Below are 106123 nucleotides of genomic sequence, written 5' to 3'. Positions count from 1 at the left end.
GTACCCAACGTCTTCATTCCGATCACTTTGTTGAGACTGCCCCGGTGGTAGCGCTTTCCTTCCTTTGAGGTGCCTTCATTCATCTACCAATCATCTTATAAGCCCCTTTCGTGGATTATGGTCTGGTTGCATGATGAACCTCCGTGCCGTGAATAAAACCTAAGGGCTCTTAAATCATGCGAAGATTTGCTATTTTTCCAATATTATAATTTTTCTTTTTTGACAAAGTGATATTATAATTATCTACTTATGAGAAAGAAAGGTGATTGTGTTAGACGTGTAGAGATGTCTAACCCATTAAAGTGTGGTCTTATAATCATCAAAGGATTCTAAGACTTGATATCAATTAGGAGTTCAAATACAACTAAACCTGCAGCTCTATTAAAGTTAGTGTTCTAAGGCTAATATAAGAGCTAGAAGGATTCCTATCTTAATTGTGGATTAGAAGTTATAAACCTAATGCAATAAGGACTTCTTAAGAGTTTCTTGATGGGCAAGACTCTTAGGAAGATGCATATAAATACAAGTGCCCCTGCTCAACCGATCAAGCCAACCCACACAAAAGAATTCACCCCATCTAGAATGAGTGTATGAAGGGATCGGATTGAGGAGAAGAGCTCTTGTGTATATTCTTGATAATTCAACAGTCTCTACGACATACCAAAGATATGTGTTCTACTTATGTGCAGTCAATAAAGTCTACATGTGGTATCAGAGCCTAGGCTGCATGTCTTAGAACCAAAAGTTTTCTCCCATCTTTTCTACCAAAGCCGTTGGATATTTTTGATTAATTCAAAAAGCTAATGGTGTACAACCTTCCCTCTAGTCTTAGATTATAAGGACCCGTCTCCACCACCTCCCTCTGAAACCCCAGCTTCTGATTCTCAAACCTCTCCCAAAATCACTAGACATCTATCGATAATGGTAATTCAAACGACGGCATCAAGATGCTTGCTCTCAGACCCGATATCCAAAAGCCGCAGGCCTAGGAAGAGGAAGTCGCGTTCGGCGGACGTTGAGCAGAAACCATTGATTCAGTTATCAGTTTTCATGGGAGGTGTTGAGTTTGATCCAGAAATTCAAGTTCTGAATAATAGGCAACAGAGCATGAAGCTTAACACTGCTTTCAGACCCTTGAAAAGGTAAAGTCGCCTATATTGTTTATTTTCGTTCAGCTCTAAAGATTATTAGATCCTAAACTTTTGGCCAAATATCCCTAGAAATTAGGAAACGAAACATAATGGGACAAATTAGCATAAAGGCTGCTTGCACCTTGCTTTGGGAGAGTCAATCAATCATGGATATAGTTGGCATGCATATTTTCATATATGGCATATCAAATCTTATTAAAAGAATTGGCACTTTGGATGCATGCTTATTTTCTTATGAATTAATATAAGTAATTTTATTCCAGCACTAAGCTAAATGCATTAGATCTCATTCAAGTTGACATGTTTTCACTAAGGCTGATGTCGGAAAACATGGAATCATAATCAAGAGCACTTGTGCTTGGCTTGCAATCTGGCTAGAGAGAGATAGAATAATTGCATGTTTTAGAACCTAAAAGCAATTTAACCAAGCATGTTCACAAAGTCTTAATTTTTGAAACGACACATAATTTTATTTTTTTTCAATAATCTGAGTTCAAAGTTTACTAGTATGTGTCTATTTTCACTCTTCTATTAATATAGATCTGTTAAGCATATGTTTCAGATATAAGGCTTTTATCATCCATGCTTGAAAGCTTCACGATCAAGAATCCAAGAAATCTTGGATCAACCAAGCAAGCTACAGCGGTTTGGTTGATTAAAGAATCTCGGATTCAAGAAAGATGATCGAGAAATCTTGCACAATGGACCATCGTAATCTTGATTGCCTTCTGTCCACAGATGTTGGTTAATCATGGTTATGGTGATTCATTGTGGTGTGGTGCAAAATATGGGATATATGAATTAAACAGTGATTGCTTTCAATCCACAGATGTGAGAAATCATCCTGTGAAAGAAATTCATATATCAAATATTTTGGTGATCACTATAACATGTTCAATTTTCAGCCCACAGGCGTAAATTGATAATGTACAGATTATTTGGGGACAGTTTATCCATGCATATTCATGGTGGAGTGATGCAAAAGACAACATATGTGAATTAATAGGAATTTCTCTCTATCCACAGATGTGAGGATTTAACCTATGAAAGGAATTCATATATGAACTCTTTTGGTGATCACTAAAAACATGTTTGATTCTCAACCCACAGGTGTGAATCAATAATGTACAGATATTTAAGCACTATGGGACAGCTTATTCAGATATGTTTGTGTTTTAAAAACTTTTCGGAATGTCACAATGAACCTTAACTCCATTAGGCGCATATACGGTTTTGTTTTGTTATATGGATTGTAACATGATACGTGTCCTATTTATCGGTTTTTGATAAATCTCACGTTGCTTGAGTTGCTGATAATAATTTATTAATAGTGATCTTAAATAGTCATAAAAGTTGTTTTCATGACTCAAGGAAAGATAATTTTGGTTGATCACATAAAGGGAAACGTGAGCTATTTTGGAATTTTCTTGCTTGGCTATATTGTTTGTTTATGTATGAACATATTTGTGACTTGGTTGCCTTTTGTATGCATTTAAGTGAATGTTTTGTAGCATCAATGCAACTTCACATGTAAAAGGATTGATCCGTAGGTGATTTGGATTAAACCATGTATAGTTGGACTAATCCACATGTCTAAAAGTATTAATTCGTATTTGATGGATTGAATCATGTAAAGTTGGATTAATCCATAAGGTTGTGTTCATCATAAAATAAATTGGCTGTTTTGTAAGGTCATGCAATATGAAGTTTAGATCATGTTTAAGGATATTGTATTACTGTTATTTCTTAATTGAATGAGTTGCGTGGATCAAATTGCACTTCTAATTAAGGCTCACTAATTTTGTGTTGAATAAAAAGTGGCACATTGCAATATATAAGATACTCAAGGTACATACGAACGATCTTTTGATTGCTCAAAGTGTTTAAACTTGATAAAGTGATATTTTATATTTTACCTTTGTGATATGTATTAATTGTTTTGCACCTACATGGAACTTAATGTTGAATGTTTAGAATGCATAAGGATAACTAAATTCTGAGGTGTATACAGTATATTGTTAGCATTCATAATTCTATAGTTAACTAATTTTTCAGTTTTGAACTATGCTGCTATGATGTCTATTTACATAATGTTGTAGTACGAATTAATTTGTGATAAAATTAGGCGATAAGGATCATTTTCTAAGCTTTCTTTAGACGCTGAATTCATGAAAATATATTGAGAATTGATTTTTTGGTGAATTTATAAAGTTGAAACAGATCCACATGAATTTTCCTGACAGTTTCTGCATTATGTATAAAGATTGTTGAATATGACTCACCTAAAGATCTTGAAATAACCTGAATTTTTGATATGTTAAGCATATACGTGTCCTCATGAATTCTGCAAAGTTTCGTGATTATTGGATGTATATTTTATTTGTGATAATTTTATTAGTGATCTGTGTTCAGGAAAAGTATGTGCTGACAGATTTTCTGAGTAACCTTGTAGATCAATTCTAGTCCTTCTAATTAGCTATAAATGACTCTATATTTTTTAAGTACGAAGATTAATGTCTCTAGTTTGTTTCCATGAAATTTGATGCTAATCCGACTTATAAATTAATTGTGGTAAATTCTCAAGTAATCACATGTCATTGCTGGAAATTTCTTGACAGTTTGTGCATTTAGGCTTATACTGTGAAGTACATTAGGAGCACGCCTTGAAAGTTCTTTTACACCATTTTGTCACCGTTTTTCTAATCATAAGGTTATTGTTGCACTATATATTGAAGTAGCAAAGTTGTGAGTGTTTGCCCAAGTGGGAGAAGTGATGTAAAGTTTTGGGCTTCACACTCAAGACCTTATATCTTGTATTTTGATAAAGCTCATAAAGTTTTTGGAACATACTTGGAACTGTTTTCTGGTTGTTACACATTGAAGTTTTACATCTTAAGTGTTGGTTTTATGCATCTAAATATTTTCATTACCAATTTTTTGGATACCTGGCTGTTTCGTTTTTGGCTACTAAAAGTTCTTACCTTGCTTACACTTTTTATTATGCATTGGTTAAAGAAAATTTAATTGATATTTAAAGTACAAAGTGAATAAAGTTTAATGCATTCATTACAGTTTGGTTATTTCTCAAACTAAGTCCAATATGCATGACATGTTATATGTTTTTCAAGAAATGTGTTAGTAAAGTGCTATTTTGAGAAATAAAAATTGAAGGAATTAAAGTTGAGGCCTAATCCTGAGGAAACAATTTTAGTGAAAATAATATGATTTGTTCTATGCTCATTTCTTGATACATTTTTGGTGCAAAATGTTTGATGAGTGGGAGCATTCAATGATCTTCTTTGTTGCATACATTTAGTTTTGACTGTTTATGATTAATCACTTAATGTTCCAGTTCTTCATTAAGGGTTTTAAGGCTAATACGAACAAAGATTGTTTGGATGTGTTAATTGTTATTGTTAATTCATATTTTCAGTTAACAGTGGTTAATCAATGACTTTTACCTTTCATTGAATTCATGATTACTACTAATAAGCATTAAGGTTTTTGTTTCAAGCTTGTAAGGTAGAAGGTAAATGAAAGGAAATTGCATTGGTTGATTGATTTACTGTATGAGGTTATTCCCAAAAGTATTAATGGGAAATTTGATTTGATTTTGGTTATGCCATTCATTTTATATATGCAAAATCAGTGGGAGCCGAGTTTTATTCCACTTAATTTCATTATTTTCTTGGAGACAGTTCAGTTATTTTGTTTACTACTGTTTGGTTTAATTCTTTTAATAAATTATGTGACTTCAGATTTATGTTTATTATTCTTGACAAATGAATCCAGTTATATGTCATAATGCAGTATAGCTAGCTACAGTCACTGCATAAGACATGAATTCATACCAGAGTCATTAAGGAGAGATCTTGGTAATCTCTTAAGGGAGGGCGTATGAATGAAAGTGACCTTTGTAAACACAAATTAAGTTTGGTCATAATCATTCTGCATTCTAGTCTTGACGGAAGTCTCATGTGATCTTGAGAGCTTGTATGTGTAATTGTAAAGACCTTGAAATATAGAAATGTTCAATAAGTCTTGATAGTTCCATGCATGTTCTTTTGATTGACAGTGACTTGATTAGGAATTATAGTTGAATTGAATTCCATAGGCCTTACAGTAATTGATATTGAGTTCTTGATGATCATTAGACCAAGTGGGAGAATGTTAGACGTGTAGAGATGTCTAACCCATTAAAGTGTGGTCTTATAATCATCAAAGGATTCTAAGACTTGATATCAATTAGGAGTTCAAATACAACTAAACCTGCAGCTCTATTAAAGTTAGTGTTCTAAGGCTAATATAAGAGCTAGAAGGATTCCTATCTTAATTGTGGATTAGAAGTTATAAACCTAATGCAATAAGGACTTCTTAAGAGTTTCTTGATGGGCAAGACTCTTAGGAAGATGCATATAAATACAAGTGCCCCTGCTCAACCGATCAAGCCAACCCACACAAAAGAATTCACCCCATCTAGAATGAGTGTATGAAGGGATCGGATTGAGGAGAAGAGCTCTTATGTATATTCTTGATAATTCAACAGTCTCTACGACATACCAAAGATATGTGTTCTACTTATGTGCAGTCAATAAAGTCTACAGATTGAACTCAAACATTGATTTGGCCAAATGGCATAACCCAAATTTGCCAAATATTCGGACATTGAGTCCTACCATTCTTTCTCCGCATTTGAACTTGGATAGGTCTGTTGTTTATGCGCTTTCTCAACATTTGAATTAGAGGCTCGTTGATCCAGGAGGATCTTGCAAACAAATAATTATATAATTATATACTACTATATCATTAGTTAATTATTTTAAAACCATAAATAATTTGTAATTTAAAACAATGAAATAGACAAGCAGATAAACCCTATTTGATGAATGAAATAGACAAGCAGAACTCAAAGCAATTTCTTAGCTTCTTCCTTTTGTTTATCTAATTGCTTTAAAATTCCTCGATTCTAAGGACAAACATCTTCTCCATAAAATCACTTAAAACCACCCATCTAACATGGATTTCTTGATATGTTACACAACTAATTTTCTGAGGCAAGTCTTATTTAAAAGATCTGTGGTTATAGCAGAATCTCCAAGTTTTGATCGCAACACCACGACATAACCATTAAATTGGTCTTTCCTTCGTTCTTTTGAATTTTGCACGAGTGGCAAGGCAATTATATATGACGGCACAAATAACTCAAGCAACAGTGGTACGAAGATAATGTAAGACAACAAAACTTTCTAGCATTAAGTCTCCAAAAAGTGAATAAAATTTTCAACATCACAAGTCTCGAACCTTAACGGAAAACTGTGTTCAACTTAATAGAGGAATAATATCAGATCCCCTCTACCGACAACACAAAAAACCTTGAACCACTGGAATGAGTAAATACTCTGCAAATCTAATTCATTCTTCTAATAAGCTCATTGATGTAATTCTCACGGTTTCCGGCATCTCCACCTTCAACATAGTGGTTCCTCTTCTTCTTAAGACCACCCAGTGGTGCCTTCAGCTTGAATGGCCATAGAAAGTTGTTTGCTTCCTTAAAGTGAGGTCCCACTGTCAAGATCTCATGAATAAGATCTTCCGTGCAGATAATGCCGTGCTTGCCCAAAGCCTGTGAGAAAATTAGAACATGTTAAAAAGATGCAGCAAATGTTTTTTAAACCTTGTACACTGCACTAGCAATCAGCCACAAACCTGCTCGACAATAGAGTTGTCAGTCAAGGCAGTTCTCTGCTTGTTAAGCTTCCCATAACCTCTCTTGTATATCAGCTCTTTTACACTCTTCAAGTTGGGATACCTGAAATTTGGCACCTCCAATTAATCATAACATTCTAGGCATATCTACAGGTAATAGAAAAATATAAAGACGTTCCTACCCATAAGTGACATAAGGTTCAACCCTGTGAAGCATGTTGAGGGTGGCCTTGTTAACTTTCAGGAAGACACCATTAAAGATCTGTTTCAGAACAGAACAGAATAAAACAAAAAATAAAAAAATGTAACAAAAACGTTAAATTTAGAAGATGATTCATATACAGGCTCACATACAAAATGAACTGAACCACACCGTGCTACAATTTCAACAGTCCAAGGGATACACCGTCGAACATGAAAATTAGTTACTGTGACTAAAACCCCTAAAATGTTTAAGACATCATCTACTGCTAATGAACAAACCAACGACAAAAAGAAATGCTACAGTTGATACAAAGGAGAAATACCAGACAACCACAAATAAGGCAAAGCAATGACAACAAGACCTTCATAAGAAGGCAAGCATTAGTACAACTAGGTGAAAGGGTTTAGTGCGCTACCTGTCTCAAACGCAAGAGTTGCAAAATCTTCTTGGTCTTTGGGTCAATTGCATTGATACTGAAAATTCACAGATTAAACGTATAAGAGAAAGAACACTATCTTTGGAGTTATGTTTCAAATTAAATACAAATAAGGACATACCCACGAATTCGAATGATGAACAACAGCTTAGCCTCTGGATCAACGTAAAATCCACCTTTCAACTTAGCCTCACGCTTCAACCGGATCAACTCCTTTTCCTGTATAGATTAAACAAATTATTGTTAACAATAAATAAAAACATCAGCCCAAGATGACAAACATTAAAGGTTACTAAAATATATCAAATTCCAACACGTACCTGCTCCTTGTACTCCTCAGAATATTGCTTTGCTCGGTTGTAAATTAGCTTCCGATTCTCAGCATTCTTTTTCTTGGCAGCTTCAAGCCCCTGTTTCTTTGCCAAAGCCCACTCCTCTTCTCTCTTCCTCTTTTTCAACACTGACTCTGGAACCACTACCTTGACTTCTTCACCCATCTCTATAAAATTGAAAAGTGAAGAACAGTTGGAGAACAAGCACATACAATAAAAACAAAATTTAACAGCAGATATAAAAATATTGCCTGAGAAACACATTTGTATCCCACAAAATAAAAGTGCACTACTACTTCAATTTAATAAAACAATGGAAACTGAGATAAATTCAACCAAACTCAGACCAAGTCATAAATATCGAAAAATTTGATATGAGGCATATATTTAAAAATCATAATTACAATTAAAAAAAACCAGCCATATGAAAAGTACAAATGAGAAGAAATTAAAATAGCCGATTCCAGGGCTCTACCAATGACATTGCAACCCTAATTTTCTCAAAAACTAACATTAACAACGAGTACACTCTAAAAAAAATACCCAAACTTACAAGGCTCAAAAAACTATTGTGCACATTTTCCTAACTGTACCAGTAACAAAGTGAGAAAGAAGAATTCCAGCTGAAACACAAAGCAATGAAAATATGCACATAAACTTCACTGTTTTCCTGAAGATATCAGCAAACACCTTTATGTTTTAGATTAAAAAAACAAATAACCATCAAAACCAAATGCTCTTGATTCAAAGTGATCCCTTCTCCGGCTGTCAAACACAGCTACGCAAACCAACCTAGCAAAATGCTATTCTATGCTCCGTTTTCTCAGAAACCAAATCAAAATTAAGTAACAGTATACAGAAGCAACAAAAATAGTATTCAAAATTACGAAAATAAATCACCAAATCACTCGTTTGATGCCCTAAATTTGCAGATCGAATGGCATGGAATCGAAATGTAAACGAAAATGAAGACTGGGATCCGGAAGCTACTCACCGAGTTGATGCCTCTGTGCTTTGGAGGACGCTGGCTAGGGTTCGGGTTCTCGGCGGGCTACTAAGAAGAAGGTCGGGAGTGAAAGTTTAGGGTTTTATAGGATTTATATGTGCTTCGTGATGACACGGTGGACGGCTTTGATTTGCTGAAGGATTTAGATAGATCTCATCCGTTGATTTTAAAGGTTATCATGGGCTGGAAACTGGGTTGGGATATTTCAGTCCACTCGAAACTAAAATGAATTGGGCTGACCCATTTCGGGAAGATTTGGGATAATTATTTTACCCGAAATTTAATTACGATTTGGGCTTCTATTTAGCGACCCAAATGATCTTTGTTTTTGGGTCGAAGACCGAAATGATCTTCCTATTTTTGTCGAAGACCGAAATGATAGCCAAGGACTTGGTTTCAAACTTGCAAAATTTTTTGAAGGCAACATAGTAAATGCCCAATTGTCAGAAGGAGGCTCCAAAAGAAAGCCCAGAAAATAGTATGAAAGATTGGTTTGATGGAAATTTGGCCCAAAGATTGATGCTCACACGATTGAACAATCTAGAATGAGGAGGTTGAGTGAGGAGGTTATTTGAGGAGGTGAAATCTCACCATCAACAACAAAAAACAAAGCACATGAGGGGGGTGCATTGGGGGGTCCACACCCCTTTTGATGGTGAGATGGGCCTCCTCAAATAACATCCTCATTATAGAAGCTCCCTTCTACGGAAAGTGAGGACCTTATAAGGCCCTTAAATGAGGCCCTATCTTTTAATTGTTGATTCAAATTGGTTAACCATTAGATCAAATTAATTAGTTTGATCTACCGGTTAAGAGATATGAGTATGACCTTATATAAGGGCCTTATAGAATGACTCCATGTTTGAATGGAATAATCAACAAAGACGTAGAGTTTCAAGTTCGAAGAAATCAAGTTCAAATGGGCTCAAACTTGTATTGAATTGAATGGCTCAAATCTCATATTTAGAGTTTCAAAATGGACCTATAAGAGGTTCATGGTCCTAGGAGATGATACAATGGAGGGGTGGAATGAAGGGTTCAATCTAATCATCCAATTATTAAACAAATTTAAGTCCAATATTTTCTCTTTCTTATTGAATAGTGGGATTGAACCCCTGTCACAACCCCCTCGTTATAGCATTTCCATATAGTCCCCTAATCTAATTGCATAGTATCAAGTTCTGAGTCAACTTGCAACCCCTCACTATAGCCCCTCAATACGGTATTTCAAGCTAGAGATTCCTAATACTTGGCCAGCATGATTTCAGTGTACCCCACACCATAGTATCTCTATGGTGGATTTCATTTTCAATTTACCAAATGGTTTATACATTATCTGTGTATTCATCAACATTTTTAAGATTCCAAACACTTTTGAGAAAATGCATCTACGGTCAGGGGCGGAGCTATTCACATACCTGAAGTGGCCTTGGCCACCCTTCCATCTTCTCATCTTCTTTACTATATAGAGAGTATATGTAGAGAAAAAATCCCATAATTTTAAGCTTGTGGCCCCCTCAAACAACAAACTCTACCTCCGCCACTATTTACGGTCTACCTCGTGTTGTATATATTCTAGTGATTGTAGAATGGTCTAACAGAAAAGAGAACATGTATTGCATTTGTGTTGGAAAGTTGGACGGATGGAGAAAGTTTTGTATTGCATTTGTCAAAAGAGAAGTTCAAATTGTCTTGATATTTCTTTTTAGTCATGCATGCACTTCATATGTAAATTCGACAATGAAAAAGCAAAACTAATTTATTTGAGGGACTTTCTGGGATCCACTATGAATTGAGTGAATACCTGTTAAAAAAGGGTTCAGGTCATTGAATTCAGAGGGTGGGAGATGAAAGGATTGATGCAAAATCGAAAAGATTGAAACAAAAGGCATCATTGTTCCAAATTGATCTTCAAATAAATAATAATAAACGACAATGAATAAGATCGAGATAAATAGAGGGAAATTCAAATTTGGAACCTAACTAACTACTAACATTAATTATTATTATTATTATTATTAAAACAACACAACTACATAAAATCAACACAAACAAAACGGGAACAAGACACCCCAATAAATTCATCAATAACTAATGAACCTATACAACTTGGAGCAAAATCAAAATAACACACGTCAAGACCCACGCTATAGCTCCAGTTAGCTAATCCGTATGCGACACAATTCTTTTCTATGTAGATATGCATAATTGCACAACTATCAAACTGATTCATGAGTTTACCACAACTAGCCACAATACTAGCAAGCGGATATTGTCAATATGTAGAGCACATATTATATTTAAAACATAATTTTTATTATCCTTAAGCAAGAGTATGGATTTATATGATTTTTAAAAAAAATAGAAGTGATAATGTAAACAGGAACGAAGCTAGAATTGTAGGATTTGGGGGGTCGAGATAGAAAACACAAGCATATCAAATACATATAAGTGTTCAAAACACATGTTAGAACTAAAATTTTCAAAATTAATCATGTTTAATTATTTTTAGAGGGGCCATTAATTTAAATTACAAGTTATCAATTAATAAGTTGTATATATTACATTATATAATATAGGAGATAGGTCAAAAAAAATTGGGGGGGTCAGGGCCACTCCTAGTCTAGGAGTGGCTCAGCCATTGAGTGTAAATCACTATAAATTAATCTGATTACTAGAAAGAGAATTCAAACTTAACTGCAAAGATAGTGGGTTCACTATCCTTACCAACTATCCTAATCCATGTGAGCAATTTAGGTTGTTAATTACCAAATATTTGTAAGTGGTGGGTGGCATGAATGGAATTTAGATATATAATATTCTTTAGTTCCTATCTAATGGTTTGCACAATCCAATCGTGCGGTGACTCGAAGTCATGAGCAAGCACTCACATATTTCCAATTTGTTTAAAATAAAAAGTACAAAGTTGGGTGATTTATTAGTTGACTTAGGGTTGTGGCCCGTAACTATGCCTTGACAGTGACTTATTGTATATATGCAAACAATGCAATGCAGAAGACCAAGACTTTGTTTGGTCGACTCGGAAAGGGGACGAAGACTAACATTGCCCCACTTTCGGTCCTTTTCTTTTCTCCATGCAGAAAATATGCCTTTGGAATCTTAACTCTGAATCACATTCAGTGTGCTAAGATTTTGCTGGGGGCTACAGAATCAATTTTTTTTAATAAAGCTAAAAAAGCACATTGTTCTTTTTTGATTGTCTTTTTATGCCTAAAAGTTTTTCCAAATATGTTACAATCTTCTTTGCTGTAATTGTAAACACACTTTTCCACACTGGTTTAGCGGAAAGTTAAACCTTAGTTCACTACAAACGGGCCATGCAGCAGGGCGTGCATGGCAATGCTTGGAACATCAATGGAACCCTAGTTTTTCCATAGAAATTGCGTTAATTCATCAGCATTTTCAGTAAAGAAGGAAGCAAAACCAAACATGTTTCTTTGCATGCCAAGAAGCTTACGGCCTTTTGGTACCCTACTTGAATCCAATTTTATAGACTTAAAAACATATTTTAAGTTCAAAGTCAAAAACCTTGTTTGGTAGACCTATTTTTAAAAACTCACCCAAAAGAAAATAAAAAACTCTCCAAGTATCATAAATAAATAAATAAAAAGTTTTACATCTCTCTCTCTCTCTCTCCAAAACCACCGAAGCAAGTTCAAGCGGCGTCAATGAGTTGGAGTTGTTGTGCACCACCATAATTGATAGGGTTTATGTCTCACATCTTTTTTCTTTTCTTCTATTAATTTCAATTTGGGGATTAGGGTTTCTGATTTTATGATTTTAATTTAAATTTTTTTTAGATCTTAAAAGTAGTTTGGAGTTCAATACCAAACAAGTTTTTATATCTTACAATCACTATCCCTCCATTTGGATAAAGGAATTGAAAATTACATAGAATTCTACAATGACGGAATTTAAATTTCTATCATTTAAATTTATGGCAATTGAAGATTTCAATGTTTGAATTTATGTATTTCGAATGTTGTAAATGACATAATTTTGTAAATGGCACTATGAAAATTGTGAAATAACACCTAGAAATTAAACTCAGGAATTTGTTGCTCCAATTTCCACACTTTTTCTGCATGTCATTCAATAAATTCCGTGCGTAGTTGCCAAACAAAGAAATTGTCAATTTCTCATCTTAAATTCCCGACTTTTAGTTAAATTCTGAATTATTTCCCCCATCCAAACGGAGAGAAATAAAAACTCATGTTTTTAAAAAGAATTATAATTTTTTAATTTACTTTTTTTAGTAGAAAACCAAATCGGGCCTTAATTTGCTATGGACCAAAAAACTCAGCTTTTCAAATATTGTTTTTCTGAAACTGACACATGTCCAACTTGTCTAACTTCTCTAACCATAGTGTCCTAGCTAGCTAAGCTCAGCTCATGGTCAGACTCAGGCCCATGTACAATAGGGCAGCTAGCCGTCTCTCCTTAAAGCAAACACTCCTTTGGACGGTGGCTTTCTGCAGTTCTGTAGCTAACTTTACTACATATTTCAGTTGCTGTAAATACTAAAAAATTTATTGCATGCATGCCTTGCATGTGTAAGAGGCACACGGCTAGCTATGGCTCCATCATGATCCACAACATGCAAAGCACCGCCGAAAGAGTACTGCGTGCATATGTCCCATAACGTCATTTTCTTAGGCATGCAGTACCTTTACACCGAAAGCCAATCGACTGTCTCAGTCCGGCGCCCCCCTCCATTGAAGCAATAATGCTGTGTGAAGTGTGTGACCCATGCTAATGGCTCTATAGGCGTTTACTTTGCTCTCTCTCTCTCTCTCTCTCTATCTCTCTCAAATCACAAGCATGATGCATGCAGCTGCCGCAAATTTAATTAGAGCGGTTCATGCAAATGCATCGGCCGAATTAATTATTGTTGAGATATGATATATGGGGAAAAAGTCATGAGAATTGCTTTTTTTCTTCTTTAATCCACTGTGCAAAGCTTCTTTATTTGACCTAATAATACTACGTGTGCATCATGCATTAAACATTAAAGTGCTTTTTATATGGAGGAATTCCCTTTTTGCCCATATGGAGGAATTCCTCCTTTACTACTAATGTGACTCAACGTGTCTCTCTTCATAAGAATAATTAAAGTAAAAAATAAATGCTCATTTGAGAATATAAAAAAAAGACAAGTGTTCATTTAGTAGATAAGGAGGAATTCATTCTTATGTGTCATGAGGGAAGCATAATCCTTTTATATATAAAAGTATCTTAATAATTTGGTTATTGCAGATCCATATCGTCATAGCTGAGCTTATATGTACGTGTATCTCACTAACTATAGTCTATATATAAAAGCCAATATGGACTTGGTGGGATGTCGCTCTCGCAGTGGAAAATTAGTGTGTGTGTATGTATCTGCTACATGACTTTGACATGTCAATATTCGGTGTATTAAATTATTTTTTATTTTTTTTTTAATGTAAGTGATAGTCTAAATTATAATGGGAAGGTCAGTTTGTCTCACACACACGTTATCAAAGTGCTATGAGAATTCGAACATAAGACTACTGATACGCAAATAAAGGCCATTTTCCTATAGGCTAGATCTCGTTGATAAATAATCTGTGGTAATATGGATGATGAAATCAATAAAAGCATACTTAAATGCCTCTATATTGAGTGAAGCGATATGCTAAAAAATGAACCCATTAAGTGGCACACCGGAATATAGCTATTAAGTTGATAGTTTGACGGATATGTACTGGACCGATAAAGAAAATAAAACCAGTCAAGAACACACTTGGCCCACGAAAAAGCAAATGCTTACCACTCAGTAAAAAGAAACTTTTTGTTAGCAAAAAGTTTCTTTTCGAGTGTGTTTTTTGTCTCAGTCTCACTCACACCTAAAAAAAAAAAGATATTGTATTGGACTTTCCATGAATAGGCCTATTTTAACATGATGTAGTATATAAGTTTTCATATATAGTCTATTTAGAGAGAAAAACTCTAAATTAGTCGCTTGTCATTTTCTAAGAGATTTTCTATTTAAACCTCATACTCCTCTTAGTTCACCCCATGTTTTAATTTAAATTTTCACAATTTCTAAGAAAACCCCACTATCTTCCCAAACTACCCTTAAATACACCCCAAACTAAAAAAATAAGAAATAAAAGAGATTTTCTATTTAAACCCCACAATTTTCTTTGTTTTCAGCAGAAAAAAAACACAAATAAATGGAACTACAAACCCGAAATTTAATACTTTCTAGAGAAAGAGAACAACTTTACCTCTCTCCAAGTAGAGGAGTTTGTAGAGGAGTTTTTCCTGATCTGATCCAATTTATAATTTACCTCTGTCCTGATCCAATTTAAATAGGATGTAGAGGAGTTTGTATTTTTCTAAAACTTAATATGAAGAGTGGTGGGGTGTGTGTATAGATGTACTAGGGAACAAAGAGAAGTGCAGGGTTTAAATAGAAAATCTTTTTTCTAATTGATTCTTAGAATATTTTAACACACTAAGAACCAATTAAAAGAGAATAGGTGGGTAGTTTTGAGTTTTTCTCTTCAAATAGGCTTTATATGGGTATTTGTATAATATATCACCAGCCCCTTGGCACACGCTCACGCGTATGCCCTTTTTTTTTTTTTTTTTTTGGAATTAAAAGATAATGGGTAGTTGTGCTCCATAAAAATAGGACTCATTATTTGATTTTTGTTTTTAAATTAAAAAATATGAATTTACCATATTATCCTCATTTAATTAATAATTTCAATTCTTAATGTTTACCTTAACCAATTGCATTTCTGGTATTTTGAATGTTTTATTATTCTCTCACTTTTACTTTATATATATAAAAATGAACTTTTTACTAAAAACGTATAATATTGTATTGGGGCCAAATCCAACCCATTATTGAACTCAGTAACTCAAACACATGGCTACCACAATGGTTTAAAAAAAAATGTCTATATATACTTTTCTTATTGTAATTATAAATCGATTTAAATGTATTATAGTGATTTCTATTTGCATATACAGTACAAAATCACCCAATTAATTAATATATAAAAGCATTCTTCATAAAATTTCCCACTAAAGTTAGGCTTAAAAGTTCAGGGAATCATTCTCAATTAAAAACTATATCTTATACCGCTTGTAATATTTGTCTCCCGAGCTTTCATTGGAAAACTGTGATAAATATAAAATTAATCAAGAAGGTGCAATATTGAAGAAGATTATAATTATAATTATAATTTACGTGATCATTTTTACTTTTAATTTTTGTTTGGTCACATGTATAAATCGTATGCATCATGTTTTAAATAAGAAAAGGACAATATATGCCCCATAAAAAATAAAAATAAAAAAAAACACAAGAGACTAGTGACAATGGCATGTGCACCACATGCATGCATGCCATGAACTTTCAACTTACCTCTCGATTGTTCATGTGCAGCAATGATCGGTATTGTTATCCCATTTCCCCCGAGTAAAAAAATACAATCAGAACAATTGTAAGGGCATATATTTGGAAGTGCTTTTGTATGAAGCTTTTTTTTAAAATCCAATATCGCTTTTGTTACTCAAAACACTTTATAAAAATGCCATGGGATGAATGTATTGGCGAGTCCAGTGTTGACCTTTACCTATGAAGGTGCCAAGCTTTCATGAAATTTTGTATTGAATGGGAGCAGTTTGTTTGATAAAATGCCTCAAAGAAGATTAATTGATGGTGTGTTTGGTTCTTGGGAAATAGGGTTTGATATTTTGATATCCAGGTATGGGAAATGGTTGTTTGGCACGTGGAAAAATAGGGGGAAATGAAACCCTCCATCTTTCTTGGGTTTCAATTTTCATTTCCATCGGAAATTAAGGCTAGCTATAAATGCAAATTTTTCATGATCATTTTGTCCTTATTAACAATTTAGAATTATAATATAGGTAATGCATTCTTTTTATTTTTATTTTTAAGTTCATATTTCTAATATGAATATAATTGAAAAAACAAACTTAGTTTTCCATTTATACACAACACAAACATGATAAAGGAAATAAAGTGGTATTTCATGGTTAATTTTCAAGCATTACCAAACATGGGAAATGGAATTTGCCATCCCTTGTGAAATGACATAATAGAAAATTATTTCTCATAAAATCTTTTCCGCAAACCAAATGGGGCATAAGGCAGGACAAGGGGGCACCTATTCTTCTCCTATATATGCTTATGTTATTCTTCTTATTGTGCCGTGCAATAGAGAAATTACATAAAATGTGTAGAGTTTTTGTTACTAATTTGTGCGTATATGAATATTTATATCATTATGTTTTCTAAAAAAAATATTGAAGATTCAAATGATCTTAACTTTTAGTGACTTTATAGTAATGTTTTTTGCCCCGCGAAATAAAATTCCTGAAATCAGCACTAGAAGAATGAAATCTTGGCAATTGGCAATCAATGTGTTGCATATTTATGTTTTGATGGAAAGGAAAGGATATTGTAGTCTTATGATTATATCACATTTTTATTTTTTTGGGTTGTTATATTATTTTGTTTTAGTTACATCAATGCCCCCTAAACTTCAGTCAAATCTCACTTTGTCCCCTCAAACTTAAAATGATCCACTTTCATCCCTTGACCGAAATTTGGTGACCCACTTTGCCCTATGCCGTCAGCTCTATTTAAAAATATGTTAAATCTAATGACATGACAATGATATTTTTGTAATTTCATACACATGTATCATTACAGCAATTGAGTTGGTGACATGACAAGTGAAACCAACCTCTACATAGATAAAAATAATTAAATATTCTAATAGCTAAAAATTAAGGAAAATAATTTCCCCACTCCCCTTTTATCCACGTACACTCCTTTTTGTTTAGAAAAATAGAGTGTAAGTGGATAAAAAAAGAGTGGGAAAATCAGTACCCAAAATTAAAAAAAGGTTAACAAGAAAACCCATGCACACCATTAATCTCTCCCCTTACACCCAAAACTTATCAACACACCTCATCCCCATCTCAACCTCCGTCATCCTCAATCCCAGCCACCCCACCCCGACCCCGAGTCACCTCTACCCTCCCTAAAGTTTCATTTTAATAAAACTCCAGCAAATCCGCATATAAAAAAATAAAATAAACAACCCCAACAATAAAACTTCAACGAACCCAGCATATCAAAATGAGAGACACAACCCATCACCATGACATAGATTCGATACAAATTCGGCGAGCCACAAACTCCAGATCCGTCGAGCATAAAGCCTAGCTGTAATACCATATCCAACCCCCAAAGCCTAAGGCTACGCCACCGTATTCGTGGCCAACAATACCAGATCCAACCCCACCAAGTCCAAATGCGAGAGAGAGAGAGGTGGAGTAAGAGGAATGGAGGCACTGGTGTTGGTGGCTGGGTGTCAAAGAGAGAGACAGAGGGGTGGTGTTTGTGGATGAGGTCGAGAGGAGGGGCGATTTATGGCAGTGCTCTAGAGATGATGATGGATGTGTTTTTTTTTTTTGGTTGAGATTTTCTATTTAAACCCCATACTTCTCTTTGTTCACCCCATGTTCTAAATTCACCCCAACTTCTAATTTAAATTTTCACAATTTCTAAGAAAACCCCACTATCTTCCCAAACTACTCTTAAATACACCACAAGTTGAAAAATAAATAAATAAAAGAGTTTTTCTATTTAGGGGGTTTCACTAAAACACCAAAAATGGGGGCTGAAATTATAAAAAAACCCAACACCCAAAACACTTTATAAACACACCCAAAACCCATCATTACACACACTCAAAACCCATTTATAAACACACCCAAAAAATATACAATTGTTGATTTTGGGTGTGTTTCTATGTTTAAATAGTGTGTGGGTTTTTAAAAATACATGTCTATGATTGGGTTTATTTATAATAATCTATTCTATTTAAACCCCACTATCTTCCTGCTACAAACTATAGAAAAAAGCATATATCTAAACTTAATAATGGGGGGAAAAGATGAAGAATGCCCTTATTTTTTTGAGAAGAAGATGAAGAGTGGTGGTGGGGTGTGTAGGGTGTGTGTATAGATGTATTAGGGTTAAATATTAAGTTGGATGACCTTTTTTTTTATCTTTTTACATAATAATAAAACTTACAGCTTAATGATTTAAGTATTGGGGTGAACAAAGAGAAGTGCGGGGTTTAAATAGAAAATCTGTTTTTTTTCTTTTCTAAATTTTTCTGTAATTGTTTTTGGGATGGGATCTGTAATTTTTTTTTGTTATTCCTATTGTCAATTTAGTTATAAATTTTTTTGTTTTATTTTATTTTATTTTTATTAGAATATTTAATTATTTTTTATCTATGTGGAGATGGGCTTCATTTGCCGTATCACCAACTCAATTGATGTAATGATCCATGTATATGAAATTACAAAAACACCTCTACTAGTCATCAAATTTAACAGATATTTTGATGGAGTTAACGGTAGGGACAAAGTGGGTCAGCAAACCTCGATCAAAGGATGAAAGTTGGTCATTTTAAGTTTGAAAGAGCAAATAAGATTTGACTGAACTTTCAAGAGGCTTTAGTGTAATTAAGCATTTTATTTTTCGCACCAAAACAGCCTCCGTGGATTTGACCCGCCCGAAAACAAGGGAGTCTCTCTCATGTGGTCATGCCATGCACATGCATGAAGAAATTTCCTCGAAGCTTCCCTCCCTCCATTTTCGCTTTCCAAACGGAACCAAAACAAATAACATAAAAATAAATAAATAAATAAAAATGCCAAATCTCTGTTCATCCTTCGGCTCTCCTTATCCACGAAGCTGTAATGGGACGTGCAAGTCGTTTACAGGTAAGCTCTCTCGCCTCCGAATTATCCTCCTAAAAAACCGGTAAAATTTGTACAGCTGTTCGCCGGAAAATACCAAATTTTTACTAAAAAAAACCATGAAAATAGCCATAAACAAATTAATGAAAAAAATGGACATTAATTCTTCTGTTGTACGGCTTAGTTTTGCAAAGGTTGTTGATTGGGGATTTTTTTTCTTCTTCTTTTTGGCTGGTGTTTTTGGGAGGTGGGTGGGCCCCGACATAAGTGTTTGCAGGCAGTAGCAGCGCATCGGAGGTCGAGCTAAGGGAAGAAAGCGTAGGAGGAGCGCCAATTGATCTTTTGTTGCGAAACGACGACTGAGATTGAGAGCCATGGCCGCGTCCCGTGGTTCGTCGTCTTCTACGAACGGCTTGCTGCCGGCGTCGTTGTCAGGGAGGACCCACCCAGACATGGAGGCCGGGGCACGCGTCGGCCTCGAGACTGAGTTCGACGACGACGCCGCCGCAGCAGCAGCAAACGACGTGCCGTCCACCACCGATCCCTTCGACATTGCCAACACCAAGAACGCGCCTCCCGAGACGCTCAGGAGATGGAGGGTACGTTTGTTATCAAATACGACATTCCAATTCAAACGCATTACAATGCCCACAATGCCTGCAATGCCTATGCCAATGCCAATGCGCAATGTCCTTTGTTTTTGTTTTTGAATGATTTTTTTCGGATTCAAATTCTTTCACATTAATTAATTCTTGGCAATGCCGTAGAAATTGTAGCTATAACAATAGCTAGCATTGTGTTTGGCTGATTTCAAAGAGGAAATGAATCGGCATTGTTGGTTTGGTATTGGAATTTGGATTGGGATTCAAATCAAATCAAATTTGTTTTGTTTTTCTTTTTCAATCCTGGAAATTACTGTCAAATGCTATGGATTTAATGAGGAATGACAAGGTTTGGAAATGGAATATTACTATTATTTATTACATTTCCTTATCATTTTCTTGGCAGCAAGCGGCACTCGTGCTAAATGCTTCCCGACGATTCCGGTACACCATGGACTTAAAGAAAGAGGAAGAAAAAGAAAATAGGAGGAGGATGATTAGATCCCATGCACAAGTCATAAGAGTAATGTTTTTTTTTTATAACAATGATGAAATTTTCACTATGGTGATTGGTACTGTTTTTGATCAGTTCAACTGATGATTACTTGTCATATTAGGCAGCACTGCTATTCAGATTGGCTGGAGAAAGGGAACACGGTATGTTCACCCTACCTGTCAATTATTTATAATTACTATACTATTTTATGAAGCTTACACATCTAATTCACTTCGTTTTTTATTTGTTTAGCATTTATTTTAGTTTTCATGTCTTTAGGCTGTAAGTAAGTTTTTGCCTTGTCCATAATTTCTACCAATATTACACTTTTCAGAAGGTAGACTCGCACCGTTGATATTTTCACCCGACACCAATATTTTCATCTTTTGTTGCGGCATCAGTGCTACTTTGTTGTCTAGGTTGAAATGGTTTTACAGTGTCAATGTTAGTTTGTGTTAGATTTGATATGTAATATATATTGTTGGGCTTGTTTCATTGAAGCCTAAGCCTTTTCATTTTATGGTCACTTGACATGGTATTCAAAGTCGGGCTGTTACTGGTCCATAGTTTGAATCATGTTGATTTCTTATCTTACCTTGTTTCTGTAATTTCCGTGGTTTTGCGCATGCTAGGCCCATGCTACACTCAAGAGGAAGCATTATTGCATGTTGTGTTTTCGCAGGCTCAGTATACGTTGGGTCCATATCATGTGTCTAATATTGTTAGGCAGTTCAAAATTTCTTTTACACATAATTGTATCTGTATTTTCGTCCCCGATGGAAGATTCCATTCCAGTTGCTTATGAACTTGATTTATTTATTTTTTCTGGATGATACAGGGTTAGGCACAACAGTTGCACCCCCAACTTCAAGTGGTGATTATGGAATTGCACTAGAACAACTTGTTTCATTGACCAGGGAGAACAATATTAACGCTCTACAGCAATATGGAGGGGTCAGCCAACTGCAAATGTATTTTCTCCTTGTTTTTGTATTGTTCTTTGTGCTCTGCTTACATAAGGTAATCATCATTTCATCAGGCTAAAGGCATATCAGCGTTGCTAAAAACAAACTTGGAGAAGGGAGTTGATGAGGACGAGATGGATGTAGAAAGAAGAAAGAATGTTTTTGGATCCAATACATATCCTCGGAAAAAAGGGCGGAGTTTCTTGGTATATAATCTTAGTACAAGGTGTTACTTTTTTGTTATTTACTGTTTTAAGTTAGGAAGTTGTTGCAATAACTGCAATTCATTTTTGTGCTGTCCTGCAGGGGTTCCTTTGGGAAGCTTGGCAAGACTTAACTCTTATAATCTTGATCATAGCTGCAGTGGTGTCATTGGTTCTTGGAATAAAAACTGAGGTATTCTTGGCCTTTCAAATTAACTCGTCATTTTGCCCCATCAGTTGGTTATGCATTGTTAACCTAGATTGGCTTTGTTTTCTTCAAGGAAAACTCTTTTTTCTCTGTGCGAAATTAGGTCTCAGTATAACATGATTCTAAACTTATTTCTCATGGACTATAATTGTCTCTCTAGATATGATTAAGCTCTTTATGATAAGACAACAATGATAAAACATTGCACATAAATTCTGAAAAATTAAACTAGCTTAGGAGCGAAGCAGTAATCAATATTAGGAACTATGGGTGCAAGTTGGATTCTAAATTGACAGAAACTGATCCAAAAGTTTCCGATTTTGACATAATACAATTAAATCCAAATCCAAACATCAGAATTATAGAAGTCAGAAAACATTGGATTGGAAAATGGAAAATGAAAGGTATTTGGAATTCTCAACATTTTGATTTTCCGATTCAAAAATTCTTAAAACACTCAGAACACCTGCCCATCCAAAATAGTGCAAATTTTTATCTTGTTTATGGTAAATATTTTATACATGTCCTTATTTTGTACAATTATAACTTATAAATTTAATACACTCTCCAACACCTAACCATACGAAACACCCAAATATCCACTCAAAGAATATATCTTAACCTCTCTTTGATATTTTTGCAAAGAAAAACCATCTGATCCTACTCCCTTCATTTTATATCATTAATTTTTATTTGGAATAGTTGAAATCTACTCAATTTTGCATCCTCTAGTCTCTCATTTAACCTATAACTGGTTCGTCTAATTATCTCGTCATGGTTTGTATTTCCATTCTTTCTTTCTTTTTTCTAAGGTTTCTCTAGTAGTGTTTACTGTTCCCTACCTTTTTTCTTCTGATAATCCTCATAGGGTCTTGCTGAAGGATGGTATGATGGATCAAGCATTTTCTTTGCTGTTTTCCTTGTTATAGTTGTTACAGGTATTGGAATTGATTTTGTACCTGTGATTTTATTTTGTTTCAGTTAGGTACTTTTCTCCTGTTCATTAATTTTTTTTTTTGCCAGCTATTAGTGATTATCGGCAATCTCTTCAGTTTCAAAATTTAAATGCGGAAAAGGAAAATATACAACTGGAGGTGTGCACTCTTACATCATTGGAGTATTAAAACTCACTCTTTGGATGCTAAATTAACTATATATTGAAATTTTCTGCAGGTCATGAGAGGTGGTAGAATAGTAAAGATTTCGATATTTGATATTGTGGTTGGTGATGTTATACCTCTCAGAATAGGCGATCAGGTAAGTGTATTGACTGTTTTAGTTTGCTCCAGTGGAAATGAATTGTATATCATGTAACCAATTTTATTTTGTTTGTAATTAGGTCCCTGCTGATGGAATCTTAGTAACTGGTCATTCTCTTGCCATTGATGAATCTAGCATGACTGGTGAAAGCAAGATTGTGAGTGGTTAAATGGTTCCCTGTAGTAATTAATTATGACTGTTATCCATATAATTCTTAAGCGCCATCTCTTTTAGGTTCACAAGGATCAGAAGACACCTTTCTTAATGTCAGGTTGCAAAGTGGCTGATGGAGTGGGTACTATGCTGGTAAAGTACTTTCAATTAATTTATTGTACTGCACTTTTCATAACATGACCGAAAGAATCACACACTTAATGTTTATCATTTAACTTCCTTTTCTTTTTTCCTTTTTTTTTTGGTTGGGGGGATAGTGATCAGTTGTGAACTTTTGTTTTATTCCTTACCCTCATTCATTATGTATTTCTTTTTTTCTTTGGTGAATATCAGTTCCTACTGTTGATCTCAGAAAAATTAAGAATATGGGTTTTTGATTTTAGACAATATTTAATATCATGTCTTACTCCAACAATAGGAAAATCTGGTTACACTACCAATTTCTTATTCATTGGATATTAACAAGTATGATGTTGATGCATGGTTGCTATATGTATTTATATTCCAATTTCACAGAATCTGTCCCTTTTCTTGCTATGTACTATCAACTTTTTTGAATTGTGTGTCGCAAACACATTACTAAGAATCTGCTAACTTCTTCGTGTTGATTTTATTTATTTTGATGCTGGAGTAACTCATGTTTATGGAATTTGTCCTACAATGTTATAATTGGTGCAATCATGTACCAAATTTCTTTTAAACTAAGAAGTGTTCTGTCAGTGTCACCATGTTGCTTCACCTTTATATTTATCTGTAGGTAACTGGTGTTGGAATCAATACTGAATGGGGATTGTTGATGGCAAGTATCTCAGAGGATAACGGTGAAGAAACTCCTTTACAGGTTTTTGCTTTTTTTCTCAAATATTGTTGCTTCAACGATGAAAATCCATTATTTACAGCTCAAGGTTTTCTTTTGGTGATGTGTGATAGGTGCGCTTGAATGGAGTTGCAACTTTTATTGGCATAGTTGGGCTTTCAGTAGCTGTTTTGGTGCTTGCTGTCCTGTGGGGCAGGTAACATTGTGATCATTGAATAACGTATATCCTATTACGTGAATTATTTATCATCTTATCGGTTGCACTCTTATTTGAAATTTTAGATACTTCACTGGAAATTCAAGAGATGCAGATGGAACCGTCCAATTTAAAGCTGGCCAGACTAGCACTGGCAAAGCTATAGATGGAGCAGTAAAAGTGTTTACCATTGCCGTAAGTGAAGTTTCTTGATGCTCGTTAGGTTTATTGTTATATGTTGGGCTTTTTTTATAACAAATTTTAGAACCATTCAGGTCACCATTGTGGTTGTTGCAGTTCCTGAAGGGCTACCTTTGGCCGTTACACTGACGTATGTAGTATCCACCACTTTTGTTTCAGGTTATGGAGTTAAGTTTAATGTACCGATATAGTTCTCATTTATGTTATCAACTTTGCCTCTGTACTTCAATTCTGTGACAGGCTAGCATACTCGATGAAGAAAATGATGGCAGATAAGGCGTTGGTAAGTATCTTTGTTTTTTTTTTCTTCCAGTTTTTCTGTTTCTTAATAAAAGAAAGTATATTTCCTCTCTTGTTTTCCCCTCGTCTTTGACTGGTTTACTATCATTATGTTTTCATTTTTCTGATATTTTTGCTTCTACAAGGAATGCATTTATAAAAGATTAACATCAGACATGTTCAGGTGCGTAGACTGTCAGCCTGTGAAACTATGGGCTCAGCAACAACAATTTGTAGTGATAAAACTGGGACATTGACTTTGAACCAGGTGTGTTCTATTTTCAAAACTGAATTATGGTTTTCATCAATTTTTAAACACATGGTACTGGGCAGCATGTGAAACGTGGGGATCTTTTAGTGGTTATGATATGAAAAATATCTCGGTCAAATAGAAATAATGACAAAAATATATGATACTACAGATGACTGTGGTTGAAGCATATGTTGGGAAAAAGAAGATAAATCTGCCAGACGATTCCTCACAGTTGCATCCACAAGTTTCCACTCTGCTAAGTGAGGGCATTGCACAAAATACCACTGGGAACGTATTTGAGCCAAAGGTAATATTTCTTTTCAGGTGTCGCAGAATCATCAAGGGAGGGAGGACATTGTTTTCGTCAACTGTTGAACTTTGGTGGTTATTCTCAATTGAACATATTGATAATTAAACATAAAATTAATTTTATTAGCAGGGTGGTGAAGTAGAGATTTCTGGGTCTCCTACAGAAAAGGCTATACTTTCGTGGGCAGTCAAGGTTCCATTTAAATGTGCTTTAGTGTATTCTGGTACTCTTTTGTCTCCAATAATTGAAGATTTTCTTAATTATCAAAATTTGTATCACAGTTGGGGATGAAGTTTGATGTTATCAGATCAGAGTCTACGGTTCTTCATGTTTTCCCTTTCAACTCAGAGAAAAAGCGAGGTGGTGTTGCACTAAAACAGGTAATTGATTCATTTAAGGTGTAAAGTTTCAATTTGTCAATCACAAGTTTGAGACCTAATGGGAGTTGCATGTGCATCACATTATAGATAAGCTTGAACCAAACCTACTATGTCATGTTCTCCCAACATGATTGAGTTGTTCCGAGGAAAAATGCACTATAGTGGCTTCTCAATCAAAACTGGTCGGCCAACCCGGATCTACTTGTTTTCAACTGGGTTGGCATCAACCTCTTTATCACATGGTAGGGTTCACCAATGTCAACCAGTGTGGTCATTGGACCCTTACATTACACATGCATATAAGTACAGACATAGAGACAGGCAGATACATGATATATTCTGTATTTATATGTTCATACTTATGAACTAAAGTATCTTATTTCCCAGAGGACATAGTGCTTCATATCTTATATCTCACACCACCTTCACCTTCTGTATTTTTCATCTAGAAAATATCACTATATGCATGTTTTGCATGTAATTATATTATACTTATATAGTGAGGCATACATGATAATACATCCATAGATGCAAACACATAAGGAAGCAATAAACTACTTAAACTTTTATGTGCACAGCTTCTCTCTTGTTTGCCTAATCCTATGATAATGTGATTTCTTTACTTTTATTTTTTATTGACAGACTGACTCTAAAGTTCATATACATTGGAAAGGGGCAGCAGAGATAGTTTTAGCCTCGTGTACAGAGTATCTTGACTCAAATGGTTGCTCGCAGAATATTAACGAAGATAAGGTTGGGAAAATGAGCCATACATATTCAGAAAGTCTTATCAGTTATCACTTATTATAAATATAATAAAAAAAACATATTCAGAAATATCTATGAGAAAATAAAAATCTTGGGAACAATTGGCATTTATCAGCCATTTAGGTAAATATATCCCAGACATTATGGATGAAGAATCTATTAAAGCATTTTATGTGTATGAATAAGCGCTATAGCTAACACTTTTACACATGGTAATGACGAGCCTTCAAAACTGCTGAACAACTTAATTTTGGTAGGTAACACTTTTACACAATGGAAAATATAGTCACAAAAGTCTGAGATAATCCTTTCAAAGGAAGTTTGGCTACTGTCTTTGATGTAAAATTCGTCAGAGATATATGGTTGAAAATTCGTGCATGTTCTATTTGAGTACAGTAAGAGGATTGAATAATTTATATAATCATAAATGTGTTCAATATTGACAATGTGGGTTGGAGACTCCATGTAAGCTCTTATAGTATTTAAGATATAAAATGACCCAGGAGAGGATGATTTGTCATTCTCTACTTATGTTGGTTAAAAGGCTTTGCTTGTTGATGATTATATATATATATATATATACAGTTATTCTCTTATCCGGATGTCCGCACGTTATTATCGTGCGGATGCTATTGTAAACAGGTAGGAAAGCAGGGAGGGGTAGTACAAAATACATGGCGTCTGCACGATAATAATGTCCGAATGCCTGCATATGAGGATTTCTATATATATATATATATATACTTATTTATTTTTCAAATTTTAAATTCTCTTCACAATTATGTGGGATTGATTGCACAAAACTCTAATGGTCCATTTGGATGGAAAGATTTGAATGAAGATTGCTTAATTGTAATTTGAGAAATTTTAAAATCTTATGTTTAAAATCCACATGTAAATTTGACTATTTAAGAAAAGAGTAATGCTATTTGGACACACAACATTGACACACTTAGTTGACACCCACTGATGTGTCAATGTATTATTCGCTGAACAGAAAACGAGGAGAAAAGAAGAACAAATGATACATTGACACATCAGCGGGTGTCACGAAGTGTGTCAATGTTGTGTGTCCAAATATCATTACTCTTAAGAAAAGAGGGATTTCAAGAAAAACTGTTATTTGAAATTCCTCAATATTTTTATTTATAAAAAAAATAATCACTTTACATGTGGATTTTCTTAGATATTTTCATTTTCCTTCAATCCAAATGGACCTTTAGTACCGGTGGATATGGTCAACTTTAACGTGGAAAATAGGTTTCTCTTAGAAAGTTGAGAAATTTTCTTTTGTCTCTTGAAATTTTCAGTGAAACTTGGGTGTGATGTCTTTTTATATCCTTTTGCAGGATTTTTTCAAGGCAGCTATTGATGACATGGCAGCAAGCAGTTTGCGATGTGTTGCCATTGCATACAGATCATATGAATTGGACAAAGTTCCAACTGAGGAAGAGCATTTAAGTCAATGGGCTTTACCAGAAGATAACCTTGTTTTGCTTGGTATTATTGGTATAAAGGTGCACCCAAGAACAAGTTTCTCATGATACTAAATTATGTTTTTTGCCTTTCCATTTTTCATGAGAATGATCCAAACACACACGTAAACAAAGTATGCCCCCATGTTGCAGTAATTGATTTAGAGTGAGCTTTGCATTATTATTTTTGATAGTCTATGGCATAGAAAGTACTCTTGGGTCTTGCTTGCAATATAAAGTATTTAAATTTGGGCCTTGTATTATCTTCGCTATAAGCTAATATGCATGTCCATGAGTAGGATCCTTGTCGTCCTGGTGTTAAAGATGCAGTGAGACTATGCACAGAAGCTGGTGTTAAGGTAACCTTCACATTTTCTAGACAATATCTTCATATTATTGTATATGCATGGTCATGACTCATATAACATCTTGATTTATGTTACATTACTGCAAAGTATAATGGTGGATATAAAGGACAGATTAGTTTCGAGATGCCTATGTTGTGGCTTATTGGTGTACCCTTTATTTCAGCTTGTAGGAACGAATATAAAATCCTCTAGGATTGCTTTATTTGTCAATAATATCTGACGTTCTGTTGTTGGATCTTTGAGGAATATTCTTTGGTGGAAATAATCGTGCTAAAGAGCTTTTTGGCTCCTCATGAATGTTAAGTAATATAATCAGTATTATACATGTACTAAGGATGATAAATACTTTTTAACTTTAGGATTAGAGGGATTCTGTTATTCTGATAAGTTCCTAGCTCGTAGGAACTAAATCATCGAGTCATGTGTTTTCTATGGCTAGTATTTATGCTAATCCGTATGTTACTGAGAAACTCTTGGTAAGCTGGACTGAGTTCGTTAGTAAAGGATTTATAATGTGGTTCGTGTGAGCAGCCTTCAGAATTCTCATATTCAGCATTCTTTTCACACTGTTCTACCTTCATTTTATGCCACAAGTGATCTCTGTTTTGATGCTAATCTGTTAAGAAAGAATATGGTTCAAACATTAGTCTGCAAGTTTTAATAATTCAAATTAGGTTGCATTATCTATGAAGTACCTATTTGCCAAGCACAAACAAATGTATGCTAAAATTCCTTAAAAATCCCAACAAATGCACCTTTGATATGGTCTTCATGGTAGACAGAGAGGAGTTTCAAGGATTTTGTTTCATGATTATGATATTCCATTTGAAGCCTCCTTTTTGTTGTCCTTAAGTGTACAGTGATGGGAGATGTATAGTTATTTACATTATGCAATATCTTATATTATGATTTATACATCTGAAAAATGACCATAAGAATCACATTTCTGTGAACCTATAGGTACGGATGGTCACTGGAGACAATCTTCAAACAGCAAAAGCAATCGCAATAGAGTGTGGAATACTACTTTCACTCGAAGATGCTACTGAGCCTAGTATCATTGAAGGAAAAACATTCCGTGCATTATCTGAAAAAGAAAGGGAACAAGTTGCCAAGATGATAACAGTATGGCTCCTACATTGTGAAAATGCTGATAATATGTCTTAGCTTTTGATCTTCAGTCTGTTCAGCTTAATATGTCAGATATTCATAGAAATGTGAGTTGCTCTGTTTGTACCTAAAGCCAATATACATTTTTGTATGGTGTTTCTTAGGTAATGGGTAGATCTTCCCCTAATGACAAGTTGTTGCTTGTGCAAGCATTACGTAAGGGTGGTGATGTTGTCGCAGTAACAGGAGATGGCACTAATGATGCTCCCGCACTTCATGAGGTTTGTCATTTTCGTGGATTAAATAATATCATGTGGTTGGCGCTTTCATGTCTTTTAAGCTTTAAAAAGATATCTCAAGATGGATGTGCTATGATTCACATTGACATATAAGAATCCTGATAAAGGTATTTTTCTTGATGTTAATGAGATGTGAAGTTTGAAATGCATCAGGTCCTATGATGGACAATGAGGTATATATTTGGATGACTAGAAGTAATACTAAAATTATATTCATATCTATATATAGAGGGAGCTTCAATTAAGGATCTATTTTATTCGTCTCAAGTAGATGTATTAATGGTTTTCAACTTGTTTAAGTTTTTGCAAGGGTGAACTTTGAATGAAGAATTGAAAAGTAGAAAGTTTGGATCATTGAAGTAAAATTCATAGTGGACCCTATATATATAAGCAATTGAGAAAATATGCTTGTAATCTAGTCCATGCTGCTTGGTTTGTTTAGCACTCTAATGGAGTACAAGTTACAACAATCTTGACCGATCTGTAGTTTTGTATTAAGTGTGGTTGCATTCTGGCTGTGGCTGGTTAGGCCTTAACCTGATTTGGCTTGGTTAAAAAAAAAATTGTTTTATACCTGGTTTTTTTCAGGTGGACTTGCCCATCTCCTTTTGTAATTGATTTTCTATCTTTTAATAAGGTTTTCTTTCCTACAGAAAATAATGGAATAAGCATTTATGCTTCTTTAAAGGAGCAATATCTGTATTTTGAGATTGAATATCAATACTTCATAGATACTTCCTATATGTATTAAGTATCTCACAGATATATCCAAACCCTAACATTTACTTTTGAAAATTGAAAAAGTATCCAGTCATTTTTTATATTAATGGATATGGCCTGAATATCGGAATACAAGCAAATCTATAATCATTATCTGCTATGCACATCCATGTCCATGCTGCCACAAAGGTTTGTCTTAACACAATTGTTTAGATGCAGATTATTTAAGAAACACTTGTTCATAAGAATTCTCTTCCTATATATGATAGGAAATAGCATCTTTTGAAACTGAATGGTCATTGGTATCAATATTAACACATTAAAAGGAAAAACATCTTCGTGGTTCAGAAGGGTGGTTTTTAGCTGGATGACCTTTCTTTCCTGCCTCTTGTTGGTCATGGTTTTGATTCTGGCTTTTATGCTCTAAAACATTATCTGTTCAACTTCCACTGTTGGAACGTTTCCTAGTTATAGTTGATCAAATTTTTTCCGTTTTGTATTTTAGGCAGATATTGGTCTTTCTATGGGCATTCAAGGAACTGAAGTTGCAAAAGAAAGTTCGGATATCATTATCTTGGATGATAACTTTGCTTCTGTTGTAAAGGTGAGTAAACAACTTATAAAAATATTGCTTCACTTGTTTATTTAAAATTCAAGTAACTTTGTTGCTTTTTTTGCATTTAGCTTCTTTAAGTTAAAATAGATAATACATTGAAGCTTTTAAACCTCAGCCCTTAGGACTAGCATCTATGTGGTGGATCTTAATGAAAAGGTTTGTGGTTAGGAATGGTCTTGAATCTTGATAGTTCTTGCTCAAGGTTTGAGGCACATCATCTCTCTTGCAGGACTGCCTTATATTTGAATTGAATATGCATATTATGTGGTTTTTTCTTTCTGCTTTCCTCCCATCATCATATCCATTGTTGTTTAACATATCAGATTTGTGAACATCTATTTTTAAGGAACACTACGTATCTTTTTTTCCTGACTCCTGGCATTGGTAAATATTTTGACATATCTTTTAACATATCATACAATTAAAATCTTATATATAGTAAATATTTTAATCTTTAGTCCTTTTCTTTTGCCCTGGTTTTCAGAACATTGGTAAAAAAAAGTTATATAGTTTTGTGGTTAAATTAATGGGTTGACTTTCAGTGCATATACCCAAGTTAAATAAGGAGTGATATAATTCTGATATATCTTTACTCATCTAATGATAGGATTCAGGTTGTGATTTTATCTGTTCACAATGTTTTTATGTAGGTTGTTCGCTGGGGACGTTCTGTGTATGCAAATATTCAGAAATTTATCCAATTCCAACTTACTGTTAATGTTGCAGCTCTTGTAATTAATGTTGTGGCAGCGATATCGTCTGGTCGTGTCCCGTTAAATGCTGTACAGGTTGATCTCTCTCTCTCCAGATATATATTTATATATATCTTAATTGGTTATGGATATCTATTATTCCGTCATGAATCAACATTGTACAATCTGGAATATGAAGCCAGAACAAAATGAGTAAAAGAATCCTCGGCATTTTAGAATGTTACTACTTATTTGTTTCTGTCGTTGTTTTCCTTCTTACATTGTGGTTCTAAATAGCAATGGGCCCGGACACTTAAGGACCCTCCTTGATATAATGTGTTTCATGTTGTTCGTACAGCTTCTGTGGGTTAACTTGATCATGGATACTCTAGGAGCACTTGCATTGGCTACTGAGCCACCTACAGACAACCTTATGCATAGAACACCAGTTGGCCGAAGGTGTGAAATTCTGTGGCTAGCTAGCAATGGTGTATTCATAACATATCTAAATTCGATACTGTTAAAGTTAAATTCTTGTGGCTTTAGGCTGTTATAAATATGGTGGCTGTCTATTGTTGTTTTCTGAATAACAAAATATTAAAGTCTTGATCTTCTAGTCACCTTTCAACAGAAAAAAATATTTTCAATAATTTTTGGATATTTAAGTGTTTGACATCTGAAGACGATGAAGAGTTTCAGCTAGCGTCTGGATTCTGGGCATATCAGAAGAAAATAAGTTGATCTTGCTTGGCCTTTTCATTTGATACTTTTGTCATATTTATTAAAATATCTTGGGATCTATAAGAATACTATGGGGGTTGTCCCTCTCCCGGCCCTCCTCGACTGCCCTCGCACAATTATTAGGAGGAGGAACAACATATGCGTTGAAAGTCTGCTGTTCCTTATATTGTTGATTTAGTTTTTTTGGACCCATATTTCAATCACATGGGATGGTCTATAATATTCTTCCCACTCTTAGTCAACTTTTTATGAGTTTTCGATAAGGGGAAGTAGGATTTATTTGCATTTATTTTGCCCTTCTGATATTCTCTCTTGAGTTGCGCTCATCTTAAAATTGGTAGATTTGGTTTTAAATAATATTTGAGAGATTGTATATTATTTTGGGTGCATTTGCAAGGCCAGGTATTCTTGTATATCACATTGCCTTAATGGACCACCTCTAGATTTAGATGAAGGAAGTAATGATCTGATGTTTGCTTGTTTAGGGAACCTCTTATAACGAACATCATGTGGAGGAACCTACTCATTCAGGTACCTTATATCCATGAGACTATTGTTGGAAAATTGCTGAGATCACAGTAGAAACATAAGTTACCTTGTACAACTCTGTTCTGTCATTAACTTTTACTTACCACAGGCTATGTATCAAGTTGCTGTCCTCCTGGTCCTCAACTTTCTGGGAACTAGCATTCTTGGTCTGCAAAATGAGACCCAGAAGCAGGCCACTAGTGTGAAGAATACTATCATATTTAATGCATTTGTCTTCTGCCAAGTAAGTATAGGAACTTGAAAATAATGCGAATTAGGAATTACGTTCTAATTGTTTAGCTAAGTTGATTTTAAGGTTTCAATTTTGCTTGTTAGTTATCTCATTTATTGTATCTGAAGATATGGAAGTTAAAAAGATGATATTGACATGCCATATCATGCAATTAGCCTAACCTCTTATTAGTATTTGTTCTGACGCCTATCTTGTGTTTTTTTTATACAGATTTTTAACGAGTTCAATGCTCGAAAGCCTGAGGAAATAAATATCTTCAGTGGAGTGACTAAGAACTACCTCTTTATGGGAATAATAGGAATTACATTAGTACTTCAGGTGAGAGGCCAGTACATTTTGGTTTAGGGTTCTTAGTTTTACTATCATACAATTACTCACCATAACTGTATTTGCAGATACTGATCATTATGTTCCTCGGAAAGTTTACAAAAACGGTAAGACTATCATGGCAGCAATGGCTTATATGCTTGGGTATTGCCATCGTCAGGTATGTAAACTTGATGATATTGCTTATATTTTTCTAAACTGGCTCAAGTTTGGCTAATGAAGACCATGGGAGTCTTAGCCTCATTATTGTACCACCTTGAGAACCACAATTGACAAAAAAATGAAATTAGTTGCCAGTCATTTTTGTTTTGCAATTTAAATTTCTCTAATTTTGATTTTATTTTAATTGGCATGGATATTAAAGAACTACCAAATTACCTTGATCTCCATGTTACATATGATGGCATGAACATGATAACCTTTGTCTCTTAACATCAACTGTAAATAGGGCCTTAGTAGTGTCTTGTGTCCCTTGAGGTTCTTCATAGTTCATTCAGGTTGATGGTCATATACCATGCATCCATCTTCTTTACATGGTACTTAACTGCCTTTATTTTCTGACAGTTGGCCTCTTGCTGTTATTGGAAAACTAATTCCGGTCTCGAAGACACCATTGGGCGAGTTCTTCAGTCGGCCAATTAAGCGATGTAGAAATTCTCGTAACACCTAATGCTCGCCTCTCTAGTTGTGTTCTGTATGCATGCCATCAAACCATCAGTTTCAGAAGATTTTTTGGAACTTGAGAGAAGGATGAATTGAATCCTACGTGAAATTATGAGAAAAATCGATGATTCTCGTTCTCAAAACTCAATCTTTTGATTTCTGTGGATTGACATTTGGCCAGGACGAATTGAATCCTTCCCCCTCCCCCCTTTCTCCGGCCCACAAGAAAAAGAAATTGCTCATTTTTGGCCTGAAAGCCTCTATTTTCTTTTTCCAGGGTTATGGTTACATAACTTACATTATGGCATGACCTTACTTTTTTCTCTATAGATTTTCTGTGTAAGAGTGGACTCGTCACGGATTTGTATTCAACTAGTAAATTGCTATGTAATGCATTGCCAAGTGTAAATAGAAAGCTGTTATTGTGCAGCTCTGGAGCAACTTTTTTGGAGCTTCCTTCACTTGAAAATCTTTTTCTTTGAAAATTGATTTTACACAAAATAGAAACACTCATTTGAAAATTATTCCATTCTCCCTTCACAATGTGTTGCAGTTCCATTTAAATGATTGATTAATTTAGGTTACCTTGTATAGATCATAAGTAACTCATGCATACGATAAGCTAAAAGCCAATCTCGACTTTGCGAAAGGGGATTTGATTTGAGATGTTTTCCAAATTATTGTACTCCAAATGCCACACAAAAAAACAAGGATGAAAAATACGAGGCTTACGATAAAAATCCTAATGTATAAAACTACAAGAAAAAGGTATCTATTTCTTGACCTGAAAGAATTTTTGTCAATAATGAAATAAAGAATTTAAATCAAAGCAATTGGGTTAAACTTGATGAATTTGTCACATCAACCCAAGCTGTAAAAGTGATCATCTAAACCGAGCCTTGAAGATTCACTGTGCAGGTCTTGTTGGTAATTATCACCAACACCATCAACCATATTTTGCTGCTGCTGATTTAGTTGCTGTTGTGCATTGTAAAATGCTATTTGAGCTTTTGTCTTGGCCATCTCAGATTGAGCCTGAAATAAATCTTGTTGCAATTGAGAAACTATTTTAACACACCCATAAATTGGATCTTCAACACGTATTGATGCTTCATAAAACATGCTGTCTGCTGCTGCTTCTCTTACATGGACTGGAAGTTGCTGCAATTCACATATAATTACATGAATAAAAATCATTAACAGATTCAGTAAATCTCATATTATCTTCAAATACAAACAAGGCTTTCAACTATTTCTCTTTGTTTTTTTTTTTATAATGTATTTATAAAAATAAATAAAAAACATTTGGGGTTAAAGTAGTAACAAAAAAAAATTCATAGGGATAAAAAAAACATCTACATTACTAGTGGCCATTTGTAATGCTTCCAAAGTTGGTTTGGATTGCATACGTGAGTTAGGCGAGTTGGCCAAGGCAATGAGCCCGCCTTCTTGCACCTAAGTTCAAATCCCCCTTCCCGTAGATTAGATTAGTTTAAAGTAGTTTAGACTATCGTTTGTATAAAAAACAGTTAGTCTCGTATGAGTTGTGTGTAGCCAAATGATGAACAATACTTAAGCAGTTACCTTACCAACTAGGATATACAAATGTAGATAGAAAACAGAACATTTCTGAGTATAATTGCTTTCAAAAGAAAGATTTTTTTGACAGTGCATCCTAATTAATTGTTACCTGTAGCATTTTGGTAATGTTGCCGGCACCAAAGATCTTATGAACACAAGCAAATCTCTCTGGATTGGATGAGGGGAAATAGGGTGCCAGAACACAATCTTGAGCGCATTTTCTTCTCAAAAATTTGCAACCTGCACATCTTGTTGGATTGGCCATTAGATTATAGCAGATACTTTAGAATCTATGCAAAGATTGTTTCTCTAAATTTTCTAGGAAATCAAATTTGTGTGAATGATTTTGTTATGTGTCAAAGATTTTGTTCCCTATATATATAGATTAGGTGATCATGGATCCGTTTGAATATATTGAACACAATCACAAATTCTTAGGGAGCTAATTAGCCTAATATTGGAAACAACACAACGGCTAGTTTCTTTTGTCAAAGTTTCACACATTTTAGGAAAGATTTGATTGAAGGCAATGGAAGCACAAATTCAATCATTTTGAAGTTTTCCATATGAGTTATATTAAAAGAAGTAATTTATATTTTATTATTATTTTTTTTTTTAAAAAAACCAGGACCATGGCGCCAACAAAAACTAAAATGTTGAGTTGGCAACTTTAGATTAAATGTGGGCTGCTTTGTCTTTCTTGGAAATTTCTTTTGTCTTTCTTGGAAATTTGGGGTCAATAGAAATCACCCCTTGACCAAAACAAACAAATTCTAATAATCTCTCAGATCACGTTGTCACAATTTGTACCCTAGTAGGACAAAAACGTGAACTTTTTGTTTTTGTTTTTATTTTTAAGTTCAACCGGTTAGCTAACCATTTCACACTCATTTAATAAATATTTTTCCTTTTAGCATTGTAATTAAGTAAGAGTATTTTTTTTATTTATACAAAGCGAGTAGGAGGAATCAAACCTAAGACCTCACGTGCAAGGTAAATGCTCTTAATCTGTACGGTACATACAGGATGTTTTAGGTATTTTAGTATATGTACTTGGGGCAAATAAAACTTGTTAATTTACCGTTGTATTGGTAATATTATTGATAAAGCTTCGATTGTTGGGGTTTATATCCCTGTTAACACTTACTAATTAACCTAGTTTGTTCTTCATTTGCTTTCCTAGTTTGTGTAGGTATATGCATGCAGGTAACCCAATCAGTTTCCAACTTTATTTTGAAATCCAAACAGAAGACAACTTGTTTGACACGTTAGAAATAAAAAACGAAAACAGAAACTTGTATTCCTCTCTCTCTCTCTCTCTCTCTCTCTTGTCCCATCTGATCTGCTGCCATTGAATCTCTGCTACCAAAGCTATCTTCATCCGCAATAACACACGGTAAGCTCCTCTTCAAGCCTTGTCTCTGCTTCTTCTTAGTGTTTTAACTCTTTCTCTGTTTTGGAAAATCATATAGTTATTTTTTTCTTCTTCCCATAATAATCATATACTGGGTTGAATTAAACACTCTGCTAAATTCCTTTATTTAATCTTTTACCGTTCATGGTGTAGCCAACTGGTAAACTAACTTGACTTTATAAATTTTTACTGAATATGAATCACTGAGCTTTTTGTTTTCTGCTTGAATTGATAATAGAATTGAGGATTTTGTTTGCTCTTATATTTTTGGCATTGAAAGTTTCGCACAATTGTGTTATACTAGCTCAGGTGCAGTTTCTTTGTAAGTATTATATGCTTTAGGTATGTATGTGGGGTTCATAAACATTCTTTTCACCTTTCAGATGGAAAATAGGTCGACTCGCATAGCGATATTGAATCCTGACAAGTGCAAGCCCAACAAATGTAAGCAGGAATGCAAAAGGAGTTGTCCAGTCGTACGTACTGGTATGTTATGTTACTTTTTTTCTTTCTTTCTTTCTATTTGTACGTTTATGTCTATGATTGCTTATATACATTATACATAAATAAGAACTTGTCACGTCAATTGGTAACCAAAAGTTGGTCTATTACGCGCCTCTCATATTATAAGATTTTGCTTTTTAATTAACTTTAACAAAACCAGAAATTACTTTCTTAAGCTCTCGGTCAAGGTTCGATTCCCTACATTGTATAAGAAAATGCTTTCTTACTTTCTAACCATAAATGTGCAGGTAAATTATGCATTGAGGTCTTACCTACGTCAAAGGATGCTCGTATCTCCGAAGAGTTGTGCATTGGTTGTGGTATATGTGTTAAGGTGAGTGAAGATTGTATTTGGTTTGGTTTAAATTTCCTGTGTTTTATCTACTGAAGTTGTTTTTTTAGGGGAGCTATTCGTTTGACTCTGGCTATCATGTGATGTGATAATGCAGAAATGCCCATTTGGAGCAATTGAAATCATCAACTTGCCAAAGTCATTGGACAAATATACAACCCATCGTTACGGTTCGAACTCTTTTAAATTACACAGGTCAGTTAATTCCTCACCACTTTGTTGTGATCTTTGATCAGTTTCAGGGTTTAGTGTTTTGAAGTTAATATAAATTAAATTGTACATAATTACAGGTTGCCAGTCCCTAGGCCAGGTGAAGTTCTTGGTTTGGTTGGGACTAATGGCATTGGGAAGTCAACTGCCCTCAAAATTTTGGCTGGCCAGCTGAAACCGAATTTGGGTCGTTTCAATGTAACACTCTTTACCTATATCTCAATCTTCTTAACATTTTCCCCTCTTTGCTAATTACTATGTGATCACTTTCTCAAGCTTCGTTAATTTGATGCATTATTTTTTATGACTATATATCTGGATGCTTGTTTTGCAGAGCCCTCCAGATTGGCAGGAAATCTTGGCTTACTTTCGAGGATCTGAGCTGCAGAGTTATTTTATTCATCTCCTGGAAGATAAATTGAAGGTGCACTTTGATTTTGATGCTCATGTCCTTAATAGCATATGATGTTAAAATTTATCCTTCATGTTCTTGTTTAGCTCCTTTTCTTCTTGCGAAGTGCATAGTTGTCTTACATGCATTTTCTTTTCCTTCAACAGGCAATTATCAAACCCCAAGACGTCGAAGACATCCAAAGACAATATGATGGAAAATCAGTAAGGGAGGTGCTCGAACAGATCGATGAGAGGGGGATGAAGGAAGAACTCTGTGTTGATCTCGAGCTAAACAATGTTCTGGACAGTAATATAGGCTATTTATCCGGTGGAGAGCTTCAGAGATTTGCCATTGCTGTTGTTGCCATGCAGAACGCAGATATATATATCTTTGACGAACCTTCAAGTTTTCTTGATGTGAAGCAAAGGCTTAAAGCAGCCAAAGTTATCCGATCTTTGATCAGGCCTGATAGGTTTGTTTCCATATCTCTATCCTCTTGCTTCAATTTTCCATTGCTTATGTTTTTAGGATCATTTCTTGCTTACATAGGTATTTTTCTTTATGTTTTTTCAGCTATGTGATTGTTGTGGAGCATGATTTGAGCGTTCTAGATTACTTATCAGATCACATTTGTTGTTTATATGGGAAACCGCGCGCATATGGAGTTGTAACTCTACCATTCTCAGTTAGAGAAGGAATCAACATCTTCTTGTCTGGATTTATTCCTACAGAAAATCTACGGTTCCGGGATGAATCTCTGACTTTCAAGGTATTTAAGATTATAAATTTTGTCATTGAAAATGCTGTTTTTTACTCAATCAGTATTTTCTGATTGTGTTGTTGCCCCTTGTCTAGGTTGTTGGGACTCCACAAGAAAGTGGTGACGAAATCGGGACGTATGCACGGTATAGATACCCATCAATGGCTAGAACTTTGGGAAAGTTCAAGCTTCAAGTGATTGAGGGTGAGTTTACAGATTCTCAGATTATTGTGATGTTGGGTGAGAATGGAACAGGAAAGACCACGTTTATCAAAATGCTGGTATGTCTTTCTTTCCCACTTTGTTTTTGTTCAATCATATTTTCAAAATGCTGATTTGTAGAGTCACGATATATATTGGTTCAAATTGTAGGCCAATCACTTCAAAAATAATTCTAATGTGGAGATACCTAAGCTTCATGTTTCGTACAAGGCTCAGAAAATTAGATTGCCTGCATCAACTGTCAGAGACTGCCTTCATACGAAAATTCGTGATTCAAGTACTCATCCCCAGTTTGTGACAGACGTGATGAAGCCTCTTCAAATCGAAGAATTGAAGGACCGCGAAGTCGCAAATCTTTCTGGTGGAGAGCAGCAAAGGGTTGCTTTATGTCTATGCCTTGGACAGGTAACTGACTTTTACTTTATGTTTATGATGCATCTGCTTTGAAGCCATGCAGCCTAATAATGTATATCTCTTTATTTTTGCTTGATGTTGCAGCCTGCAGACATATATCTGATAGATGAACCAAGTGCATATCTTGATTCGGAGCAGCGAATCGTTGCAGCAAAAGTCATAAAGAGGTTCATCCTCCATGCTAAGAAAACCGCATTCGTGGTTGAGCATGATTTCATTATGGCTACTTACTTGGCAGACAAAGTTATTGTCTATGAAGGAAAGCCATCAGTTGACTGTATTGCAAATTCTCCAGAGTCATTGTTGAGTGGGATGAATCTCTTCTTATCTGTAAGTCTTGCAACTTTTTCAAGTCACCCCTTGCATATACTTCGGCCTCCAATTGAAAGTAATTTTTGTAGTTCTAGGATCTGATTCTCTCTTTGTTTTTCCAATGTGGCATTGCAGCAACTGGATATCACATTTAGACGTGACCCTACAAACTACCGCCCAAGAATCAACAAATTGAACTCAACCAAGGATAGGGAGCAAAAAGCCGCCGGGTCCTATTATTACTTGGACGACTAAACTGGAACACTGCCCAACATATTCGAGACAACAAGTCCCCTCTCCAAGGGCGGGACTCTATGGGACAGGACTCGACTAAGCCCCAGCCACCAAACGGGAAAGGTACGGTACACTCATTCCGACAATGCCCAAAATTCCTCTGTTCATGTTGTGTATTTATGACATTTTGATCTTCGCTGCATTTGTACTTTGCAGTTCTGCAAGTTTTCAGAGGGCAGGGCATTGATAGATAGAGTCTAGTCAATATCAATAATAATCCTAGAAGGTATAGATGGTTCACGACTCATTCCAACAATGTCGAATATTCCTCTGTTTATGTCATGTACTTATGAAATCATCTTGATATTTATTGCAGTTTTGCTAACTTTTTAGAGGACATCGATACAGCAACAACAAGGCTGAGTTACCAGCATGTTCACAAATGATTGGAGAGAGAGTCCTTTGCCTGGTGAAGAGATTGTTTTGTTTTTTTTGTTTTTTGGGGGCTTGAATGAGTGTGTTCAGCCTATGTGACCAAATTCAGTACATTTTCCCTATGTTTTGTGGCCTCTCGTGGCATCAAATATTGTGTTTTGACTAAGTGCTTTGTTTTTGTGTTTGACTAGAATGTTATTTGAGGAACGAATGAAGTTAATTTAACGTAGCCTAATATTGTATTTGCCTAAATGCTTTTTGTTTTGGTAATTAGCACAAAACTGTAAAAACATGATTTCTGAAGTACTCTAGCTTATTTGTCCCTAAATCGTGGAAAATTACTATTTTAGCCAATTTTACTTAGGGCTCGTTTGGGATTTCTTCTTTAGAAAGCACTTTTACTTACAAGTGCTTTTGGAAATGCTTCTTGGAAAAACACTTGGGAGTGCTTTCTGAAGAAGCACATGGCAGGTGCTTCTGCAGAACGTGCTTCTATGGTCCAAAAGTGCTTCTAAATTTTTCTATCAAACTCTATCAAAAGCACTTTTGGTTGTCAAAAAGCGCTTTTAATTGTTCCAAAATCCCCCCCAAACAGGCCCTTATAAATAAACCGCCTAAGAGGTTAACTAATTTTTAGCACGAAGAGAAATGACACGACACTAACACAACAAATTACCACAAATTGTCACACCTACTATATGATATATCTAATGAAATTACCATAATGTGTTTTTAAAAAAAAAGGTTTTTGTTTAATTTTGTCAACCAGTGGTCTCCCCTCCACCGTCCAAAACTCTCGTGCAACTCCACACCCCCCTCCCTATACTCAGCAGTCATTCAGTATCTTCTCTGCTCTGCTCTGCGCCCCTTTATCTCTAGCTTGCATTTTCAGTCTCAGCTGCTCTGCGCTCCCTTCCTCTCAATCTCCCTTGCCACTGCGATTTCATCTGCTGCTTCGTTTTTCTCAGTAAGTGTTTACTGTATGTACTTTCTTCTTGTGTTATCTGGGTTCGTGAAAAATTGAAAATTATCTCTCTCCGAGAACAAAGAATAGCTGAAAAGGGTTTTGATTATTGTTTGAAATTCAGTAAGATTGTTAGTATTAATTCAAAATTGGCACGGCAGAAACTCATTTGTGGTGTGGATATGGATCAATTTTAGCTTTCTGATAAATTGCCGGTTTGCTGTTTACTTTCAGTTGCGCGATATTTTATAGTTTATTTGTGTTTCCGTAGCATATTAATATGTTCTCTTCAAGCCTTTCGGGGATGAATGAAATGAGCACTTTTAAACTGCACCAAGTTATTTTACGTCTCCAAATACATCAATTTTGCCAGATGTATGTTCAAATACAATGGTTTCACGTTTTAATTCTTTGTGTAAAAGGTTTCCATGCAATCTAAGGTTGGATTGGATTGCAAACGTAACAAACTGACCAACATGGATTGGATCTAGTTTTGCCCAAATTTAACAGCTTTGGGCCCATCAACAACCCTAGTTTGATCCATTCAATTGAGGAAGAGAAGGAAACCATAGGCGCATGTGCACTACATGCATAAGCAAATATAGGCAAAGAAAGAGAGCAGATGCCTCTTAATTCTAGCTCTGCCCGTGTGCATTTGATCTTTTGCTTAATTTGATCCGTGGATTTTATGTGGATAGAAGAAGATTAGGAGATGGCAGACCGGTTGACCCGTATAGCAATAGTGAGCTCTGACAGATGCAAACCCAAGAAGTGCCGGCAGGAATGCAAGAAGAGCTGTCCTGTTGTCATGACTGGTATATTTTAGTTACCCCTCCTTTTATTATTTCCCTTATATTTTTTGTATAATATATATACATATATCTGTTGCTATTCATAAAGAAATTAAAATATCAGGATTTGTTGATTTACTCAAGATAATCATTTTCTTGTTTGTTAAAATAATTATGATCTTGCTATTATGTTTCTTTAGGGTTTGTCTGATGCAAAATTCTTGATTACTTGGAATCCTCAGCTGATTGTTTATCATGTGAACTACTATTAATCATAAAATGTATTATTTGTGTTCAAATGGTCATGGCTTGATGATTATGACAAGTAACTGAAAGGAAATAAAGAAAATTGAATGCCTTTTTCGAGGAGAAACACCCAGAAACTTTATTAAGCTCGAAGCTAGTCATTCAAAGGGATGGCATGGTATATAAAAGCAAGGAAAGCTTCTAATAAAGGCTACTAATACAGGCATGAGCTCCTGCATATATTGAGGCAGCTCCAAACAGGTTTAATGTTTCTGTATTGGTGAGTTCCTGTTATGTATTATCATTGCGACTATGATTACTTTTACGTAAATGAGATGCTTTTTGAGTTATCTTCTCTTGAACCAGACTTTATATAGATATATGGTTGTACTGTATTGCTACAAATATACACTGTCTTACTTTATCAATCAATCTGAAGGTAGACTATGTATCGAGGTTACCCTGGCATCCAAGATTGCTTATATCTCAGAAGAATTGTGCATTGGGTGTGGTATCTGTGTTAAGGTCTGTAAAAAGTGTTGTTACTGTCATTTTTCTTCTTCTCTACAGTAGTTGTTTTTTAAAGGCATTCTTTGGACTCTAAACCTGTCTGATGATGCAGAAATGCCCATTTGAAGCAATCCAAATCATCAACTTGCCAAAGGATTTAGACAGAGATACGACTCATCGCTATGGGCCTAACACTTTCAAACTACACAGGTTAGCTCCTGACCACATTATTAGCAAGTGGTCCCTTTAGCATTTATGTGGTTTGGGATAACATAGATTTACAATTTCAGGTTACCAGTCCCAAGGCCGGGTCAAGTTCTTGGTTTGGTTGGAACTAATGGCATTGGGAAGTCAACTGCCCTCAAAGTTTTGGCGGGAAAGTTGAAACCAAATTTAGGTCGTTTCAATGTAATACTCTGTACAAAACTTCCCCCTCCTCTGATAAGTTTATAATTTTTTCAAACTCGTTTTGGTGCATTGTTTGATTTTCTTATCTCGACGGGCTTTTTCTTCTTCAGAATCCTCCAGATTGGCAGGAAATCTTGACCCACTTTCGAGGATCGGAGCTGCAGAATTATTTTACCCGTATCCTGGAAGATAATTTGAAGGTACCATTTGATTTTGATGCTCGTAACCTTTCTTACTTATATGGAATGAGTTTAGCTTCTAGACTAATAAAATTTTGTCTGTTATGTCCTAGGTTTATTTTATAGCTGCTGAGTTAGGTTCGTTTTTGGACATTTAATAAGTTTTCTTACTGCTAAATGCATACTTGTAATTTTTTGTATTTAACAGGCCATTATAAAGCCCCAGTACGTTGATCACATTCCAAAAGCAGTTCAGGGGAATGTTGGGGAGGTGCTCAACCAGAAAGATGAGAGGGATATGAAGGAAAAACTATGTGCTGATCTTGATCTGAATCAGGTTATAGAGCGTAATGTAGGGGATTTATCAGGTGGGGAGCTTCAAAGATTTGCCATTGCCGTCGTTGCCATACAGAATGCAGAGATATATATGTTTGATGAACCTTCAAGTTATCTTGATGTGAAACAGAGGCTTAAAGCAGCACAAGTTGTCCGATCTTTGCTCAGGGCTAATAGGTTTTTTTTTGTATATTTATCTTCTTCCCTCAAATTTTCATTGCAGATTTGTTGGGTTCCTTTTGTTGATTGTCTTCCTGTATGTTTTGCTAATAATTATATTTCATTGTATTTTCAGCTATGTAATTGTTGTGGAGCATGATCTTAGTGTCTTGGATTACTTATCAGACTTCATTTGCTGCTTATATGGGAAACCAGGTGCATATGGAGTTGTAACTCTTCCTTTCTCAGTTAGAGAAGGAATCAACATCTTCTTGGCCGGATTTGTTCCTACAGAAAATCTTAGGTTCCGAGATGAATCTCTGACCTTCAAGGCAAGATTATAAATTTTGTCCCTGAAATGCTCTTTTGACTTATCATTACTTTGTGATTTACTTTGTTGCCTTTACTAGGTTGCTGAGACTCCACAGGAAAGTGCCGAGGAAATTGAGTCATATGCACGATATAGATACCCATCGATGACTAAAACTCAAGGAAACTTCAGGATTCGTGTGGTTGAGGGTGAATTTACTGATTCTCAGATTATTGTAATGCTGGGGGAGAATGGAACGGGGAAGACAACGTTTATCCGTATGCTGGTATTCTTTCCTTTTCATTTTATATTTCTTCAATCATAATCGCATTGCAGGTTGAGATGTTGAGTTAGCATATATTTGTCCAATTTGCAGGCTGGCCTGTTGAAACCTGATACTGTAGAAGATTCCGATGTCGAAATACCTGAATTCAATGTTTCTTACAAGCCCCAGAAAATCAGTCCAAAGTTTGCGTCCACTGTGAGACACTTGTTACATTCAAAAATCCGCGATTCATATACTCATCCCCAGTTCATGTCAGATGTGATGAAGCCTCTTCTTATTGAACAATTAATGGATCAAGAGGTTGTGAATCTCTCTGGTGGAGAGCTGCAAAGGGTTGCATTATGCCTGTGCCTCGGGAGGGTAAATTATTTTCATTTATCTTCTCACAAATCATTGGTTAAGCTTTTTCATGTATCTTGGTTATGAATTTTGGACGCCTGAAAATCTTCAATAAGCATTCATTATTATCAGTTTCGTAGGTTCTTGACTTTCAACAAAAGGAGAACAAGTTGGTTTAGTAGTTTAGTTGAATAATATATTTCTGTTTTTGGAAAATCAGAAGTCGTGTTGGCTTTTTCCTATTTTTAGCCATGCAAGTATAGAGTAGGAAGGGAGAGATTGGGTTGTTGATTGAATTTATAAAATGGGCCTTCATTGCACGGTTTTGCTCTAATCTTCATTGAAGTGTTCTTATGCTGGATTGCTTCAGTTTTATGGTGGACCATTGTTATGAGATCTGCTGACGCGGGTCATGTTTCTTGCCTTGATGGACCTGTCACTCGAATGGATAAGAGCAATATATTGTGATCACTAGGAGTTAGTCAAGTTCCGAGCCTCCAGGCATTGTTCTTCGATATTGACTTGAGGGCTTTATAGTTCTATGTTTTTCTTCATTCTGATTTTGCACATCAGATTCTTTTGCTACTATTGAAGATATACTTTTTGTTGTAGATAGCAATTGTTTATGGTTTTCATGTTTGGTCTGCATATAATTGTTGAGGAATAAGCATGTGTTCTCAATACGCAAGTGTGTTCTCAATACACAAGTGTGTTCTCAGTATGCAAGTCTTATATCTACCGGGATGTAAAATAGATTTTTCTCGTGTAGAAATCTTGCTGGGCTCTGTCTGCAAAGTAAACAATGTAAATATAGATGTGATTATATGTTCACAAACATGGATTCATTCATTTTTCTTTCCATTGTTTGACGCTGAGAAGGCGATGAGTTATAGTTTTGCCTATGACTGACACATTCTAATCTGTCTTATATTTACTTAATGCAGCCTGCAGACATTTATCTTATAGATGAACCAAGTGCATATCTTGATTCTGAGCAGCGTATTGTTGCGTCAAAAGTGATAAAGAGGTTTATCCTACATGCTAAGAAAACTGCATTTGTGGTTGAACATGACTTTATCATGGCTACCTACTTGGCAGATAGAGTTATTGTCTATGAGGGCAAGCCGTCGATTGATTGTACTGCAAATGCTCCCCAGTCATTGTTGACTGGGATGAATCTCTTCCTATCTGTAAGCCTTGCAACTTCTTCATTTCACTCAATTATTTTGGCCTTCAGCTATGGAAAGGGGGAGAACTCTCTCTCTCTCACCACAAATAACTTTGATTGACTTTTCAAAATAATGCGTGCAGCATCTTGATATCACATTTAGACGTGACCCCACCAACTACCGCCCAAGAATCAACAAATTGGAGTCAACCAAGGATAGGGAACAAAAAGCTGCAGGGTCCTATTATTACCTGGATGATTGATAAATGGTATGCTTCATTCTTTTCTCTCTGTTTATTTCATCTTTTTCGGCATCTTGAAATTTATCAGCGTTCCACTTTGCAGTCTTGGCCAAATTTAGAGGGCGTCAATCTGATCTTATAAATGGAATCTCGGATGAGCCATGACATGCTGACAAATGATCCTTTGTATGCTGAGAGGTGATGTTTGTTACCAGCGTAGCGTGAATGAGTTTCCAGGCCCTTACATGTTGTTGCTACTTGAGTTCATTATGCCCTAATAATATAATGTGGTTGCAGTTTTGGTAAAATTGTCATTTGGGCGAGGGAAATATGTACAATGGTCTCTCATGGTATGATTATATGATTATATGATTATGATTATAATATGTACAATGCTATGATTTTACAATGGGTCTTTGACTTTTGTGCTTTCTGGGATTATGATGATATGATTATTCTTAAAAATATATTAGAATTAAAAACTCCAAATTTTTGGTTTCGTTTCAAATTGGTACATGTTACAAACTCATATCTTGAAATAATTAAAATAATTAAATTACATAGACAAATCAAAACTAACTCCTCCCGCCCCAACGACAGCACGTCCACCAGCCCACCTTTGTCGGGCCTCTTTTCCGAGAGAAGCTAATAGTTATTTACATTTATCTTGTAGTGAAAATGCTGTGTAATTAAGATTAAGATGATAATGGTAATTAAAGATTATAAACTTGTTAGTGAAAATGCTGTGTAAATTGACTTTAAAACTGTTTTTGTGACGACATTATTAAATGTTGCCTTTTGTAGATTGCAGTGACACAAGTAAATGTTGAGGTATGCATACCCATCAATGAGGCCTTTTGTAGATTGTAGTGACACAAGTAAATGTTGAGGTATGCATACCCATCAATGAGCACAACGGTAGGAAATTCACCCCAACCATCAGAAGCTTGAAATTTCCCACTATTGTGCTCATTTATGGGTATGCATACCTCAACATTTACTAGTGGTGGAGTCTCTGCAATCTACAAAAGGCAACATTTAATAATGTCATCACAAAAACAGTTCTAAAGTCAAATTACCCTAGTATTTCACTAACAAGTTTATAATCTTTAATTACCTTTATAATCGAATATAAGCAATTAAAAGTTTGAGGCAAGACAATAGATATAAAGAAAAGGGAAAAGTACGCAACTATGCAGTTAGCAGGAGGAAACAAATATTACACACAACATAGTAGTTGGATTGGATGAAACAAAAAGAGTGAATGCATATACTTTGATGAACATAAATAAATAAAAACCGATGAACACGATTTCTATACTTTGATTATGTATCATAGCATTGTCATGAATTGCAAATAGAAACAGAATTTTATAGTAGAAAACATTAAAATGTAATATCATAGCAAGATAAGCACATATCCAACTCATGACCATCAATTTCTCTATCAAGGCAAGTTAAGCAAAAATTAATGTAGAAATAATTGGACGCCGTCTGTGGGAATCGAACCCACGACCACGTGGTTAAAAGCCACGCGCTCTACCAGCTGAGCTAAGACGGCTACTTGACTTGATCCTTCTTTTTATTTTATTTATACGCTGCTTTGCTTGCATATCCTTTGCTTTGCAATTGATATACGAAAAGTAAAATTATACATGACTACAAAACTATTATACATAACAAAAGTTTGTTGGTGTTTTGCATGAACCAACCAAATGTCACATTTTCTCCTAGCCACCCTTCCACTCTCAAATATCTGAATTCCATCTTGATGCACCGCATAGTAACCGTTGAAACTCAGTTTGGCCAATATCAACCGTTAGATAGATCTGTATACTTCACCAACTAAGTTATTAGCAGCACAGCACCGCATCATAGCGATAGCAAGAGAAAAATAATGGCTGCCAAATAAGATGGCATATTCCTTGTTCTGCAATACCATTGGCTCCACACTACCTATCAGATATTGATTCTGTGAAAGGGTTTAGAATTACAGCTAAAATGATAGACAAGTTTCTGATGTAGCTCGTGGGAGTAGGGCACAACACCACTCTGTCAAAGACAAAAGACTGGGTGAGAGAAAAACGTGACACAGATTAGATCCCATTAGTCTTAGACACATCAACGTTTATTTTCCAGTCTTTCTAAATGACCTAGAGTTATATATGTTAACTGTGTCAGAATACTATAGACAAAACAACCTTGGATCTTGATCCAACTATTTTTTATTATTTAAATTTCCTTATTTTCTTCTGGTTCTAAGATCCAAACCCAATCAATCAGTCCCATATGAGATTTGTTTTATCTGCCATCTTCTTGCATGCATATAGATGAACCTTTATACCAGTCACAAGTTGAGAGAGAGAGAGAGAGAGAGAGAGAGAGAGAGAGAGAGAGAGAGAGAGAGAGAGAGAGGGGATTCTGAAAAAGGAATAGCATTTCTAGTTTTACTACAATAATCCTTCTGCGCTACCAGATTCGGAAAATGTGACAATATGATTGGAAAGAATATAGGAAAAATGTTTTGAAATATAACAAACGACAGATGAACCGTTATAGGTTCAAAACTTCCTGTCCTATCAAAGAGTGTCATAAAAGATCATCTTAACAGAAAAACTTATGTTTAGGGTTCTTGTAAGCCAGCTTAAAATATACATTATACAAGCTATCATGTCCATCTGCTTAACCACATCAAGCTCAATCAAGGGAAAGCTAACACCCTCTTTGAAGGCTTCAATACATCTGTCACACCTTTCTTTTTCCGGGTTTCTTCTCACGGGCACTAGCAAAGGCATGAATACGCCAAATGGTTCTTCTTTGAGACATAATGTGTGATGAAATTGGAGGCAGATGCAGAGGAATCGGAGATGTCGGTTGGGACAAGTATTTGAGTTTTACTGGAAGCAATTCTCTTACCCGCCACATTTGCATAGAACAAGCCAGAGATGGCTGGTACAAATACATCACTCTGCGAACATACGTAGAAGTCAATGATCTTCTCAAATTCAGAACCCTCTGAATCCAGGAACTTTGACTTCTTGTCTGCAGGGATAATGCCATCCTACAATAAATTCCAGAGGCAATAAGTACAAAATATACAATCTACTAGGAAGAACACAACCATTCTATAAGAATAACCAGAAAGCACACCAAAGATTTTAAAGAGATCCAAGGTAGGTAGTTATCCTAAATTAAAATGAAATATGGTCAGCCAAGCATAAATTAAAGAAATAAATAAAGAAAGAAACTAAAATAAAGTAAAAATTCAAGCTAGAACAGAGGAAGCCTGCACCTTTATATAAGTTTTTGGGAAGATGTCTTTCAGAGCATCAAGGCTGCTGTCCCATTTTGATTCAGTCAAATAAATCGTGGTACCCTTTTCAAATCCAACTTTCCTCAGAAATAAAGCAACCTCTTGTGCATTATAGCAACTTTTTGTTCCGGATTCGTCTCCTCCTTGGCAACCATTCTGCTCCAATATCTCAACCCTCAAATCCACTGCTACAAATTGGCCATTTGACTTGCGACTCAAAGTTCTCAGTCGCTCAACCATTGAGTCGACCACTTCATTAATCTCTGGTTGCAACTCTAGAGTTCCAAACATTGCCAAACATGCAACTGAATCTCTTTCTCTCTTTCTCTCTATCCTCTTCATATTAACTGAAGGGAAGTAAGTTGCCAGCCTTATGTTGCCCTTCGATCTATAAATCGGTTCCACGTGTTCTACAATGTAATCTTCCGTAACCCGATTAGGGACCTTAACAGCAGCAAGATTCCTTGTTGATAATTTACCAGGTCGTTTTTTTGCTACTCTAACCACACCATCCAAGCTACTTATAAACTTCTCAACATCGTAAATCTCTTCAAAGTTCCTGGAATTTCAGTTATATTAGTGGCCTGCCAAAAACTTTATTTAAATCCAACCAAATAATTTCTTTTATGGTAGTACTGGAAAAGATAATTGCAAAGTTCATCATGCAGCTCGTTCAAGCAGATAAAGTATACCAGTATACTATTTTACAACCAACAACAAACACAAGCACAATGACAACAGCAACACAGGAAAGAGTATCACTAAGTCTGAAACTATAAATAATCAAGGGAAAGCTGGCTTTTAATAGAGCATTAGCGACCGACTAACCTCTCATCCCCTGGTTTGGTCCCTCTAATGTCAGGAAGTACAAGAGTTGCCCCTAGATACCTTGCCACAACAACGGCATCCGCAATCTGAAGAATAACAGGGAACAAATTACAGAGAGAAAAAGAATTGGTTTGCAAAATAAATGGCTAATTTAAGAAGTGCAATAGAAAACCTTTTACAGAAGTTGACAAGATATCCAACATTTATGAAGTAGCTATAAACATGCCCAAGCATAAATTTGGTGTATATGAATACTCTACAAGTAACCATAAGATCACCCATGATGTATCGCAAAGAATGTTAGAGAATCAATGCCAAACATTTCCATGAAATGGACATAGGAGACAACACAGATGCACACGTAATGTAGCATGCTCTGCCAAATGATAAAAGGATGAAAGGACTGAATTTATAGATATTTTGATAAATTATATTCAAGGAATTTTACATCAATTATAGGATCCAAACAAACAACTCTTTCACCTAAATCAACTGTTGATTAAATACCTGTGAAACATGGTATTCAGGGCCATTTGTTAATGAGAAAAGGACATACCCCTCCGTCTGCTCTACATCATCTGCTACCAAGGTAACAAGGTAAGAATTTATAAAAAGGAATTAGGTAACGCATCATTGCAATAAACAATATATGAAATAACCAATGATTTCAAAATGTAAAGAAAACTTACCAGATGGCTTAGGCCAACATGGTTTTAGCTCCTGACCATCATCTTTCCAAGGCCCGCTATTCTTCTTGCTGAGGCCCTCCTTTGAAATCTTGGCATTTTCCAAGGTATCCCTTCCGCTGCCAGGAAATTTCTCCTATGTAAGCAGAGGAGAATCAAATGCACAGAATAACCCAGTTAATCAGTGCTAGCTCAAATTTATTTGACGTAAATAAACAATGTAAACTTCATAAATAAATAAATAAAATTACATGAGCTCCATTACAACTCTATACAACATTTCTAGAGTGATAAGTGAAAAGTACCCGTAAAAGGAAATGGGTGAGAGGAGAAACAAAATTTCTATAGAAACGCTTTTTCGATGCCAAGAAAAACGTAGAGAAATTAAAACCATTGAATTCAACAGAGAAAAGAAAAAGAAGTCCTGAATCCAATCAATGTCACTGAACAGAGAGTTCATCGTAACTATTTGACTTAGTTGACCAGAAATATTTGAACTATTAGAGAACTCAAATTCTGAATCCATTTTGCTTCTCAGTTTCTAACAAACAAAAGATGGTGAATGATACTGTTAAACATAACAGAAAATGGTATAAATCTATAGCAACAAATCTATAGTAACCAAAAGAATTAGACACAGAACCTCTCAGTAAGGCTTTTTGTTATGATTCAACTTCAATTTCAACAAATCAATCACAAACCATCAAAGATTACAAATCAAATGAAACAGAGATATTGCTATTTCACAAGACATTTATGTGATTATTCTGCAAAATGAGAGAGAGAAATCAAACAATAAACAGTAAAGCAGATCCGATAAAGTGATGAACTTTAGAATTGTGGAGAGTGTGAGATGCTGGGATTTGGTGGACTTACTTCAACAGAATCAAAATGGTCTCTCTTAATCATGTTCCCAAGCATCACAAACATTGCCAGTGTCAATATACCTGCCACTACCTGCCTCAAATCCACACCCATCTCTCCTTTTGAACAAAAAACACTCTCTTTTCCACTCTCAGATCCTACTTACTTACTACAAAACACACACACTCTCTCTCTCACTCTGCTACAAGGAAGAGAGAGAAAATCAGGAAAGTGAGAGATGAGGAATGAACCCTAGTGGCTAGTGTTGCTAGAAAATCAAGCAAAGCACTTGGGTAATAAATAGTTGGGATGGGAAGGAGAGGATTGTGTTTTGAAGTTAAATTAGAAAACTTTAAAGATGGACAAGAGACATTTGTCCAGCGCAGATATACAACGCCATATATCATATGTTACTCAGTCGGAATTCATTATGCTCTCTGCTTTGTAAGTCTTCCTTCTTACAGCACCGACACTTTCCTTGAGATAATGACACCTTGCCCAAATCTTACAACTCCTCATTTTCCTTTCTCCTTTTTTTCTCTTTTCTTTTTGGGTGCCCAAATTTAATACTGAAAAATACTATTCCTCCCAAAGTAATGTTCTTACCATTTTTGTTTTGTTTACTGAGATCATCAGTTTTTATCATATTTCCAAATGTGATCTAACTCATCAATACTTTTGGATTGAGTATCAAATAACATAACATATCTGATTGATTAAAAGGGTAAACATTTTCAAATAAATGTAGATCCTTATAATGAATGAGATCCATAATAAATAAAGATGGGCAAATAAGAACATTAAATATATAGCAATATACGTTGACACTACTGTGATAAAATTGCTAATTATAAATATTTCTTTTTATAACTGCGATAGTCTAAATTACTCTAAATTTTTTAAAATAATTATTAAATATCAAAATAAGAGTTGTAACATAAACTTTAGTTTCCAGTTTTTTGTCTCCATGTGATACACCAAAGTGCAACACTGCTTTCATATTCTATAATATTTTATTGACCATAAGGCCCGACTTTTTGTGTTTTATTTGTAAAAGGAAAAATTAGAGTGACGACTGTAGGTGGTTGGAGTGGCATTATCCATGTGCTTTTGATAGATAGATCCTAAAAGAAAAAGTACGAAATAAACCTTGCTTTCTAAATAAATAATAAATATGGACAACCACCATTTTTTTTTCTCGACCAAGAATGCATAAATAATGATATTTCTATCTTCTTTTCTTTGTTTTTTGAATTCTATCTTTAATAAGTTAATTTTGGGTTTGATATGTACATCATACGTTACATAGTAGAATATATTGTTAATCCTTAATTTAAAAATTATAAATTATAGTCAACGGGATCTAACTCGGTGGAAAATGGGTCTTGATTTATATATCAGTGGTCTCTGGTTCGAACCGTCATAACACTTTGTTAGTGTGTGTGAAATAAATTCCGCTCCCCATGTAATTTAACTATTATTTGTATTTAAAAGAATATAAATTATGATTACGTCACTTATAAGTATAGATTTTAAATCAGTTGGACTTTTGCACTCGAGCTTTCTTGTAGACTAATAAACTACCAAGGAAAATAGTAGTGGCCAAATCTGACAATGACCTGCAAATGCCAATCATCCGCCTCAAACAGCGGAAAGTGAGTCCACCAGGACAGATTTTGGCGAAGAAGAGTGTTTGTTGGGAACTTGGGAAGGATGATACCAAAATTGTTTAAATAAATATTTAATCATGGACTGGTAAAACTATGCTTTTCCTTTTGTATTAATTTTTTGTGGGTATTTGTATTGGGGCTTATAACTTATGATCGTGGTGTCTAATTTATGAATACAATTATCATTTTTCTCTAATTAAAAAATAATTTTTAGGGAGAGAAAATGCTTCAAAGATCAAGGGAGTTCTCCCTTGGATCCCATCGGATCTTTAGTGTAATTCGGCTTTTGGAGGACCTATATCGATCTACTATTTCTTTGGCATATCTATTGTCTCATATTTGGATTGGCTTTAGTTGTGCCTCATCTTGTGAGGTTGCTCTTTGATGTTTTGCAACTTGATCATGATAGATCCACTGCTTATTGGTGTGTTTTAGCTTTGAAGTAACTAGGTGACCCCCTCTATGTCATGTCTTGAAAGATTAGCGGCAGTTAGTTTTCCTTTTGTTGGCGTTGTTTTAGCTTTTTAGTTTTGGTTTAGTTTGTTCAATAAAGTCAATAATTAAACTCTATGAGTTTTCTATAATTTTTTTCTCTCATAATTCCATAAACTTAGTTAAGTTTCTTGCGTGTTCTTAGATGTATTTTTTCAGCTTCGATACTTGAGTTAGATACTTAAGTTACTTAAGTCTTTCTATATACAAAGAGAGATTCCTCTTTAAGAAAAGACATAAGTCGTTTCACATTGTTGGACCACAAATATAATCTCTTAAATCATCATTAAGTGTATTATGTCCCGGAAATGATGCTAAAAGAAAACGATTTTTAAAATGCCATGCCCCAGTCATCCAGGGGGATGGGGATGCTGCTGGATTCTCTTGTACACTATGGTGGTTAATTTAATCAAATCATTAAGGTGGCAGGAATAAGATTTGTCTCTAAATTGAGATGATTATAATTCATGATCCTTAATGAAGCTATAAAATAATTCTAGTGACTTCTGTTTAATTAGTTGGGTAATTGCTTTCAACCTTTAATTAAGAAAAGCTTGATTTGAATGAATATCAAATATTTGAAGAGAAAGATTGCTCAACTAATTTTATGTTAGTCACGGGTCCATGTTGTACGTTTTTGAATAAAATGCTATATGGTTTGAGAAAAGAGTAATGTTACACCTAACACTTTTATTAATCAAATGTTTATCAAATTTAATATATATGATATAAATAATAATCGTAATTAATTTGTGGGTAATGTCAAAGTGTCAATTTCTTCCTTCCCGTTTGGCCTATGTAAGATTTGTCCTACGAAATCGGTTTGTAAATGATGCCAAAATATTTATAGTTACTTTTATTTTTTAAAGGGAACGACAGAGACATTAATTTTAATTATTTTAATTACTAAGTCATTTTCTTTAATTTTATAAAAAATATACAATTAACTTCAAATCATTTGTTTGCATGTTGTACTATCTATGTAATGTATTGTTGCGAGCAGCGAGATAACTTGCTTTTTATATTTGTTACCTTTCTATTCCATATTTTTACCTTATCAAAATATCAAGGGTTATTCGCAGTAATGGTCCCTCAACTATACCCGTATTTACAGTTTGGTCACTCAATTCAATTATTAGTTGTAGAGGTCACTCAATTGGGTGTTGTGTTGCACCGTTAGTCCCTACCGTCAAGTCTCTTTAACGACAGGGACTAACGGTGCAACACAACACCTAATTGAGTGACCTCTGTAACTATTTTTTGGAGTTGAGTGACCAAAATGTAACTCCGAGTATAGTTGAGGGATCATTGCTACAAATAATCCTAACTGAAAAGTCACATTTCCCTATCAATAATCTAAGAGATGCTTGTCATGTCATCATTTTAAACATAAAAAGTCACAGACTTGACGGAAGAATTAATGGTGCAACAAAACATCTACTTGAGTGACCTCTGCAACTAATAATTGAATTGAGTGACCAAACTGTAAATACGAGTATAGTTGAAGGACCATTGCTGCTAATGTATTTGTAAATTCCAACTGAACAAGGCCTCACACTTGTTTATATTTTCTTGTTGGGCCATTTGGGGCTGTGTCTAATTCTTTATCTTGGTTTTGAGCCACCTGGTGGGCTTCCTCAAATGACTTTCTCCTCTTAATTTACTTTTTGCTCTAAAGATGGATGATTTGGGCTCATTTAGTCGCCATTGCTGAAACTGGGCAAGAAGAAGAGACATTTAACAAGAAAATCATGTGACGCTTTAATCCTTTCTAGCTTTCATCCGAGACTTCAAAACCGATAACTAGGACACGTGTTATAATATGAGTGAGTGGACTTTGACATCATCTTTGTGATAGTTACATAGAAAAATTTATCCACATCCAACCAACTTCATTATGAACCAATGTCCGCAGAGAGAACTCTTATTTGTGCAAAGAACTATGTTGCTAAATTTCAACGGTCCCACTTATTTAATCATAAAAAGCCTTCTTTTTTCAATTTGTGAACGGCGTTGGCGATGGTACCCAATTTATGATAATTTTAAATTTGTTATTATTGGTGTGAAGGATTTGTTTGTGTAAAGTTGGTTCTTTTGTTAGTCAAAAGTATGAATGATATTCTTTCTTACTAAGAGGTTCTTCATCGAGAAGGTTTGAACGAGGCTGCCGTTATACTAGTTCTCACTTATCTTTTATTCTCAAAAACCAGCTTCGCTATGCCGTCCGAGTAATATATATAATTTTTTTATTTTGGCAGAAGGGCGATTTAAACTCTCCCAATTGTAAACATCAAAGCCAAAAAGGGCCAAACACCAAACGTTCTACTTGATAAGCGATCCAACCCAACCCAACCGAAATCCAACAAAAATTCCTTAGGCCCAACCCAACTGTTCCTTTCACTGCCTCCCTCAACTCTCTAAATTCAGCAGTCACTTCCAATCCAAGCCAACACCAGACAACAAATACACCACCACCAAATCAAAGCCAGATCTCTTCTTCTCCTTCTCATTTATCTAATTTAGATCTGGCATTTCCCATTCCCTGAGATCCAATTCCGATTCGGATCTCCAATGATGGAGAAGTCATGCACTCTTCTCGTCCACTTCGACAAAGGCACACCAGCCCTAGCCAACGAGATCAAAGAAGCCCTAGAAGGAAACGACGTCGAATTGAAGATCGAAGCCCTCAAGAAGGCCATCATGCTCCTCCTCAACGGCGACACCATTCCCCAGCTCTTCATCACCATCATCCGATACGTACTGCCCTCCGAGGACCACACAGTCCAGAAGCTCCTCCTCCTCTACCTTGAGATCATAGAGAAAACCGACTCCAAAGGCAAGATCCTCCCGGAGATGATCCTCATCTGCCAGAACCTCCGCAACAATCTTCAGCATCCGAACGAGTACATCCGAGGCGTTACGCTGCGATTTCTCTGCCGATTGAACGAGGCCGAGATCATCGAGCCTCTGATCCCTTCGATTCTCGCCAATTTGGAGCACCGCCACCCTTTTGTTCGACGAAATGCCGTGCTGGCGATCATGTTCGTGTATAGGCTTCCGCAGGGGGAGACATTGCTGGATAGCGCGCCGGAGATCATCGATCGGTTCTTGGCCTCCGAGCAGGACCCTTCCAGTAAGCGAAATGCTTTCCTTATGCTCTTTAATTGCGCGCAAGATAAGGCTGTGAATTATTTGTTTACACATATCGGTAGGATTATTGAGTGGGGGGAACAGCTCCAAATGGTCGTCTTGGAATTGATTAAGAAGGTCTGTAGAGTGAATAAGGGTGAGAAATCCAAGTACATTAAGATTATTATATCGTTGCTGGATGCACCGTCGAGTGCCGTTGTTTATGAGTGTGCTGGAACGCTTGTGTCGTTGTCTTCAGCGCCTACGGCCATAAAAGCAGCAGCCAACACTTATTCTCAGTTGTTGTTGTCGCAGAGCGATAACAATGTGAAGTTGATTTTGCTGGATAGGATTAGTGAGCTCAAGGCTTCGCATAGGGAGATTATGGTTGAGTTGGTTATGGATGTGCTGAGGGCACTGTCAAGTCCGAATGTTGATATTAGGAGGAAGACTCTTGATATTGTGCTTGATTTGATTACCCCGAGGAATATTAATCAGGTTGTGATGATGTTGAAGAAGGAGGTCGTGAAGACTCAGAGTGGGGAGCTTGAGAAGAATGGGGAGTATAGGCAGATGTTAGTGCAAGCAATATATGCATGCGCAGTTAAGTTTCCTGAGGTGGCGAGCACGGTGGTGCATCCTTTGATGGATTTCTTGGGCGATACCAATGTTGCTTCGGCCCTGGATGTGGCTGTTTTTGTGCGTGAGATTATTGAAACCAACCCCAAGCTGCGTGTTTCTATAATAACGAGGCTGCTAGATACTTTCTACCAGATCCGCAATTCAAGGGTTTGCACTCATTCCCTCTGGATTATCGGGGAGTATTGTCTCTCGCTTTCTGAAGTTGAGAGTGGGATTGAAACCATTAAGCAGTGTCTTGGGGAGCTCCCATTTTACACGGCTTCTGAGGAAAAAGAGGCACAAGATGCTACAAAGAATTCTCAGGTGGTAAGCTCGACCACTGTGTCTTCTAGGAGGCCTGTGATCCTTGCAGATGGGACCTATGCCACCCAGTCTGCTGCACTGGAAACTGCTATGTCTGCACCTGTCCTGGTTCAAGGATCTTTGGCATCCGTGGGGAACTTGAGATCATTGATTCTCTCGGGTGATTTTTTCCTTGAGACAGTTGTAGCTTGCACATTAACGAAGCTTGTTTTGAGATTGGAAGAGATTCAGCCTTCAAAGGCTGAAGTGAACAAGGCAACTACACAGGCATTGTTGATCATGGTCTCTATGCTTCAATTGGGTCAATCCTCGGTCCTTCCACATCCGATTGATAATGATTCTCGAGATAGAATAGTTCTTTGCATTCGGTTACTATGCCATAAAGGTGAAGAAGTAAGGAAGATATGGCTAGAGTCATGCAGACAGAGCTTTGTAAAAATGCTTGCAGATAAGCAGCTCCTTGAAACAGAGGAAACTAAAGCTAAGGCCCAGATATTGAGTGCACAACCAGATGACCTTATTGATTTCTACCATCTTAAGAGCAGAAAGGTAAGGCAGCATTAGTCTTTTCTTGTCTCAATTTGGATAGACCGCTAAAACCATTGTTCTCATCACGTAGTTTGGATGCTTTCTTATATGTACACATTTTTTTTTCAGGGTATGAGCCAACTCGAGTTGGAAGATGCAGTTCAAGATGATCTCAAACGTGCTACTGGAGAATTCACAAAGGATAAAGATGATGCAAACAAACTCAACCGCATTCTTCAGCTCACAGGATTCAGTGATCCAGTTTATGCTGAAGCCTATGTAACAGTTAATCATTATGACATTGTTCTTGATGTTACCGTCATCAATCGAACCAAGGAAACCCTTCAGAATTTGTGCTTGGAGTTGGCCACAATGGGTGATCTGAAACTTGTTGAGCGTCCACAAAACTATACGCTAGCTCCGGAATCAAGCAAACAGATAAAGGCAAACATTAAGGTCTCTTCAACTGAAACGGGAGTTATATTTGGTAACATTGTATACGAGGCTTCTTCAAATGTGCTTGACAGATCGGTTATTGTTCTCAATGACATCCATATTGATATAATGGATTACATCTCTCCTGCATCATGTGCTGACGTGTCATTTAGGACAATGTGGGCTGAGTTTGAGTGGGAAAACAAGGTACACCGATTTGCTATGGTTTTGCATTTTATTTTATTTTTAAATTTTTTGTGCTTCATTGATATGATCATTAGGTGCTTCTTCTTTGAAATGGTTTCACAATGACCCCAAACGATATGATGCCTTTGAACCCGGTTACATAATCATCAATTGTTCATGTAATTCCTAAGTTCACGAATGCCAATGTTCAGATAAGGCTTACAAGACATGCATTTATATGAGGAACCTCTTCAGTGACATTTACTGGTTATGATTAAGATGATGCTGTGCCGGTAATAAAGCTGTAATATAATAATTATGGTGATGGTTATTATGGTTATAATGATAGTTGTGAGCTTTCTAATGGAATAGATTCAATAGTATGTCAATGCCTCATGCTAATGGATACATTGTGTGGTTGTTGCACCATACATGATGCAAATTGGGTAATTTCTTTCATGTTCATCTAATTCCTGCTGGATAAAGGAGGCTCTTGCAGATGGTGCTGCTTCTGAATCATCCTTGGTTGTTAGCTCATGCATCATCTTTACTTATCTAGTGCTTGTGGGCTTGTGTTTTCTTTTCTCACATCAAATGACAATGTGCTTCTTACATGTCCTTCATCATGATTCTTTTTTACAACTTGATAATATTTCCTTTCTGTGGACTTGTGTTTGGGTTCTCCTCCAAAAGCAAATGTGTATCTTATATGTCAGTTTAAAAATTATTTCTTGTCATCCTTATTGTAATTTTGCTCTTCCTTGGTAGATGCCTTTGGATTCTACTATGCATTAACGCACTCTTTTCCCCAGGTAGCTGTAAATACTGTTATTCAGGACGAAAAGGAATTTCTGAACCATGTTGTTAAAGCGACTAACATGAAGTGCCTGACTCCACCGTAAGTTTTGGGACTCTATTAACCATGTTTATCATTTACTCTGTTTCATGTTGAAGAAATAAATTATTCTTTTCATGATGCACAGAATCGTACATAGCTATTTACATGCAACCATACAAACATATACGTATATATAATTTCATACAACAATCATCTTAGAAGTTGACATAGTTGTCGATGCTAGTGCCATGTTGTCCACCTCTACAAATGTGCACACGACTTAAAAACTTAGCGACCATGTCATAATGTAAATAAAATACAGTTCAACTTTGACATTTTCCATAGGTGCTTATACATGTAACATGCATATTAGAGTAAGTGTATTTTCTTTTTAATCTCTTTACGCCTTCTGAGCGGATGAGTGATGGTCATTAATTTCTGCTCATCCCTGGCTAATTGGGCATTAGATCGGCACTGGAAGGAGAGTGTGGAGTCCTCGCTGCAAATCTGTACGCAAAGAGTGTTTTCGGGGAGGATGCTTTGGTGAATGTGAGTGTTGAGAAACAAGCCGATGGTAAGCTAAGTGGATACATCAGAATTAGAAGCAAGACTCAAGGCATTGCCCTCAGTCTTGGGGACAAGATCACCTTGAAACAGAAGGGCGGCCTCTGATTGGACACAGCCTAATTTTGCTTCAACCTTTGTTAGTATTAATCTGCTTGCAGCATGAGGCCTATCTACTCTTTTTGTGTTTTTACCGAGAATCGCGTTTGTTATCGGATTCTTTTGCTTTTTGGCTTTTCCCAGTAAGAGGATGGTTAGGACATTTTGCTGCTATCCACAATATATTCAAAGTAAATTTGTAGCGATGCCCACCGTATACATTTCTGTTGTTAATTGTAACATTTCATGTTTTCAATTTGTATTAGCTGTTGCTATCAATAGCCCCAGCAAGTTTCGCCTGTCACATATTTTAATATCAAGTTTATCGACTCATTTTCTTTTATTAAGCTTTGTGTGAGTTTTCCAGATCATTCCTTCATCTTTTGCAGTTGGCTTGGGGAACGTCTTGTTATTCCTTTATAGAGTCTATGTCCTTAGTACTATTTTTTCCTATTGATCTAATAAAATTCTATCGCTTTTTTATAAAATAAAATAAAACAATTTCATAATTAAAACTGCAACATTTCAATTTAAAAAAATTAGATTAATTCAGAAATCTCTCTCCACCTTGTTATGGTAGATTGGATATACTTATTTTAAGTTAGATGTATTTTTTTCAGCTTCGATACCTTAAGTTAGATACTTAAGTAAATTAAGAATTTGTCAATTTTAAGAAAAGAAACAAGTCGTATTACATTGTTGAACCAATCTGTAATGTGTTTGCTCATCCTAGTTATTCCAATTGAAACCGTTACTCACTAATTCGATCAAATAAATAGATCAACACAATACTCCGAAATATAACCTCTTAAGTGTATTATGACCCGAAGATGGTGTTAAATGAAACCGATTTTTAAGATCCCATGCCCCAGTCGTCCAGGGGGGTGGGGATGCTGCTAGATTCTCCTGTACAATATGGAGGTTAATTTAATCAAATCATTAAGGTGGCATGAAAAGGATTTGTCTCTAAATTGAGATGATTATAATTCATGATCCTTAATGAAGCTATAAAATATTTATAGTGACTTTTGTTTAATTAGTTGGGTAATTGCTTTCAATCTTTAATTAATAAAAGCTTGATTTGAATGAATATCAAAAGTCGGAAGAGCAAGATTGCTCAACTAATTTTAAGTTAGTGATGGATCAATGTTTCAAGTGTTTGAACAAAATACTATATGGTTTGAGAAAAGAATAATGTTACATGTAACACATTTATTGATCAAATGTTTATCGAACTTAATAAACATGGTATAAATAATAATCGTAATTAATTTGTGGGTAATGTCATAGTGACAATCTCTCCCTTCCCGTTTGACCTATGTAAGATTTTCCCAACGCTATAAAATCGGTTTGTAAAGGATGACCACAAGCTCTATGCCAAAATATTTATAGTGACTTTTATTTTTTTGAAGGAAACGACAGAGACATTAATTTTAATTATTTTAATTATCAAGCCATTTTCTTTAATTTAATAAATAAAAAAAATACAATTAACTTCAAATGATTTGTATTGTTTTGCGAGCTTGCTTTTTATATTGTTACCTTTCTATTCCGTATTTTTATTATCAAGGCCTCACACTTGTTTTTATTTTCTTGTTGGGCCCTTTGGGCCTGTCACTAATTCTTGAATCTTTATCTTGGTTCACTCTGCATGTTTCATGGTTTTGTTTTTTATAATGAAATATATTTTCTTCTCAAAAACCAGCTTCGGTATGCCGTCTCTCCAAATTGTAAACATCAAAGCCTAAAACGGCCAAACACCAAACTTTCTCCGAGACAAATTCGTTGGCCCCAACCCAACTGTTCCTCTCTCTCACTGCCTCCCTCACAAGTTCACAACTCTCTAAATTCAGCAGTAGTCACTTCCAATCCAAGCCAAAGCCAACACCAGACACCAAATCGGATCCACCACCACCAAAACAAACCCAGATCTCTTCTTCAGTTCTTCTCCTCCTTCTCATTTCTCTCATTTAGATCCGGCATTTCTGATTCCCTGAGATACAATTCCGATTCGGATCCCCAATGACGGAGAAGTCATGCACTCTCCTCGTCCACTTCGACAAAGGCACACCAGCCCTAGCCAACGAGATCAAAGAAGCCCTAGAAGGAAACGACGTCGAATTGAAGATCGAAGCCCTCAAGAAGGCCATCATGCTCCTCCTCAACGGCGACACCATTCCCCAGCTCTTCATCACCATCATCCGATACGTACTGCCCTCCGAGGACCACACAGTCCAGAAGCTCCTCCTCCTCTACCTTGAGATCGTAGAGAAAACTGACTCCAAAGGCAAGATCCTCCCGGAGATGATCCTCATCTGCCAGAACCTCCGCAACAATCTTCAGCACCCGAACGAGTACATCCGAGGCGTTACGCTGCGATTTCTCTGCCGATTGAACGAGGCCGAGATCATCGAGCCTCTGATCCCTTCGATTCTCGCCAATTTGGAGCACCGCCACCCATTTGTTCGACGAAATGCCGTGCTGGCGATCATGTTCGTGTATAGGCTTCCGCAGGGGGAGACATTACTAGATAGCGCGCCGGAGATCATCGATCGGTTCTTGGCCTCCGAGCAGGACCCTTCCAGTAAGCGAAATGCTTTCCTTATGCTCTTTAATTGCGCGCAAGATAGGGCCGTGAATTATTTGTTTACACATATCGGTAGGATTATTGAGTGGGGTGAACAGCTCCAAATGGTCGTCTTGGAATTGATTAAGAAGGTCTGTAGAGTGAATAAGGGTGAGAAATCCAAGTACATTAAGATTATTATATCATTGCTGGATGCACCATCGAGTGCCGTTGTTTATGAGTGTGCTGGAACGCTTGTGTCGTTGTCTTCAGCACCTACGGCCATAAAAGCAGCAGCCAACACTTATTCTCAGTTGTTGTTGTCGCAGAGCGATAACAATGTGAAGTTGATTTTGCTGGATAGGATTAGTGAGCTCAAGGCTTCGCATAGGGAGATTATGGTTGAGTTGGTTATGGATGTGCTGAGGGCACTGTCAAGTCCGAATGTTGATATTAGGAGGAAGACTCTTGATATTGTGCTTGATTTGATTACCCCGAGGAATATTAATCAGGTTGTGATGATGTTGAAGAAGGAGGTCGTGAAGACTCAGAGTGGGGAGCTTGAGAAGAATGGGGAGTATAGGCAGATGTTAGTGCAAGCAATATATGCATGCGCAGTTAAGTTTCCTGAGGTGGCGAGCACGGTGGTGCATCCTTTGATGGATTTCTTGGGCGATACCAATGTTGCTTCGGCCCTAGATGTGGCTGTTTTTGTGCGTGAGATCATTGAAACCAACCCCAAGTTGCGTGTTTCTATAATAATGAGGCTGCTAGATACTTTCTACCAGATCCGCAATTCGAGGGTTTGCACTCATTCCCTCTGGATTATCGGGGAGTATTGTCTCTCGCTTTCTGAAGTTGAGAGTGGGATTGCAACCATTAAGCAGTGTCTTGGGGATCTCCCATTTTACACAGCTTCTGAGGAAAAAGAGGCACAAGATGCTACGAAGAATTCTCAGGTGGTAAGCTCGACCACTGTGTCTTCTAGGAGGCCTGTGATTCTTGCGGATGGGACCTATGCCACCCAGTCTGCAGCACTGGAAACTGCTATGTCTGCACCTGTCCTGGTTCAAGGATCTTTGGCTTCCGTGGGGAACTTGAGATCATTGATTCTCTCGGGTGATTTTTTCCTTGAGACAGTTGTAGCTTGCACATTAACAAAGCTGGTTTTGAGATTGGAAGAGATTCAACCTTCAAAGGCTGAAGTGAACAAGGCAACTACACAGGCATTGTTGATCATGGTCTCTATGCTTCAATTGGGTCAATCCTCGGTCCTTCCACATCCGATTGATAATGATTCTCGAGATAGAATAGTTCTTTGCATCAGGTTACTATGCCATAAAGGTGAAGAAGTAAGGAAGATATGGCTAGAGTCGTGCAGACAGAGCTTTGTGAAAATGCTTGCAGATAAGCAGCTCCTCGAAACAGAGGAAACTAAAGCTAAAGCCCAGATATTGAGTGCACAACCAGATGACCTTATTGATTTCTACCATCTTAAGAGCAGAAAGGTAAGGCAGCATTAGGGTTTTATTTTCTCAATTCGGATAGACTGCTAAAACCATTGTTTTCATCACATAGTTTGGATGCTTTTTTTATATGTACACGATTTTGTTTTTTTTCAGGGTATGAGCCAACTTGAGTTGGAAGATGCGGTTCAGGATGATCTCAAACGTGCTACTGGAGAATTCACAAAGGATAAAGATGATGCAAACAAACTCAACCGCATTCTTCAGCTCACAGGATTCAGTGATCCGGTTTATGCTGAAGCCTATGTAACAGTTAATCATTATGATATTGTTCTCGATGTTACCGTCATCAATCGAACCAAGGAAACCCTTCAGAATTTGTGCTTGGAGTTGGCCACAATGGGTGATCTGAAACTTGTTGAGCGTCCACAAAACTATACCCTAGCTCCGGAATCAAGCAAACAGATAAAGGCAAACATTAAGGTCTCTTCAACTGAAACGGGAGTTATATTTGGTAACATTGTATACGAGACTTCTTCAAATGTGCTTGAGAGAACAGTTATTGTTCTCAATGACATTCATATTGATATAATGGATTACATCTCTCCTGCATCATGTGCTGATGTGTCATTTAGGACAATGTGGGCTGAGTTTGAGTGGGAGAACAAGGTACAGTAATTTGATATGGTTTTGCATTTTATTTAATTTATTTTTGTGCTTCATTGATATGATCATTAGGTGCTTCTTCTTTGAAATGGTTTCACAATGACCCAAAAGGATATGATGTCTTTGAACCCAATTACGTGATTATCAATTGATCATGTAATGCTTATGTTCACGGATGCCAATGTTCAGATATGGCTTACAAGACATGCATTTATATGAACCTCTTCATTGATATTTAATTGTTTGATGTTTCTGGTTATGATTATGATGATGCTGTGCTGGTAATAAAGCTGTAGTATAATAATTATTGTGGCTGTTATTATGGTTATAATGATAGTTGTTAGTTTTATAATGGCATAGATTCAGTAGTATATCAGTGGCCTCATGCTAGTGGATACGTTGTGTGGTTGTTGCACCATACATGATGCAACTTGGGTAATTGCTTTTGTGTTATCTAATTACTGCTGGATAAAGGATGCTCTTGTAGATGGTGTTGGTTCTGAATCATCCTTGGGTGTTAGCTCATGCATCATCTTTACATATCTAATGCTTGTGGACCTGTGTTTTCTTTCTCACATCAAATGACAATGTGAATCTTAGATGTCCTTAATTATGATTTCTTTTTTATAACTTGATAATATTTCCTTACTGTGGACTTTTGTTTGGGTTCTCATCCACAAGCAATGTGTGTCTTATATGTCAGTTTACAATTTCTTTCTTGCCACCCCTGCTCTTCCTTGGTAGATGCATTTGGATTCTACTATGCATTAACACACTCTTTTCCCCAGGTTGCTGTAAATACTGTTATTCAGGACGAGAAGGAATTTCTGAACCATGTTGTTAAAGCGACTAACATGAAGTGCCTGACTCCACCGTAAGTTTTGGGACTCTATTAACCATGTTTATCGTTTACTCTGTTGCATGTTGAAGAAATAAATTATTCTTTTCATGATGCACAGAATCATACATATCTATTTACATGCAAGCATACAAACATATACATATACACATATGATATATTTTTCTACAACAATCATTTAAGAAGTTGACATAGTTGTCAATGGTAGTGCCATGTTGGTCACCTTTACGAGTGCTTGGTAGAGTGCACCTAATTGATGAAGTGTATTAGTGTAGCGCACATGACGTAAAAACTTAGCCACCATGTCATAATGTAAACAAAATATAGTTCAATATTGACATTTTCCATAGGTGCATAAATACGTGTAACATGCATATAGGAGTAAGTGTATTTTCTTTTTAATCTCTTTACGCCTTTTGGGGATGATTGATGGTCATTAATTACTGCTCGTCCCTGGCTAATTGGGCATTAGATTGGCACTGGAAGGAGAATGTGGAGTCCTCGCTGCCAATCTGTACGCAAAGAGTGTTTTTGGGGAGGATGCTTTGGTGAATGTGAGTGTTGAGAAACAAGCAGATGGTAAGCTCAGTGGATACATCAGAATTAGAAGCAAGACTCAAGGCATTGCCCTCAGTCTTGGGGACAAGATCACCTTGAAACAGAAGGGCGGCCTCTGATTGGACACACTAAGCCTAATTTTGCAGCTGTTATTCTTTGCTTGAACCTTTGTTAGTACTAGTCTGCTTGCAGCATGAGGCCTATCTATATTCATCTCACTTGCACTTAATTTTCGTGCATTTACCGAGGATCGCATCCGTTATAGAATTCTTTTGATTTTTTGTTTTTCCCAGTAAGTGGATATTTAGGACACATTGCTGCTATCCACAATATATTCAGAGTAAATTTGTAGTGATGCCCACTGTATACATTTCTTCTGTTAATTGTAACACTTCATGTTTTCAATTTGTATTAGCTGTTGCTGTCACATATTTTAATATAAAGTTTATCGGCTCATTTTCTTTTATAAGCTTTGTGTTAGATATTTCCCTGGACCTTCATTATTTTAATAGATTTATTAATGATGACCGCACAAAATTTGATGGGCTCAAAGTTCAGACACCATTACGTTTCTAGGAGTTTTATTTTCGGATTAATTTTTCGATTCCTAATAGATAATTACTTCAAGAAACCAAAAAAAAACAAAAAATAAAAAACCTGTTCCAAACCTTCATCATCCTAAACTTATATTAATGATGTTCTAACAAAATTTGGAGGACTTTTGGGAAGTTAATTATGGGCTAACAATTTTTGGACAGCGCCCTAAATCTTTCTTTTGCAGACGTGAATTTGTGTACGAATCGACTAAATAGCTGTTTGATAAAAATAAAATTAAAACGATTTTAGATAAAGTGATATTAGTAAACATGTTTAAAATATTCGATAAATTTTTAATAGGGATAGGCTCTCAAAGTTAAAAATTACTAAAAAAAATAAAAAAACAAAAAGAAGAAAAACAACCTACCCCACCCAAATCTAGCCCCTCCATTTTCCTCACCCAGCACAAATCCTCAATGACTTGATGGCCTAACAAAGAGGCTCACAAAAACCCTTCGACGACGGCTGGCTCCTTCTCCTTCTCTGGACCAACTTTAAGGGGTCGCACAACCAGCAAACGGGGACCTTCAAGCCCATTTTCATGGCTGCCATTGACCCCATGGTGGCTCCGCCAGTGGCAATGGCATAAACCCTTGAATAAAACCCACAAAATCCACAGACCCAAAACAACTAATGACATGCATTTTCCTATGGATCTTAGAAGGCTTTCAATCTCGAAACCCACTCTTCTCTTCCCCATCAACCGCCCCTTAACGTGCGTTACCTGCAACCTCCAACGCCCCAAAGAGCCTCCTCAACCGCCACCATTACAGGTTCCGAAGGAACCACAGCCTCCCAATCAGAGTTTGCACAACTGGGTATCTTCTATTCTTTCAAAACCATCTCTGGATTCTTCTAAATGTAAAGCTCTGATACCCCTTCTGTCATCTCATGAATTTGATAGGGTATTCTGTTCCATTAGCTCCAATGTGAACCCCAAAACAGCTCTTCATTTCTTTTACTTTGCTTCTGAATCTTTTAAGTTTCAGTTTACTGTACGATCCTTTTGTGTTTTAGTTCGCCTGCTTATTCTTTCGAATCTTGTGTCGCCTGCGAGATTGCTTTTGATCCGTTTGATTGATGGGAATGTGCCAGTTTTATATGCTAACCCCAATCAAAGGCATATGGAGATTGCCATTGCCATGTTAGACTTGAATATCGTGTCCACACAAGGTCTTGGGGTTCAGGCATTGGATTTGTTGATTCATGTTTACTGTACGCAATTCAAGAATATGGGTTTTGGTTATGCCATTGATGCGTTTGTAATTTTTTCTAAAAAGGGTGTTTTTCCATCATTGAAGACTTGTAACTTTTTGTTGAGTTCTTTAGTGAAGGCTAACGAACTTCATAAGAGTTATGATGTATTTGAAGTTATGTGCCGAGGTGTTTCTCCTGATGTTTACTTGTTTACTACTGGCATTAATGCATTTTGTAAGGGAGGGAAGGTTGATGATGCAATAGGTTTGTTTTCGAAAATGGAGGGGCTGGGTATTGTCCCTAATGCGGTTACCTACAATAATATTATTCATGGGCTCTGTAAGAGCAGAAGATTAGTAGAGGCCTTCCAGTTTAAGAAGAAGATGATAGAAAACAATGTGAGCCCGACTCTTATAACATATAGTGTGCTCATTAATGGTTTGATAAAGCTGGAGAGGTTTTATGATGCAAATTGTGTTTTGAAGGAAATGTGCAACAGAGGATTTGTCCCGAACGAGGTTGTCTATAACACATTGATTGATGGATATTGTAAAACGGGAAATATTAGTGAGGCACTAAAGATAAGGGATAATATGTTATCCAATGGGTTAACTCCCAATTCTGTTACTCTTAATTCTCTACTGCAGGGGTTTTGTAGAAGTGATCAATTTGATCATGCTGAGCAAGTTTTAGACAAGATTATATCTGGTGGTTTATCCATAAACCAAGCTGTTTGTTTCTCGGTTATTCACTGGTTATGCATGAAGTCTAGGTTTGATTCTGCACTAAAATTCACTACTGAAATGCTATTAAGAAACTTTAGGCCCAGTGATAGCTTGCTTACCACATTGGTTGGTGGGCTCTGTAAAGATGGAAAGCATTCTGAGGCACTTGGGCTTTGGTTTAGGCTATGGGAGAAAGGAGTTGCAGCCAACACAGCGACCTCAAATGCTCTAGTTCATGGACTTTGTGAATCTCGTAGCATGCAAGAGGTTGTTATGCTACTCAAACCGATGCTAGAAAGAGGTTTGGTATTGGATAGAATCTCATACAACACACTTATCTTGGGTTGTTGCAAGGAGGGAAAAGTGGAGGAAGGTTTTAAGCTTAAGGAAGAGATGGCTAAACAAGGGATTGAACCAGATACTTATACTTATAATTTGCTAATGCATGGCCTATGTAATATGGGAAAAGTGGACGATGCGGTTAAACTTTGGGATGAGTGTGAAAATCGTGGTCTTTTTCCCAATGTCTATACATATGGTGTGATGATAGACGGGTACTGTCGAGCTGGAAGAATGAAAGAGGGTGAAAATCTCTTCAGTAAGTTGGTGAATAAGGAAGTGGAACTAAATTCAGTTGTATATAATACACTAATCAGAGCATACTGCACAGATGGGAATATGACTGCAGCCCTTGGTCTTCGTTGTGACATGAAAAAGAAGGGCATTCAACCATCTTGTGGCACATATTCTTCTCTTATACATGGACTCTGCAATATTGGCGATGTTGAGGATGCAAAATGCCTTCTGGATGAAATGAGGAAGGATGGGTTGTTGCCAAATGTTGTTTGTTACACTGCACTGATTCATGGTTATTGTAAGCTAGGTCAAATGGATAAAGTAAGGAGTGCCTTTCTGGAGATGTCTTCAGATAACATACAACCTAATAAGATTACCTACACTGTCATGATTGATGGGTATTCTAAACTAGGCAACATGGAAGAAGCAACTAAACTTCTATGCGAGATGGCAAAAATGGGAATTACCCCAGATGCCGTTACCTATAATGCCTTAACAAATGGATTTTGCAAAGAAAGGAAGGTGGAAGAAGCTTTTGAAATATGTGATCATATGTCCAGTGAAGGTGTAGGTTTAGATGAGATTACATATACAACATTGGTTCATGGGTTGCATCAGCCCACTACATGTGCAAATCAGGAATGATATGGAAACATTCAAAAGGTTAGGTGTTTACTTTCTGCATGAAGAATTCTTATTTAAAAAAAGTTATCATATTTAATTTGTGCATCTTGTTCTGAAGTAATATGGTTAATGTGCAGATGCATATTCTTATTCTTAATACTGCTGACTGTAGACCATGGGATACATGTTACATCTCCTTACCATCTCCAAAATGATCCTTGAACATGGGAGGTTGGTAGATCTGTACATAACTCATTTTTTGCATCATATTTGTTTGAAGATTGTTTCATTACTTGTAATTCAATTGCTTTTAGGAGTTTTAAGTTATTGCTGGGTTAGGATGAAAATAATTAGTTCATAATTGTTGCTTTTCTTTTTTGGTCTGAGCATAATTGTTTCTTTTACCATGTCCTTTTTTCATCTTGTTCTTTTAGCAACATCTTGTTTTGGTGAACTCATTTATGATTTTCACTGTGCCATGTACTTATGGAGTGTCATCCGTTAGCAGTTTAATAAGTTATGTCAAGTTGTATTCACTTGAATATAATGACAAATTTCCATTTTATGTTGTAAGATTGAAATTCTCTATGTATGTGGCTCCTATTAGCTCCTATGTCACGTCTGTCTGATGAATTAACTATTAAGTCCATTTCCTCTCATTAATAGTACTATTATTGTAACTTGACATAGAGTTGTTGGGCCTTTGCATAGGCGGTAACTGTGTTGAGCTGGAGGCACCTATGATATAATCACCATCTGTTTACAAATCAGGGTTGCCTGATTCTTAAGTATCTTTGTTTGAAAATAAAATTGCATTAAGGTTGATAGCATATATACTATTTTCTTTTGGTTAAGGAATCTAAGGCTTGTTTGACTTGACTCTGGAAGGTTTTCACATTGTCGTCCCTTATGATAGTTATGTACACATTTTCGTCTCCCTTATTGCCCTCTTAAGTAAACCAATTTGTACTAAAACTAAAAGCAGTTATGGTGTGGCATCAAAGAGAGCAAAATTTGAATTTCTACAGATATTTCAGACTTTTCTTCTTGAAGCCCTTATTGTGATTACAATGCGAAACTACTATTTTAGAACATGCTGAGAAAAGAGCCTTAATATAATTGTAATGGTTTTGTAGATTGGAATCCCTTACCTGTCTTTTTGTATCTCTCTGTCACATAATTTCACCAAACTTTTATTGCTCTTTCTAGCCCATGGTTGTGGGGGGGGATCATAAATGGAGATTCAAAATGTATAAAAATAGCGGAACTACTAATTTTAGTTCATACCGGTTTCTAATAATTGAATCTTTGGAATCTTTACTTTGCCAACCTCAGCTCTATCTTTTTCAACGTTTCTGTACTTCTTTGATACAAAATCTGAGTAGTCTTGACTTTAATACACGCTGACATAATAAAGAGTGCAATGAGAAAATGAAATATTTAGCTGGTGATGAAGTGTGTTCCTTGAAAGGGAAAAAGGAAAACATATCTCTGTTAATCACAACAAACCCTAAGGTTTTCATAGGAACTATGAAGTCAAAGGCTAACCATTCTAAGAAACAAAAGTAGAGCCTCTGATTTGTAGTCTTGGCCTTTATGGCTTATGATCACTAGTTGTGAGTCATGACTAATGACCCTTGGCATCCCTCAGAAAAATTACACTTGTGAGCTCACTTCTATCATTATCTTCCTTGCCCCCATCCTCCTAAATAGAATACAGAAACGTAAAACCTTAATTAAGAAACTGCTAAATTATCATTGAATAGTGTGGCTATAGTACTTGTATATAGATAACCTTTATTTTCTATCTAAAATGTTCTACTGCATTAGTATTCATCGTAAGGTTGTCCTAACTCTTTACATTAGAGGATCTATATTAATAACTTCTTACAAACTTTTATGCTTGTCACCAGTTGCAATCTGTAAGTATTTGAGTTTGGAACTGGCTTTGTTTGAAGAAAAAATTGAAAATTAGACACCAGCCATCTCAGATTTAAATCGTGTTCACTCTGTTGATGAGGCACATAGCTCGCTGATATGGCCTTAAGGAAATGTTTGAAACATGAAGATATGGCAGAATCCCAGGTATTGCACTCAAGATTTATTGCAACAACTGTTTTTGTTTTTTCTTGCTCGAAGATTTACTGCAACATCTGTATTTTTGCATTCCCCCTTGATATAATGTGGTTCATGAAGGCTAGATAACTTGTTCTGAAGGTATGCTAAAAGTGTACATATGAAAGAATAAACAAAAAATTACTCTGCAAAAAATTATGTGTTGCATACAGGGGAAGGAATTTTTTATTTGATAACCTTGGGCATGCAAACCCTATTCTGCACAATTATGAGCTTGTTTTTTTTCCTATTCTGCACAATTATTCCTATGAGTCGCACTTGGGATACCTTTGACTCAGAAATCTTTCAGTTGGTGATTTGAAGCAGTATAGGTTATCAAAGGTTAGAAGTGTAGTTTTGGAATTGTTAAAATTGAGATTTCAACCCCTTTTTATATTTAAGTTCTCTCTCTCCTTTTTCTTTCATTCTTTTATTCAGAGTGTAGGAATTGGATACCATCAAATCAGAGATTAGATATCCTGGATGATGGTAAGTTTGACCTTTTAGAAGCGGCATCACTCTTGAGAGACAAAACAATCTCAGTTTTACTTATGTTCCATTTCGATGGACAAATTTAAAACTGTAGGTTTGTAACAGTGTTTACATCACCAGGAAACATTAAATACAATCGATGAATTTTTTTCATTTAAGTACAATTTATGTTTAACTAAATTCAGATGGAATCTTATGAATTTGAATGTTGACATGACTAGACAGAGAGAATCATTTGAAATTTATGTCTTCTATTTCTCTTTACACAAATCCAAACTTTTACGTAAAAACTTGGCCACCATGTCATAACGTAAACAAAATACAGTTCAATATTGACATTTTCCATAGGTGCATACATACGTGTAACATGCATATAGGAGTAAGTGTATTGAGTAAGTGTATTTTCTTTTTAAAATCTTTACGCCTTCTGGGCGGATGATTGATGGTCGTTAATTCCTGCTCATCCCTGGCTAATTGGGCATTAGATCGATACTGAAAGGAGAATGTGGAGTCCTCGCTGCCAATCTGTACGCAAAGAGTGTTTTCGGGGAGGATGCTTTGGTGAATGTGAGTGTTGAGAAACAAGTAGATGGTAAGCTCAGTGGATGCATCAGAATTAGAAGCAAGACTCAAGGCATTGTCCGCAGTCTTGGGGACAAGATCACCTTGAAACAGAAGGGCGGCCTCTGATTGGACATCAAGCCTAATTTTGCAGCTGTTATTCTTTGCTTGAACCTTTGTTTGTACTAGTCTGCTTGCAGCATGAGGCCTATCTATATTCAACTCACTTGCACTTAATTTTCGTGTTTTTACCGAGGATCGCCTCTGTTATAGAATTCTTTTCCCTTTTTGTTTTTCCCAGTAAGTGGATAGTTAGGACATATTGCTGAATTCCACAATATATTCAAAGTAAATTTGTAGTGATGCCCACTGTATACATTTCTGTTGTTAATTTTAACATTTCATGTTTTCAATTTGTATTAGCTGTTGCTATCAATACCCCCAGCAAGTTTCGCCTGTCACATATTTTAATATCAAGTTTATCGACTCATTTTCTTTTATTAAGCTTTGTGTTAGAGATTGCTGTCAATTGATATTTCCCTGGACCTTCATTATTTTAATAGATTTATTAATGACCACACAAAGTTTGATGGGCCCAAAGTTCAGAGACCATTGCATTTCTAGGAGTTTGATTTTCGGATTAATTTTTCGATTCCCAAGTGATTTGCTCTTCAGCCACGCCCCCCCTACCTACCCAACCTAAACAGTCTTTTGGAGGTTGGAGGAACTTGATCAAACTCACACAAACCAGAAGTTAAAATGAAAAACTAATCGAGGGCATTGTTGGAATCTAAATAACTTTTCATTCATAATAATATTGCACAAATCAAACATGGGAATGGGTAAAAATGATTTTTTCTCTAGTCCTCATTTACCCGCAGTTTCAAATATGGGAATAAACATCCTTTATTTTCATATTGTGAGATTAAACATGGGAATTTTAATCCAAGGAAGTTCAATCCGCAAACCAAACTGGAGCTTTCTAAGTGAGGGTTTAGGCTATATTTTTTGTAGAAGACACAACAGACATTAGCGAGCTTCCTAAGGTTTGCTGACCCAAAAGAAAAACCTTAGTGAGCTTCCTTGCCCATTGCTACGACATTGTTTTGTACCCCCTTCCGGAATAAAGGTGAAGTGAAGGTGGGCGCACGCATAATCTCTATAATTGACCTCATAGTATCTTAAAAGCAAGCAACACCCAGCAGTCTAGTTACGCAAAAGAAACAATTACTTCAAGAAACCAAAAAAATAAATCAAAAAATAAGCTGTTCATAACCTTCATCATCCGAAAACTTATATTAATGATGTTCTAACAAAATTTGGAGGACTTTTGGGAAGTTAATTATGGGCAAACAATTTTTGGACAGCGCCCTAAATCTTTCTTTTGCAGACAAGAATTTGTACGAAACAACTAAAGTTTCAGAATTCCACACAAGTTAGAAGAGACAGTCTGATTGTTTTTAAGTATGTAGCTGTACATTTTTATATGTACGTATATAATTTGGTGGTTGGGGTCCTTGAGATGTTATGTTTGTTTGTTTGCAAGTAAGTCTTAGAACCAAGGAAATTCAGTACATGGTAGTTGAGGCTTATGTGGTGTTTATCTTGCAAGTGAGGGTTGGTTTGAATATGGTTATTCTCTTTATCTGATTTGGTAAGTTTGGTGGAAAGTAAATGAGTAGTGTAGAAGAAACCATGACAGAATTTTTTACTGCACTCTTCTAAATTCTTGGTGCACTATAAAAGGTTCAGTCAATTGTTGGGGATTCTGAGAAAGATAGATAGATACTTCTTTTGGCAATGGCTGATGTTGAAAGTTTTGAGAAACTCAAAGCTACCCAGCAATTGTTAAAGGCTAGCCTAGAGAAATCTAAAGCTCTTTCTTCAGCCATTGATGAAACTGGGTCTAGGTTGGAAGGCATGAAGCAGAGATTGCCATCTTTGGAAGCTGCAATGAGGCCCATCACCATGCAAAGATGTGGATATTCTGCAATTAGGGACCAAATCAATGGTGCCATTGGCCCTGCTGCTGCTGTTCTCAAAGCCTATGATGTCGTTCAAGAGCTCGAGAAGTCACTCTCTTTTGCATCATGTTCTGATCTTCCTGCTTTTCTTTTAGCCACGAAACGGCTTGAAGAAGCATTGAGGTTTCTTGCTGACAACTGTGAGCTGGCAACTCAGTGGCTGCAGGACATTGTTGAGTTTTTGGAAGGCAATGCATTTGCCAATGATCGAAGCCTCTTGAGTGTGAAGAAAGCTCTCAGACTCCTACAGGAGTTGCATGCAATCGAGGGTTCTGCTCGTCGTGACGGAGGGCTTCTCAACGATGCATTCAACGAACTTGAAGCTGAATTCATAATTTCATTAATGGAAAACAGTGCTACTACACACACCAGCATTGCTTCATCACCATTATCAGTGCTTGTAATTCAAAAGCTTCAAGCCATAGTTGAGAGATTGAATGCGGCTGATCGGCTTGAAAAGTGCATATTCGTGTACACTGAAGCTCGGAGTTTGAGTGCTAGAAGAAGCTTGCAGGCTCTTGATCTGGACTACCTTGAGATAGAGATCACAGAGTTTGTTGATAGACAGAGCATTGACTCCTGCATTGACCTATGGGGGAAGCATTTGGAGTTGGTTGTGAAGCATCTGCTTGAGCTTGAGTACAAACTCTGCAACAATGTCTTTGAGAAGGTAGGATCAGATGCTTGGAAGCGCTGCTTTGCAAGAATTTCTCAAGAGTTTAGACTTGCTTCATTCCTCCAATTTGGAACTAATGTCACCAAGATGAAGAAGGACCCCATCAAGCTCTTGAAGCTATTAGATATATTTACAGTTATGGAAAATCTAAGATTGAATTTTAACAGGCTCTTTGGTGGGAAGGCCTGCGATGAAATTCAAACCCTGACAAGGGATTTAATCAAGAGAGTTGTTATTGGGGCTTGTGAGATTTTCTGGGAACTTCCTAGCCAAGTGGAGTTGCAAAGGCGATTTTCTCCTCCTTCGGATGGTGGCGTTCCTGGGCTAGTAAGCTTTATAACTAATTACTATAATAAACTGCTAGGAGATGATTATAGGCCAAGCTTGATCCAGGTCTTGCAGATCCATCAAAGCTGGAAACAAAATGTGTATGACGATGGTGATGATGATGTTCTTTCCCATCAGATTTATAGTACCATGAAGGAGGTTGGGCTAAATTTGGATGCATGGTCCAAGGCCTATGAGGACATCTCCCTCTCCTACCTTTTCATGATGAACAATCACTGCCATTTCAGCCAAATGAAAGGCACACAGCTTGGGGATATAATGGGAGATTCTTGGTTAGAAGCTCATGAGAAATACAAGGACTATTATGCAGCTCTCTACTTGAGAGAGAGCTGGGGAAAGCTTCTGCCTCTTCTAAGCCAAAAGGGTATAATTTCATTTCCTTTTGATCACCAGGATTTTGATAACAAGCTGCTCAAGGCATTCAATGAGGCTTTTGATGAAAGGTACAAGAAGCACTCCAATTGGGTCATATCTGACGAAAGCTTAAGGCAGAAGGTATGCCAACTTTTGGTGCAGGCAGTTGTACCTGTTTATAGGAGCTACATGCACAAGTATGGGGTTTTGGTTGAACAAGATGCAAGTGGTAGCAAGTATGTTAAACACACTGTACAAAGCTTGGAGAAGATGCTGAGCTCCCTGTTTCAGCCCAAGATTGGCAAGTATTCCAGCACCCAACATATACGTTTTATTGGGAAACTGAAAAACATAGTGATGAATCCGCTTCGTGTAACTCTCACAGCAATGTGACTTCGTAGAAAGAGTAATGCTAGAAGGATCACATTTTTAGATTGTAGGATCATACATCTAATAGAGGCAGGATCTGTCTAAACAAGTGGGTCTCGAACTGATATAGTCTGTAATGTGGTACAAATAGTGTTGAGGGCAAAAACTAGCTAGCCCTGTGTTGATGTAGTATTCAGTTTGTATAGATTTACACTTGTGTTCATGTAGTATTCAGTTTGTATAGATTTACACTTACTAATTACTTACTATGTATTTATTTCAATGATTATTTGTGGATTTCCTTTTTTTTTTTTAAAGAGAAAATTAGTTAAAAGTCCACTTCAAGCGTTAAATAGTCTAATTAGTACAAACAATTAAAGCTTTCCTCTTCCGTTTGGCGCAAAAGGAAAAAAATGTTATTCTGGTCCATTTTAAATGTAAAATCCATGGATGTAATTCTTGAATAGTAACCTATTGGATGTCACTTTTGGGCAGGTTGTCCAAGTTTCAGTGCTTCATTTTATTTCATGTTTTTCCTCCAATTTCTTCTTATGTCAAGAGCAAAAAAGTGAATAAGAAAACTCCATTAGAGAGCAATCGTTTTAACAAAAAAATGCACCCATTGTCCATGCTACTGTTGGAGAATGACATGGTCATAATAACTAGTCTGGCTTGTTCTTATTTGAAGGCTATGTACCATTTTGTCTTCGTGCCTTCCTATTTGTCCTTATATGGTAAAGCCCCATGTTTTTATTCATATGTGATGTTCTTGGCTAATAAGCTTCTCCTACCACGCATATTTAAATAGAAAAACCAGTCCTTAACCTTATAGAACCCTCTGATTCGAACTTAGACAAATGATTTTTATCTATGTTTGCAGGGTACCTTTTGGGATTGAAATCCTCAATTCACTTCAACCCAATAATTCCGAAGTATTATGAAAAGGACAACGCTGGATTTTGCATACCCAACATTGGATGAATACGATCTTGAAACATGTTGGGACTGTTTTGATTTGCCTATGGAGTTCTACGAGCACAAGTATCTAGAATCTTTAACTCTAGCTGCTTGCAAGGTTGAGCCGTATGATCTTGGTACATTTGGTGTTCTTAAGTACTTATTGCTGGTCCTTATTGCTTTAGAGTTAGGCTTTCCATGAACTTGCATTCCCTTTATAGTCTTGGAAGAGCAGAAATTGGAAAATCAATGAGGACCAGCGATAAGTCCTTAAGAACATCAAACCTACCAAGATCATACGGCTCAACCTTGCAAGCAGCCAGAGTTAAAGATTCCAAATACTTATGCTCGTAGAACTCCACAGGCAAATCAAAACAGTCCCAATTCAAGATCGTATTCATCCAATGTTGGGTCTGCAAAATCCAGTGGTTGTTAACTGTGCTGTAAATCTGATGCATGGATGCATAGTAGATTAGTTTTCATCTGAAACTTAGAATGGAATGGAATGTCTACATTTATATATATGAGTTTTCGGGAGGATGTCTTTTAGAGCATCAAGGTTGCTGTCAACATGTCCATAGTAGAGAATACAGATGCACATGATAAAAGGATGCATCATAAGCACATGTAGCATGCTCTGCAAAATGATAAAAGGATGGAAGGACTGAATTTATAGATATTTTGAAAAATTATAGATATTTTAAGAGTATAGCCGCCAGGCTATACCTTTTTGTTTCAACAGTACCGCCGCACGGCTATACTGTTTGAATAGCATAATCTTGATTTTCTCTTTTTTAATTACTTTATTTAGTAATTATGTTTTAATTACTATTTACATATTGAATAATTAGTATGTAAATATTTGATTAAAATAAATTAAAAATAATAATTACCATTTATTAAGTAATGTAATGTATGAAGTTAATTGAAATATTTAATTATTCAGTAAAAAATAATCACACATGAAATTAATTAAATGAGGCTAAGATATTAATTAATTAATAAAATAGAAAATACTAAAAAGGATATTTTAAAGGTATAATACGTTTTTGTTTCAAGAGTATAGCTGGACGGCGGTACTCCATAAATAGAATGTTCTAGCAGTCGAGCCGAGGGGCTATACTGTATAAATAGAATTTTGGTAGTACAGCCGAACGGCTATACCCTTTGAATAGCATAATCTTCATTTCTATTTTTTAATTGCTTTATTTAGTAGTTTTGTTTTAATTACTAGTTACTTATTGAATAATTAGTATTCAAATATTTGATTGAAATAAATTAAAAATAATAAGTACCATATATTAAGGAATATAACATACGAAGTTAATTAAAATATTTAATTATTCACGAACAAAAAAGAATTAAAAAAGAATTACAGATGAAATTAATTAAATAAGGCTAAAATATTCTATTGATGGCTTGAAACAAAAACGTATAGCCTCTCGGCTATACTCTTAACATATCAGGCTATACTCTTAAAATATCCGCCCGGCTGTACACCATAAATAGAATATTTGTACCGTATAGGCTATACGCCATAAATAGAATTTAAATTGTACGGCCGCACGGCAATACGCTTTGAATATCGTAATCAAGAGGATATACTCCATAAATTAATTAAATAAGGCTACGATATTACTTAATTAATGAAAAAGAAAATACTAAAAAGGATATCTAAGATTGAATTTTAACGGGCTCTTTGGTGGGAAGGTCTGCGATGAAATTCAAACCCTGACAAGGGATTTAATCAAGAGAGTGGTTAATGGGGCTTGTGAGATTTTCTGGGAACTTCCTAGCCAAGTGGAGTTGCAAAGGCGATTTTCTCCTCCTTCGGATGGTAGCGTCCCGGGCTAGTAAGCTTTATAACTAATTACTATAATAAACTGCTAGGAGATGATTATAGGCCAAGCTTGATCCAGGTCTTGCAGTACAGATCCATCAAAGCTGGAAACAAGATGTGTATGATAATGGTGATGATGATGTTCTTTCCCATCAGATTTATAGTACCATGAAGGAAGTTGGGCTAAATTTGGATGCATGGTCCAAGGCCTATGAGGACATCTCCCTCTCCTACCTTTTCATGATGAACAATCACTGTCATTTCAGCCAAATGAAAGGCACACAGCTTGGGGATATAAATTATAATGGGAGATTCTTGGTTAGAAGCTCATGAGAAATACAAGGACTATTGTGCGGCTCTCTACTTGAGAGAGAGCTGGGGAAAGCTTCTGCTTCTTCTAAGCCAAAAGGGTTTAATTTCATTTCCTTTTGATCACCAGGATTTTGATAACAAGCTGCTCAAGGCATTCAATGAGGTTTTTGATGGAAGGTACAAGGAGCACTCTAATTGGGTCATATATGACGAAAGCTTGAGGAAGAAGGTATGCCAACTTTTGGTGCAGGCAGTTGTACCTGTTTATAGGAGCTACATGAACAAGTATAGGGTTTTGGTTGAACAAGATGCAAGTGGTAGCAAGTATGTTAAATACACTGCACAAAGCTTGGAGAAGATGTTGTGCTCCCTGTTTCAGCCCAAGATTGGCAAGTATTCCAGCACCAAACATATACGTTTTATTGGTAAACTAAAAACATCGTGACGAATCAGCTTTGTGCAACTCTTAAGGCAATGTGACTTCATAGAAAGAGTAATGTTAGAAGGACCACATTTTTAGATTGTAGGATCATACATCTAATAGACGCAGGATCCGTCTAAACAAGCGGGTCCCGAACTGATATAGTCTGTAATGTGGTACAAATAGTGTTGAGGGTAAAACTAGTTAGCCTTGTGTTCATGTTGTATTCAGTTTGTATAGATTTACACTCACTAATTACTTACCATGTATTTATTTAAATTATTATTTATGGATTTCCTTTTAATTTTTTTTTAGAAAATTATTTAAAAGTCCACTTCAAGCCTTCAATTGTCTAAAGGGTACAAAGAATTAAAACTTTCCTCTTCCAGTTGGGGAGGAAGGAAAAAAATGTTATTCCGGTCCATTTTAAACGTAACATCCATGGACGTCACTCTTGAATAATAACCTATGGGATGTCATTGTTAGGAATGCTGTCCATGTGTCATTGCTTCATTTTATTTCATGTTTTTCCTCCAATTTCTTCTTTTTATGTCAATAGCACAAAAGTGAATAAAAAAACTCCATTAGAGACCAATAAAAACTGCACTCGTAGTCAATGTCATTGTCGGAGAATGACATGGTCATAATAACTGAACCGGCTTGTTCTTATTTGGAGGCGTTGTACCATTTTGTCTTTGTGCCCTCCTATTTGTCCTTATATGATAAAGCCCTGTTTTTTTGTATACATATTTGATGTTCTTGGCTAATAAGCTTCTCCTTAACCATACATATTTTCGTCGCAAGCTTTACAGTGATTGTAGAGGCTAAAGAGAAGGACCAATCTTTAACCTTATAGAACCCTCTGATTCAAACTTAGACAAATGATTTTTATCTATGTTTGCAGGGTACCTTTTGGGATTGAAATCCTCAATTCACTTCAACCCAATAATTCCAAAGTATTATGAAAACCTGTCATTACAGTTAAAATTCTGTCAATCTGATGGACAAAAATCAAGACCACATTCTCATCCAAATTATCTGATAATCCGTAACTTTATATACCTACCAAGTAATTACTGAACAAAGTAAGCCGTTGAATAATTTTTACAAACGAACGCAGTACACTTTCATGCTGTGCTGCTGTGCACACCCTCTATATCCATCCTAAAGAGGAAGTAGTAGATCGGAGATGGTGTGCGAGAAAGAAAAGGCGTGCTGAGATTTCCTAGCTGATTCCGTAAAAAAGACAAAAACAAAATAGAAAACAGCCTTCAAAACTTTAGAAGTAGATTTCATAGATCAACCTAATCTGCTCCCCTAACTAGGGGATATTTAGTATGGTATAGTTATGATCTAGTTTAGTGAGCTGTATGTCATCCCAATGATGACATTCTGGAAATTAAGTGCTTTGAGTTGCAGTGCGCTCTGTATCAGAAACATGTTTGGGGGCAGATGAGGAAACTCCTTCGACACTAGCTGGAGCTGATGGTGGTTCTGCTTCTGTTGGATCAATGCTGGGCTCTCTCCGCCATTGTAGACTAGATTTCAGATACCGTGGTTTGTTGGGGATGGCCTTTCTGTTACCATGTGGTACATGTGCGTGGAAAGTCTTTGCAGAAACCTGGGCTGGGGCTGTTGCCGCAGAAGCTACCTCTGCCTTCCTCAGCACCTATACAATAAGCATACAGGTGAAAAGTTAGTTTTTCGAATATTATTGTCAGTTCTCCAAAGGTGAATCTCAAATTTACAACCTAAGATCCTTGTGACTAACAGAATCTGTACCCATCTTGTGCCCTTTAATTGGAAAATTTTAATAGAAGAGAGAGAGAGAGAGAAGATAGAATGTGAAACATGAGGGATACACACGGGTATAAAAGAACTTGTCAAAGAAAAGAGGAATTCTATCTATTCAATTCTCTTTAAAAGATAAAAAATAAAATCTTTCCTTGATCAGAAATAGAAACTCTGTTGTCACCTACAGCCCAAGAGAAGCTTAATATTATCAGCCTATTCAGTTTATTATTTTTATCCCAACTTGGTTCTCTTGAAACCAGTTAATAGCAATTGTTTAGCATTTTTAACATTTATCCACTGCCCAATGAACATGGACAAAGTTAGAACAATTGAGTAGCAGATTTTCTACTCTCAACCATGTTAATCTCCATAAGACCTACCCTCGTCTTTTTTATTTATTTATTTCGTTCTTTTTTATTTTTTGTTTATTTTTAGGTTTCCCACTTTTTTCTTGTAATTTACCACATCAATAACCTAATTGAAACTTTGAGACATATAAGGAACTCCTCACCTTCACAGTTCTTGAATAAAATGTTGTCCCACTCAATGCCACGGCTTTGTCAACAGATTCCTTGCTAGCAAAGGTAACATAAGCAGTCCTGATAATAGAATTGTCATAAAACTGTCCCAAACCAAAGATAAAACATACTAATAGACTTTGGGTACTTCCCAGATATGGAATAGATGACAAAATAAGTGTTACCCTTGTCGTTTAGCAGTTACTATGTCTGTCAGCATCACCACATTGACAACCCCTCCACAGTTGGCAAAGAACAATGACAAAGCTTCTTTAGTTGCTGAAAAATGTACCTGTTTTTTTTTTCAAATAGTACAGGTATACCTATGAGATATTTTGAACAACAAATGCAGAATTTGAAACACATTAAATAAATCAGAAGGAATAATAGCAATATCTCCATGGAAATTAATCACAAATAGCTTTCACTTTATTCAAACAAAAGTGTTCTACAACCCCTGCTTTCTGGTCAGATTAACTAAGAAGTGAACTCAAAGCGAGGATAACAGGCATGAATCTGCACACCCTCTGGTTTCCATCTTTTACTATCAACTGCTTTACTTAGAATTACAATCCAACCAACCTTCCTTCAATTATTTTATGTTGGCAATACAGTCAGGCTCTTCTCAACACACTACTGTGAGCTTTAATGTTTCTCCCAATCAAAGTCAAGGCCTCCACATACTCTATGGCCATCTTCTAAGGTTCACAAAGTATTTCAACTTCAAACAAAGACTGAAGCAAATAACTCAAATAATTTAAACCTCCAAACAACATAGAAATATAAAAACCCTTCAATGACGATTGGTACTGTAAATCCCCTAATGGAATGTCACATTTTTAGCATTTTTAGACTTAGTTTCTAAATTATCATATGATTCCATCTCCAAGGTACATGACAGTCATCATAGAAAGTCCATCAATAAGCTTTGTTAACAAAAACAAATGACAGTTGTGGAGAAGAATTTATATTTATAATAAGAAAAAAAGTACTAATAGATAAGGAACAAACAATTTAGTGAGAAAACCAATGCTGATTATCTTGGGGGTGCTTAGGTGTTTGTATTTACCAACCAAAAAAGAGAAAAAAAAGAAGCAACATACACAAATAGCTTACATTTGTTACTAATACAGTTCTTGCGTCAACCTCAATGTTATTCTCTGAATATTTTAATATACCTGAAAATGCACAAATGCATTAGATTCCTGAAAAGTTCAGGCTTCTGGGGACAACAATGATTGCCAGTTAGTAAAGCTAGATCAATGAAATGATTATCAGTCAAGAGAGGAAAAATATGCATTCTAATGAAGAAGAATAGAAGAAACCCTAGAGACCTAATTACAAGTCTGGATAATGGTTAAATATTCTTCATAACATGTTTGTGTTTCTGAGAAAATTTTAATTTGCTTAAAATTTTTGAAAAATCCATAACAATGCACAAAATCAGATTAGGACCTTATGTGAATAATCCTCACGTCATTGTGTTATGCTTTCATCCTATGCATAGATAATTGAAGAGGTTCCAGACATAAATTAAACTATCCTGCTACCATCAGAATACATTTGCCTCTTTGACCCAAAAAAAAAAAAAAAAGAAAAAAAAAAAAAGAATACATTTGCCTCTTGCATAAACTGTTTATGAACAAAAAATTTAAAATAAAGGTTACATAGCTAACAAGACAAGAAGAATCAAAGAAACAGAAGAACACTGGCCCATACAGAGATCACAAGCTTTTTTCTTTTCCCAGGTCCTGAGCTTGTAAACACCATCACTATAGTTTCATTCTATCACACATCCACCCAAAACCACCTGCTCCCCCTACTTTCCCACACACACAAACACATGTATTGTAGTTCTGAACAAAACTGAAAGCATTTATATGCAGAAATGAGCTTCATATTTTAGCAAATTGATCCAAGTTACACAGAGGCTTTACCAGAATTCAACAAATGAATCATTTTTCCATCTTTCTTCTCCATCGCTAGCTGCTTTGAATGAAGCTTTGACATTTCCATTCCAATTTGATGCAATCTTTGTTTCACATCAAGCACTTCCTGGGGGCAAAGATATTCAAAACAAGTCTCTTACCAATTCAGTCAAGGAGGAAAAAAAGAAGTTGGTTCTCAAAATCCAATCTATCACACAATTCAATCCTCACAGATAGCACAGGCTTCAGATTTGCAGTAAATTTATCTTATATCAACTATGATCTATGAGGAAAAGAACATACTGGTACCTGGCTTTGAGTAGTCTTCAGACCATTTTTGGTTAAGTTTGATTTTTGGAAATCCTGTGAGCTATTTTTGCATTGAGGATACATGTTTCTCTCATGCACCAAAGAAACTGAACTAGTACCAGGGTCTGTACTGAGTTCACCAAAGAGCCTCTTCCGCCCAATATTATTTGCAGTATGAGGTTTACCCACTGCACTACCACCATGCTCCACTTTCTTTGTCTCCACAGGGTAACCATAATACATCTGACCAAGTGCAGGAGCTTCCGGATTCCTCTTTGGAGGTATTAGTGCGAGCTGGTTATGGACTTTCCCATCTTGCTTCTTATGGCCAACACCATAAAAATCAACACTCGTGTGCCCTAGAGATGTGTCCTCACATGGCTTTCCCAATCTATCCCAAACACTACCCCGAGGTTTTTCACTACGCAGGGATCCTGTACCTGGTGACAGACTACTTCCTAAATTGTTATTGGCACACATCTGTTTAAGACAAGGATGTCCTGCATGAAGAAAGCATCAAAGTGTTTATCATGATTGAGCCATAAGCAAAGGAAGCTTATACATTTTCTATAAACAGGCAATTAACAAGATCAGTTCCACAGATACATACACACCCACATAATTGTGTATTTCTAATAGCTTAAATACGTATATAGGTAATCTAACGTGCTACCTGACATTAAAAATCGTGCATTTTCAGGCACTGCCTCTCTTTTTGGTAAAGGTAAAAGCTCCTTAGGCAACCCTCTTGATTCTTGATTGAGAATCTGCTCTACAATAAGCAAATTCTGAACTTACAAAAAGGAAACTTTGTGTATAATCACTAAGAGCGCCATTAAACAGTGTAATCAGCCAACCTGGTTAATTTCATTTATACACTGAGTTCTTCGATCTACGTCACGGTTTATATTTTCAGTTGCAATAGTTCTTCTCAGAATTCCATTGCTGCATGTCCGTGACAATCCTTTCTTGGTATTCACCTCACTCAAAGGGGCAGAAAAAGAGGGACAGTGTTGAGAACCTTCAGCAAGTTTCACATCCTCAGAAGAAATAGGATCACAAGTTGACACTTGGAAGGTCATGTTGTCTTTCATCTGCCACGGGAAACTACATTACAACTCCTCCTAAAACTCTGTCATACATAAAGAAATATATTCGGATAACTGATATTACCGAAAGCTCATCATGTCCAGTAGAATGACTCTGGAAATCTTCACATCTGTCAGTGCTTGCACCCTTGCATCTATCACTGTCTTGGGGACTAACGGCAGCAATTTCATCTAGATACAAAAAGCCAAAGTCTGTAGAAGATTGACCAGGCTTTTTCAAGATAAGATTCCATAACCTACATAGGCAGACGAGTTGAAAGTTATTTTGAGCCATTCTTTTGTGCTTAGAAATAAGACGAGACGGATAAGTGACCTTATTAATGAAAACAAAATGCAAAGCACTTTTATTTTACCCAATGTTTGTGAGGGAATTATCATTCACTTTTAAAATTGGGTGAGTGCGATAAAGAAGAAAGTTACAGCTAATCAAGAAAGTTTCATATTCGGGGTACCAGGATACAAATTCTACAGTCCTGTTGCCAAGAAATGCCTCTAAATCCTCTTTTGCCTGATATTGATGCTTTCCATTACAAATCAGCACTGTAATATACTCCTGAAGTGATGAACACATTACTCTCAGTGAAAGCTTGTTAACGAGAAGAGTGAATAATCACGCATTTGTTTGCGCTTCATCACAAAATTTCAACTCAAGTTTAAAAATAAGAAGAAACAGATAAATAACACTTTGGCAACAACTACAGAAATTGACCACTATTCATTGTTGGAGTAGCAATCCCAATTCCATTTTTTCACTTCTCATAAATCAATTTGCAGTATCATTGAGAACAAACATTTTTCTTTTCAGTGTGTGGGTTTGAATATATAATCATATTGAGAGCTACCATTGAAAAATTGAATCAGGCAACTTAAATTATTCACTCATACTGCCACAACCTGAATTCCTCCAAAAACAAAAAAGAAAGACGATTATGCCAGCAAGGGCAGAAACAGGAATTTTTTAATGGGTGGACTAGCTACATTTATTAGCTAAAAATTTAATGATCAATTTTTTTCACTTACAATTTCTAAAGTCTTTGTAGAAATAAAAATATACATGAAATCATATAAACCACACTAGTTCATAGCTCAATTGACTAATTTTCAATAATTAAAAATATATATAATCTTTGGATACAAGCGATATTGGGAGAGGGAAAAACAAACCTTAGACAAGGGTAAATGGTCTTAACTATTTGAGCTACAAACCCCTTGCGATTTCCAATAAGCTTTAACTTAAAACAAATACATATTAAATGCAACCAAAAACCATTTATTATCAAAATGAAAATATGTTCAACATAATTGAAAGTGTATCTATTTTAATGTGTATTTTTATTGTTTCCATGGAACTAAATTCATAAATATTTGGACTTTAATAGGTTCAATATTTGATAGAAAGCAAATATATAAATTTAATATTTTTTTAACCCCCAAAACCTCACTGGGGACTGTAGCCCTCGTGGTAGTTCCCCCCATGTATCCCAGTCACTATCACATTTATCAAGTGCTTGCAATTATTTTAACTCTTAGGACATGATTTCTTGTTGTCCACTCAACTTCTTTTGAATATAGAAGAAATTAGAGCAAGCAAGAGGCTAGAGCTTACTTAGATTAAACATTCATAATATCTACATACACATCTGTGTAACTCTGAAGCACAACTTCAAATACCTAATTTAATTACTAAGCACGCGACGTTTTCATTCTCATTTCACCCAACAACAAAATCGTCACAAAACGTAACGTAAAATGTTAATTTCTTTGCCTACATTTTCTCGGCAACCAAACGAACAAGAGGTTTTCCTTCCCATCTCACTGAAAGAAACAGCATCAAACACAACGTAAAGTGTAAATTCATTTTCCTACAATTTCTCAGCAACCAAACGAGGAGCTACAAAAGAGAATCGCTCACACATTTTCCCGAAACATCAATTTATTTCGCTAATTAGACTCAGAATATGGAAATAAGTAAAGGACTATTATAGTGTAAGTTGCACTGGAAAGGATGAGAAAATTACAGCGAGGACGTCGTCTCTGTAATCAGCGAGAAATTGACGAAGCTCGCGGGAAATGAAGGATTTGAGTCTCAAAGCCGCATATGATTTCCTGTGGACCTTGAACGACCTAGGGCTCGCCGAGAAAATGTCCATCGGAAAATGCAGCGTCGTAGGCTCTCGCTCTCTTCTATTCAATTCTTTTTCCCAGCTCATCAAACGAGTCTGAAACGAGCCAGTGACGCTTATAAGCATGCTGCTTAACGGGTCGGGGACTCGTGCCCCTTTTTACCGTTTCGACCCGAAATAGAAAAACAAATTCTATTTCCCAACTATTTGTGTGAAGTTACTACTATGGCCCTGTTGCACTTTTTTGGTCGAAATGCCCTCCCTGTTTTTTTTTTTTTTTGGGTCAGAAAATGCCCTCCCTTTTTACTAACTCATTTTAAAAATAAGGACACTAACGTAAATATATATTATATTATTTTCATTTCCAAGTTTTTATCCACTACTTTCTCCTTTGTTCCACAATCCTTCCTCTCCCTCCACTTTTTCTTCATCTCTCATTTCACTCCTTTTTGGGTCGAGAATCTCTCATTTCACTCTAGCCAAAATAGAGAGTTACAAACCAAGGTGGTTGGTGTGAGTGGTTCGGCACTCTCATTCCTTAAAAGAGGTCAGGGATTCGATCCCTACTCTTGTACGGAGTCACCACTTTGGCCAGCACTTTACTCCTTACGGGCCGACCCGGTGTGAGTGGGGATTAATTTGGGTTGTGGTTAAGGCTTAAAGGTGCCATCCATAGTTGGGGCCCATCCAGGACCACCTCGTGGTTCAGACAAAAAAAAGAAGAAGAGAGAGTTACAATACGGGCCTGCATTTATTTTTTACAGTACTCGTTATTTTTTTATTATACACTAGACTCTCCGCACACGTTTCCGCGCCTGCAAGAGGTTTTTTTAAAAAAAATTAAAATTTATTTTAGAATTAAAAAAGATAATGGGTAGTTGTGTTCCATAAAAATAGGCCATTATCTGATTTTTCTTTTAATTTTAATTTTTTTAAATATGAAAAAGTGTGAATTTACCATATTATCCTCATTTAATTAATAATTTCAATTATTAATGTTTGCATTAACCAAGGGCATTTTCTGGTATTTTGAATGTTTCACAATTCTCTACCTTTTGCTTTAGATATATAGATTCTTCTACATTTATCTTCTTTTTTTAAATATATTTTTTTATACAAGCGATACTGGGGATGGGGTTTTTTCTCACACAAAATGTCAAAGTACCATAGGAATTTGAACATAAGACCACTAACCTACAAGTCAATGCCATTTTCTACTAGACTAGACCCTGTTAACCAATTTTCACCACGCCAACAAGAGTCTAGATCAACTATAAAAGAAATCAAATGAACTTGAATTGCAAGTAATTCCCACTTTGGAACTGTACCAAAAAGAAAGCTTCCACCACAAATGATTATAAATTTTTATTTAGATCTCCAGGGACAACTCAATTAAAATTGTGGAATTGAAATCGGCAAAATTGTGGAATTGAAATTGGTATTGTCACAAGCTCTCAACTTTAGAGCATCTCCAATTGTCTCTTCAACAATGTTGGAATGCTAAAATATGCGAGCCATATCAACGAAACTATCCCCAACAAAACAAACTTGTCAAAACTCTATCACAAAAGCTACAACTCCTTTCTCTCTCTTTATAATTGATAAGTTGATTGTAGCTCTTCAAAACAATTATTTTTACTTTGGAAAAACAAACTTAAATTGAAAATGCTAAAAACCTTTTTGCTTATAACATTAATTGTCTGGTTTATTGTGTAAGTGGAGAGCATCCGCAACTATGCTCTCTATTTCTTAGCGAAAATTTAGCTAAAAATATAAGAAAGCTATTTTAGGAGCTCTCTAAAAAATTTCAACTCCAACCATACTCTCTAATTTGGAGAGTCATAAATGCTATAACTCTTTTTTGATTGGTCAATCTCTATTAAAAAAGAAAATAAAAAATAGTTAGCATTAAATAAAGGTTTGAAATACTCATTAAATAAGGCAGCATTAAATTATAGGGAGCCACTAGGAGTCCTTTCTCTCTCCTCAGATTTAGGAGCTCCGAGAGAACTCCCTATTTTAGGAGGTGGATAGGGAGCATGGTTGTAGTTGCATTTTTACAATGCCTTCCTAAAAGGTGATTTAGGGAGCCCATTGTAGATTGAGGAAGGTGAATCATAAATGATATATTTTTGCTCACCACTTTAGCCAAAAGTGTATTATTGCCACGCATCTCAACACTTAACACGTGTCAATGGGTCTAACTATAGTCAACTCTTTACTTTGTATTTGTGGAATTATGGTTATGCTAATGGACATATATCAAGTGTTGAGAAGAATGGTAATGGTACACATTGACTTAAATGGTGAGAAAAAATGCTCTCAAATGAGAAATGTAGGTAGCATTCGTCAATTTTCATCGCGGGTATAAAAAACTTCAGATGAATTAGCTTTACTCTGTCAACTTTAAATGATAATAATTGGTTGGAAATATATAAAGTTTAAAGATAAAAATATTTTCAAATTTTAAACGTTAGATCTGAAGCCCAATTTTTATTAGCGTTGGGCCTCAAAACGAAACTACGAAATTGGGCTTAGCATAAAAACAAAACAACCTCCCGCTTGAATTCAAAAATGGCAATCATCCTCCTGAACCCTTGACCCTCCAAATAATCCTCAGATCCATTTCCACAGACTCACTGACACGCAGAGAGCAAAAATGGCAGAAGCGATGGTGGAAGAAGAGAAGTCCTTAATGCTCAAAATCGCTCAAATCTTGAACGACGCTAGCACCTCCAACGCTACCTACAACCGCAAGCTCAAGGAGCTATCCGCCCTCCGCTCCAAGACGTCCTCGTCTTCTCTCTTCTTCTCCGCATTCTGTAAAACTCTAACTCCCCTCTTCGCCTTCCAGAGGCGTACGGCCTCCACCGAACGCACCGTTCGATTCGTCTCTGCATTCGCCACGGCCCGAGACTCCGGCCCTGCCTCCCAATGCAACGCTTTCTTGGAGGACTTTCTCAGGTTCCTTCTGCCGGTGTCTGCCGCCGCTAATAGGACTCATAGGTTCCGAGCCTGTCAGATTGTTTCTTCGGTAGGGTTTTTAATTTGGTTACTGAACCAAGTGTTGGAAATTGAGGGGAAATTGGGGTTTGGGGTTTTAGGGCTTTCCTATTTTTGGTATTTTGAATGGTTGTTTCTTGGTTGGTTGCTGAGAAAATGAAGTCAGAGAAAGAAGGGGATATTATTCATGGGATTTGATGTGTTGATAGGGGTGATAGGAGACGATTTCTGGTTTTGGGTGCTGGATAGGAACTCTTAACGACTCTATATTTCAATTTTAAATTTTAGCTTCTTTTGTTTGAACCCACAAGTAGAGACGCATGACTTTTGGTTGCTCTATATGTAGCTTATGAATTATTTCTCAAAACTTTACAATTGATGAACTTGATGGAAGGTGCATAAATTCTTAGAGCTATTTTCATCACGATGGTTTTATTGGAAAAGAGGGGTTTCTATAAGGTTTTACTTTTGAGCTACTGACACCTAAAATCTAGATCTGTAAGTAGCATTTGATTTATCTACTCTGGATGTTACACTTCGTTTGAACTTATATGGTGAGGTTTCATTAGCTTTATTCATTCTTGGTGGGAGCTTTCACTGTAATACTGTTACCCTTACCCCTGATTTGTCATGAAGTTTTTTTTTTTTTTTTAGTTCATAGGTTGTATGAATTTCATACTTCGCAATAGTTTTCTCTTTTTCCTGGCTTGATGGAAATTTGTACTCTTGTAGATCATCCTGCAATTACCAGATGATGCAGAAGTGAGCAGTGAGCTCTGGGATGAAGTAATAGATTGTATGAAGTTGCGTGCGGGGGACAAGGTCCCTGTAATCCGTATATCTGCAGTTAGGGCTCTTTCACGTTTTGCAAGTGATTGCGAGAACAGTGATATTCTTGATCTATTTCTTGATATGCTTCCTCTAGAACAAACTGTGGTAAGTTCCTCCATTGATTCACATACATATATGTTGTGCAGGGCTGGTGTTAGACTGATAGTCCATCTTCTTTCTCCTATCTGTTGTTTATATTCTACTTGTAGAGTTTCCTTATTCAACATCATGTCCATGTTATAATATGAAATCGTGCTTTGTTGAGAAGCATTTCAGTATATTTTGGGTATACTGAAATTTGAGTTGTAGTTACAACAAACACAAGCTTGCATACTCTTTTCCAATGGATAGTTTGTAATACTATTGTTTACCAAAGGATATACTATGATTGTGTCAACTTTTATGTGTTGGTATCGTATCTCAATGTTATAGTACTTTATAATTCTGTGGAAACTTGCTTCTTAGATATCCAACTTTGGCATTTTTGCAGGAGGTTCGGAAGACAATAGTGCTATCTTTGCCTCCTTCAAATGTAACCGCACAGGCAATCATTGATTCTACATTAGATGTCAGTGAATCAGTGCGCAAAGCAGCGTACTGTGTTCTGGCTAGTAAATTTCCTCTTCAAAGTCTCAGGTAAGTTTATTCCCTTCTTATTGCAGCAGTATTTGAACATCTGATGGAAATGCAAGGGGTGCTGTAAAGATTTGAAAAAAAAAAAAGAACTTATTATTTTATGAAACAGTTTTGAAATTTACAATCAAGGGGCAAATTTATAACTCTAAAAAATAGGAGAATCTTTTGATTTACCATTATATGGTGATGATTACAACATTTCTGTCTGATTATAGTTTAGTCCTTGGCTTTATTAACAGGGGCAGTTATGTTTACCAGTGTCTAGTCATATTTGAGCTACAAATTTCTACATATAAACCTCCACTATGATAGTTAGCTGGTATATTACTTAGAAGAACATTATTTTTTGGAGGGTTGCCTTTTGTTCTTTTCCCTTTTCTTTCAGTTTTTTTTTCTCACTTTCATTTTCTTGTTTTTGTAGTATCAAGCATAGAACATTAATTCTTCAGAGGGGACTCGCTGATCGTTCTGTTGCTGTTTCAAATGAGTGTCTTACATTAATGAAAGATGAATGGCTAATTAAGTGCTGCAGAGGAGACCCTTTAGAACTTCTCAAGTTTCTTGATGTTGAAACCTATGAATTCGTTGGAGAGTCTGTGGCTGACGCCTTGTTAAAAGCTGGTTTAATTAAAGTACGAGATGGTGAAAATATTATTCGGCAGTACATATCATCTAGCGATGAGATGACTGAAGGTTTGATAGCATTCTAAACCTTTTTGCTTTTTCATTACTTACACGTATGTCTTTTTTATTTTCCTATTCTTTAGTTTGGGTGGGGAAGCAATAAAGGTTCCATGTCCACGTATGGGACTTACCAATTTAGCATAACTCTTTTCCAGACCCAACATGTTATAACAATCTTGATTACCAGAAACTTGACCATAAATTTGTGATAGTCCTGAGAACAGAAACTCAAGGTCTAGATATTGCCAATGAAGAGAAAACATGTACACAAATGATTCTGCCTCTTGATTTTTGTTGTCTTCTAGACTAGTCATACTGAATACTTCTGCGACACATGCCAAACTGAACATCACGGTGGTTCTAAAGTATGACCTAAAGATAAATTGAAGAATACACTTCTTTTAAATATGTCATTATGAAGATCTGGGCTCAGTTCTTCATGAACATGTGAACATGGACTTCGTTGAACGAGTTATACCTTGGTTAAGAAAAAGAGTTCTAGTGAGCTAACTTTTTTATTTTATGTGTTCCAGTAGTTTTTTCTGAATCTAGTACCTTAAATTTGGACGTTCTTCTAGTTCTGACGATTTTCAGAAAAGATTGCATTTTCTCTTCGTCAAATCTTTGATGCTCCCAAACATTTGGTGATGCATCCTTTGATCTATACTAGACACACACATATACATACTATACTATGAATGTTAGCCTGTTTTATTGATCATGCTTTGGATTCAACGTTAGAAGATTCAGCACGTTGCACACCAAGCATCCAACTAATGGAGGCGGAGGTCGCTCTTTATTGGAGGATGATATGCAGGCACCTGCAGATGGAAGCACAAGTAAGTTTATACTATTTTACTATGTAATTTTCAAGTGGTTTGTGGTTTAAAACATATAGAATGGAGGGGAGATCATAGCTGAAAAGTTAAGGCATATGAAAGTTGAGATAAAGTGGCCAGTGGGTGCTGAAAAAGGCCACATAACCATGTCTGGAACACTCTATTAGGGCATATATTCCAATGACATTGTTTCTTAATTTACATATACTGAACAAACTGGCCCCTCATTATTTAAGGGTCGCAACTTGTGCTTGAACAGGCAAAAGGCTCTGATGCTGCTTCGACAATGGGCACTGAAGCAGCAGTATATGCGGCAGAAGCTTCAGACAGCAATGACCTTCTTGAGCAAATTCTGCCAGCAACAATTTCTGATTATATAGATTTAGTCAAAGCTCACATTGATGCTGGTGAGTGTAATTAACATTTGATTGAGAACATTGATTTATATCCAACTCTATATCCTAACTTGAAATTACTTACTCAGGACCAAATTATCGCTTTGCATGTCGGCAGCTACTCTTGCTTGGTGCATTGCTTGATTTTTCAGATGCTACAAACAGGAAGGTTGCTAGCACATTTGTGCTGGAACTGCTACATAAGCCTTTTGACCATGAAGTTGATCAGTATGGGGACATGGTTGTTATAGGAGATGGAATAAATCTTGGTGGTGATAAAGATTGGGCTGAAGCGGTGTCTGGGTTAGCAAGAAAGGTGCATGCTGCTAGTGGTGAATTTGAAGAAGTTGTTCTTGGGGTTGTAGAGGAGATTGCTCAGCCTTGCAGGGAAAGAACAGCTGATTTTATGCAGTGGATGCACTGCCTTGCTGTTTTCGGCCTTTGCTTGGAGAAGGCAAGATCATATCATTGCATTCAAGGGAGAGCTACTGAGCCTGCTGAACTACTGCAATCTTTATTGCTTCCAGCGGTAATGAGCTTATTTCATGTAACTGAAAAACAAAGAATTTGTGTTGTTTGTTCCTTTTGAATTTCAAAAAATTGGAGGAGTGTCTGGTTTTTGTTTTAAGGTGGTTGATATGCCTAACCTCCAACTTAAGAGACAGGAGGCACGCTAACTCTTAAAGTGTAATCCGTTTCTTCTTTTTACTGTAACGACTTTTGGGTAAATAAAACGCACCTAATAATAGGCATGCTTGATGCCGTTTTTCTTTTGTAGGGTTGACAACATCTTTTGATTCTGAATTGCAGGCGAAACATTCTCACTTGGAAGTCCAGAGGATTGCAGTGAGATGCCTCGGGCTTTTTGGGTTGTTAGAGAAGAAGCCAAGCCAGGAACTAGTAAAGCAGTTAAAGGTTTCATTTGTTAAGGGTCCTGCTCCAATGAGCATAATTGCTTGTAAGGCATTATTTGATCTTGGGATGTGGCATAATCTTCAAGAAGTTGATAGGGTGGTGGGCCAGGACATTTTATCACAACACCAAGATTACGATATAACCTCAAGTCCTTTAAACTTTTCTGATACAGATGGGATATCGAATATTAAATTGCTTGATCTTTTGTATGCTGGGCTTATTAAAGATGATTGGGACAATTCTTTAGCAAGTGATGAAAATGAGTCTGTTCAAGGTGCTCTTGGGGAGGGGTTTGCTAAAGTTCTTCTTGTGAGTGAAAACTACCAAAGCATGCCCGCTTCTCTACATCCCTTGCTTTTATCCAAGCTCATTACCCTGTACTTCAGCAATGAATCTAAAGACTTGCATAGGTAGCCTGTTTGTGCCTTATTTATTCTGTATCATTTTCACAAGTATAATTTAGTTCTGGCAAAAACAAACACATACCAGTTTAATGCTTCACTTTTTCACCAGGTTGAAACAGTGCTTATCTGTTTTCTTTGAGCATTACCCTTCCCTCTCAGCTAATCACAAGGCAAGTAGTGCTTATTTGTCTAACATGAGGTGCCTCTTGTATATCTGCATATTGGAGATGATGCCAATAACCTGAAATCGTGTGGTTATTTAAATGCAGAAGTGTATATCGAAGTCCTTCATTACAGTCATGCGTTCTATGTGGCCGGGTATCAATGGCAATGCTGGAGGTTCTTCCTATGTGGTTTCTAATATGCGTAAGCGTGCAGTCCAAGTATCACGTTTTATGCTGCAAATCATGCAGGCTCCCTTATATAAAAACGAGACGGAGGATGGAAATGATACCGGGGAAGTACCAGAAGTCATAGAAGAACCTCCACTTGAGTGTGGTGAGGAGGGGCTTGCCATACGCATAGCCACAGAGGTAACTCAATGACTGAATCACCAAATGATTATTTTTTTATGTTGAACCACAGCTAGAAGTTAATATTTCAACTTCCATAATTTTGGTCTTTTTGCCGTACTCTGAAGCTGTGATTATGATCATAACTATGAATATCTACTTTTGACTAGGGTTAGAGGCTGTATATAGATAGGTTGATTTAAGTCTCAGTGATTAAGTCTTATCATCTGCTAACTTAAATGGTTGTTCAAGGTTCAAGAATCTATTTTTATATGCCTGCTCCATAATTGGACCTCAATTGTTTTTGGATCCTATCCTATTCCTTCATACCAGAAAAGGTATTGACAGAAGTCAAGGTAGGAATAAAAGCAGCTAGTCCCATCCTTTGGGATGAAGGCTTGTTGAGTTGAGTTTTATGCTATCAATAACCCTGTCACTTTCATTTCATTACTATACAGATACCCAAAGATAAACTCTAGTTTTCCACATCATTTCTTATCAGTGTCTTAATGAAACTTAATGAGCCTATCTAAGATTGTTTATGGTAAGCATAGGTTATAGTTTTTACCCTCTTTTGGCCATTAGTTTTGTTATTACTCTTTCCTTGATTCCTTTTTCTTTTTCTTTTTGATTTTTTAAATAAATAACATTGTTACTTTATTTTTTAATAAATAATGAGATAGCTTGAAACAAATTTGTTATTCTTCCAACTCCAAGTTTCAAACTGATCTAGCATAGTACTGAGGATCTTATACATTTTGTAAATCTGTTTGGCAGTCATTGCACTATTGTACTACCTGGTATATTGTACATCCATCCCAAATCCCCAGGCTTAATTGATGCCTTCAGAATGAAGAATTTTTCAGGCTTAAACTTATTGATTACTTGGGTTTATTCTTCATTTAGGTGGCAACCTTCAGTACAAAGAAGACACCTGCAGAGAAGTCATATGTGTCAGCATTATGTAGAATACTTGTGTTGCTCCATTTCCGGTTATCAGAGCAAGGGGCTATCCAATTAATAAGGAGGCTATTAATTCGTGTGGCTGAATCTGTATCGGCAGAGAAGGATCTTTTCAAGGAATTAAGGCGGATGGCTGACCATCTCAAGGCACTGGATAGACATCCAGATCAAGAAATGTCGCAAGACCAAGCTAATCTTATATTTGGTAAAATCCTTAACTTGTTCATAAGAGTACCATGGAAAGGTTTTTTCAGTCATGAAGTTCTAGACATTTGTTTGAAAATATTTCTAACGATTGGAGGTACAAAAATACTTATAATCTATCCAGAATGAAGGAGCAGGTGATTTTTTTGATGATAAACTTAATTTATTTCCCATAAATCTACTGGTTTAGATAAGCTCTGCTATATGCACAAGTATTGTGTGCTGCATTGCAGTAATGTTGAGCTAGACTATTGCAGGAGGAAATAAAATATGATGTCTGCCATATTAACTTCTTCAAGTAAACAGTTTTTCTGCTTACTAGTGTATGCAGTCAAAACACCACCTATTAGGTGTTGTTTCATTGACATATTACATATGGGATTGCAATCATTTGAAGTAGTTTTGGTGTGTTTTTCCCCCTATTTTTCTGGGAGTATGGCATCTCTTCTCTGATTACAATCTCTATAATTCTTCTGCTTATAAATTTTGTAGGGAGGTTAGAACTAGACTTCAACATGGATTTCAACGTTTCTGTTGAAATGCCACAAACACCAGCTCCTTGCTCAACTAAACCAACCCGTCGCAGGAAACAAGTGAGGCTTGAAGAGGAATCTTCTGATGAAGACAGTTCCCCGACCTCTGTTGTTCCTAATAATCTTGGCACAGTAAGCGCTCGCTCACAGAGGGCAAGCAAGACCGCAGCACTGTCCAAGATGACAGCTAAAACAGCCTTCAGGATCGATGAAGATGATGAAGATGAGGAAGGCTCAGAGGTTACATCGGATGAAGATTCCGATGGATCTGATTAGCTCCTTAAATCAGTGGGTTGGCATGTTAGATTTCTCCATTGACGCAATGATCATTGCTTAAACATGCTATTTTGTTGTTGTATGGTTTCTCAAATGAATTAGGTTGCAGATTTTGTACATAGATGGGCTCATGTGAGTTGTAAAATGTGAAATGTGTTACTCCGGTTGTTCTCAGGCTCACCACGTAATATATAGGCTGGTGAAATTGTACTATGTTTTGATAATGATACTATGACACTATTGCTTGTAGTTTGGGAAATTGAGTCAAAACTTATTGCTCATTTGTAGTGCCAAATATGTCAGTTTCAAAGATTGAGGTAGTTCAAAAATATGGTAGTTTTATTTTGGCTAGACAGACGTGATAAGAGGGAGGGGATATAAATGTGGAAATGCTTGAAAACAGCTTATAACTAAGTCATTCTCCAGAAGAGTTTTATGCCATTGTGGCCTCTTATTTATCCATACGATACAATATATATATATATAAGCACATAATCATCACAACCTGACAATGATGGATTCTTAAGATCAATATGGTGGCCCCTCCTCTACCCAACAAGCGGATATCTTTGAGTTTTTGTAATCATGTCTTGATAATAAAAAAGGGTCCACGTCGCTACATCAGCCTTTAATAGATCTATTAACGATTTTCCTAAAGGAGTAGGTAATTTGTAGGTTTATTACGAATTTGAGTATGTAATTGTAAATGTTCAAAAAAATGGGTATGAACTTGAAAATGACCCATAATTTTGGGAGTCTTTTGTAGATTTTCTCATAATTTATTATGCCTATTTTCGTTCAGATAATATTCCAACTTATGCATACATAATTTTATGGATCCGGATCCTCCGCTTTGATTTTATCTGCCATGATCTGCTTGACTTTTCACCTTCATATGACACCTCATTAAAATTTAATCTAAGTGATTCAAAGTTTGGCACATCATCTCTAAAATAAAAATCCAATTTACTACTAATTAAAAAACAAAAAAAAATCCTAATTGAACTATCAAGAAACTTAACTCCTGCAAATTTATTATTTTCTATCTCCTTTCTCTTCAACGTCCCTCCTTTTCAACTGTTTTTCTCTTCTTTCTTTCTCTGCAGCTTTTCCACCCAATTGCACAAATTTTGTTTATGGGAGAAAATGCAATTTTCTTATTTTGTATTGGTTTGATTAAAGACAACTTTTTGTACTACTTTTATGGAACATAACTACCCATGTTACATTTTCTTAATTTTAAATAAAAAAATAAAAATAAAAAATAAAAAAAAACCAATTGACACATGCGTAAGCGTGTGCCAAGGGGCTAGTTATTAATAAAACTTGAGACTTTTCTCAACATGGAGAAATCCATTTGATCTCTCTTTATCAGATTTGACATTAGTCTAATTCGTTAATCTTGTTTTGCATGCCCCACGACAAAATCTACCTTCTTAACCTGTGGATCCAGGAATTCTATTAAAGAGGGTCAACTTTAAATATCTTTATAATTACAATAAACTTAGTTTTTATAAGAAAATATATTTAAGAATTTTCTTAACACTATAAAAGTCCAATTTTACCGTTCTAATAAAATTAAAAAATTACAAGAATATATTTAGGGTCAACGTCAACTACAACTACCATGAATTTAGGTTCAGTTTTAATACTCTAAAAGTCCAATTTTAACACTCTAATAAAATTAAAAAAATTTAAACTTTAAACTTGAAAAATAAATAAATAAACCCAGCACAAAGTTCCCCATTGACGACCCACTACCCCTTGGTAATTGGTGGCCTTTTCTTCTACATCAACACAAGTTTTCCTATGACAATATGAAAGATATATAAGAAACCAAAAATTCCAAATCAGGTTGTCATGTCCGTATAGAATCATTATCCCTTACGTTGTTTAACAATTTCTCGAACGTCCTGGAATGTGGATGAACTTCGGTAGCAGGATTAATATGGCTTATCAATCTTGAAACATGCTAAGCATAAAATAAAGAAACACACAAAGAATTATTTTATATGGTAAAACCCCACCTCTGGGGAAGATCCACGGGACTTCTCTGTCCAACACAAATCCACTATAGAACGATGATTACAAGAATTACTCACACACTTATCCTATACACGTTCTAGATAATGTTTACCGACTTCTTCGTAACTCAACTTCTGTCAAGAGATGATCTTTCAACACTCCTTATGTTGAACGCAATACTGGTCACGATTGCTTCAAGCTTGCTGAAGTTCTTCCAACCCTCCTTATGTTGAATCCGATACTGGCTACGATCGATTCAAGCTCATTGGAGAAAAACCGCCACCACAGTCTTGGTGCCCTCAACCGTATGAGTCACCGATCATGCAAATGATAAAAGTGTTTGATAAATCACCAAATAAACATGGAACACTTGATGATTTATCTCAAATAAAAAAATCAGCTTTTCAAAATTCTTGATTTTATTGGACAGGTAAAATTGGACTTTTAGAGTGTTAAAACTTAACCTAAATTAATGATAGTTGACGTGTCATGTTATAGGTCATTAAATTATTACAATGACTAAAATTAAATGAAATGCAGAAAGATGCATAAATTCTAATTATAGATATTTATAAAAATACCCAATCCTAGACATGTATTTATAAAAATACCCAAGCACTATTTAAACATAGAAACATACCCAAAATGGGTTTTGGGTATGTGTGTAATGATGGGTTTTGGGTATGTTTATAAATGGGTTTTGAGTGTGTGTAATGATGAGTTTTGGGTATGTTTATAAAGTGTTTTGGGTGTTGGGTATTTTTATAATTTCAGCCCCCATTTTGGGTATTTTAGTGAAACTCCCTTCTAATTACTGAGGCTTGGAATCCATATACCTAAGGGCATCACTTATGTTGCACACGAATCACAATGATGCTTGTTCTGTCCAACTTACAAAAATAAACAGTATACCACCGTTGTTGTAGGGAAGTCTGTCTCGATTTCCCGAAAACATACAAAAACAATGGGTAATAAAAAATCAATCCCACAGGCCACAGCCGACATCTCGCCGACTAATCGTGCATCACGTCAAAACAATTCGACTAAATTTCATTTGTTTGGTTTCAAAATTTTCCACCAATACTTACGTGCAAAATTGGCAAATCACGTCTAGGGATCTAGAACATTTACATTATTGATTTTAAAATTAAAATGGGCCTACCATGACCACTCTAAATCTTGACGCTAGCATGCATGTACCATGCATTAACGAATATAATTTTTGTAAAAAAATAAGAAGAAAAAGAAAAGGTAAACACATAATAAATAAATAAAAACAATAACGAATTGTAATTGTCTTGATATAGTGGGCGTGCGTGACGAGGGTGCTTTTTACACTAGGAGAGGCGTGAGTTTGGCCATTGTCAATGGAGAAGACAAAAGCATTTTTGTGGTATTTTTCAATTTGAAGGTCGTTTTTTTTGGCTAGAGGTCGGTTTTTAATGCTTTAAAAAGCATCCGGACAGGTTCTCTTGGATAAGATTTCTTCTAATGGGGACTTAGGGGTTCACATACTGTTACAAGTCCTTCTCTCTCTCTCTCTCTCTAGGAAAAAAGAAAAAAGAAAAAGAGAAATGCAAAAGGAAGAGATTGTGAAAGAAAAAGCCAAAGAAAGGGCAATTACAATTTACAACTTGTACCAAAAGCCTTTATGATTAAGAACAAGAACAAAAGCAAACAAACTTGTCGACATGCAGAGCTACTATTTAAAATTAGGTCCCTATCATTTGTCAAAAATGGTTCGGTTATTCTTCTCTTCAGCTCTAGTGATTATCTAATATGGTACCAAATTAAACTTTTTTTTTTTAGTACAAGCGATAAAGAGGAGGGAAATTTCTCACACTACACAATAACTATATGAAGCCGTGGAGATTCGAACATGAGATCTCAAGTTTGCAAGTCAAAGCCATTTTTCATTGAGCCCGTTGTCGATATCAAATTAAACTTTAACAAGAGTTCTTCCGCTCAAAATTTCTTAGAATCTTGAAGTTAATAGATTATAATATATTTTTCGAGAGACAAATATGATAACAGATTCCTTAGCCAGTCTTATTCACAACCATGTAAGGAATCTGTTTTGTAGTTTTATTTTGTTGATAAAAAAAGTTAGGACAAAACGAAATAATATTTGAAAGGAAAGAAGGGATGAACAGTATTACATACATTAACTAAAAACTAGAAATTAAATATGAAAAGCTAGAATCTTATCACGTCGATTCACGATCCACTTTTCCTCACTTCAAACGAACATAGTGATGAATAAATTATTTAATTGGAAGGAGAGAGAGAGAGAGACGATGGTACTGGCCAGTGGCCACTGGGAGGAAGGAAGGGACCATTTATTTCATTTCATTTCATTGGTTAATTATTGTTATCTTGTAAATGGCGTGGCATCGCATGCAGTCGACTACGTGTCCCTGACTCACTCACAGCCTAACTTTTTTCCCCATTTCGCTATCAAATATTATCACTTTTTCACAATTTCACTTAACTTACGTTTAGCTCTTGATTGGTGTGTGTTTTGTTTGTACTTAATTTGGTCACTTTCTTTATCTTTTTTTATCATAAGAGAGGAAGAAAAAAACTACTCAAGAAACTCAGCACCACGTACGACCGCAATCCAATCGGCAGAAGTCAACCGTTAATAATCTTCAACAAAATTTAAGATTCTAACAAAAAGAAAATGGATTCAGATTTGGATTGAGGTCAATTTGATTCGAATCCAATGAGTTTACGAACTTAAACCGACGGGTTGTAGGACAAAGACAACATATGTGAATATATAAAGACTTCAATTTGGATCTCTTGGTTAGTGTTTGATTGTAAAAGTCCACCATTATCAACCACTAGATTAAAATTCAAAGAGGGGAATTAGTTCTAAATGCAAAACACTTTGTTGTCATTTGAATCGAATTTGAATGTCAATTATTGAATTTTTTATTTAACAATTAATTATTATTAAAAAATAAAAAAAACAAAATTATATGGTCTCGTTTGATTTGCGGTTTAAACTTCATGTGGCTGAAATTCTCATATCTAATCTCATGCAAAACACTTTATTGTCACTTGAATCGAATTTGAATGTCAAATATTGAATTTGGATTAAACAATTGGTGATCAAAAGAACAAAACTCTATGAGACTTATACTTCAACATTACTGAAATCCAACCATTTAATAGATTTGAGAATGAAATTTTAAGATAGGATAAATGAACTTAGGCCATCTCTAGTCATAGGGCTAAATGTAGTCCAGTGCTATAAATTTAGCCCTCCAAAATATTAATTTTTTAAAGAATAGTACATGACTAAATTTTTCCATCTCCAGCCATGCAGGGCTATATTTTAGGACCCTTCATATTTTATTATTTTGAAAAAAACTATGATACAACACTCATATATTCCACAATTATGTATTGTTTAATTTAATTAAACTACTATTTAGAGACAATATTGTTTAATTTATACATTTTTTTAAAACAAAATGAATTAAAAACATTTAAAAAGGTTTTACATAAATAAATAACTTTTCAATCAATGGTTCAGACCTCCAACGGTCAGAAACCAATTATATATATATATTTTAAAACTAATTTTAAAACATTTAAAAAGGTTATTAAAAAAAACCTAACGGCTGGCTGACGTCATCAATGACGTCAGCACATCTTTAATATTGGCTATTGGATCTGCAGTTGCATGAGATGATTTGTCCTCTTACCCATGCGTTAAAATTTATTTTCTTAAAAAGCACATGCATTGGGCCCACAAAAGAATTTGACTTAGGCCGAAGCTGAGCTACAAATGACCTGGTTGAAGAGCTAAAGGGCTATTTTTTTAGCCCATAACTGGAGATATGTTTTACATTATTTTAGGGGTATATTTATCCTATGATCATGGAGATGCCTTTGGTAAATAATATTAGCCT

General features: G+C 35.9%; 11 protein-coding genes and 1 non-coding gene across 16 annotated transcripts; 8 read left to right on the top strand and 4 right to left on the bottom strand.

Annotated features, from left to right (window-relative positions):
- Positions 1-6380: 6380 nt before the first annotated feature.
- LOC110752367 (large ribosomal subunit protein uL30y) lies at positions 6381-8981 on the bottom strand. Its single transcript, XM_021953003.2, has 7 exons — positions 8825-8981; positions 7819-7997; positions 7620-7717; positions 7478-7535; positions 7040-7119; positions 6858-6960; positions 6381-6774 (listed from the first exon to the last, which is right to left on the bottom strand). The coding sequence occupies exons 2-7, from the start codon at positions 7993-7995 to the stop codon at positions 6559-6561; spliced, it is 732 nt and encodes a 243-aa protein (XP_021808695.1). The 5' UTR covers positions 7996-7997; positions 8825-8981; the 3' UTR covers positions 6381-6558.
- Positions 8982-19534: 10553 nt separating this feature from the next.
- LOC110752359 (calcium-transporting ATPase 9, plasma membrane-type-like) lies at positions 19535-34978 on the top strand. Of its 2 annotated transcripts, none has more exons than XM_021952993.2 (34): positions 19535-19669; positions 19893-20244; positions 20654-20770; positions 20865-20904; positions 21582-21697; positions 21783-21914; positions 22015-22104; positions 22988-23057; positions 23143-23213; positions 23293-23376; positions 23459-23536; positions 23614-23685; positions 24311-24394; positions 24484-24566; positions 24653-24761; positions 24842-24897; positions 25008-25050; positions 25231-25314; positions 25469-25606; positions 25739-25801; positions 25891-25989; positions 26632-26742; positions 28107-28274; positions 28532-28591; positions 29561-29725; positions 29875-29991; positions 31235-31333; positions 31996-32133; positions 32396-32496; positions 33264-33309; positions 33416-33550; positions 33770-33877; positions 33955-34046; positions 34451-34978. In XM_021952993.2, exons 2-34 carry the CDS (start codon positions 20020-20022, stop codon positions 34554-34556), a joined length of 3300 nt encoding a protein of 1099 aa, XP_021808685.2. In that variant the 5' UTR covers positions 19535-19669; positions 19893-20019; the 3' UTR covers positions 34557-34978. The 2 variants fall into 2 exon arrangements, with proteins under 2 accessions (XP_021808685.2, XP_021808684.2); XM_021952992.2 differs by having other exon boundaries at positions 25736-25801.
- Positions 34979-37310: 2332 nt separating this feature from the next.
- On the top strand, positions 37311-41699 carry LOC110752356 (ABC transporter E family member 2-like). Of its 2 annotated transcripts, none has more exons than XM_021952987.2 (14): positions 37311-37526; positions 37928-38030; positions 38297-38382; positions 38498-38595; positions 38691-38808; positions 38945-39034; positions 39169-39476; positions 39578-39773; positions 39860-40045; positions 40137-40391; positions 40485-40730; positions 40848-41069; positions 41163-41232; positions 41323-41699. In XM_021952987.2, the coding sequence occupies exons 2-12, from the start codon at positions 37928-37930 to the stop codon at positions 40965-40967; spliced, it is 1806 nt and encodes a 601-aa protein (XP_021808679.1). In that variant the 5' UTR covers positions 37311-37526; the 3' UTR covers positions 40968-41069; positions 41163-41232; positions 41323-41699. The 2 variants fall into 2 exon arrangements, with proteins under 2 accessions (XP_021808679.1, XP_021808681.1); XM_021952989.2 differs by lacking the exon at positions 37311-37526 and adding an exon at positions 37551-37704 and having other exon boundaries at positions 38699-38808.
- A 456-nt stretch (positions 41700-42155) lies between these two features.
- LOC110752362 (ABC transporter E family member 2-like) lies at positions 42156-47750 on the top strand. Of its 2 annotated transcripts, none has more exons than XM_021952997.2 (13): positions 42156-42348; positions 43047-43160; positions 43822-43907; positions 44005-44102; positions 44183-44300; positions 44411-44500; positions 44688-44992; positions 45111-45306; positions 45385-45570; positions 45661-45930; positions 46854-47099; positions 47221-47346; positions 47423-47750. In XM_021952997.2, the coding sequence occupies exons 2-12, from the start codon at positions 43058-43060 to the stop codon at positions 47338-47340; spliced, it is 1818 nt and encodes a 605-aa protein (XP_021808689.1). In that variant the 5' UTR covers positions 42156-42348; positions 43047-43057; the 3' UTR covers positions 47341-47346; positions 47423-47750. The 2 variants fall into 2 exon arrangements, with proteins under 2 accessions (XP_021808689.1, XP_021808688.1); XM_021952996.2 differs by having other exon boundaries at positions 43044-43160.
- A 1057-nt stretch (positions 47751-48807) lies between these two features.
- TRNAK-UUU (transfer RNA lysine (anticodon UUU)) lies at positions 48808-48880 on the bottom strand. Its single transcript has one exon. It is a non-coding gene; the product is annotated as a tRNA-Lys (tRNA).
- Positions 48881-49738: 858 nt separating this feature from the next.
- On the bottom strand, positions 49739-53457 carry LOC110752357 (protein MANNAN SYNTHESIS-RELATED 1). The gene is made up of 6 exons (XM_021952990.2): positions 53023-53457; positions 52150-52282; positions 51968-52038; positions 51461-51546; positions 50612-51191; positions 49739-50380 (listed from the first exon to the last, which is right to left on the bottom strand). Exons 1-6 carry the CDS (start codon positions 53122-53124, stop codon positions 50102-50104), a joined length of 1251 nt encoding a protein of 416 aa, XP_021808682.1. The 5' UTR covers positions 53125-53457; the 3' UTR covers positions 49739-50101.
- A 4147-nt stretch (positions 53458-57604) lies between these two features.
- On the top strand, positions 57605-62243 carry LOC110752346 (coatomer subunit beta-1). Its single transcript, XM_021952977.2, has 4 exons — positions 57605-59795; positions 59904-60416; positions 61208-61293; positions 61701-62243. The coding sequence occupies exons 1-4, from the start codon at positions 57744-57746 to the stop codon at positions 61903-61905; spliced, it is 2856 nt and encodes a 951-aa protein (XP_021808669.2). The 5' UTR covers positions 57605-57743; the 3' UTR covers positions 61906-62243.
- A 1334-nt stretch (positions 62244-63577) lies between these two features.
- On the top strand, positions 63578-68425 carry LOC110752345 (coatomer subunit beta-1-like). Its single transcript, XM_021952976.2, has 4 exons — positions 63578-65970; positions 66085-66597; positions 67383-67468; positions 67926-68425. Exons 1-4 carry the CDS (start codon positions 63919-63921, stop codon positions 68128-68130), a joined length of 2856 nt encoding a protein of 951 aa, XP_021808668.2. The 5' UTR covers positions 63578-63918; the 3' UTR covers positions 68131-68425.
- Positions 68426-68984: 559 nt separating this feature from the next.
- Positions 68985-75311, top strand: LOC110752376 (Tetratricopeptide repeat (TPR)-like superfamily protein). The gene is made up of 4 exons (XM_088250902.1): positions 68985-71769; positions 71868-71961; positions 73644-73815; positions 74823-75311. The coding sequence occupies exon 1, from the start codon at positions 69247-69249 to the stop codon at positions 71749-71751; it is 2505 nt and encodes an 834-aa protein (XP_088107028.1). The 5' UTR covers positions 68985-69246; the 3' UTR covers positions 71752-71769; positions 71868-71961; positions 73644-73815; positions 74823-75311.
- A 1309-nt stretch (positions 75312-76620) lies between these two features.
- Positions 76621-78938, top strand: LOC110752382 (exocyst complex component EXO70I-like). The gene has a single exon (XM_021953021.2). It carries the CDS (start codon positions 76699-76701, stop codon positions 78691-78693), a length of 1995 nt encoding a protein of 664 aa, XP_021808713.1. The 5' UTR covers positions 76621-76698; the 3' UTR covers positions 78694-78938.
- Positions 78939-83233: 4295 nt separating this feature from the next.
- Positions 83234-90079, bottom strand: LOC110752351 (RNA binding (RRM/RBD/RNP motifs) family protein). Its single transcript, XM_021952984.2, has 11 exons — positions 89876-90079; positions 88310-88410; positions 87922-88093; positions 87606-87842; positions 87422-87515; positions 86749-87248; positions 86449-86566; positions 85628-85689; positions 84697-84803; positions 84505-84592; positions 83234-83868 (listed from the first exon to the last, which is right to left on the bottom strand). Exons 1-11 carry the CDS (start codon positions 90065-90067, stop codon positions 83599-83601), a joined length of 1941 nt encoding a protein of 646 aa, XP_021808676.2. The 5' UTR covers positions 90068-90079; the 3' UTR covers positions 83234-83598.
- A 2474-nt stretch (positions 90080-92553) lies between these two features.
- Positions 92554-100479, top strand: EMB2656 (ARM repeat superfamily protein). Of its 2 annotated transcripts, none has more exons than XM_021953027.2 (12): positions 92554-93014; positions 93716-93919; positions 94305-94450; positions 94872-95143; positions 95876-95973; positions 96233-96380; positions 96458-96897; positions 97179-97693; positions 97797-97857; positions 97957-98220; positions 99106-99367; positions 99859-100479. In XM_021953027.2, exons 1-12 carry the CDS (start codon positions 92640-92642, stop codon positions 100173-100175), a joined length of 3102 nt encoding a protein of 1033 aa, XP_021808719.1. In that variant the 5' UTR covers positions 92554-92639; the 3' UTR covers positions 100176-100479. The 2 variants fall into 2 exon arrangements, with proteins under 2 accessions (XP_021808719.1, XP_021808720.1); XM_021953028.2 differs by having other exon boundaries at positions 95879-95973; positions 99859-100478.
- Positions 100480-106123: the final 5644 nt, after the last annotated feature.

The sequence above is a fragment of the Prunus avium genome, chromosome 3 (genome assembly GCF_965620075.1).
Source record: "Prunus avium chromosome 3, drPruAviu1.hap1.1, whole genome shotgun sequence".
Lineage (NCBI taxonomy): Eukaryota > Viridiplantae > Streptophyta > Magnoliopsida > Rosales > Rosaceae > Prunus > Prunus avium.
The sequence above is the reverse complement of the archived record's forward strand: the minus strand, read 5'-3'. Positions and strand labels throughout refer to the sequence as shown.

Excerpts from the sequence above, each read along its gene's own strand:
- LOC110752367 (XM_021953003.2), bottom strand. The coding sequence starts at position 7,995 with ATGGGTGAAGAAGTCAAGGTAGTGGTTCCAGAGTCAGTGTTGAAAAAG. Across the intron at positions 7,536-7,619 it reads TTCATCATTCGAATTCGTGG|TATCAATGCAATTGACCCAA; the intron begins GTATGTCCTTAT and ends GTGAATTTTCAG. Across the intron at positions 6,961-7,039 it reads GAACCTTATGTCACTTATGG|GTATCCCAACTTGAAGAGTG; the intron begins GTAGGAACGTCT and ends GCCAAATTTCAG.
- LOC110752359 (XM_021952992.2), top strand. The coding sequence starts at position 20,020 with ATGGCCGCGTCCCGTGGTTCGTCGTCTTCTACGAACGGCTTGCTGCCG. Across the intron at positions 21,915-22,014 it reads AAAAAGGGCGGAGTTTCTTG|GGGTTCCTTTGGGAAGCTTG; the intron begins GTATATAATCTT and ends GCTGTCCTGCAG. Across the intron at positions 23,377-23,458 it reads CTCTCAGAATAGGCGATCAG|GTCCCTGCTGATGGAATCTT; the intron begins GTAAGTGTATTG and ends GTTTGTAATTAG.
- LOC110752356 (XM_021952987.2), top strand. The coding sequence starts at position 37,928 with ATGGAAAATAGGTCGACTCGCATAGCGATATTGAATCCTGACAAGTGC. Across the intron at positions 39,035-39,168 it reads TCCTGGAAGATAAATTGAAG|GCAATTATCAAACCCCAAGA; the intron begins GTGCACTTTGAT and ends TTCCTTCAACAG. Across the intron at positions 39,774-39,859 it reads ATGAATCTCTGACTTTCAAG|GTTGTTGGGACTCCACAAGA; the intron begins GTATTTAAGATT and ends CCCCTTGTCTAG.
- LOC110752362 (XM_021952997.2), top strand. The coding sequence starts at position 43,058 with ATGGCAGACCGGTTGACCCGTATAGCAATAGTGAGCTCTGACAGATGC. Across the intron at positions 44,993-45,110 it reads TCTTTGCTCAGGGCTAATAG|CTATGTAATTGTTGTGGAGC; the intron begins GTTTTTTTTTGT and ends TTGTATTTTCAG. Across the intron at positions 45,931-46,853 it reads TATGCCTGTGCCTCGGGAGG|CCTGCAGACATTTATCTTAT; the intron begins GTAAATTATTTT and ends TACTTAATGCAG.
- LOC110752357 (XM_021952990.2), bottom strand. The coding sequence starts at position 53,124 with ATGGGTGTGGATTTGAGGCAGGTAGTGGCAGGTATATTGACACTGGCA. Across the intron at positions 52,283-53,022 it reads ACCATTTTGATTCTGTTGAA|GAGAAATTTCCTGGCAGCGG; the intron begins GTAAGTCCACCA and ends CTGCTTACATAG. Across the intron at positions 50,381-50,611 it reads TCCCAAAAACTTATATAAAG|GATGGCATTATCCCTGCAGA; the intron begins GTGCAGGCTTCC and ends AATTTATTGTAG.
- LOC110752346 (XM_021952977.2), top strand. The coding sequence starts at position 57,744 with ATGATGGAGAAGTCATGCACTCTTCTCGTCCACTTCGACAAAGGCACA. Across the intron at positions 59,796-59,903 it reads ACCATCTTAAGAGCAGAAAG|GGTATGAGCCAACTCGAGTT; the intron begins GTAAGGCAGCAT and ends TTTTTTTTTCAG. Across the intron at positions 60,417-61,207 it reads AGTTTGAGTGGGAAAACAAG|GTAGCTGTAAATACTGTTAT; the intron begins GTACACCGATTT and ends TCTTTTCCCCAG.
- LOC110752345 (XM_021952976.2), top strand. The coding sequence starts at position 63,919 with ATGACGGAGAAGTCATGCACTCTCCTCGTCCACTTCGACAAAGGCACA. Across the intron at positions 65,971-66,084 it reads ACCATCTTAAGAGCAGAAAG|GGTATGAGCCAACTTGAGTT; the intron begins GTAAGGCAGCAT and ends GTTTTTTTTCAG. Across the intron at positions 67,469-67,925 it reads ATGAAGTGCCTGACTCCACC|ATTGGCACTGGAAGGAGAAT; the intron begins GTAAGTTTTGGG and ends ATTGGGCATTAG.
- LOC110752376 (XM_088250902.1), top strand. The coding sequence starts at position 69,247 with ATGCATTTTCCTATGGATCTTAGAAGGCTTTCAATCTCGAAACCCACT.
- LOC110752382 (XM_021953021.2), top strand. The coding sequence starts at position 76,699 with ATGGCTGATGTTGAAAGTTTTGAGAAACTCAAAGCTACCCAGCAATTG.
- LOC110752351 (XM_021952984.2), bottom strand. The coding sequence starts at position 90,067 with ATGAGCTGGGAAAAAGAATTGAATAGAAGAGAGCGAGAGCCTACGACG. Across the intron at positions 87,249-87,421 it reads TGCACGATTTTTAATGTCAG|GACATCCTTGTCTTAAACAG; the intron begins GTAGCACGTTAG and ends TTCTTCATGCAG. Across the intron at positions 86,567-86,748 it reads TGAAGACTACTCAAAGCCAG|GAAGTGCTTGATGTGAAACA; the intron begins GTACCAGTATGT and ends CTTTGCCCCCAG.
- EMB2656 (XM_021953027.2), top strand. The coding sequence starts at position 92,640 with ATGGCAGAAGCGATGGTGGAAGAAGAGAAGTCCTTAATGCTCAAAATC. Across the intron at positions 96,381-96,457 it reads CAAAGCTCACATTGATGCTG|GACCAAATTATCGCTTTGCA; the intron begins GTGAGTGTAATT and ends TTACTTACTCAG. Across the intron at positions 99,368-99,858 it reads CCAAGCTAATCTTATATTTG|GGAGGTTAGAACTAGACTTC; the intron begins GTAAAATCCTTA and ends TAAATTTTGTAG.